We start from the raw sequence: 137244 nt of genomic DNA, 5'->3' as shown, positions 1-137244 counted from the left end.
CTGTTCCTCCTGAGATCTCACTAATGTCATTATCAAAAAGATGTACTGAAAAGCAACACTAAGGACATTTTATCTTGCTGGCACTTTACAGTTCCCAAACCTCAGGAGATTCAGTGAACTGTGATACTAATTTTTAGAATGCTTGGGAAGATGAGAGGGATGTTGTCTGTCAAGTTTATTGTGATTGTGTGCATATGCATCCATATACAAGTATGCATCCATACACACAGGACTTGATGCTTTCCAGGTCTAAGCAACTAGAGGAGGTGGAAGCTGCTGTTGTAGGAGTGAACAGTGATTCTGAGGACACAGTCACCAACATTTCCTCTGCCTCCCCGAAGAGCCCAGTGAATGGGAGCGCAGAGCCCAGGAGCAAGCGGACCATCCGCAGGCCTGCTTACTGGTTGGAAATGAGAGGAATGAAAAACAGTGTGAACAAATCTTCAGAAAAAAAAGGTATTTATCACTGCTGGTCCAAGGCAAAACTGATTTTATATCTGGTTCTTCAGTGAGAGATTAGTTTGCTCATTAAAGACATGCTGCAATTCAGCCAAAAATTACAAGCTTTCTAGCAATGCTCATGTATTAGAAGAAATTAACTTTTGCCACAAATACAGGTACAGTTCTCTGACATTATTCAGTTCCTTTTGAGTCACTTGTCTATTAAAATAATCATTCTGTGCCTGAACTCAGTTCTACTGTAGAAGAGATAAAAGTTACACCAATCATATCAGAAATAAGCTTCAAGAGCTTTAAATATAGAACTGTCAACACTAAAGATGTGGCAAAGGGGACCATTCAGTAGTATTTGGGATTAGATACAGCTTTTGTGGTTGGTAGATTATTATTTTTTTAAGGATGTCTTTATTTTGTCACATTTGTCAGTTATAATTTTCTGGTTTGGAATGGGTCTGGTTTGGGTCTTGGGTTGTTGCAGGAACATTCAGATTTCCTGGCCTAGGAGCTGTTTTCTAAACTTCTTATGTGGCAGAGAGTCAAAACTTCAATCATCTTTAATGCACTTTCTTCTTAGCTCTAAGTCAGTATCCATATTCCATTCTGTTGTGGGGAGAGGCAAATTTGGTAGCTTGATAGAAGTGAGATTGCTGTAGCTGCACAGTCCCAGGTGCAGTCACTAGCCAGACTGAGTGAGTATTCCTGTAGGAACAAACACAGACCTACCACATACATAAACAGGAGCCACATGCACACAAACAGCACCAACAGCCTCCATCCTTATACGCTGAACCTGCTCAGTGCCTGACCTTTGGATCCCAGGCTCCTCAGTTGCTGGGCCATGGATGCGCTGGCCCCTGAGGCCCGCAGAGCCATGCCAGGGGTGAGTGAAGACCTCCTTACAGACAGGCTCATACTCAGACCCTGCTTGGTGTGAGACATGACAAGATTTGTTCACTAACAAGTCACCTATTTACAAGCAGGTGTTCTTTGCTATCGTCTTACACCTCTATTTTCCTACACTTGATCAACCCCAAATTGGGTAATTCTGTCCCTTTCCCTCCCTTTGATACCATTCCTGATCATCCTAGTCTTGTGTAATCCTGAATTGCTCTCCACTCTGATCCCAGGTGCTACATAACCCTAGGCAGTAACACCACGCTCTCCCTTCTCACTGTTCACCCCTTCCAAAGGGGGCTTCAGAGAGGGGTTCCCACAGACTTGTGGGTCTCCTAGGACAGACCCAGGAGGAAGCTGTCTGTTTCTTTAAGTCTATAATTGGTGTTCCCTGCCTACCGTTGTGCTTTTGTGCTGATCTGTATTCATGGAGACAAGACTTTTATAGGCTTGGAAATATTCAAGTCAGGCATGATATTATTTGAGTTTCTTTATGCTCATTTTTGTGTGAGTGCAGGTGAGGTTTTTATCACATAACTTGGCACTTTCTGTCTCTTTTCCTGAGAATTATTTTTTCCAGGCCATGCTGTGGCACTGTTTCTTCCATACCTGCTGTATCACAGTATTATCACAGTATTATGGGCCATGGGGTGCCTAAATGTTGCTGAGTGAGAAGGCTGTATCCAGTTCACTGCTGTCCAGGTGCCTCACAAGAACTACTTTTTTTTTTTTTTTTTTTTTTTTTTTTTTAACTAAGTATTGAATACAAGGATAAGATGAGGCAGTAGACTCAAAGCTGTTATCCAGACTGAATACTGAGACTGAAACATATCTGTTCTTACTTATCAGGAGAAGTACTGTTGAAAGGCAAGAGGAAATCTGAGCAAAGGGAAGGCAAAGATGTTAAAGACTCTCCCAAGAAGAAGCAGAAGATTTCGGGTAATACAAATAACTTGTAATTCCCAATTACAAGCCTACAGGTACTTTGACTTGTCTGCCCAAATGACATCTTCTGGAGTTTTCAAACTCTGTTTCTGATTCTGAATGTTTTGTTCTAGGAAGCCATTGACTAGTGTCTGCTAAATCAGTGGGAGATGATCTAATTTCAGTCTGTCTTAGAAGTCCAACAAAGGGAGGGAGGAAGGGAATTATGAGAAGCATAGGCCTATCTGCATCATTTCAGTTTCCCAAAGGATTATAGACTAAATAATCGGACACATTGCTAGTAAACATCTGGAGATTGAGTAGGTGATAACAGCAATATGGGTTTGTTAAGAAGAAATCAAACCCAAGCACTCTTTCATTGCCACAAAGACCGAGGGGAGAAATGTGTGACATCAGAGGCCTTTCATTCCTTCAGAAGGCTTGTCAATCAGTCATTAGGTGCAAAGGAAGGTGTACAAGTGGTGAGCATAGGAGCAGGTGACACAGAAATGTGCATTTGCTGTCCAGTCTTGCAAGAGCAAGGTTAGGAAAGCCAAAGCCAGCCTGGAGTTGAATCTGGCAAGGGATGTGAACAGCAACAAGAAAGGATTCTACAAGTGCATGAACAGCAAAGGGAAGACCAGGGAAGGTGTCCTTTGTCACCAGCTCCCCTGCTCTGAGGAGCAGAGCACTCACACATTCCCTGAGGGAAAGGGGCTCAGCTTGGAGAAAAGGAGGCTCAGGGGGGATCTTCTGGCTCTACACAACTCCCTGACAGGAGGGGACAGCCAGGAGGGGGTTCAGGCTCTGCTTCCATGGAAGTGACAGGACAAGGGGAAATGGCCTCAAATGGCACCAGGTTTAGATGTGATACTGGGAGCAATTTTTTTGCCCCAAAAGGGCTGACCAGCCTTGGTACAGCTGCCCAGAGCAGTGGTGGAGTCCCCATCCCTGGAGGGATTTGAAAGGTGTGTGGATGTGGCACTTGGGGATATGGGTTAGCAGTGGCCTTGGAGGCGTTGGGGGAACTGTTGGACTTGATGATCTTGGAGGGCTTTTCCAACCTAAACAATTTATGATTCTAAGTCCCATGGGGCCTGACAGGTTGCACTGAGTGCTGAGAGCTGGCTGATGTCATTGTGAGGCCACTCTTGATTATCTCTGAAAGGTCATGGCAACTGGCAGAGGTTCCTGGAGGCTGGAAGAGAGAAAATACCACTTGTATCTTCAAGGACAGAAAGAAGGAAGATCTGGGGAACTACAGGCCAATCAACCTCACCTCAGTCCCTGGGAAGCTGATGGAGAAATCATCCTGGAAAGCATTTCCAAACACATGAAGGACAAGATGGGGATTTTGAGTAGTCAACATGGATTCATGCAGGGCCAATCACGCTTAAATCAACCTGATAGCCTTCTACAATGAGGTCACTAGCCTGGTGAAATAGGAGTATAGAAAGATGGTTCACAGAACATTCCTGTATTCAATTCTACTATTGTTTCTGTCAAGGACTTGGACCTTTCTTTCCAAGGACTTGGAAGCATGTAGACAGCACAAAGCTGAAAGTGACAGCAAGTGTACTGGAGAAAAGGCTAAAAGTGAAAGTAGTCTTGACAACAAAGAAACATTTTAAAAATAGAAGAGAGAACAATGTAAAATTAAAGATGGTATTGTTTGGGAAGAAACAGTGTCACAGCTGAAAAACAACGAGCAGCCTCCCAGGAGTCAGTGCTTCAGAAGAGGATTCAAGATCCATAGCAGATCAAAAGCTGACTGGGGACCAGCAGTGTCATAGTGGTTTTTCAAGAAGGCAGATTTTAAACTGAGAGCTTTGAGGAGGAATGTAGACTGTAAAAACAATAAGAGTTTTTTAGTCTAAAGAAGACAGGAATGAGTAGAGCAATGACACTCCCCAGTTTGGTTGTCATTAGATGGACTCAGCCAAACTGTGCAGAGAGGAGGTGTCAGTGTGAAGAGTTCCCATCCCCTGAGCTTTGAGTATGAACAACCATAGAACTTACAAGTATTTGGGTGGGACTAATGCCTGCCACTATAAATAGATCTTGAAAGGGAGTAGGAAACATAATCTTGACATTGCTTAAAAAAAAAAAAAAACACTGAACATTTCTGAATAACTGTGAGACAGCAGACTAAATAGCAGCCTTCTAGCAAAAACTGTTTTTTATTGTAACAAAGCTAGAGAACTGAGTCTTCTGGCTTGTCTTGTTTGTGTTATAACAGGGAAAAACCAGCAAACTGGAACAAAACAAAATTCCAGAATGAAACGCCACTGTGAGCCAGAAACCTATGACTCAGGTAAGAAGAGGCAGTAGCTAAGAATTGTTCATGAAGCAGATAAAAGATAAATATGATTCTAGGATTTGAATCTGAGCAACAGCTGTGCTTCTGGTGTTTCCATTCAGTAGTTCACTGTACTGTTGACAAGGAGGAGCTGGCTGCTGTCCTGGCACTATACAGAGTAGGACTGAAAGGACTGCACACTGCCTGAGTGTAGTTCCACGTGCTCTTGCTATTGCATAATGTAACAGTGAAGGAGGAATCACTTTTTGAACTGAACAAAAACCTGTTAAAATAGTTGCATTATTAAACTCATTAAAATATTTATAGTTTTTACTCAGCAGAGTATGTTTGCAGGAAAAACTCCATAGCTGTTGCTGCCAGATCACCCTTTCTGGGAACCAGAGACCCAAACAATCTGTCCTAGAAAAATAAAATTAGCCTTGATTCAGTGAGTGGAATGACTTGGTATTTGTAAATCACAGCACTCATCAAACACCCCAGTTTTCTGCCAAGTGCTGTTTGATTCACAAACTTTCACAGGAGAGGGACAGCCTGTGCCTGTTATTAGTGGGAAAAGAGGAGAGGCTGTGGATCTTGTTACAGCAAGAATTCAGGCAGATGGCTGCTAAACCACTTTCTTCCCAGAAACCATTTCAGTAATTTATAATACTTGTGGATTATGCCATACTTCTGCTTGGGATTTCATAAAGAGGCCAGAAACTGAAAACCATGCCATGCAGGGTGCTTTTCCCTGGCTGTTGAGTAACTTGCCCTGGTGGTCTGTGACTGCTTTTACTATGAAAATACTTTGGCCAAAAGAAAAGTTTATTCAGCATGCTATAGTAATTGTGTGACAGAAATTAACAGAGGAAAAATGTCCACTGGTCAGGTAGAAGAACACATCTTACAAGAGAATGGTAGATCAAAGGGTGTTTGTAAAATGCTCCTTGAAAGTGAGTGATGTGTGCCTTGTGACATTCTATACCTGAAGCTGTAAAGGAGCTGCACATTTTGAAGTGCAGCTGGACACAAGTTTGGTAGCATGTGACCTGTTTCTTTTTAGGGTTCACTGTGCACATAGAAGGAAGAAAAAAAAAGTTGTGTTAGAAAAAAGATGTTGTGTTAGCATTTGTGTTCTAAACGTTGTGTTTTGACAGGTAGTATGGAAGAGCAGTGGTCTTTAGAGATTCAGGACAAAGGCCGAGTTACCTGTCCCACATGCCGGGCTGTGGTGAGGAAAACTGTAGAAGGACTGAAGAAACATATGGCGAATTGCAGGAAGGTAAGAATGCAAGAGATGAGCAATGGTTTCTTTACTCCTCTTCAGCTTACTGATGGAAATGCCTGCCTGTTTTGTGTTGTATTTAAAACCAGTTTCATCTCCTCATCATGTCCCTAAGCAAGAGTCCTTTATACATCTGTAAGAACAGTGATTGGTGCTTCTTGCCCAGCCTGTTGTTGGAGGTTTGGGGTAGTGAACAAAGGTGTAGTTATTTCATTGTTCCACTAGATTTTAGACTCCATAAAATTGTTTCTTTGAAGAGAGTTACCAGGCCCAAATAAATTGTTCTTTTCTCCTGCTCCTTTCCCCCACAAGAGTTTTCCACTGTTTTGGTTAATTTACAGTTAAATGCACCACATCCTTGTTTATTTCTAGGAAATGTTCACGTGTCATCACTGCGGGAAGCAGCTGAAGTCTTTAGCAGGGATGAAATACCATGTCATGGCAGACCATAACAATCAGGTAACACAGCTGCTGTGCATCTGAAACTCCTCCAGGCATAACAGGCTTTGGTCCTTTCCTGCTACACACAGACACAGAACATGGAGTGCTTTTTTTCAATTGTTCTAGCTGTTCAAATCTAGAACTACTGAACTATTATTTTTCCAGTGAGACTTGACATCTGAAAAACAGTAGAATGTTACCAGAGATGGTAGGCATGCCACATCATAGAAAGAGGGATGAATTTCTGTTTAGGCTGGTAGTAAGTCACACATAAAAAGCATTCCCAATCAGAAGGAAAAAGATTAGGCTGCAATTTTCAGTCCTTGGCTAGAAAGGAGGAGGTTTTTCTTCATCTAGAGCAGACTAGATTTGAGCAGAAGCAGCAATTAGTTCTCATCTTTCTTTACTGTAAAAATACTAATCTAACACTAGATTAGTACTAATACTACAATCTGCTTTTCCTCTTTGCTCTTACTTTAAAGAAGGCAATGTCTCCTGTTGTAGTTGTGAAGAATTAGAACTTTTGAAAAGGTTATTTGGAAATTTGTGTAAAGTTCAGATAATTCACTCTGAATTATTTTGCATGATTCCCAGTACTGCAGTTTCTGAACCTACAGCTGTATTAGTAAACGGTGCAGGCCAGGGATCACGTTCTGACCCTGAGGATTAGGTCTGTCACTGAATTCTATGTTTTTACTCAGTCTAGGTGCAATATTAGGTAAAGTAGGAAATAATATAATTAGCATCAGAGAGAGAATAAGGGACTTGAGCTGTAGTTTCACACAGATGATTAACTGTTACAAGCAGTCTGTTTCACTTTAGTCAAGCTGAGTGGAAACAGTGGGACCAATAAAAGTTTAAGATGCATCATTTTTTGTCAGTTTACTCCTTTTAAAGATAATTCCTCTTTGGTTTAACCCCAGTGAGCAGCCAAGCCCCATGCAGGCCTTCACTCTCTCCCTCACCCACAGGATGGGGGAGAGAATCAAAGTGAGAAAACTCACATGCTGAGATAAAAGACAGTTCAATAGATAAAGCACACAAGCAAAGCAAAACAAGGAATTCATTCACTACTTTGGCAGGAAGGTCCAGGCATCTCCAGGATCACAGGGCTCCATCACACATAATGGTAACTTGGGACAGCAAATGCCATCACTTTGAACGTTTACCCCCTTCCTCCTCCTTCCCGTAGCTTTACATGCTGAGCATGATAGTGTATGGTCTACAGTATCCTCGTGGTCAGTTGGGGTTGGCTGTATGCCAATATCCTTGTGGTCAGTTCTGGTCAGTTGGGGTCAGAAGTATGTTCTGCAGTATCCTTGTGGTCAGTTGAGGTTGGCTATATGCTCTGCAATATCCTCGTGGTCAGTTGAGGTTGGCTATATGCTCTGCAATATCCTCGTGGTCAGTTGAGGTTGGCTATATGCTCTGCAATATCCTCGTGGTCAGTTGAGGTTGGCAGTATGCTCTCCAATGTCCTCTTGGTCAGTTGGGGTCGGCTGTATGCTCTGCAGTATCCTTGTGGTCAGTTGGGGTCAGCTGTCCCAGATATGTCCCCTTCCAGCTGCTCATGCACCCCCAGGCCACTCTGGCAGAGCAGCACGAGAAAAACCCTTAGCGCTGTGCAGGGGCTGCTCAACAACAGCAAAACCATCTCTGAGCTATCAGCCCAGTTCTCAGCACAGATCCAAAACACAGCCCCACAGCAACTGGCACCCCAGCCAAAACCAGCAGAGATACAAAAAGTCATCATTACAGTAAATACATCTCTGTAAAATTGTAAGTTGCAGAAATGTAATTATTTTAGAAGCTTTCCTGCCCCAGTGTGAGTAGTGAATTCCCTGTGAGGAGAACTGTAAATGCTGAGCATCATGTGTTTTTCATTCATCTTTCTGCTGTGCTTTAGCCAGTTGTGAAGGAGGGAGAAGAATTGGATGAGCAGCTTGAGCGAGACCGCCTTCGGAAGGTTTTGAAACGAATGGGAAAACTAAAGTGTACAAGGGAGGTAAGCTGCATTGTGCAAAGTGTCAATTAAACAGCAGTGTTTTATGCATAAACATGAAACATGAGAGTGCTGTTGAGTGTGCTCTGGTGCTGGCCAAAGCAAGATTTGTTTCAAGATCCCAGCTATGCTTTTAAGGCAGAGTAGCGTAGAATCATAGAATGGCTTGGCTTAAAAGAGACCTTTAATAGTAATTTCAATGCCAATACTTTGTTGCAGATTTTGTCTGTCCAGATAGACTAACATTAAAGTTTTCTACCTGTTGTCTCTGCTCTGTCAGGATAAGTGATAGTACTTTGGTCAGCAAACTGTGGATCCTGTTCACACTGGGTGTGTAATCCCTTGAAGAACGATTTTCTTCCATGTATTTTCCTTTTGTGTTGACAGGGCTGCACAGGCAGCTTCACCAGCATAATGGGATACTTATATCACATTAAAAAATGTGGGAAGGCTGCTTCTGAGCTGGAGAAAATGGCTATGAAGTGCCATCACTGTGGGAAGGCATACAGATCAAAGGCAGGACTTGTCTACCACCTCCGATCGAAGCACGGGCCGGTGAGTGCACCCTGCAGTGGTATCAGGAGACTGGGATGGGACTTCAGCCACTCAGGCTTGAGACACATGTAGGCTTTTGTCTGCTGCTTTGTTGGGTAATTAGGTAATTACAAATCACAAATGTTTGCATTTTTCCTGCCCCTGGATTATTTTGTCCTTGATAGTTTCCTTCTAGCAGCAGCTTTTGCTTGTCTGTGACTAGGATGAAATTTTTAATAGTAAATGAGCATGGCAGCAGTAAATGAGCTGACTTTTGCTTCATGAAAAAGTGATGCTAACATAACTTGTGAGATGCTTTCCTTTGCTCTTAAAAGACTCACCACTGGAGCAGAACAGGCAGTCTTGTTGTCCATGAGGGTTTTACAGTGAATGATGGAATACCTTTCAAGACTAGCAGTTGCGTGAAGCTTTCTGCTTGAGCCTCACTGCTGTGATCCCTGTGAGCAGTTCTGGGGGGTCTGTCTGACCAGCGGGATGCACTTCTGTCCTGTGTCTGTGACAGTAAACCATAGCTGATGCAGCCTATTTATGAGGGGTTTGGCAAAACATTTATTCCCAATATTCAGTGTAAGTGAAATAGGAAGTAGTGAAAGAGGCTCACCTTTTTGGGCCTTCATTGCAGGTCACTTTCCTCAGTGAGGAGAGAAGAACAGAGAACCTGAAAGAAATGAAACGGGAGCAAAACAACACAGGCAGAGTTCAGAGGAGATCTGCAAAGGTGGCAATCTACTATCTCCATGAGCTGGCAGGAGAAGAGCTGGCCAAAGAGTGGCCCAAAAGAAAAGTTCTGCAGGACTTGATTCCAGATGACCGGAAGGTACAAGGCCTTAAAAATTGCTCTATAGGGTTCAAGTTTATACCTCCACATCTAATGAGTCTTGTACTGGCTCCTACCCCATGTTTATGGCACATGGAAAGCAGTGTGTTGCATGGGGGATTGCATTCTGCTCTCTCTCTCACAGTATTTTTGCAGCAGCAGTTGCTGTGGCGCAGTGTTTTGTTCAGGCGGGCTGTAATGACTGTCGAGTCCTATTGCTGGAATTCCCAGTGGGCACAAGGAACGTGGCCAGTTATGGGGATGGTGCTGCTCACAGGTGATAGGCTCAAGATCGCTCCTGCCCTGCTGTAAGGCCCCAGCAATCCTTCCAGTCTCTGATACATGCTGTGGTATTTCACAGTGCTTTAGACTTCAGAGTTTCCAGTAGCGTCCTTTAGGCTGTGAGTGAAACCCAAGGGAAAATGATGGATTTCAGTGGGGTAAGGACATTTAGAGGAATTATTGTAGTCAAGGCAATGGGAGGTCTCAGATTCTGATATTGTGATTCAGTTATGTTTCTAGAGAGTTGGTGAGACAAGAGGATATTGATTATTGGGAGTTTGCCTGTTACAGTAGGAGAAGAGATAGCACTTCTGTCTCAGCATAGAAGAGGAAATTCTGCGTAGCCAGCATTATTTCTAGCTCTCGATTCCATCTTTGTCTCAGCTGAAATACACTCGTCCTGGACTGCCTACATTTAGTCAAGATGTGCTGTGCAAATGGAAAACGGAAATAAAGATGTACCGAAGAGTCCACTGCCCAAATCAGGTAATCCTTAACTGTTTCTGAAGCCCCAGAGGGGTTAGATTTCAGGTCTGTATGAACCAGCAGCTTCCCACAACCCTGAAACTGCAGTTGCTCTCTCTGTGGGAGACAAATCCTGCTCCATCTCAATATGGTTGTTTAGTGTAATCAAGGCCCTATTTAGTCTTGGGGACATCTGGGGATGCTCTTTTTGTCTTTTGCATCAAAGTGCCCTGGGGATGATCCTTTTGGGAATGTGTGTGAACACTTGAGAGCCAGTAACTTGGTGTCAGGCTGGTACAGTTTTCTCATCCAGGTGGGCAGTTGGTCCATTTGGAGGTTTGAATAGTGGAACAATGACAGGCCTCTGCCTTTCTGTCTAAATCTAATCATAGAAGGAAGGAGCAGAGTTGGAAATACAAGAGTAAAGAGACTTTGTCTGGCACAGCACTTAAGTTTTCTTCATTGCACTAGACCAGCTTTAAGCCCTTTTCAGCCTGGCCTTGAGCATTTCCAGGCATGGGGCAGCCACAGCTTCTCTGGGCAACCTCTGCCAGGGCCTCAGCACCCTGACAGGGAAGGATTCCTTCCCAGTATCCCATCTAGTCCTGCCCTCTGGCAGTGGGAAGCTATTGCTCCTTGTCCCGTCTTTCCAGGTCATTGTCCAAAGTCCCTCTCTGGTTCTCCCGGACCCCTTTAGGCACTGGAAAGCTTAGTTTCTCACAATGCCTTACAACAGTCACCAGTCAGATCCAGTGGGAACAAACGGCCCCACTGGTGGAGGTGGTGGTGGACATCTCCATGTGATGCATGCTGTCAGAGAGCCAAGGATCAGTGGGAGCTGCCCTCTGGGTTTGGTGTATACATGGTGCCTTCTCCCTGCCCTCCCCTACACCACCCCCAGCACTCTCCCCAGTATTCAGGCTAGCATCATTTTCAAGATGAGAATTGCAGCCCCGTGTTGTCTGTGGAGCTTTCTGCAGAGAGCAGCTGTCCTGTGTGACCAGCCAGTGACCCAGCAGCATGTCTTGCTCCTGCCTCCTGTTCTGGGACCTGGGCTGAGGGCTGAGCTCAGTGTGGTACCCCAGGACTGATGCCTGAAGCTCCCTATGGGCCAGGCCTCTAAAGCTGCTCTTTAGCTGAGATCAGGGGTGTTGGATGCTGTGCTTCTGCTCTGTGCCACTAGACATGAGTAGTAGCAGGAGGGAGAAGTGTCTTGTACCTGCCCCATGTGCTCTGCTTGAAATTTTTCTCTGTTGCACTTCAGGCAGAAAGCAAACTGTCATGTTAGTCAGGCTGTTGATAGAGCATGACAGTAACTGTTGCAGGAGTCTCTTTTTTATGTCCAAGTGTGCTCAGAAACTGGAAATATAAATACTAAGCTTATAAATACTAATACTAAATACTCTTCTAATGGTCTTTTTACCAGAAGCTTTCTGGCTGTGGAGGATTGGTATCTGCCTCCCTCTACATCTCTTTTGCACTTTTGGGATTGGCCTCCAAACATAATAATGCTTTATTGTCCAGGAAGAAGTGATTTCTTGCTAGCACGTTGCTCACGTTTGGTTTTTTTTACTGTTTCAGGGTTGTGAATCTGTGTATGGCAGTGTCTCAGGACTCAAGTCTCACCTTGGCACATGTACCTTGGTTGGTAGCCTTCCTCTTAATAGTCCCACTGTCCCTGTCCCTCTGATAACCCTTTGTTCAAGCTCTTGTCCTGCCACCTGCTGATCTGAGATCCTCACAAGTTTTGAGGATTCATGGCATGGTTTGGGTTGGAGGGGCTCTTAAAGATCTCCTTATTCCAGCCCCCAGTTTGGGTGCTCCCCTATGTGCTAAGGATGTTGCCATTATAAACAATACTTGAGACAGGAGAAAGTACCTTACTGGCATTCCTTTTAATGACACAGCAGTTCTACCTGTAGTTGCACAGCTACAAGAGCAGTTTTTCCAGGTGCACTGCTGGAGACCTTATGGCATCTCAGAGAGCAGTCCTGTGCTTCATGGGCACAACTGCTCACTCATGTCAGTGCTGCTGTAGCTAAAGCTGTCTGCTATGGATGAGAGCTTCTAGTTTTTATTGCTGAGTTCTATCTGAGCAAGATTTAAATGAAATATATAGGTTTATCAGCCTCCTAGTCCAGCAACTCTTGATGGAATTCTGTTTATTTGTTTGTTTTGATGCCAGGGAGACTTTGTGGCTGGTAAATACAAGTGTCTCCTGTGTGAGAAGGAGTTCATTTCAGAGAGTGGGGTCAAGTATCACATCAACTCTGTGCACGCTGAGGTAAGGCAGGCAGAGTGGAACCTCAAACCCCAGGATGTTGGAGGTGGGGAGAGTGTCTTAAGAAGAAAATGCTGGATGTGTGCCATGTTTTACTTTTTCCTTGCTCACTGTTGGGAACAGGGTCATTAAACTTAGCTGGTCTTATGTGTTAGTCTGGGGAGTAAATGTTGTGTCATGTCACATGCCTTGTCCCAAGCTGCTGCTGCTCTATTCAGCTCTGCAGCATTTCCTGTGCCTTTAACTAGGCAACTGTCAAATCAAGTCTGAATCCTCTGAGATAGAGTGACACCTAAGGAGACACATCAAAGAACAGAGCGCTGTTAGGCAGTTGCCTTTCCAGATCTTACCTTTCAGGGAAACCTTGTCCCACAAGGCAGCTATATTGTAAGCCCTGATAGGCTTTATTTGGTATTTCCACCACAATCAGTACCAACCTGTTGCCTTCTAAACATGCAGGACTGGTTTGATGTGAATACAACGACCACCAAAAGCTTTGAGAAGCTAATGAAAATTCGCCAAAGGGAAGAGCAGAAGAAGCAACGGAAGAAACGTCCTTTGACCAGGGGCAAAAAGAAGAGAGCTGGCACCCTGGCTGCCAAGAAGCTCCCCACTGTTGGAGCTGAAAAAACGAGGAGGAGTAAGAGAGGTTGTCCACAACGAGTGGACAACGAGAGCGCGAGCAGTGAGGAAGGGGCACCCCAAGTTGCACAGAGAGCTGAAGTTCCAAAAACCAGCCGCAAGCGAGACCGAAGTAAATCCCTAGAAGATGAGAAGGAGTAATCCTAAAGCTTTTCAGTTACAAGCCCCACTTCTGTCAGGCTCATAACCCACAGCACTAATATAAGCAACTGAATGTCTTTGGGACTGTGACTCAGTTCTGCGGGTGACTTTGATAGTGAAACTTCTGCATCTGGTCAGTTGTGAGGAATTCAAACCAAAGCCGTGGTGCAGAGGTTGCTTCTGCCAGTGGAGTTCCTTTGGACAGTGGCACTGACAGTGTACCCAGTGTGATTCCTGCTCTGGTTGCAGTCTCAGTTTGGTCATACTAGTTGCTTGTTTAGTGGTTTCCAGTACAGCAAGTGTCTGTTTTGTCATCTTCCCTGATGTGTGAGATCAGGGTTCTTTTTTACAATTCTTCTCAAAAGGGACTGACTAGCACAAGGTTTAGGTCTCTTCAAGGGGGAAACGCTTTCTTGCACAGAATGCACCCAAACTAAACATGAGAACAGTGCTGCACAGAAGGCAAAGACTGGCTTGCCCTGTCACTCTCCTGTCATCAGCAAGGCTGCCACAAAGGAGACCTTCTCCGTATTGGCTGTATCCTGTTGCACAAGGCTCTATTTCATACCCCGGTGTTTAGGCTCAGCACCAGACTTGGAAGGGATGGAAGTTCATTATTACCCTTGTCAGGAACCCACTGTTCCCCTGGCATCTGTCTCCTGTAATGCTGGACATTAAACATGTGTAGAAAGTCTTCCAGTGCTGCAACAATTGAATGCTCTTGAGCCCTTTGGAGATTCACCAGCCTTTTAGAGACCCTGGTAACTAATGTACTGAGATGGCCTTGTGTGCCCTCTGAAGCCCACCTGTTCCATGCTCACCTGGGAGACATACTGCAAGACAGTGCATCCCTACATGAGCAGCCTGCTAGTGCTGGGACCAGGTTCCACAAAGCTGCCTTGCCAGCATGTGGTTCTTTTGTCATGCCAGTGCTCCCACAGTGTCTTTTCCCCCTGCTCTGCAGATACCCCCTTCATTGTCTTACATAACCTGTTTCTTTTCATTATCTCTGCAAATGAGGTGTATTAGCAGTGGCTTCCCTGTGTAGAAAAGGTTAAAAGAAGAGGGGTCACTATTTTAAGTCATGTGTTGGCATTGTCTCTGGATCATAAGGAATAATATCTTCCTGTCTCTATAAATCATAGAATGTTAAGGGATTGGAATGGACCTTAAAGATCATTTAGTCTCACCCCCTGCTGCCACGAGCAGGGACAAATCCCACTCGACCGGATTGCTCAAGGCCTTATCCAGCCTGGCTTTGAACACTGCCAGAGTTGGGGCATCCACAGCCTCCCTGGGCAACCTGTTCAGTGTCTGAATGCAGCAGATGCCATAGAAGCTAGCAGGAAGCAGCAGCACAGGCAGTCCTATTTTTCAAAGAATGAGTTCTCCAGAATTTGTTAATCCAAAGACCCACCATACCAGAAAATTGCAAAATTTGCAGTCTGACAAAGTTGTGGTGCTGAAATTCCCAGGGAAGCTGTTGCAGTGGGTGGGGAACAGGCAGGTTTGTACATGTGTGTTAGTACTAGCACAATCACATTGTTCCTGACAGTGGGGAATACTGTAGGGCCAAGGTGGTCTCCAGAACTGCCTTTGGAACCAGGTGCTGCTGCATTTGCAGGTGCTGAAAGCAAATGTGTGGACTGTGCAGGGCGTGTAGAGTCTGCGGTGAGATGGGCAAGATCAGAAGACAACAAAATAAAATGTCACCAGTGTGAGAATGTGGTTCCTTGTCTGTTTGCTGTGGTGTTCTTGGTGCCATCCCTCCTCCCCCAGCACACCCTAGCCTGCGCAGGGCTGTCCTGCTGCAGGGCTGTCCTGCAGGGTTGCCCTGCATGCTCTGGTGCTGTTCAGCTGTCTTTGTGGTTTCTCTTCAGAACTCCACAGTGCTGTACTTGGAGGAAATGTTCACTGCTTTCCTACTCAGTACAATAAACCCAGGAATTAAAGAAGGTTTTTCATAATGGTTTTCAGTCTAGAGTCCTGTTTCCTGTCATTTATGAGTTACTAACTAGACCTGCTTTCTAGACATGAGTACTTTGTGACCACTTGGGTTTTGTAGTCACTTCAGTAACATACTCCTCCACATAACATGGCACAAGGAAAAAAGCATTCTCCAGTCATCCATCCCTGTCCATCAGCACAACAGCAGATTGTTTGCGGGATCGGCTCAAGCTGGTATGAGGTGGTGGCACTGCTGCTAGTGCACTGCTTGTGAGGAGAGAGATCTGTCCTGGAGCACCTGCATCCTGCTGCAGTGGGGCCAAGGCAGCCGTGCTGCTCTGCTCTGGGGGCAGGGGATTCAGCAGAGAGGCAGAATCGCCTCCCTCGCCTGCTCGGTGCACTGCTGGAGAGGCAGCCCCCCACTGGACACTGGTGGTTTCTGGGCTGCCAATGCACGTGGCCAGGTTGTGTTATCCTAATTTTGTTATCCCAGGACCTTGTCCCCCAGACTGCTCTCCATCCATGGATTCCCCAGGTTTTTCTGGATGACATCCCTCTCCTCCAGCAAATCAATTGCACCAAGCAGCTCAGATGGGCAACAGGCCCTGGAGGAACGCTGCCCACTGCCCCAGCAAACTGGTCCTTGCTGTTACCAATTCTACTCGAGCAAGTACATGTTTAGGAAGAGATCCAGTTTGGAAGGAATCAGAAGTGTTAAAAGAGACCGGCTAGTCACTCAATATTTGTTGCAATGGTTCATTGTACTAAAACTGCTGTGTCTTCTCATTGGAACTTGTTTTATTTCAGCCTCTGTATCCCGTACTGCTGAGTCCTGGTAACTGAAATAGCTTTAGGGTGTCAGAAATTTCTTCCTGCATATTTGTAGTCATAATTAACTCCATACATAATTTGCTGTGTGAGCTAAAGAGGCTTGCTAGTCTCAGTCAAAACAGGTTTTTCTTTTTTTTTTTTTTCTGTTGTGCATTGTTCTTTGCTGACATGTTATATATTGATTGGTGTATTTTTCACTTTTTAAGTCCAGAGGGATGAACCAGGAACCAGCTGCAGTATTCTGTAACAGTCTGGTTTATGTAAGATAAAATTATGACCTCTGCTCTCACCTACTTCTTTTTGTCCTCGACTCCCTCGCTACACTGTTAATATTCACTTTTACCCTCTTAAGCACATTTTTCAGTTGTTCTGCAAATGCCTCTGAGGACTAATTTCTTTTGCTTCTAGAAACTCAACAGGGTTTAAGGCCAGACAGCACATGATGAACACATTCTGAAACATTGTGGTGTATTTCACAGAACTACTCTAGCAGAGACCTTAATAACTATGTTTTGTACAGTAACTTTTCCAGAAAGCTTGGTTTTAATATGCAGATTCTCTTTGCAATTGTTATATAGTTTCATTAACATTCTTGATAAAGATGTCAAATAGCTGCAGAGTATGGGATTCTCTAGGACAAATCCTTATTTACAATTATTTAATATCAAGCATTTAATGTATTCCACTGATGCTTGTATAACATGTGGGGCCAAGAAAAAGGCCTTAGAGAAATTTATGATGTCAACAGCTACTTTTACCAAAATGGACTTGTAATTAATTAAAGAATAATATTTACAGAAAACTCTTCTCTGTGAAACCATGTTGGCTGGGTCTTACTTATGATGCCCTTTAATGTCAGTTGTTGGTGTGTCTGGGAGACAGACTAAACTGTACTTACACTCATCACACAGTTTGTCTTTTTTTAAGTACTGGCACACTTGAGTTTTGCTTTGGGGGCCTGGGAGGGGTTGGGTTTTTTTTGGAGGAGGAGAGAGAATATATTTTGGGTTGGGAGTTGTTCAGTTGTTTTGTTTTGGTTTTTCTTAATGCTCAAGGATTTCCCCATTGTTCCAAGATTTGTTAAATGTCATTAATAATTCAGTCATTTTCATGAGATCACTTACCATCCTTCCCTGCAAGTTATGCTGTGCAGTAGATTTAAGGTTTAAGCTCTTTTAATAATGCCATTTAATAATGTTGAAAAAAAGTGGAGCTGTTCTGTTGGGAGGAAACAGTCACACTGGGTACACTTCACACAGAGATATCCAGTGCAGTTTGTCATTCCTGCCTGTATGGAACAGTCTGGTGCTGAGTGTCACGTGTGAGAATGAAATCATTGCAGTCGTGCACTTAGCTCTGTCACTGTCAGGTTGGGGTACATCGCAGTAGTTTGTCATTTCTCTCTTGGTAAGGACACCACACCTGTGCCAGGCCAGCTCTTCCACTGCTTCACTTTCCTTGCAGTGACATTACCTATAAATCAGATGTTTCCATGTGCCACTGCAGGTATTTGGGAGAAGAGCCATGACCTGGGACCAGCTTCTGGAGCAGTCTGGTCCTAGGTGCTTGCTCGGTGACCTTCCTGGCAAGTGGAGGGTTAATGCCATCCTGGGATGCTGTGGGACTGATGCTGGTAATGAAACCAGCACTGAGCATGACATTATTTCTTCATGCGTTGCTTGGCTCTGAAAGCCAGCTGCCTTCAAAATTAAGTAGGTCAATCTTCTCATTAAAATATAGTGGAATGAGAGTGAGATTGGAGGGGTGGTGGCTATATTGGACAGCTCTGCTGAGACATTAATTAGCACAGTGTCCTCTTTTATGCATGCTGTATTGGGTCCAAAAACCCATCTGAGTTACGCTCAAAGGTCTTCTAAATCGGAGGCTTCTGTTTTCAAAAAGTGCAGTTGCATTTCAGAAGCAAGCCTCTATCTTTCTTCAGAAGCAGGTAACAAAAGCCAGGTAGTCACTCAGACACAGCCTGCACTGGACCATAGAATGACTAGAACCAGAGACATGGTCCCAGTGATTCCTGGGGAGGAAGACCCAAATTAAAGGTTAGGAAAATCACAGCCAGTGCTGTCAGATTTTTTTTTCCAGTTCTTCCCCATGACCAAGGAGGCTCTTGACCCTCTGTGCCCCTGCAGCATGGGCTGGTCCCTCACCTGCCCTTGGCCACTGCCCAGGCAGTGCCAGGCAGGCAGAGCTGCCCCGGGCCAGGACGGGTGGCACCCGTGGTGCCAGGTGGTGGTGGCCAGGACAGGCGGCACCCATGGTGCCATTTTTGTGAGCAGCTCATTCACCTCATGGGAACCAGAGACCAGCCCGTGCAGCAGTAAGGGCTGCGGGAAGGAGGAGGGCTCATATGCAGAGGAAGGATGTGAATGGGAGACAATCTAATTTAAGTACTTGGTAAAGAGGTAAACCTCAAAGAAGACTTTTCCACACATGGAATCATGGAACGCTTTGGGTTTGAAGGTTTAAATGTCAACTTTAAATGTCAACTTTAAGTGACAACTTTAAATGTCAACCAGGCCAAGGCCCTGCCATGAGCAAGTTTGTCTTCTACTAGATCAAGTTGCTCAGAACACCATCCAGCCTGATCTTGAATGCCTCCAAGGATGGGATGTTGCATACAAGTAAAGATAGTATTAAAAAAATACCTTATAAAATATAGTTTAGACCCTACTAGTCTAGCTAAACTAGCAGTTAGCTTATAACTTCTCATGTAAAAAAATCATAAGAATGAAAGCAGTTAGCACAACAAACTATTCTAGTAAGAAAACTGTTTGCACCTGTAATAAACAAGAAATATGTCCCATAAAAATCAAAAACCAAAATATATGAACTAACTAAAAATAGATTTAACATACACCCTAGTCATTTACCAACCAGTAAACTAAATATCAGTATATTTTTAGCCAATTAAGTCTAACACAGTACCTTCTAATATTTCCTATAAATATAATCTTTGTAAATAAAGAATGGGCTTTTTCTGCATGAAGAATCTGGATCCCATCTGTTTTACTGCAACATGGCGACACTCACCACCTCTCTGGGCAGCCTGTGTGTGTCTGGCCACACTCATTGTGAAAAACTTCCTTACATCTAGCCTAAATTGACTCTCCTCCAGTTTAAACCATTGCTCCTTGTTCTATTGCAGCAGGCCCTACTAAATAGTCCATCATTCCTGTAGGCACTGGAGGGGCTCTGAGCTCTCCCTGGATCCTTCTCTTACCCAGACTGAGCACCCCCAGCTCTCCCAGCCTGGCTCCAGCCCTGGAGCAGCTCCGTGGCCTCCTCTGGTCTCACCCCAGCAGCTCCAGGTCCTTCCTGTGCTGGGAACCTTGGAGTTAAATATCTTCAATCCGATTTTGCTGCAGCTGCAACTGGAATTTCCAAAAACATTTGACAAGGCCCTGTACCTCTTTAAAAAGCAAGACTGCCATGCATTAAACAGGATGATTGTCTTGTTAAGGGCTAGAGGAAGCGTTTGGAGGAGATGTGTGGCATTTTCAGGGGAGCGAGGCCACCGCAGGGATCCACATTAACACTGGACTCTTCAAAATGTTTCCCTCATGACACAGGAAGTAAACAGGCAGGGACTAAGTTCAGGTTTGAGGATTACATGGAGCAGTAAAAATTAAAAGGTAACCATGAAGAAGTGCTAAAGCATCATAGAATACTGAGTGGCTGGGAGATGAAATGGCAGATGAAATTCAGTACTATAAATGAAAGGGCCCCAATAACATCTATATATTGCCCTTGCAGCCCCTCAAAGATGGTTTGCATTGGTGTTCAAAATGGGGATATCCTGAAAGCCTACAGGATTACTTCATAACTCCTTACTGCTGAACTCTTTCCTCATCAAAACATCTTGCCATGCTATACCAAATACCATCTTTCAAGACAGACTCCAGCCACCCTGGCCCTGGCCCCTACCTCAGAACTGCTGCTGTGCAGAGCACAGGCAAAGCAGGGAGGACACTTCCAGCCCAATGCACTGGCTCCAGGTGCTGCACCAGCTCTTGCCTGCTGCACGGACAGGTCACATCCCTGGCTGGCTCAAAGCTCTGAGGCTGATCTGCACAGCTCCCTCCAGGTGGGGTGGCTGGCTCTGTGCCACCCAAAAGAAGTCCAGTCTCATGTCCCTGACCACCTCCCATCACCAGCCACTGAGGCAAGGACTACCCCAGAGCAGCCCCTGAGCAGGAGAGGGAGGTTCTGTGGCACCAGACCCCTGCCAGGCCTGGTGCACACGAGTGGCTCTCCATCACATGAGCTGCCCAGTGCCCTGTGTCACTGTGTCAGTGCCTTGTCTCGCTGTCCCATGTCCCTGACAGCTTCCTGTCCTACGCCATGGAGGTACAGGCATCACCCGGGGTTCCCCTCCTTCCGACGCCCCCTTGGCTCTGCCCCTGGGCTTGTGGAGCACTGCACAGCGGGGCAGCTGGGCTTAGCACTGCACTGAGCACAGACAGGTTGGCAGAGCCAGGCTGGCTGGCAAGCACACGCTCTCCCCTTTCTCCAGGAACTTCATCTCTGCTCCCAAATTACGGGAACAGTTGCAAAGCCAGCGCAAGCAAACACAAGGAGCAGATCCCAGTGCCAGTGATGCAGCTGGCAAATTACTTTGGTCCTGTCAGAAGCAATGCCAGGGAGAGGGTGTCAGGAGAATGGCAGCAAGACAGAGGTGGAGGAGTGGCTGGAAACAAAATCCACATTCTGCAGTCTCACCCTGAGAGGATGATCAGCCCTGGTCTCCATGTGGACCAAGTCAGCATGGACTGAAGTTCTACCCCTGACATGGAACAGGCCATGCCAGTCTCTGCAGCAGCCACGTAGATGCTTGGCAGCTGTCAGGCATCGAAAGAGAAGCTGTCAGCACATCCCCCTCAGTTTCACAGTTTCTAGGCTAAACAACTCAGGATAATTTAGGCTTCCACCATAAGCTGCTTTGCCCAAAACTCCCTCTTAAGGGAATTGTATTGGGTTTGCATGGCAGGGTTTTGGTGGGGGGGGGGGGGGGGTTACAGGGATGGCTTCTATGAGAAGCTTCTAGAAGCTTCCTCACATCCAGCAGAGCCAAAGCCAGCTGACCCCAAGACAGACCTGCTGTTGGCCAAGGCAGAGCCCATCAGCAATGGTGGCAGTGCCTCTGGGATTTAAGAAGGGAAAAACTGTGCACAGCATCAGCCAGAGAGAGAAGCGAGGGTGTGTGACAGCAACAGCCCTGCAGTCCTCCAGGCCATGCAGAAGGAATAGAGGAGGTGGTCCAAGCTCTGGAGCAGGGATTCCCTTGAAGCCTGTGGGGTGCAGGGGTAGCAGGGACCCACCAACAGCCCAAAAAGATCCACGCAGGAGCAGAGACCCACCTGCAGCCACCAGAGGTACATCGGAGAGCAGAGACTCACCTGCAGCCCATGGAGGAGCCCATGTGAGAGCAGAGGAAGAGTGTGACGACCCTCCCCCTGAGAAGGAAGCAGTGGCAGAGACATGCTGTGATGAATTGATCCCATTCCCTGTCCCACTACACTGCTGAGGGGGAGGATGGAGAGAACTGGGGAGTGAAGCTAAGCTGGGGAAGACAGGAGGGGTGGTGAGAAGATGGTTTTATGATTTGGTTTTATTTCTTATTGCCCTACTTTGACTTGATTGGTAATAAACTAAAGAAATTTCCTAAAATTGAGTCTGTTTTGCTCATGACAGTAACTGGTGAGTGAGCTCTCCCTGTCCTTATCCCAATCCATGAGTGTTTCATTATACTTTCTCTTCTCTGCCCAGCTGAGAGGGAGAGTGACGGGGCAGCTTTGATGGGCACCTGGTATCCAGCGAGGATCAGCCCAGTGAGTTTTCCAGGCAGTGCCAGGTGAGTTTTCTCCCTCCCTATAGCCCAAGCTCCTAACTGGACACTGAACCCAGAAGAGAGCCCAGTAGTAACAGGTAGGGAATCGGGCACAGAGCCAGAGCAAGTTTCTTGCAGGCTGTATGTCCATTACAGAGGGCCACAACATCCCCTTTTGCATGGCAGCTGCTCGCTGCAGAGCAGCCTTTGCCTTGAGCTCCAGTGTTTGCCCAGTGCTCCATTCTCTTGATGAAGAGGGTTAAGTGCCTTAGGTTCAGTACTTTGTGCTTTTATCTGAGCAATAACAAATAAACTTCTTTCCGGGGAGGGGGGGGGGGGGGAATCTTTGAGCTGCTCATCAACTTTGATCAGTTGTGTGCTCACTGACCATGACAGTGCTGAATGCTTTTGCTGTTGATAGACTTGTCAGATCACTTTTCAGCTTCTTCAGGCTCTTGGCTTTGGTGGCTTTACGTGCTGTAAATGATCTGGGAAAGGGCTGAGTGGTAACACTATCATTAATATACTGACACACAGGAAACCCACATCTCAAACACCATATGCTGTCTAGTTGTCCCACATTAAAAGGGTAAAAAAGAAATTATCAGTCGTGAAAGATGACCAGGGTTTCCTGTGTTGCAGATGGTGCAGTGCAGATAGATAGCAAACTGTTATTACTTGTTTCTTACAATAGAGGCTAGGAAGCGCCAGAAGAAGTAATTTGGCATCTGGTCTAAATGCAACAGAATAAATTACTTTTCACAATGCACATAATTACATAGCAAAACTCTTGACTTCACAATACCCTGCAATAATAGAAAGTATAAATGTCTGTTCTTGGGCAGTACTGAATTCCCCAAATCCAGATGCAGCAAATGGTAAAAAGATGCCATCACAAAATATATAAACAAACACAAAAGGAGGATCAGGGAGTTATTAGTGCGTTTACTTATTAGAAGATTGACTTTCCACATTTAATAAAGTTCATGAAGTGTTGATGAAGTGCCGATATCCATAGACTGGTGACAGTTCTGATCCTGTTCCTCGGCTGAGGACAATAGGGCACTTCCCTGCAGTAGCTTTATAGAAAATGTCTGTGGTTTGCTGTACCCTTGCCCTCCATTATTATTATCCTCACAGGGAATTAGTGTGTTCATTCCCACTTCCATGGGAGAGAAATGGAAGATACAGCAGCCAGCACACAGACATGACAAACTGGATGGGAATTAACTCTCACAGCAACTTTGGACATTTCCTTTCAGTGAACGTGGAGACAGCTAATGTGAAGCAGCAGTCAGACAACCCTGGAGAGAGGACATGGTGGGCAGGCATAGGGCTGGTTGGGAGACAGGGTCTGGGGGTGCAGGGGCAGGTCTGGCATTCACACCCTGCCCAGCCCTCCTCGAGGCCAGCCAGCAACTGTTTGAGGGGCAACGCTCAGCAGGAAAAGGCCATCTGAGTCACAGCTGCAGCTGCCAGTGGCTTCCACAGGCACAGCTAGTCACAACTTACACGTGCTGGGATCCCTGACTCAGGAAGAATGATGTGCAGGATTCCAATGATTTCAGAAGGCTATTTAATTACTTTATTAAACTGTATTATACTATAACTATATTACACTATATTACACTAACAAGAACTATCACTAACTAACTAGAAAACCTGTGACTCTCTCCTGAGAGTCCCAACATACACATGGATCCAATTGGTCAGTGAATCCAAACACCATCACCAGAATCCAATCAAGCAATCACCTTGGGTAAACAATCTCCATACCACATTCCACATGGGCACAAACAGGGAGCAGCGATTGAGATAAGAATTGTTTTGATTATCTTTTCTCTGCTTCTCTCAGGAGAAATCCTGAGAAAATTGTCTGTCTCTGTTCAGACGGCATGTGAATACCACAAAAACTGGCCATGGGAGGCTCTGGAGCAGGAAAAAGGAGCAGCCATAATATGGGGGAAAGAATTGCAAGAGTGCTGTGTCGTAGGAGGGGAACAGTCACAGAGCTCCAGGGCCCCCAGATCAGGACCCAGCTATTGCAGGTCATGTCATGCTTTCATAAATCTGTGAATGCTCACCTCACACCAGTTAGCAGCTAACTAAAGCTTAGATTAGGGACACAAAACCCATGCATCCTTTGTGGGTTTCATTTAATCAATAACATTTATACACTATGAAGTATGGGGCAGATTCTGCACAGGCAGAATCAATCCAAACCTTTCCCAGCTGCAGAGGTGCTGATGTGCTGAGAGTTCTTGCTGGTGTATTCCTCTGGTGGGCAGAGGAAGGTGACAGCAGGGCAATGTGATGCGGGTACAGGAGGCTCCTGCATGATGGGCAGGACATTCTCTTGCTGCCAGCACCACCCCCAGAACCTCGTATTTGCTAAGGGCAGGCTGGGACTTCGGAGCCTGCAGGCCAGGCTATAGAGGTGAGATCTCTGGGATCTCAAGGCTGCTGCTGGATTTCCCCACTGAATTCTAAGTACAAGGCACTGCAAGGCATATAATACAATTTAGATGCATTAGTTCCTGATTTGTGATTGCAAATTGAATTTTGCCTGGCCAAAATCCCAAATACTCCAATGATAATTAAATGTGTGTGGAGAATTTGCACTCTCAGTATTTATTATTTATAGACTGAACTCACAAATACAAATGCCATCACCTGCTCCCAAAGCACACCATGCAGCCTGTGCACAGTCACTGAATTCCCAGGATTGTCCTAAATGGCACAGCACGTCCTTTCCCATGTCCAGCACTGATCTGGAAGGTGTGTGAAGCGTGGGAATGCCAGCCAGCCAACAGTGATGTCTTGGGTGATCAGACACAAAATTCCCCAATCACAGCATAATTCTCACCCTGCGCAAGCAATAGGGCTGCACCCTGAAACACAGGAAAAGGACATAGAGCCTGAACCACTTTTAAGTAGTTTGGCGGAAGGGTGCAAAATAAACTGTCCCACAGTGCTAATGGCCACCTGTTTCTGCTATCAAAAAATACTGATACCTAACCCTGATAGCACTGAGCTTTTCAAATAACATGTCTGAGCACTCCTGGGCAGACCAGAGCAGTGCTGGGCAAGCCAGGGATCCTTGCTTGGTGGCAAAAACAGGCTATGGAGCAGTCAACACTAACACCCACAGCTATCTCTGCAATAACCGAGTGCTTCTCACAGCAACCAAGTGAGAAGGGACCTTGCAGAGAAGACATAACTGGCAAACTGTTCCTGTAAAACCAGGTGCAGTCACAGTTTTACAGTTGCCAGCTCTACTCTTGGCTTTTCTGAAGTTCCTTCCCCATAATGCAGACAGAGGGAGAAGGAGCTTTGAAACAGGACTGCTGGGAAAGCAATATCAGGCTCACCCTCCTCCTCACCATTGTGGACTGCAGCAGCAATGAAGCTCAGCACAGGAAATAGGCAGTCCTGATCTGCCAAGAGCAACTGAAAAGCAGCATTGAACAACCCAGATGGGACCATTTTGATCACCTCACCTGCCATGCAGCTGCAGAGTTAACATAAATTCTGACAAGCTTCAGTTCTCACTTAGCTGGAACTTGCCTTTTGCACACAGGCACTGCAGATTAAATCCTTCACATGGCAACGTGACTACCCTGGTCTTCCACAGCTCTCCCCAAAGCACGGACCAATTCTCCTGTAACTAGGAAAGGCCTTTTCAAGTCACTAGGTAAAGACTTTTAGGGGCCCTAGGGCACTGTACTATGGATGTCTGTGCCCATGCCTGCACACATGCCCGCACCGATGTACCACTTCTGCTGTGGGCTGATCTTATCCAGGGCATGGTCTAAGCTACCATTGGGGTCCAGCTATGCTACACAGCAGGACAACATAGGCTGCAGCCAAGGACATCAGCTGGACAGAGAGGAGCCTCAGGAGTTCCCAAGTCTCCCCAAAACCACAGCTAGGCTGAAGCACCTTAGCAGCCCTTGGAACCACAGAGTCCATCTTGCCTTGACTCCTCCTTCCAGTCTGCATTGCTCACAGAAAGTAGTAAGTTACTGCTGTAAGGTAATGGAGGATGGTTTGGGTTCGTTTCCTTATTTCTCTACTGCTTCATTAGGCACACCCAGTGCTGCCTTTCCTGGGATGGGGCAGACCCCATGCCTGTGTCGCCAGGCACACGTGGAGGAGCATCCCGGAGGGTCAGAGCACCCCCAGGTGCAGAGGAGCTGTGGCAGTGTGCCGGGGGCACCAGCCCGAATGTCGGCATCTGTCGGCGACCAGCAGTCGCGACAGCGGTGCTGCCCGCTGCGCCACGCGTGCCGGCGGCCCACGGCCCAGGACACGTGTGTGCCTGCGTGCGGAGCCTCCCGTGCGGGGAGAGGGGCGCTGGGGTTACCGGGGGTGCAGCATGGAAATAGCTGGCACTGGGGACTGCTGGCGGTGCAGCACGGGGAGAGCGGACGCTCGGGGCTGCCGGGAGTGCAGCCTGCGGCGGGGCGTTGGGGGTTACCGGAGAACGATACCGGGAGCGGCGCTGGTGGTTCCGGGGCTCCGCGGACAGGGTGGGGGCGGTGCCGGCGGTGTCGGGGTACGGCTCGGGGGGCTGGGGGAGGTGCCGGCCGCGCCGGGGCACGGCTGAGAGGCGGTGCCGGAGCCGCTGCGGTGCCGCTCGGGGGCGGGCCGGGCCCGGCGGCCGTTCCGCCCCCCCGCGCTGCGGCCGGGGCTCGGCCCTGCTCCGTCCCGCGGTGCAGGGAGCCGGGCCGGTGCCAGGGCCGCGCCCGGCCGGGCCGCAGCCCCCGCCGCCATGGCCCGAGTCTCAGCGATGATCAGCCCGGTCCTGGTGCTCTTCGGCTGCGACCTGTGTTTCGTGCGAGCCAGTAAGTGCGGCCGGGCCGGGAGGGCGCCGGGGCTGCGCGTCCCGCCGGGCGGGGACACCCTGCCGGGCGCCCGTCCCTGCTGTGGGCTGCGGTCCGCGCCAGACACCCCCGCCGGACTCACTGCATCCCCGGCGTGGCCTTTGCCGCGATCCCCGAGGACTCCTCGGGCACCTCCGGGGCGCCGCGGCCTCCGAGTCCCCCGTGCCCTCGTCCCCTCTCCGGGGCACGGCTGCTGCCGCACTGCCCTTCCCGGGGCTCCCAGGGGCTCCCGCCGCGGGTGGGAATGGGCGCTCTGCCCCGAGGGAGCTCCTGCCCCGGGCACGGACCCTCAGGGCTGCGGCGGGCTGGGGCCGGCCGGGTGACGGGGATCCTGTCCCTTCCTGCCGGTGTTCGCTGGGACATCGAGCTCAGCGCACCCGAGGCACCGCTGTCCTTGTGTCCTTTGACTCGCCGGGGTGGCCCGCTGTCAGCACCCGCTTGCTGCTCTCTGTTTGCTTCTCGACAGGTTACTGAGATATCAAATGGAATTGCGAATACTGGACGTGTTCTGCTACATTCTGCCGTGTTGCAAAACACGTACTGACGGATTCAGGAAGAGATGCAGTCAGAGGTGTTAAAAAGGGGCCACTTATTTTTAGATGTTCAGTCTGGTGCTTACTCCCTGCTGCAGCAGTAAGTTGGGCAAACATCTGGGTGCCCTTGAGCAGCAGCCGCAAGGGCATGGGCCGGGGGACAGGGGTGGCCCACTCTCCGGATCACAGCAGGATGGCGAGGGCACTGGTGGAGACGTGCCCCGTCCCTCATCCCTCTGCAGCACCACATGTGCCAGCATCCCTCGTGAAAGGTATCTGTCCAGCCCCTTTGCTGACCCATGGAGCTGGGATGCATGGCATATCTGGTCCATGTCCATGCTGCCCACCAGCTATCCCTCCCACTGGCCACCACCCATCCCTCCTACTGCTCACCAGTCATCCCCCCCACTGCCCAGCCACAGGCTGCAGTGCTGCTAGCTCCTGTACACAGCCCAGCTCTTCCCACCCCTTAGTCAGGCCCAAAATGAGCACGCTGCTGTACAGACAGCACAAAACCTGTGCTAGGCCTTAAGTTAGTGACTGTGCTTTCTGTGGGGGTCCCTCTTTTGTAATATGGCTTTAACAAAAAGTTAAGCTGGATCATTTATAAGTGATATAGAATTATTAGCAGTTAATGGATTGAGCTAAACAGTGGCACACTTTTCCCAGAGAGCCCAACAGCATCTTTATGACTTTATAGCCAGAATGTGTTGGCTTCAGAGAGCATGGTTTTTGGAGCTCTTGTATTCACAGACCTTTATGGCAACAGCTTTGGCTCAAAGCTGCTCTGAGCTCAGCTGTAGAACAGGCTGAACAGTATTAGATGCAATGTGGGGATTATACACAAAGCTTTGTCCTTTGGAAGTCTTGTTACAACTTTGAGGTCTCATCTTGAATTTCATGCAATCCTGGAATGGTGTGGTTTGGAAGGGACCTTAAAGCCCATCTCATTCCACCCCCTTGGTATGGGCAATGACACCTTCCACTACACCGGGTTGCTCCCAGCCCTGTCCAGCCTGGCCTCGAGCACTTCCAGGGATCCAGGGGCAGCCACAGCTTCTCTGGGCAACCCGTCCTGAGACCTCACCACCCTCACAGGGAACAATTTCTTTCCGATATCCCATCTAACCCTGGCCTCTGTCAGTGAAAAGCCATCCCCTTCTTGTCCTGTCACTTTCCTGTCCAAAGTCCCTCTCCAGTTCTCTTGGAGCCCCTTTAAGCACTAGAAAGGGCTCCAATATCTTGTCAGAGTGTTCTCTCCAGGGTGAAAAACCTCAGTTCTCCCAGCCTCTCTCCAGAGCAGAGGTGATTGGGATTAGACATTGCTCTGTGTATTTAGGGTGAACTTCCCACATTTTGACTTCTGAGGCTTCTTGTCTTGTCTCTTCCTGATGGCTGTGCAAATCCCATGTGATCAAAAATGTATTTTTTGCAGTTCATTCAGCATCAAACTGATCAAGGCACACTGGTTGTTGTAATGCAGAACTGTAGCCTGGTCTCCTGTCACAGAGACCCAGGGCTGCTGGCCTGGAGTGTGCACCAAGCGTGCTCAGGGAGCGTGGGGTGTGGTGCACTGACAAGCCACGTACCTTGAGGCTCCGCTATGCCCCCATGTCCTCTCACCCTTCTGCTGCTGGTGGGTGACAGTCCCTGCACAGGGCCTGTGCAAGCTCTGGCTAAATACAGCTGGAGCACTTGTCAGACTTGTGTGGACTCAGCAGCTTGGCTTGTGAATTGGTGCAGTGCTTTTGTTCTCCGATCATCAAGTGACTCAGTCCCAGCAGTGTTTCAGCAGTCCCAGCCTGAAAACCTCAGCCGGGACAGACTGGGCACCTCGCAGAAGCTTAGAAAATTCTTGAGCAGGGCTGGACAGCTGCTACAAACTCCGTCCACAAACTTCTGTGTCGCAGAGATGTCAGACCCTATCTTTAATTTCCTCACGTACACTTAGAGGTTGGTAGTCAAACTGCCCCCATCACGCATATTCAGGACTTTTAAAATTCTGTTAGACATAAAAAAAACCCACCTAATTCATTACTGTGGATGTATCCTGTGAAGCACCATGTCCTGTTCTTGTCCCGAGGCCAGCTGGCAAGGTCTGGTCATATCCATGGTATTAAACTCACGAGTTCCAAAGAGGGAGGCACATCAGTGCTACTTGTGAGGAATGGTTTTCTGGCTTGTCATAGCTTCCAAGCCATGCCCAAGAGTGGTTTAGGCACATACTGGGTGGTCCAGACCAAATCAGATCTTGGACCAATCTCCACCACTGGATTCTTGGGCTGTTCTGACCCCATTATGTCTGCTAGCACAAACCTATCTAGCAACCTAACTAGTGGTAACCTAGGACAACTGTTGTTATGCTTAAAGAGAAGCAGAAATGTGCAGACCCCCATAGAGCCACCCTTTGAAATGCCTGTGTCTGGGACAGCCCAGGCAGGGGGCAGTTGTTTGCTGGCTGACAGGGTGCTGCCTGAGCTCGGCTGTGAGCTGAGCAGCTGACCTGACCCCAGCTGTGGCTGGGGCCAAAAACCAGACAATGATGGAAAATGACCCAGTGGGAAAGAACGTGGGTGTGCTGGTTGACAGCAGTTAGACATGATCTGGCCAAGAAAGCTAAGAACATCCTGGCTTGTGTTAGCAATAGTGTGGCAGCAGGAGCAGGGCAGTGATTTTCCCCCTGTGCTGGATACTGCTGAGGCACCTCAAATCTGGCCACTCACAGCAAGAAAGACATTGAGGGGCTGGAGCATGTCCAGGGAAGGGAACACAGCTGGGGAAGGGACTGAAGCACAAGTCTCCTGGGTGGCTGAGGGAGCTGGGGGAACTCAAACTGGATAAAAGGAGGCTCAAGGAGGGACCTTCTCACTCTCTGCAACTCCTTGACAGGATGGTGGAACCGGAGGGGTGTGTCAGACTGTGCTTCCAGGGAACAGGGACAGGACAGGGGGGAATGACCTCAAGTTGTGCCAGGGTAGGTTCAGGCTGGATATTGGGAACAATTCCTTCACTGAAATAGTGGTTAAGCATTGGACACGCTGCCCAGGACAGTGGTGGATTCATCACCCCTGGAAGTGTTCTAGAAATGACTGGACATGAGACTTTGCAATATGGTTTAGTGGGCATGGGGTTATGCAGTCAAAGGTTGGAGTTGATGATCTTGGAGGTCTTTTCCAACCACAATGATTCTATAATTTAATCTACAGAAAGCTCAGCTCCTATGCCGACAGAGTACATACACCCGGGCAATAGACAAGGCTGGGTCTGCAGCTTTGTTCAGCCTGTTCTGCTGTTGGCCTGTAGGCAAGCAGGGTGTGCATGCAGACAAGGCTTAGAGATTACCTCCCTCTCATAGGTTAGTGATGAAGCAGATCCCCACAGGCAAAACTCTACACAAACACACTGTGGGATAAAGAATGTTTGAGTGTATCTTTAAATCCTTTTCCAGACTCCTTTTCTGAAGGAGAAAATAAGAACCCTGTGGTGTCCTTGTCTCTGGCAACCCTGTCTTCTGGTGGTATGTCAAACTTCTAGAGACACCCTCAGTCCCAGAGTCTCTCTTAGAACATGTTTTCTGGGCTCGCCTCTCTGTTTTAATTGCCCCTGGCAGACCAACCCTGAATTTCTCAGAGTGGGAACCACAGCCTTCCTCTGATTTGATCTGAAGCTGGGTATACTCAGATGTGAATGAATGCACTTAAACAGCTGGCCTGCAAAAATCACCATTTTTGGAGTCACTCTAACTGGGGTTGTTGGTGGTGTCACGGTTGTCCTTTCTCTTGTTCTCAGGTGCCCCCTGGACCTCTTTTTCTATATAAATCACAGCACTGACCCTGTAGCCCTAGCTGCTACGCAGGCAGCTTGTAGACGGGCACTGACTTATATGTGGGGAGTGGGAACACTCATACAAACAGCAGCTTCAATGTCTTTCATGTGCTCCTGTGTCTAACTTCCAGACAAAATTTGGCTTTGTGTGCAGGACCATGTGGGATCCTGTTGTGCTCTCAGTGCTGTGAAATCTCAAAGTGGCAATGGTGCAGACCATGGGTCAGTCAGGTCAGCTTGCCATAGAAGAGCAATGGCCAAGCATTGCTGCCAGCTTTGCAGCCAATGGCACTGCATTGCTGGTGATGCCTAAGATACTGGGGTTTTATATTTTTCATGTATTTGTGGCTATGTAGATTGTTAATGCATGTTTGTAGCTTCTAGTACTTTTCCTATCTTTTTTCCCCACATTTTAGAACAATAAGCTAAATTTATAAATACATTCCTAAAAATATTGTTTAGTCTTATTCCAAGAAGAGAGCCAGCTACAAGAACATTGTGTTTTCCAACCAGAATCTGGACCAGGCATAACAAAACTGGGGCAAGAGAAACTTCTGTACTGCTTCCAGTGGGGCAGGACCCCAGGAATTACTACCTAACCAACTAGCCTTTTAATTGGACAGTATATGATAAGTATACTAATTGACTAACCTTATAAAAATTGGAACTTTACTGTACCACATGTGATTTTTGCCATATTGTGTACCTGAAAGCTTTCACGTAAAGATTTTCTTATATATTCACTCTTAATGTTGTTGGGAAGATCTATTTTCCAGGCATTACTGGAACAGCCAGCTCTGCCTTTGGCATTGGCCTTCTCCCATGTCCTGCAGCAAGGAGTAATTCCGGGCAGAGGAGATGCCTCTCAGATTGAGTAGAGTGTGTTTATTTCAAGGTGCCCCATTTTTCTGTCACAATCAATATATCATCACTGTGTCTGGGCTACTTCCTACGCAGTTCTGGGTGGTGTGCCAGGCATTTGTGGCATGCCCATCCACGGGACAGCTCCAGAGCTCTGCACCTGCACACTCCTCATGCACAGAGTGGGCAGCTGCGTGCCAGCCCAGGAAGCACCGTGCTGTGCATGTGTTGCTGCTGGCAGGGCTCAGGCTTCCCCATCTGCTGTGCTACTCTTATCCTGGGGACAAGTTCACCAAGGAGGGTGCTCCCTGTAGCCCTAGCTAACATGCTGCCATTGGCAGGTATTGGAGAGGCCCCATGGTGATATGCAGGGCTGAGTGCCTTTTCTGAGACATCTTCTTTTGCCTTTTTCCTGTGCCTCGCCATGGTCCATGCCTGGCTCACCCAGACAGGCCACCGTCCCCTGTCAACGTGACTGTGACGCAGCTGAAGGCAAACTCTGCCACAGTCTCCTGGGATGTGCCAGAAGGAGATGTGGTCATCGGCTATGCCATTCTACAGCAGGTATCCAGGATCTGTCCAGCATGATTACCAGCATGCTCCTATGTCAGTCCTTTTGCCGCACTCCGAGGCTCCTCTGGCATCTGCCTGAGGACATCTGTGCTGCTGAGCAGCCCTTGCCAGGGTGCCCCATCTGAGCCATCCTGGTGGGAGGCAGAAGACTGTGGGCTGCATTGGGGGTAGTCCCTCCAATGGCTTCCCTGGGATTTCTCTAGGTAAGGATGCTGCTTTGGCCATGACATAAACCCTTCTTTGCTTGCCTTGCTCCACCTATGCAGCCCTGGGTGATGGTACCTTCTCCAGGGAGGTGCCTGGCTCTCAGGCCATGCAGGCATGCTGAATAGGCAGTGCTGGCCAGTCTGGCCCACCCTGGGGTGGATGGTTGCCTGGGAAGGGAGGAGTGAGGGCATAGCCCTGCAGCTGGGGGCCTGTGCCTGGTGCAGCTGGCAGCAAACCTCCCAGGGGTGACAGCTCTTCCCTCTGGCAGAGGCAGGACGGGCAGATGCAGCGCTTCATCCGGGAGGTGAACACCACCAACCGTGCCTGTGTGCTGTGGGACCTGGCAGAGGATGCTGACTACATCATCCAGGTGCAGAGCATTGGCCTGTATGGGGAAAGCCAGGCTAGCAAGCGTGTCCACTTCCGCACCCTGAAGGAGACCGACCGTCTGCCTTCCAACAGCTCCAACCAAGGTGAGGCACCTCCTTCCAACTTGACCAGCTGCTGCTGGTGGGGCCACACCTGGAGGCATGTACAGCAGATGGGCAGGGATTCCACAACCAGTGAGGAAGGTGCTGCACGGAGCAGCAGGCTGTTGGGGACACACAGGGTTGTACAGGCTACTGTTGTGTCCACTATATATCCACAATAATGTCCCCAAGCTGTGGTTTGCAGCCCTCCTATCCCAGATCTTGGCACCTATTCAGCTAGGCAGACTGGCCAGGACAGCTGCTGGGGCCTGCCCAGTTGGTGCCTGTAGGAAGCCAGTACTGAACAGACACTCAGATCTCCCAGTCTGCAGGCTACCCAAGGACAAATGACAGAGCGCCGTGGTCTCCTTTACTACTCATGTCTGTGTTGCCTTGGGGTTGCGTACATGCTGGACCATGAGAGAGAATCAGAAGTCCAAGAGAGATGATGCCCCATAGAGGGCACGGCAGTCTGTCTCCAGCACTAGCCATGAGAGGGGTCCTGAGTATGGCAGGGCAAGCAGATGGCTGCCTTTCCTCAGAACTTCAGTGTTAAACTGACCTGACCTGCCCTGGTTGCTGTGTAGAGAGAGACCTTAGTGATTACTGGCATGCATTGGGCAGTCCATACATGAACCTAAACAAGCCCTTGGAATCCCTGACTACCTTTGTAGCAAGGATGGTTTATCTGACACAGGAAGGTCACAGGATGCATGTCCTCTCCCCAGACAGGATGTCATCCCACACCCTTCCTTGTTTGCGGGAGGTGGGCTTCTCTCCTTTGGGGTTTCTCAAATCCTCCAGTGTTGCTGTAGTGGGAGGGTATCTGCTGCCAGCCCTGCTTGGAGTCTCTTCTCTGCAGGTGATATCACCATGGAAGGGCTGGACAAAGACCGGCAGCTGCAGACAGGCGAGATTATTATCATTGTGGCTGTGCTGCTCATGTGGGCAGGTGAGTGCCACAAGCAGTGTTCTGGCAGGCTGAGGCAAAGGTACAATCCATGGTTCACAAAGAGGATGTGGCTCAAGAGAGTGCAGAGGCACATTGCTGAGGGTCTGGCACCCTTCCTCATCAGTCCCTTGAGTCTCTGTAAGTGCTGGAGCCAGTGGGGTAATAGGAGCAACCACGGCCTTACTGCTCAGCAGTAATGGCCTGGAGTATGTTGAAGAGCAGGAGACAGAATGGGACCTGGAATTACAGGGTGGGAGCATCCCAGCTGACAGTGACGATTGAGTTGTTTGGGCCTTAGATGTCGTGATTGATAACACTACTGCACTAGCTGGTAGAGGCTGTTGTCTCAGTCTGCAAAGTGGGTGGTTTGCTCCTGTATAGCACAATGAAAGCCAGTGCAGGCAGCAGGCTGCCCTGGGAGCATGGGAGCCTAGGAGGTAAGTCAGCTCCTGACTGATCACATACAGCTGCTGTGAATAGGAAGTCATTGATCCCCTGCTGCCTTCCCAATAAATGTGGATTTTGTAGTGGCATCTTGCAGAAATTTCTCCTTGTCCTGGCCTTGACACTTTCCTAGGGCACTGGAAGAAAAATACAAGATCACTGCTGGTAGTTTGCACCTGGGACAGGTTGATGTGTCAGGATGCCAGCTGGGAGGAGTCAGGCCCGGTCTTTGTGTGCCTGTGTGTTATCACACACACACTGAGGGTTGAGTGAGTCCAGCATGGTCACCCTTGGGGGCATTGCTCCAGACTCCTGTGTCCAGAGTTCCCAGATGTGGGATGTGCTGCATGAGATGCATGCTGTGAAAGCATTACAGAGGGACTGATCCCACAGCCAGTTTGCAAAGACAAAGACAAAGGCTGGCCTTTGTGAGGGTCATAAGCACCAGCTCAGTAACTTTAATGCCTTGCTGGAGGCACTCCAAAACCCACACAGCTACCCACTGACCTCACTGTCCCTGTTTGAGTGCCTCAGCATCTACCTTTGGTGAGTGCTGAGCACCTCATGTGGCGCAATGGCCTTAGCCACATCTGTGCCAGTCTGCCCAAGGAAACTGGCCTGGCCACACATGCAGAGGTATCTGGGGTGGTGCAGGCTGATGCAGGTGGGGGTGTGGGTTTGCAGCACCCCAAGGAACCCTGGGCACAACTGCCCTGCATCTGGGATGCTGTGGGGAGAGCAGACAGGCAGCCACTGTCAGGGAGTCCTTCATCCAGTGTGTCTTTGGGCAGCGGTGATCGCCCTGTTCTGCAGACAATACGATATCATCAAGGATAATGACTCCAACAACAACAAGGAGAAGACAAAACCCTCCTCAGAGCACAGCACGCCAGAGCGACCGAGCGGAGGGCTGCTGCGGAGCAAGGTGAGTGGGGATGGCTGGCAGCAGGGGTGGCATGTGGCGTCTGCTGGGGCTTGCAGCCTGCACAGAGTCTGGCTCTCTCCAGATATGGAAACACCCCGGCTTGTGCTCTCACCCCAAAGACTGAGGACTTTTAGGGTTCAGTGAGCCCTGGTCTCTGGGGCAGTGTGTGTGCCCCATGGGTGATTGCAGGAGAAACATTGGAAGAGAGGACAAGCTGGGATAGCTCTTGCACTGCAGGGTGGTACCTGACCTCTGACTGTAACAGAGCCTTCATCATGCCCCTCCAAGGCTGCACCTCTCCTGCACAGATGGACAAATGGACATGCTAGGCAGCTGTTCTCATGGTTCCTGCACTGGTCTGTCACTGCTCCCTTTCTGCCTTCACTGCAGCTGGCTCTGGGTCATCACCATGCAAGTCATTCCAGAGCCCCTTCCTCACCCTGATGGAAGTGCTGTGTTGGGCTGTGGATGGGGAGGGAGCAGTACCTTCATATGGCTGTTCCCTCAGCATCTGACATTTCTCCCTTTGTTACCTGCCAAAGACTGTGATTTATAGCCCCAGTGCTCTAATGGGACTATATGTTAGCGGTTTTCTTGTGCCTCATCTGCTGCCTCTGTCAAGGGTGGGAACTCCCCTCACTGTGTTGGCTGACTGCCCCATTGACTGATTCCACATCTTGGTTTCCAGCAGATGTCAGGAGTGGAAACTTCTTGTTTGGACTTCAAGTCCCCAGTTCCCCTCCTCCAGATTTTTCAGCTTGCTGATTACCCCTTGCCAGGGTAATCCTCCTTTTGGATCCCTACTCCAAACTGACCCTGCTCTGCTGAGGTCTGCTGGTCTTGATGCCTGCTGCAGGCTGAGGGGCTCTGACATCAGGTCTGATCCCAGGGGTGCAGCAAAGCAGGGTCTTAAAGCAGATTTTTTTCTCACAGAAGAAATCTCCCTCTGTCAATATCATTGAGGTGTAAGTGCAACACCAGCTCTGCCGTCTGGGATCTTGGGTGTCCTGCCAGAGCCACAGCAGGCCTTGGAAGAAGAGGCAGCACCAGGCGCGCCGCCTGGAACTCAGCATGCGATGATCCACGTACCAGAACTCCCGCTTTCCTGAGGGCACCTGTCTGCGGATGTGCACGGAGCCAGCTCCCGAGCCATGCATGCAGAGCGTGCCCCTGCCCATCCCACACCTGGCCCTCCTTCCCTCCCGGGGGAAGCATGACTTGAGGATGGGTGGGGGGCCACACCAGCGGCTAGGGTGGGAGGGAGCCAAGGGGAGCCCATGGGCTGAGGCACTGGCCTGAGGGGAGGCCATGTCCCTGTGCACGGCCATGGCCAAGGCCAGGGGTGCAGCTGTGGCACTGGATGCCTGCCCGGCATCAGGGGCAGACCGTGCTCTCAGCTGCCTGTTTGGCCTTGGGGTTGCTTGCAGAGAGCAGGAGCTGCTTCCCTCAGGGCCCTGGGGCTGCAGGAGCAGGGCAGTGCAGGCACTGCCCCAGCACTGCCAGGTGAGCTGTGGCATGTAGGAGAGTTTATCTGTGGGGCTGGGCCCAGCCAGCACAGGGGATGAGTGGATTGCTGCTGGAGAACAGGGCTCCGCTGTACCCTGTCATGGCTGTGCAGGGCCTTCAAATTTTCTGCCTACTGCAGAGGACGAAGACACGAGGGACAATGAGGTGCTAGTGCTGTCACAGTGCCTGGCCAGCCCGCAGAGCCTGCAGCGGGGCAGGGAGTGCTGGTGGAAGCCCTGCAGGGCTGGGGGAATGGGCAGTGTCAGGGCATGGCTGTGGCTGTGCTGTGTCCCCAGAAGGGCTCAAGTGCTGGCACATTCAGGCTGTTTGAGGGGAGCTGCCAAGAACTTTCTGAGCAGCACAGTGCCTGTGCTGCCTGGAGGAGACAATGTGGTGAGGCCTGCAAAGTCTCTGTTGGAGGGAATGGGGTGAAATAAGGAGGCTCCCTGCTGCCCTGGCTGCTGCTCTCTCTCCATGTTCTGCTCTGCAGCCTGCCACAGACAGGCTCTGCAGCCCTGGACTCAAGCATCACAGGATCCAGTGTCTTCCAGGAATAAATCTCCCAGTAAAAGCACTTTCAGGACTTTTCCTTCCTGGTGCTGCTCAGCTCCTGCTGCAGGACTAGGTGGGGAAGGGACAGGATAAGCAACTCCTGTGGCAGGGTCTTTTCAATAAAAGCATCCTGGCTCAAAGGCAGCATCAGAGCTTCAGGTGTCTGTGTATGTCCATGCATGTATGCATGTACAAATTCTTGAATGCACGTGTCCTGGTCCGTAGGAGATCTGTTCCTGCATGCTGTGCAAGAGCTGGAGGTCCTCCATGGTCACCTTGCACCCCTCTGGCCCTCGAGGGAGAGCTGCTGCTGCTGCAGGCTGGGCCCTGTGCTGCTGCTGGAGCAGCTGCAGGCTGTCCCACTGAGGGTGTTGTGGCTGCTTCTCTGCAGAGCAGACACATCCCAGCAGCAGGGCCAAGGAGGGGGACAGGGTCTGACCCTGACAGGCTGCTGGCCAGAGGGGCCTGGGCTGCTCCCTGCTCAGGTGAGGAGAGGGGTACCTGAGGAGCAACAGCACCATGGCAGCTGCTGCTGGGCTGTGACCTGGGCTGCAAGGAGCATGGCCACAGTTCCAGAGACAAAACACCTTGTTTTGCCTGCTAGCTCTTTTTAAGGAGGTACATTAGAAAAACTAGGGCTGCCAGGGAAATACAAGAGTTTTAAGAATGTTCTAGTGTCGTGGAAAATGTTTAGAAGTTCTGTCTTGGAAAGTCATAGCAGACATGCCTGCTATCATGAGATTTTTAGCCAGGCCAGAGACACACATAAAGAATGAAAGGATCAGATTGTGTAGCAGAGGTGAGGAACTAGGGAAGATGCAAAAAGTCAAAATGCAGAGGTTTTGACCAAATAAAAGAACACAAGTCTAACATTAAATGTAAAATCAGGGTGTGTTGTTGAGGAAAAAGCTCTTTCCCTCTGAAAAAAAAAACCAACAAAAAAACCCCCAAAACCCCAAAAAAAACCCACCCACAAAAAACCAAACAAACCAAAAAAAAAACCAAAAAAAAAAACCCCAAACCCCAAGTCACCACTTCTCAGACTATGGCGGTGCAGGAGAGCAGGGAAGTGCAGAGATGAGTGCTGGAAGTTGAGGGCCTGACAATGACCTGTTCACCCTAACAAGTTACATGATGCTCTGTACTCCCAGCTGAGGGAGAAAAGGCATGAAACCACATTCAATATGCAAAACCTCAAGTGAAAAAAAACATGCACAGCTCCTGAGTGATCTATGGCACCACAGGCCTCCCCAGTGTGTATGGCACTTGCTGGGAGACTGGCCCTGGCACCCCAGCTGCAGCCAGCCATCGGTGCTCAGCTGGGCTGAGCTGGGCTCTCAGTGCTACCAGCCTGAGTAGGGCAGCTGTGCGGAGATGTGACAGGAACCCAGCAGTGAGGGCTTGGCCAGAACACAGCTGCAAGCTGTCACTTGCCAAAGAAACCAGACATGCTGCAGCCTCCCCTGCTCCATCTGGGAAGGAAAACAAATGCATGGCTTGCCTCTGTAGAGCACAGCTGGGGTGCAGCAGGGCAGAGACATTTCAGAGCAGCTGACACACAAGGGCTTGTATCTGCCCTGGTCAGCATCAGCTCCTATCAGTGCAGGTGACATTCACAGGTGCTCAAGACACCAGTACAGCACAGCCTGAACCTGCTCTTCCTAAGTCACAAAGGCACCCTGGGCCCTGGCAGCCCTCAGCTCAAGGAGGAACTGCTCCCTCAGGGCTCGCAGCCAAGGAAGATGCGGGAGTTGAGGCTCCATGAGCTTGGGGCACAGCAACCCTCACCACAGGCAGTGCAGGAGACACAGTACCCTGCATGCTTGTGCATGGCGCCCACCCAGCACTCAAACCCAAATGACAATAGTAAAAAAACTCAGTTTATTTCTCTCTAAAGGCAGAGCTTTCCTTTAAAAAACAGGTCATTTCACTTGTGAGAGGGTGTAGGGCTGAACTGCAGGGGAAGGGCCTTTATCACGCCCTGCTCCAGACCAAGAGCTGTTGCTCCCTGAGGGTGTACACTGCCTGCATAAGGCAGGCTCAGAGCATGTAGGGCGGCTCTGCATGGCCTGGCAGTGAGCAGAGCGAGGAGCACGGGTCCCCCGGCCCAAGCTGGGAGCAACTGCAGCTCAAGGCGGTTCATGCAGGCGGCACAGGACAAGGAGCAGGTGCTGCAGCCTGTGCACTCCATGGCAGCAGTGCCAGCAGCCCCCATGCCAGGAGGGCAGTGCTGGGGCAGCAGCAGGCACTGGCTGGCCCAGGTGCAGGCACAGGGTGAATCCTGAGTGGCTGGTCCATTGTTGCAGAGATTTGGCTTAGCCCAGGGGAGTCTTGGGGCCAGCAGTCCTGGTGCCAGTGATGGGGGAGTCTCCAGCCCCTCCCAGCACCGTCCAGCTGTCCGGGGGTGGCCCCAGGCGGTAGCACAGTAGCTGTGCTGTAGGAGAGCTTGATGGGGGCACAAGAGGTGTTAATTCTGAAAAGGGAGAGAAAGGAAGACATGGAGCATAAGGTGTACAGCTGGAAGCTCAGCACAGCCTGCAAGGGGAAGCAGATGTTCCCAGGTGAGCATCAGCCCACACCCCACCTTACAGAGGACATGTTGGGGGATGAGCCAGTGCAGCACTGAAGAAACTTACCTGCTGGGCTGTGGAGTCCCCTCCCTAGCTCCTCCATGCTGCTTTGGAAGAGAACACAGCATCCATCATACCCCAAGCATGGCCTCCTGAGAGACACAGCATGCTCATGACCCTGGCACGGCAGGAATGGCACAGCAGCAGCAGGCACTGGGGGTACAGAAGGCTCTAAGCCCCCTTGCTACCAAGCTCTCCTCCCAGGCCAGCCTGTCCCAAGATTGCAAAGCCGTATCTCCTTCCCATCAGGAGCTCCATGTCCAAAGGGGTGGTGTTTCATTGGGCTACACATACAGCTCCAGTCTGTGCACACACACTGGCTCAACCCAAGCTCGGACCTGCCAGACCCAGCTGGGTACCCGCTGCCATGGAGAACAGCCATGATGGAATGGGCTTCACAGGCCCACCACCCACACTTCTGCAGACCTGCAGGTTAACGCTCTGCTGCTGGACTGTTCCATCAGCTGCTCCCCAGCACAGGACACACACCATCAAGCTCAGCCCATAGCCCCAGTCCACACAGAAGTCAGCATGACCAGGCCTCCATCCTGATCCAACCCCCAGGGAAATCAGTGGGAGAAGAGGGACAACTGAGTCCTGTGTGAGAGGCATGTCTGGACAGGCTGGCCTCAGGCTGGCAGAAACAGAGTAAGAAACATCTCTGGGTGCATCCTGGGGGTCAGCATCTGTACCCCAAATCTCTGCTGCAAAAGCTGGACTGCATGGTCTGCTCCTCCACCACTCAACCATCTGTTCACTCGAGCTCTCAGTGGATAGAGCAGAGAAAGACCAGGAAGCTTGGTTCCATGCAGCTCTCCTCCATGATCCCACCATGCCCATGACCCAAGCAGCTCCCCTTGCATGGCGCACAGAGAAGGAGACAAGACAGGGTTCATCAGAGAGATCCCTGAATACAAGCAGCAGCTCACCACCTACCCAGATAAGGTTTCACTGACATTATCATCTTCCTCCTCCTCCTCCTCCTCCTGGCAAGCAAACAAACAAAAACCCACCATGACATCTCATTGCATGGGCAGGTCTCTGCCAGGAGCGAGGCTGGGCTGCTCTGGCCCCTTCACAAGACAGTCACTGCCCAGGCACAGTACAAAGGTTTCCCACAAGCAGCAAGGGAAAGACTGGAGTGCTGGGCTGCCAGAACCCTCTGGGCTTGGGCACACAGGGACATACAGGCCATAGCTCGTCCCATGTCCCCTCCAGGTGCAAGGCTTCAAACACAAGCTGTGAGCATGGACCATGCTGACAGAGCTGCTGACACAGTGCACCTCTGCCCAGGGACAGTGGTGGGTGGGCACACCCTGCAGGGCAGGCAGAGACTACCAGAAGCAGGCTGCACACAGGTACAACCCCAAGCACTACCAGGCTGGACTCACACTGGAAGCATGAGGCCAAGGACCAAGCATCCAGAAGTTCCCAGACAGGGACATAGTGAGACCAGTATGGCAATGCTCCAGTTGCTGTGGCCATGCAGGAGGTGCAGCACAGATGGGCTGGGCTGAACCTTAGCCCAGGCTGGCAGGATGATGAAGCAGGGTCCTCTGCTTCAGAAGCAGCTCTCACCCCAGCCATGAAACCAGATGTGCAGCCCAGGTCCCTGTGTGACCGGGCCAGCAGAGCAGAGTGAGGCTGCAGCAGTGCTGGGCCTGACAGTAGAGCTCCTGGAGCACAGACATCAAGGAACTGCATCTGCTGTGTGAGCCACACAGCACAGTGCACCTCCTCACATCAAGCTGCCATGTGCGATGGGGGCTGTGCAGGTATCAGCAGGGCTCTGGGAGGGCAGGAGCAGGGAGCTGAGAAGGGGTCACTCTGTCCCTGCCCTAATTCCAGACAGCCCTCAGCATGGGCCTGACTTGCACATACTGTACCCCAACGTGGTGTGTGAAGGGGGCAGTCCCTGGGGGAGCTGGCTCACGGGGTCTGCTGGCCTCACTGCTCTCCAAGACACATGAAGGGTGAAGGGGCTGATCCTGCCTAGAGCCTGGGACGGGGCAAAAGCAGCAGAGTTAGTGCCTGCAACCTGCAGAAAGTCCAGCTGGGAATGTACAGGCAAGACTGTGGGTGAAGAATAAGGAATCCCTGCTGTGCTGGCAGGAGGGTGCAAACAAGGGTGAGGGGTCACTGCTCAGGCCAGGTACCATCAGCCCTGAGCTGGGCTACAGCTCAGGCAATGTACAGCAGTTCAGCATAGAGAGCAGCTACACCTCCCACCCCAGCCAAAGATGGGGGAGTGGCAGAGAACACAACCAAAAGGACAACATTCTCCCTGCCTGGTGTGTTTCACCAGCCAGGCAGCAAACCATCTCCCCTCCACACAGCCCAGGACAGGGTCCCACACCAGAGACACTGATTCCAGAGCTACGCAGAAAGATACATCTGAGAAATTCCTCCTACCTGCATGTGTTGCTTCCCAGAGATCCAGTGCCATCTGAAAGGCCTGGGCCACAGTCAGAGTCACAGCCTGGGCCTGTGTACATGAAAGAGAGGGAATGCCTGCTTCCACCCGGGCCCTCAATCCAGGATAACTCCACTGACACGAAATCCGAGACCCCCCCAGCATCCCTCGCTGCCTTTCTCTGCAGAACACACAGATGGAAGGCCAGAGCTCAGTTCTGTGCCTGTCTGGCCCTGGGGCCAGCCACTCCCAAGAGCAGACCCTCAGGAGCTGGGACAGGAAATCCCTCCTCTGCTCACTGCCTGCCACTGCAGCACATGAGCACACCTGCTCCCTGGCTCCAAAACCAGCTGAGGTTCGCAGAGGTAATGACCTTCTCTTGCTGAAGGAAAGAAAGCAGGCCCTTCCTCCCACCCATACCTCACGGAGCCAAGAGCAGAAGGTAAGTGCTTACAATCTTCTTCTTGGGTGAGAGGAAGGCATGGCACTCCAGTGCCCCGCTCTCCTGGCTCTGGGCAACGTAGGCAAAGACTTTGTTCTGCAGCTTATCTGTTGTGCAGTAGGAGATCCTGTGGGCAGAGAGGAGCTGTCAGGCCAATCCGGTACCCCAGCATGGCACTTCTGCTGCACTCCCAGCACATCAGCAAGCACTACTGACAACCTGAGGCTTTCACCTGCCTGAGCTGACCAGGTAGCCCAAACCCCCAGCAAGGGCCAGAGGCTGCCTGGTACCTGCAGCAGGTAAAACATCACTGCATCCACAGGCACTTCGTCCTGTGCCATCTCAGAGTGCCCTGTAGTTTTCTGATGGCCAATCCAGTGTGTGAACTCAAGCACTGGGACAAGAGGAACACAGAAGGGTAGGCCTCCAAGGACACAACTGGAGGCCAGGCAGAGGGATGTCTGACCTGGCACATCAGGTCTGGTGCTGAGACCTACACTTTGCAGCAAAGAGATGTTCTGTCTCTGCTTCCCATCTAGCCACCAGACTGCACACTTACTGCCCCTCACACCCAGCACCCACAGACACCCAATCCAGCCCAAGGACAAGTGGCAGCAGGAGAAATCAACGTCAGTTCTCACAGCAACTGCCTTTAGCCTGCCCAATAAGCTGCAGCAAGAAGGGTGGTCCCATGGCAGTGGAGGCAGACATGCAGTCCTGTCCTAACTGTGGGGCTTTCCAGTCATGAGCCTCAAAATCCTGCTGAATGCCAGAAGAGAGAAGCAGGGCACAGAGAGATCATGGATGGGCTGATGAACTCAAGACCACCCAGGATCCTGCCTACACTCAGCCTCAGGCAGTGCTGGGAGCACAGCAGAGAGGGCACAGGTCTCAGGGAGCCAAAGAAAGACCTAAGCTTGAAGGTACTGCTGACAGAAGACCCAGCCCTCCCTGGCTGCTCAAATTCCCATCACTCTTCAGCTGACTGCTGGGGAACACGCAGCCTACACCTGTGACATGCCTACCTGTAGATAGAGATGTTCTCCACCATCTCCTTAGTGTCTGCATCCTGCAGTGAGATGCCCCTTGGAGACACTGTAAGAATCACCTTCTGAAACTTGCGAGCTCCGACTCGTGCCTGGCAGTGGAAAAACACCAGCAATCTCTGCAAACCTGGCAAGGGTCTTCACCTCACCCCCTCACTGAAAGGAGCCCCACAGACTCTGTACAGTATCACTCACTTGGATACTTGCTGCAAAGGCTCCTGCTGTAGGGATGGGACAGCAGAGTCTGGCAATCAGGCATGCCCTGCACAGAATACTCTTCAAATCTGTTCACTGCCACATACACAGGAAGGGACAGACCCCACCTCTCCCAGTACTTCACCCTTCTCTCCATGCAGTGGCAGGGCACAGCTCTGCTCCCAGCCAGGTTCAGGTGTGGGAGCAGGTAGCTGGGGCTGTCCTGCAGGAAGACAGCTTCCTCAGAGCACACAGGCAGACACCAGTAGCCTCCTGCATGCCAGCCTCCTCTTGAGGAGGGCACAGTCCCTCACTGGAGTTCGGGGCTAGGACACAGACACTTCCCAGTGCAGGGAGTGCAGGGCCTGGACTCTGACCCCACACACCAGGGCCCCAGGACCGGGTCTCACCGTGGCCACGATCCTGCGGATGGCAGCAGCAGCCATGTCTTCTCCTTTTGGTTTTTCTACCAGCGTCATGCCCAGATACTTGAGGGTGAAGCACATCCCCTCAAGCAGTGGCTCCTGCATATCGGCCCAGCTCTCAGGAAGCTCTGCAAAGATAAAAGCCCTTAGAAGCCACGCGCCAGCAGCCCCACAGCTAGTCCTGCCAGAGGCACCCTACCCATGCCTCCCAGCAGCAGTGCTGCTCCCTGCCCCCAGCAGGACACTCTCCTGGTTCTGTGACACTCTCATATGAGGAACAGAAGGAGTGGGCAGTTCACCCTTGAAGCTTTAGTCCTCTAGCCCTGGAAGTCCAGTTCTGTCAGCACTGACAGACAGCTCTTGCATATCTGCACAGGGCTGAGGATGCTGCAGCCCTTATTGCTGTTTACAAAACCTTGTGTTCTTGGGTCTCATCTGTTTCATTAAAAACAAAATGTTCTCTGTAATGCATTCATCTCAGCCACCTGAGCTGCTGGCACACCTGAAGCGCAGCAGCATTCACTGCCACATTCAGATCAAAATCCCCAGACTGGCCCAATGTAAGCAAAGCCAAATCCCTTGGCATCTCATCTGCAGCAGCAGGCTGCCAGGGCAGGGGCAGCTTAGCACTTGTGATCCGAGCTGGGGTGACTGGGAAGCAACCGCACCACAGATGCTTTGTTAAGAAAGAGATAGGAATTGCCAAGATATGTACTGTTCACACTAAGCTAATACTTTTCAGGGTTATTTTCACCTCTTCCCTGGGATTTGCTCCCTGAGCATTACTGGCACACTTGCAGAAGGGTCCAACTCATAATTGGAATACTCTGAACCCACAGGGAAATCAGGAGACCTTATTTGCACAGCATACTCTTGCACAAGTGACGACTATCAGGGAGGCTGCCTGGTGCCATGCAGGCACCAGTGAGCTCCACCCCGGGCAGTAGAACCCTATTGTCACTCCAAACTCTGAGGACAGTCCATGTATACCAGGCTTGCCAGGGCAAGTGCTGCTGCTCCAGCAAAGCCTTGGGCAGCTGACTGAGAACAGCCAAACATGGCCCACCTGTGCCACAGGGTGACTGCAGGGTTATGGAATCATGGAGCAGTTTGGGTGGGAAAGGACCTTAAAGCTCATCCAGTTTCACTCCCACAGGCAGGACACCTTCCACTCGACCAGGCTGTTCCAAGTCCCGTCCAACCTAGCCTTGAACACTTCCAGGGATGTGTCCATAGGTCGGTCTCGGATCCTGCCAGGCAGCAGACAGCATGGGCTGGCCTGGCACACTCGCAGAGGAACAGATGCGGCAGCCCGAGGGGCCCAAGGCCCGCGGAGGCCGGGGCGGTCCCCGGTGCAGTCCAGCGTGTTCCAGCGCCTGGCACGGCCGCCCAGGCCCGTCAGCCCTCTGGCGTGGGTGGCCTCGATTCACAAGTGGGGCAGGAGGCGACAGCCCAAGGAGCGTGGCAGGGCGGGCTCGGCGAGAAGCTGCAGCACTACGCTGCCCAGGCCGGCAGTGCCCCGGCCCCTTCGGCCCGACGCCCTCGCCTCCCTTAACCCGGCCACCCTTACGGCCGCTCCCGCCCCCCCCCTCCCCTCCCCAGTCCTCCAGGCCCCTCAGACTGCCGTGCAGCAGGCAGCGGCCGTATTCCCAGCCCGACTGCGCCGAGCTGCGGACTCCGCGCCCGGAGCGATGCCCGGCTCCGACCCCGACCCCGCACCCGTCCGCACTCACTGCGCCGCCGGCGGAGACCCAGACCGTGCCGGGCGAGGCGCGGGCTCCGCAGCACGGCGCGCCCCGCCGCTCGCAGCGCCTCCATAGCGGAGCCGGGATCGAGCCGAGCCGATCCGAGCTGATCCCTGCCGCCGTGGGGGGCCGGTCCCCGCGGGCGCGACGCGCTCGCGTCAGCGCGGCGGAGGCGGCGGGGTTGCCACGGCAGCGGGGGCGGGGCGAGGCGGGCTCCGCAGCGGCGGCGGCGGCAGCCGAGCGGGCCCTGGGACCACCCCGACCCCGTGGGACCATCCCGGCCCCGGGCCCGGGCCCGGCGGAGGGCGCGATGCAGCTGCGGCACGTGCGGACCCTGCTGGCCCCGCAGGTCGGACCGGGTCGGGCCGGGCCGGGCCGGGCTGGGGGGGATCGGGCCGCGGGGAAGCGGGCTGGGCCAGGCCGGGTCGGGGAGAGCGGCCCTGACCGGTCTGGGGCGCGTCAGCGACGCTGGGGCTGTACTGTGATTGCTGAGCCGTGTGTGCCCAGCAGCTGAGCAGCGTGGGCTAGCTGAGCCGTGTGTGCCCGCTGGGGCTCGTTGTGTACCCGCTAAGCCGTGTGTGCCCGCTGGGGCTCGTTGTGTACCCGCTAAGCCGTGTGTGCCCGCTGGGGCTCGTTGTGTACCCGCAGGACGGGACGGCGCGGGTGACCTGCATGGCCTGGTCCGCCAGCAGTGCCCGCTTCGCCGTGTGCACCGCGGAGCGCGTGGTGCTGCTCTACGACGAACAGGGCGAGCGGCGCGACAAGTTCTCCACCAAACCGGCAGACGCTAAGGTGAGCGGAGCCGGGCCAGCCGGGCTGGGGAATGGGCATGGGCCAGGCAGCGCTGGGGCAGCTGGCCTTCCCACGGTCACACCGACCTTCTCCACAGTACGGCAGGAAGAGCTACGTGGTCAAAGGCATGGCCTTCTCCCCGGACTCCACTAAACTGGCCATCGGGCAGACAGACAACGTTGTCTACGTGTACAGGATCGGTGAGGAGTGGTGAGTGTGTGGTGGGGTCCAAGCATGCTCCAGTCTGCCCTGCCATGGGCTCCCTTAGCCTGATCCTCGCCCTGGCACACACTGCAGTGCCCATCACCTGACCCGCAGGGAGCCACACAGGTGCCCGTGGGGAGCAGCAGGTGAGGTTTCCTCGGCAGGGCCCTTATGGAGCCTGGACTGTGCATGCAGCTAGCTGGAGCCTGTGTTGCCATCATGTGTCACAGCTGTGCAGTGATGGCACACACCTGCCCCACTGCAGCCTCATTTGCTGGCAGGAGTTGTGCTAACGGCACTCAGAAAGGCAGTTCACTAGGAGTTTGGAATCTCAGACGCTGGGGGTCTTCTTGGTTTTTTGCCTAAAGTTGTGATAGACTAGCAGCACACAGGACTTCAATGGACTGTGTTTGGCACTATCAAACCAGACTGCATATAAACAGTAGGGTGATCAGAATGTGTAGGGTTGCTGATAGTAATTTTTGTTTATATTTTTCTGCAGGGGTGACAAGAAGGTGATATGCAACAAGTTCATCCAAACGGTGAGACCCAGACTTGTGTTTGACTTCATTTTCTGTGGCATATGTAGGAAAAGACAATGAGAGGTCTCTCTGCTCATACTCACAGGTGTACTTGGCCAAACTGTGCTTGACCTTTAAAGATCCTGAGAGAATCTCTAAATTCTGAGGCATGTATTGCTCATCAGGCTTCAGAGGTGTCCTAATGCCTGAGTATAACAGAGTAAACTGTTGAACGATCAATGCAATCAGTTATAAAACTTTGGGGACTACTTTAGGCATCAGTGGACAGACTATTTTAAGGGAGTTGAAAGGGAAAAATATGTGACACTCAGAGCCCAACTATTTTTCACAGGTTTGCAGCACTAAACTCCAAGATGCCTTATTAAACAAAATTTAAACTGTACAGAATTCAAACTGTGCAATTTCCATATGCTCAATTGTCTCAGGTTTGTGATTTCTGTCAGGTTTGCTCCTTGGCCACCTCTATGTTCTGCTGCTCTGGCTCGGCCTGCCTGTGTCAGAGAGCAATCTGCCCAGTAGGTGTTTGCCAAGGCTTGCCCTGAGATCTGTTTGGAAAAGGCAAAGGTGTTATGAATTCCTTGCACAGAAAGCCATCAGAGTGAGTAAATACAGTGCACTGACTACTTCTACCTTCAGAGGCAAAAGTCCAGCAGCTGCCTCAGGCTTTCCAGGCAAGTGGCATCACCCCATAGTCTCTGTGTCACCAAGAAAGTTCTCTGCAGGATAGGAGGAATCATCCTTCATGTCCAAATCCCCAGAAGACATAGAGCTGCTCCTGATGGAGTTGCTGGAGTCTCTGTGCCAGGCTTTCTCGAGCTGTCTCTCAGGTGAAGGGTAGTCTCAGCCTCTGGGTTGAAAGCTTTTATCTCAGAGCTGGGTCATGGCCTGCCACTGTGGCTGCTCTGACGCTGCAGGGAGCCCAGGGAATTCTGTGTCTCTGAGACAGGAAAGCTGCTGGTCAGCCTCTGTTTTGTCTGCAGTTGAGCTGCTGCACTGACTGGTCATGAGAACAGAGTGTCATGAAGAAAAGAGAGCAACAGGGGCTTGGCGTCCATTTGTCCCTTTCCTGAACAGGCTGGCTATCCCAGGTGTGGGCAGCTTTAGCCTCCCTGGAGAGCTCTTTCCTTGTGTACTGCTTGCTGCCTACCCCTCCAGCTGCCAGCTCGGTGGGGGCCTGCTCACCTCTCACAAGCTCAGATGCTGTGCATGGCACATGTACAGGATTTTGTATTTTTAATGTAGAAATTCAGTATTTTTTTCTCTCATTTCTCATTTCCCCATATCTTTTCTACCTTTTGTAACACATTAAATCCTTTTTTTTTTTTTTTTCCGATGCTGTATGTCTGGGTTTTTACCACTGTGCCTGGCTTTCTCCTGTAACTAAATACTGTTATTTACAAATTTTTGAAATGCTCAGTCAATATGAGAGATCATTTATTGAGCCCTTTCCCTCTCCTGCCACTGGGCCCTCTCACACACACAGTGATCCCAGTGTGTGATCACACTGGCAAGCCAAACCTCCTGCTGAAGGCCAGGAGGACAAACAATGAGCACATCACCACTGTGTGAGGCTTGTTCCCAAGCTTTTGTTGTGTTAGAGTGGAAAATAAATCTGGCAGATAATGAGGGAAACGCACAAATTCCTGGGAAACAGAGGTAATGAAAATGGGTCTTGGTTGTTGGTTGGACATTTAAATTATGAACAGTTTGGTTACCTTGAGACATTTTGTTGTCTGATTGTAGCTGTGTTTGCTGATATGAATGATCAGAGCAGGGATGGAAGATGAGATAAATAAATGAGGAATGAATAAATGCTGATATGTATCTTAAGTAGTCCCAGATGCTTAAAATGGGACAGAGATCCAATGAGGCTAGTGCTGATGGCACACTGCCAAACACCAGCCTTCTTACTGACTGAAGTTCTGCAGGGTAGATGTGAAGGGCTTTCATAAACTTTCTTGGTCCTCTCTTACAGTTGGCTTTTGTGGTCAGCTTTATTAATTCTGACTCCCCCTCAGATTTTGAGAATACCTTTGGTTTGGATTTAATGAGCCTGTTTCTACCTGACCTATTTGTTAGCATCTAATAACCATCTTACTCGTCAATGAAAAAAACACTATTTCTTATTTATCAAATAAAGATCCAATGGACAAGTATTCTCATAGCTATTGCAGAAGTTGTCACAGTGAAATTATTTTTATATTTTATACTTGTTGCAAAAAACCTTTTAAAACAGCCATGATTTTATACATTCACCAATAGCATATGGCAAGCCAAGCACTGCTCAGTTAGTAATACTTGCAAAAGAGCTCCAAACTGAACACATCCCTATAACTTTTTTGCCCTCCCATAGTCCTCCTGTGCTCAATTACTTTGCCCCAGCTCACTTTTATCTAATTTGAGCTTCAGCATGAATTAAGGTTTGTCCAGCATCTTCAGCTACTGTAAGGCCTGTCCAAATGCCCCATCTCTCCTGCTTGAATAGTGTCTGTTCATGAACTATTTTAGGGTGGCAGTGGGGCAGGAAGCTGGGTAGGGTGGAGCTCTTACCTCTCTTTTTACCTCCTCCTTTGCAGAGTGCTGTGACCTGCTTATTGTGGCCAGCAGAGAATATCATTGTCTTTGGTCTTGCTGAAGGAAAGGTAGAGAAACTTGTTATTTGCGTGACTTTCTTTCCCTTGTGGGGTCTGCCAGGGTCTGCCAATGGCTGGGCTAAGGGGTAGGAGCCATCACTGGGTGCCACAGTAACAGCAGCAGAGGGATTACATCGTGGACTTGAATTTTCTGGTTTACATTTTCTGGAGGTTCTACTGGATCTTTTGGATCTTTCTCCAAACTTTTCTAGAAATGTGGAAATGTGACTCCAACTTTTCCACTTCTATAACATACTGGAAGGCAATGAGCTTCCTGTGATTTCTTTCCCTGATAGTGAACAGGGAAACCTCTGGGAATGTTACTTACACTGGGAGAGATCCACATTCTCCTGGCGAAAGCAACATTGATAGGTTTCTCTTTCTCAGGTTCGTTTAGCAAATACAAAGAACAACAAGTCTTCCACCATCTATGGGACAGATTCCTACGTGGTCTCACTAACTTCCAAGTGAGTATGCCATTGCTTTGGGCTGCCCTGCTGTGGCTCAGTCTCACACCTGCTGCTGGCTTGGCATAACAGGGACCAGCATGGGAGGTTACCAGTGTTCTTTTGCTGTCACTTTCTTGTCAAGTTAATAACATACTGTGCTCTCCAGAAGGAATTCCTTCCTAAAATCTGGTACCTGGCTGTGCCACATGGGCAGTCTGGTTGTCCTTCAAACACAGCTGAGGATGGAAGTCTCCATGAGCTTACTTATATACTCTGATGTTTTTGAATCTGTGACTTTATAAGGATTACGTTTGTCAGCTTCATCTAATAAGTAATAACTAACATTAATCATGTTTAAGGGCTAAAAAAAGTAACATCATTCTGCCAGATAAAACCTTTGACAATTAGGAAAATGACCATAAAGTGCAATTTAAAATTATTTTAATTAATAAGATTTCATTTCAACTACTTTAGTATTCTTTACCTAAGAATTGAAACATGTCATGGTCCTAGGAGTGGAATTTTCACAAAATGTTGTCATTCTGGTGACAGGTACATGACTGCTGGATTGCTACAGTGTCCATAGAATTTGTATTCTGTTCTTGAATCTTCTAATATTCATTAAAAAGTGTTTCTCTGGGTACATGGTTTTTGGCCTGTTTCTTTTTCTTTGCTCTCTTCTCCCTGCTTGTGGCCAGAAGCACAAGACATCAGTGCTATAAAAAATGGACTTAGGCCTGGAGTTTTGTCCAGGTGTTTTTTGCCCACATTGTGTTTCTTTTAGGGATTCCCAGTATCATAACATTCCAGCCTCACTTCTGGAACAGTTCCAGTGCAAGAGCTGTTTGATGTACCTTGCTGCAAGCACTTGTGAACAAAGTCATTATTCTACTGAAGGTCACTTAGCTTCTTGGTTTTAGTAATACAGAAAGTTTTTTATTGTGATTTTACATGATGAAGACACTTAACTGGTCACTCTCCTTTCCACTCTGGGTTCTTTTGTCTGCTTTCTTTTTACAGACACTGGCACAGGTACTCGATATTTGTCTTGTCTTTGGGGAAGGTTCCTTTGATGAGGAACATCAACCATGACCCTGGGAATTGCTGCTCTGGGCGGGGATATGAGTATGAAGGTGCAAGTCTTCCTGTAACATTGCATCATCCTGTATGTGTTTTTCTGCAGTGTGTCAGGGAAAGGAATCCTGTCTGGCCATGCAGATGGAACCATAGTGCGCTTCTTCTTTGATGATGAGGGTTCAGGTGAATCACAGGTACCAAAGATCTTTCTTGGTGAGCAAAATTCCTATTTGCACAGCCTGCTTCCCAGCTCCAGAGCTCTGGAAAGGCATCCGGCTGTGGAGAGAGTGGAAGTCTGGAGAGGAACTGCAGGCTGTGCGTGCTAGCAAAGGTTTTGGGAAGCACTGATGGAGGCAGAACAGTGATTAGATGCTTTGGAATACACTGAGGGTGGTGGTAAGGGGGGAATTCATGTTTTTGTGTATGAGGCATAAGGGTGTCCAGGTGTCTGGAAAGATCTGATGTTCAAGTGTCCAGGAAAATGATGCTTGTAGAGGTGGGTTTCCATGGAATGGCTACTATTGTCCCCACATTAAGTAGGGTGTAATTACCACAGTTAACGTTGAATCTCAGGCTCACATTTTGTCCTTGGATGCCCAGCATTTCTCCTGAGCCTCCTGCTCCTCGGTGCCAGGAGTCTCTGCACTTCAGGCTGTGGTGAAGGGGATGCTGTTCTCAGATCTTTTGTCTCCATCTGAAGCAGTTTGAGCATGGCTGCTCTCTGCCATGCTATCATGAAGATCCATCTATACTCTGCTATGTTGGGAGTTCAGTCTCAGTCTAGTTAATGGTATCAGCCTTCTTAATGGCATTAGAATTCTTCTTACAGTTAATGAAGGTAATAGTTGATAAATCTCTCAGTTCTGGTTTGTCTTCCTACAGACTAGGCAGGCAGACAAAGCTGCCCCCATGAACTGGGCTTTACAGAAGGTCCCATACTGGTCCCCACTGGGATAGCTGAGCACAGAGGCCAGCTAGGAGTTGGGGCCATTCACGTGTCGTGTTCAGGGTGTTCTTGTCTTGTTGTAGGGTAAGTTGGCGGTGCATCCCTGTCCTCCTTACGCCCTTGCCTGGGCTTCCAGCAGCATTGTGGCTGCAGGCTGTGACAAGAAGATTGTCGCTTACGGGAAGGAAGGCAGCGTGATTCAAACTTTCGACTACAGCCGGGACTCGTCAGAGAAGGAATTCACCACAGCAGCCACCAGTCCCAGCGGCCAGTCCATTGTCGTTGGCAGCTATGACAGGTACCACGTACCTGATGGAGAGTTCTCCTCTTTGTAGTCCTTTCTTTGTCAACCATACACAGTTTTTAACGTCTCTCTTATCTCCTCTCTCTTACAGGTTACGGGTTCTGAACTGGAGCCCACGCCGCAGTGCCTGGGAGGAAGGAAAGCCCAAAGAAATAGCTCACCTGTACACCATCACAGCTTTGGCATGGAAGAGGGATGGCTCACGGATCTGTGCGGTTTGTGTCATCAGTCAGGAGGCCTGAGCCCTCAAGTCTCCCACTGGCCCTCAAGTCTCCCATGTTTGTGCATGGGAACAAAGTGGTGTGCTCAGGGGAAGGCTTTGAATGTGGTCATCCTGCTGTGGTCACACCTCACCCAGGGGTGCAGGGCAGACACCAAGGCCAGGACCTTGTGCTAGGGAACTGCTGCAGTTCCCTGCTTCGGGTGTGTGAGTGTGGAGCTGCAAAAGCTTCTGGCTGCTGGTGTGATGGCTCACTGGTTGCATCAGCCCTTCTCTTTTCTCAGAAGCATGATGAGGTTAGCATAGCTTCTCCAGAGCAGTCTCAGAAGCATTCTTTCCTCTGGCCACCCATGAGAAGCAGCATACAAACTGACCTGCTAATTACATTCTGTGTTTGTGTGTTGTGTTTTCAATTCAGCCTTCTCTTTCTTTTACCTTTAGCCATCAAGCCTTAATCTGCCTTTTTCTAAAGTCAGATAATTCTTTAAATCTCTTTAAATTGATCTTTCTGCATATTTTCTGTAGTAAGTTGACTAACACTTACTAGTTAGTTAGTTACTAACACTTCAAACACTTAAATTATTTATGAATATAATAAATATTATTGTTTATGAATATAATAAAGGTTATTTATAACCTTTATTAGTTTTTTTATGGTTTTGTGTTAAACAATCAAAAATCCTTGAAATATTTTCAGACCAAGAATTACTGAACATGTGAACAACTTTTTTCAGAGAGGGGGAAGGGGCTGAGAATAGGAGATCAATGGAAAGAATGGGGATGTTATAAAGAAAAAAATAAAGGTGAAAGGATTCTTCTGGAAGGAAGGAGAGAATACGAGGCTGGGAGACAGAGAAGTGGGAAACTGAGAAAAGTAATGGGAAAGATGAGGATAAAGGTGGTTTTTAATCCCACCTCCTCCCATCCCAGATTCATGCCAGCATTTGGTAATCTTCATTTTTCTGAGAATGGCTCAATCTTTCTGTTGTCTAAAGAAAGTCAAAATAGGGCTGGTCCTCCTGCATGTGGGTGCTTGAACCTTGTTTTCCAGAACAGCTGGCACTGATGTGTTTGTGTCTGACCTCTGATCCTCTTCATCCTCTTCCCCTTCTAAATAGGGTCTGGAATCTCTCTCCTTAACTAGAGTTCACTGACCACATGATGTGTTTTTGTCCCCAGGGTACACTGTGTGGAGGAGTTGAACAGTTTGACTGCTGCCTTCGCAAAACCATTTACAAAAATAAATTTGAAATTACATATGTGGGACCAAGCCAGGTAAGAGAGTATCTAATGAAGTATGAAATTCCTGATGAAAATGGGATGTTTGCCAGAACTAGACATGTTTGGAGTTCTGCACCTATGGTTTGTTCATACCAACTTGTTGAGAAAGGCATAGGGGATATGCCTGGGACAGGGCTAAGGTTGGGTGGGAACTGGACAGCATAAGAGACCATGGAGTTAATTTCCTACCTTGTGAATTTTTGTGAGGTACCTCCATGTCAAGTGCAGACTTCTAAAGTGATTTCATTTCAGACAAATTGACCTTGTTCAGAATGTGGCAGTAAGGGTGAGCTGGCAGCCTGGGCACCCCTGTGCAGTCAGGGGAGAGAGTACAAGAACTCTTCAAAGGGGGCTTATCCTTGGGGGCCTGAGTGGGTCTCCAGTTAGGCTAGTAACTTGTAAATGGCAAAAGTAAGAAACACACATGTCTACTACAGCTGTCATCCCATGCAAAAGGAATAGTAAGGTTTTTTAAAAAAGCAGAGGGAAATTATGTGAGGGGATATCTAAATATTCTAGTATCATCTGTTGCTTAATCTTCCATGGGGCAAGAAGTCTGTGCTGTTCCTCTGTGCATGGCCTCATACTGCTTTTCCTCACTTTCACCAGGTCATTGTGAAGAACCTCTCCACAGGAACCCGAGTTGTGTTGAAATCCCAGTATGGCTATGAGATTGATGAGGTGAAGATTTTAGGGAAGGACAGGTACCTGGTGGCCCATACGTCAGACACATTACTGCTGGGTGATGTCAGCTCCAACAAGCTCAGTGAGGTACTGGAAAATGGGTGGCGTTTCTGGAGTGTCAAATGCTTAACTTCATAACTCAGAGGATATGATTTCTGCATGGGAACAATCCCTCTTTTCAAAGAATCATAGAACAATTCAGGTTGGAAGGGGCCGTGGGAGGTCTTTTACCAAACTTACTGCCCAAAAGGAGGTCAATGTTAAATTCAGCTGTTGTTGCTCAGGTCCCACAATTTCTTTAGTCCTCTGTTCCAATGCTTTACTGTACTCATGGGGGAAAGCATTTTTCTAAGTCTTCTTGGTATTTTGACTGTTTTATAATCATTTTTCATCCTTTCACTCTGCATCTGCCAAAAAAAGCCTGGTATCACTGTATTAGAGGTTTCCTAAGCCTTCCCTTCTCCAGGCTGAAGAAGCCAAATTCCTTCAGCCTCTCTTCACAGTGTAAATGCTTCATTCCCAACCATCCTGATGGCAGTCTGCTGAACTTGCTCCAGTTTATGAGTCTTTCTTGTACTTGGGGGCCCAAATCTGGATGTTTTACAAATATACATTCCAGAGGTGAATGTACAAATCTTACTGTGTTTAAAAGAAACAAAAAATCATCAGAAAACAATTCATGGCTGCATCCCACAGCTTATGGCAGTGCCATTTCTGGTACCAGACAATTCACACAGAATTGTCCATCCCCTGAGCCTCACGGTGCACTGACTGCTGAGCCCATGTGCTGAGCCTGGAGAATGTGGGCAATAGGCTAATGTCTAATAAAAGCATTAAACAGGCTTCAAGGACATATTTGCTTTGTTCACAAAGTTGTCACATGCCTTTAATCAGACTGATGGTGAGCTAATTAATCTCTCTTGGAGCAGGAGCTCTGACTGGCGGTTTGTGTTGGAGAATGTTGATACTTGGTAATATAACTGAGAATTTGGCCAGAATGAAGCTCCCAGCTTTCTCTACATCTTACTGCACTGAGTTTTTCTTTAGATTACACAGCTATACTCACTTCTCAGAAAGAGCAAGGCTGTGAGATGTCCATTTGCTCTCTTGCTGTCTCACTGGAGTTTCTTTGAAGCAGTAAGTTGGAGTTTGCACTCTGTGAGGGAAGAGGACTGCTGTAGCCTTGGCTTTCAGTTTTCTGCTTCTCTGGTCACCTGTCTGTTGTTACCACAGCAGCTATTGCATTATCCAGTGCTTTACACAAATTTCCAACCAGTTGTTCCCCCACTGGCACCATGCTCATCAGACATTGCTAGAGTGACCCTAAAAAAAAAGTGTTTCAGCTACATGTGGTGAGGAGATTCTGCTCCCACAAGTGGTAGCAGTGATTCTGTGGCTATGACTAACAGAGGTAAAGGAGCTGTTTGGGTGCTTTTTGTAATAAAGCTGGTCTGGGGAAGGTGGAGAAGGGCCTGTAAAGGATAGGATAGAGACCCTTTGGTCCCATAAAGGCCTCTTGTTTGGAAGGCAGCAATGTACTATACAAAGAGAGCTGGAGTCTGAAGCTGAGTCTAAAGTAAGGAGAGGAACATGTGGAATTTGCAAGCTGGGAATGACTGAAAAATGGTGTTGGCAGCTAAAGGGATGGAATACGATCCATTGTGCCGTGTAAGTCATGCTGTCAGTTGTGGGAGCCAAAAGCTGGACAGAGGACCCCATCATCTTCAGACTGGTGCTGGTGGAGCTGTCAGCCTCACCCTGTGCCATTGCTTTGTAGGTGGCCTGGCAAGGATCTGGGGGGAATGAGAAGTTCTTCTTCGACAATGAGAACGTAAGTAGGATGGGACAGAATGCTCCCCATGAATGGTGTGTAAAGCTGTGTGTGCACCAGCAAAAGTGTCACCTGCATTTCTGGAAAACCCTGTTTCTCAGCAGTTTCCTGGATTTAGCCTCTTCATGCAGATCCCAATCTGCTTCTTCCCTGTACTTGCCTTTTCCACATGCCAGGTACAGAACAAACTCAGTGTGTGGACTGACGAGTTATATAAATCATAACCATGAAGGAGAGAAAAGCAATAAAAGATCAATGGACACAGAGGGTGTTAGAGATACAGAATACAGCTGTCATGGGGAGAGCTTGACTCCTGCAGGACTGATAGGCCTAAAATTAAAATCCCCAGCCATGAGGAAAAGCTGTCAGTCGCAACAAGAAGACAAGAATAGCTCCTTAGTCATCCCAGAGTATTTAAATTTAGATTTGTGTGCAGCAGACTTCTTTCCTGTACCCCTCACTGGTAGATGCGAGTGTTTCTGTTGCTTTACTCTAAAAGTGTATTCCCCTCTTACCATCAGGTCTGCATGATTTTTAATGCTGGAGAGCTGACACTAGTGGAATATGGAAGCAATGACCTTCTGGGGTCTGTCCGCACAGAGTTTGTGAACCCTCATCTGGTCAGGTAATGGTTACATCTGCCTGTGTAACCAGCACAGGCAGTTAGTAAAGTGAGATCAGATACATAACACTGGAGGTGTCCCACACTGTAGCATGCAGCCCACCCACTTCTCACAGGGACCAGTTTAGTTGCCAGGTTAGTGACTGTCAGGTTTTAGAAGCACAAGAGCCTCTTTTCCTCTGATCTTGGTGCAGCCTGCCATGGCTGTTTCTGAGGTTCCTGTGCATGTTCTCAGGCAGCTCTGCATCCAGCTGGTCCTGGTACAGCATCATTAGAGACTCAGTTGCCAGCAGGACCTCCTCTGTCCCTCTAAAATTCTATACCCCATGTTCTGATTCAGGAGGAGGAATGATCTTGGGCTGCTCAGAGCAATGTAGCTAATGTGTTATTGGGGACCCCTGAACCACAGGGGCAGCTTTGGGGGGAAGCCACCGATCAGAAAGCTTTGCTCTCACTTGAGGCAGCTATAGTTACTGGGCAGGTGTCACAGGTCAGAGAACTGCCAGAGGCTCCATGTGCTCAGGCAAACTGCAGGGAAGTCAGGGAGGGACTCTGTGATTCAAATGTGAATTTTGGGAGTAGTGAAGGTAATAGTCATTCCCTTCAAATCACAGTGTCCGTATCAATGAGAGACAGCAGCGAGGCGTGGATGAGAACAAAAGGCTGGCTTACCTGATAGACATCAAGACTATAGCAACAGGTGAGTGTAACCCTCCTTCCCTTTCCCTGTATTTTGCCAGCCTTCCTTATTCCTTTTCATTTTTTTTGTGCCAGGCAGCACATCCCTGAAGGTCCTCTGTGCATTCCCTCTACCAAGCAGCAGATTCTTGAAGTTCCCCTTTGCATTCCCTCTGCCTAGCAGCAGTCCCCTGGAAACCAGGCTGTCCTACTTTGGACAGGATTCTCCCTGTCATGAACACAGCCATGGGTGTCTATGACTGTGTCCTGGACCCAGACTGTGTTGTCTGCACTGCCCATGAGCTGTGCATGCTCACAGACAGTGGGAGAGAGTTGCTGCTGCTGAGAAGGCATCAAAATAAAATGTTACTGCTTTTTGGTGTCCATGTCCCAGTGTCTTTGCTGAGGGTCTTGCCCTAAATAGGTCCCAGGCATCTGATTCCCCTGGCACAGCTGTGGGTGTTGAGCGCTTTGAGGCACATCAGGTACTTACACTGTTTCCTTTCTTTCCTTCCCAAGTGGACCTTGTTGGTGGCTACAACACTGGCACAATTAGTCACGACAGCAAGATCGATTGGCTGGAGCTCAATGAAACAGGCCACAAACTGCTCTTCAGGGACAAGAAGATGAGGGTGAGACAGGCACCTCAGGCCATGTGGCAGGATGGCATGTGTGGGGAGAGGTAGAGACAGTTATATCTGAATGGAGGGAGGGAGGTGAGAAGCACATCTGAAATACTCCTGATTTTTTTGCTTACTGCTCTTTTGGGGAAGATTGACCATGTCCAGATTGCATGAGCTGTCAGTGTTGCATTCTTGAGTCATAGCTAATGCTGAACTTAGTTACTGGACATCTTGCTTCATCTTATCACACCTGACAATGAAAATCATAGGTTCTTCTGCAGTACATATGTCTGTGGTATTCAAAAGTCATGTCAGTCAGGTGAAGCCCCAGTGACTGGAAAAAGGAGAACATTGTACCCATCTTTAAAAGGAGTAGGAACTTTTAAAAGGGAACTACTGACCTGGTAGCCTCACCTCTGGGGCTTGGAAGATCATGGAACAGATCCCCCTAGAAGCAGTGCTAAGGCATATGGGGAATGGTAAGGTGATTCAGGACAACCAGGCGAGGTCATTCAGGAAACCAGCATGGCTTCACCAACAGCAAGTCCTGCCTGACCAACCCAGTGGCCTTCTCTGATGGAGAGATTCCATCAGTGAGCAAGGGAAGGGCTATGGATGTCATTTATCTAGGTGTCTGTAAAGCCTTTCACAAAGTCCCCCACAACATCCTTCTCTCTGAACTGGAGAGAGATGGATTTGATGGTGGACTGTCTGCTGGATTAGGAATTGGGTGAACATTCACATCCAGAGGGAAGTGGCCACAGCTCAGAGTCCTGAGCGACAAGCAGTGCCCCTCAGGGGTCTATTGGGACAGTACTATTTTATATCTTCATTAATGATACAGATGAAGGGATGGAGTACACCCTCAGCAAGCCTGCAGATGACACCAAGCTGAGGGTGGAATGACACACCTGAAGGACAGGGCCATCCAGAGGAACCTGGACAAGCTCCCCAGCTGTGCCCATGGGAATCTCTTGAGATGCAACAAGGCCAAGCATAATTTGTGTCCTGAACCAATCCCACAGTGAAGGCAGCAGGGGAGGGTGGGCTTTGTTCCTCTGCCCTGTTTAAGTGAGACCCCCATCTGCTGCTTCCAGATGTAGGGTCCCAGCACAGGATGGACATGGAGCTGCTGGAGCAAGTCCAGAGGAGGCCACAGAGATGGTCAGAGGCCTGGAACACCTCTTCTATGAGGAAAGGCTGAAAGAATTGGGATTGTTCATCCTGGAGAAGAGAAGGCTCCAGGAGACCTTAGAGTCCTTTCCACTGCTTAAAGGGCCTCCAAAAGAGCTGGAGAGGGGCTTTGGACAAGAGCTTGGAGTGAGAGGATAAGGGAGAATGGCTTCCCATTGCTAGAGGGTAGGGTTAGATGGGATACTGCGGAGAAATTCTCCCTTGTGAGGGTGCTGAGGCCCTGGCACAGGTTGCCCAGACAAGCTGTAGCTGCCTCATCCCTGGAAGTGTTCAAGGCCAGGTTGGACAGGACTTGGAGCAACCTGGTCTAGTGAAAGGTGTCCCTGCCTATGGCAGGGGGTTGCAACAAGATAATTTTTAGGGTTCGTTCCAACCCAGACCATTCTGGGGTTCTATGATTTCTCCAGCCATTTTGGTACAGACTGAAACAGGGACATTCTTGTTCTCTTTTGATAGGTGTGTCGTGAGACTAGCACTGTTCTCTCTTCTTTTTCTCATCTTCTCTAGGTGAGGACAAGGAATAGAGACAGTCTGGGACTTTTCAGTCACAAGACATCATATATATAGCAAAGTTATGCCATATGTCAGGTTACGCCTTCCAAACTGTAGTGTTTGGTTTGAGGCAGTGTGTTCTACAAACAACTGACCTCTCACTTTATTGGTAGTAGTCATTGCAATAGGACTGTGCCTGGGATGGAGAGTTCAGCCCAAAATTGCAGAGGAAACCCCTTCTTGGTCCCTTTGTTTGTTTCCATGAAGGACTTCTGAGCCCATTTTCCTGTTCCAGCTCTGCAGCTGAGAGGGAACTGAAGAAGCACGAGGTTTATATATGTCTGTGCCAAGCTCTGAGGGAGGCAAGAGCTTAAAATGCTGCAAGGGTTTAAAAAGGTCTTACAGGAGTGTGTAAATAAGTATGAAATTTTAGGATGTGTGTCTTGGAAAAAGTCTGTTTCCTGATGGGTGATGTCTGTTTCCAAGATGCCTGCTCAGCTGTTCCTGTGATGTTTGTGTGAGCTAGCAGCCCAGCCACAAGCCCAGCTGAGCCTTTTCTCCTTTGCCTCCTCCAGCTGCAGCTCTATGACATTGAAAGCAGCACCAAGACAACCATTCTGAACTATTGCTCCTACGTGCAGTGGGTCCCTGGCAGTGATGTGGTGGTTGCTCAGAACAGAAACAGTCTCTGCATTTGGTACAACATTGATGCTCCAGAGCGAGTCACCATGTTTCCTCTGAAGGTAGAACTCTGGAGACTTTGATTGCTTCCTGCAGTTTGTTTTTCTTCTTCCTCACTTGTGTGGGAGTAGCAAGGGTGGTATGGCAGAAAGGAGACAGAAGGGAACTGTCAGTTTCTTGTGGACAAAATACAAGCTCATTTGTCAACTTTGTGGCATACATTTCTGGCAGAAGATGAAGCAAGGAGCTGCTTCATGGCTCAGTGCTCAGTGCGAGCTCATTCAGAAGAACCATGACTGGCAGAGCTGTTGCAGTGCTGCCCTCACACCCCTGAAACCCCACACACTTCAGATGAGCAGGGGAGTATTGACAGCTGGTACTCTTTCTAGGGGGATATCGTAGGCTTGGAAAGGAATGATGGAAAGACTGAAGTGATAGTATCTGAAGGGGTGAACACTGTGCCCTACACCCTGGATGAAGGCCTCATAGAGTTTGGAACTGCCATTGATGATGGGGATTATCACAGGTAAGTGCTGGATACACCGATGGGGATGGCAGGTAGCTCGTATCACATACCAGACACCTGGGAATCAAAGACCCATGAATGGCAGCAGCACAGCTTTCCAGAGTTGAGCTTCAGACTCTCAGCATGATGTTGGTGCCAGGTCTGGCTATAATGAACATCAGAGTTCTTCAGGAGAGATTTTTCAGCTTTTGCCTCCTTGCAGCTTTGTGGTTTCAAACTCAGGGAGAGACTGGCCAGTCTGGTCCCACAGACATCAACAGGGCTTTGCTGAAGGTAGCTGTCAATTAATTGCAGTGAATAAGAGTGTCTCCAGAGAAGCTAGATGTGAAGTGGTGCTTGGGTGCTTTTACTCCTGCCCTTCCAGGGATGGTAGCAGTATCATGGAAACATCTAGGAGCTGTGCAGAGTGAAAACTGACTGCCTGAAGTGGTCATGGCAGCTGCCTGGGTACTGCTGACACTTAGAGGGCTTTTTAAAGTGACCAGGGGAGAAAACTCCACTTGTTCATAGCACTGTTGTATCTTCAGAGACTTTCTCAGTAGGGACTTGTATCAGACAGAGCACTTTAGATTTGTCCCACACTGCTACAGCCTTCCGCTGATCATCTGCCTTTAAGTACCTTAGCCCAGGTAGGAATAACCTAGATGTCTGAATTTCTGCTCTGTCAGGCTCTGTGTTCAGAGCTGTCCTCACACTGTCGTCTTCAGAGCTGGGCACACCCAGCTGGCTTTGGTTTCAGTGCCACTCTGGTTAGGAAGCTCCTGTCTCAGTCTGGGATTTTCTTCAGAGCGCTCTTCTGTCACTGAAAGTCTGCAAATCTCTCTTTCTCAAGGGCTGCTGCATTTTTGGAGACACTGGAAATGTCCACAGAGACTGAAGCCATGTGGAAGACCCTCAGCAGACTGGCTTTGGAAGCGAGACAGCTGCACATTGCAGAGAGGTACATCACATCTTCATGGCTTCAACATGCTCTTTGCTGAATCCCAGAAACCAGGGACCAGCTAAAGATGTGGCTCTGAGTATGGTCTGGAATGTTGCCTGCACTGGAGACTTACGTGTTCTCTATGCCAGGCCATGGCTTTGCCTTTTCATCCCAGCCAGTAATGCCAGAACCAGGGCTGAGAAGACCTCTGTCTGTAGCATAAATTGCTGTTGATGGTAGCCCAAAGCTGTGTATAGCAAGGACTCAGGGAGTTGACAGACATCAACAAGCTTGAGGCATTGCTGAAGCCTGGGGAGGTGAAACATGAGCCTTGGTCGTGTTCCTGGATTCTTCCTTGGAGCAGGGCTAGAGGGCACATCTGAACATAGGTCTTGGCAAAATGCTTCTCTTGAAGTAGGGCCAGCCCACCTCTCCCATTGCTGAGCTGAGTCTGCTGCCCAGTTTCTGATTTTCTTATCTTGGACCAAAAGTGGGCAACAAAACCTGCGTATTGACTAACTGCTTTGCATTTTCCAGGTGCTTTGCAGCTCTGGGAAACATGGCAAAGGCTCGATTTCTGCATGAAACCAATGTCATTGCTGACCAGGCAGCTCAGGAGCATGTAAGTCAAACTTTTCCTGCTCTGCAGAGAAGCAGTTTGCCTGTAAACACTTGCATGTACATTATCTTCTGTGTCTTTGCTCACCAGTGTCATGCTACAGACTAGTATCTCTTCATGTAGAAACTGCTGACATTGTCTTCTGTCCGCAGCTGCCAGGTCCCTCTCAAGGCTGGCCATTTTATACTGTCCTGGCTTGTTACTGCTGTGATTCTCAACTGTCTTTCATTTCTGTGGTGACCCAGTCTCCACTTGCAGTCCCCTCCGTGTTCCATCCTAGAGCCTGTTCTTTCCCTCAGCAAACTGAGCTTGCTGCTGTTGTCTGCAGGGTGGGGATGGCACGGACCATTACCTGGTGCGGGCCCGTTTGGCCATGCTAGACAAGAACTACAAGCTGGCAGAGATGATCTTTCTGGAACAAGTGAGTAAAGGAGCAAGGAGTGGAAAAGGTTCTGTTTATTTCTGAATGGGGAGGTGTGTGCCCTCTGCTGTAAGATGAAAGGAAGATGTTGCTTGTTCCTAGGAGAAGAGTTTTCTCCATGAAGTAGAAAAAGTATTCTTTGTTCTGAGGTGTAGGATTACCCTGAGATGTATGAAGAGTGTGAGGGAGGATGTATATCCAAGTAAAGGAGACACTACACTTTTCCAAGTGTTTTCTGCACATCTAACCCTGCCTGCTGTGAGAGCTCCATGGCAGTATGTCTGCTCCTAACCTGGAGCCTTCGGGTTAACACTTTGCTTTCTGACACAGAACGCCCCAGAGGAGGCCATGGACATGTACCAGGAGCTGCACATGTGGGATGAATGCATTGTGGTGGCCAAGGCCAAGGTACAGAATATTGCTGCACTGGGCTATAGGCTGGTCTTGCTTGGTAAATCTTCTGGTTGGGAGTCCACTCAGGGTCTGTGTTCTTTTCACCTGCCCTACCTTGCTTCTGCTTAGAAGGGCTCCAAGTAGAAGGGAAGGTTGCATTGGTGTAAGTACAGACCTGGATGAACAAGAAGAAAAGCTACTGAAATTGCTTTAGGAGTATCTGTGGCTTCAAAAAAGAATGGGCAGTGCCATGGTACTCAGGGCTGGCATTCTAGTTTCTGATAACTGGACAGCAAGAGGCCTGGTGATGTGACCAGGTGCTCAGAGCCTGCAGGATGAGCTGGACATATCTCATCCTCTCCAGGTCTACCAGTTCTGTGTTTCTCCATAGGGACACCCAATGCTGGAGAAGTTGCGTCGGGGTTACTACCAATGGCTGCTGGATACCCAGCAGGAGGAGAAGGCTGGGGAGGTCCAGGAGGGACAGGGTGACTACCTGGCAGCCATCAGCTTGTATCTGCGGGCAGGGCTGCCAGCCAAAGCAGCACGGTTAGCCATGAACAGGGACGAGCTACTCACCAACACAGATGTCATTGATAGGATCTCCACGGCACTGATCAGAGGGGAACTGTATGAACAGGTGAATACCCCTTCCCACTTAGGGGCATTGGGGCCCTTACCCTATCCTCTGCACCTGTGAGACATGGTGGGGGGGACTGGGCTGGAAGATAGCAGAGGTAATTCTGGGTTGATGAGGTTGCAATTAACATTTATGAGGAAATCTTCACTGTACCCACTGTACATGGGTGAGGTCTAGAATTACTGTTATTAATCAGGAAAAAGATCACATCTGATTGACAACATGTCTCCAGAATATAGAGTGTCAGTAATAGTTAAGGAAGATGGGAATCAACAGGAGCGGAATCGTGAATCAAACTGGAAACTTGGTGTCACTGTGGAAATGTCAGTGGTTCCTCATATCAGGATAAAATACAGCATAAGGGTAGTCTAAATGGAAAAGTTAAGGAAGCAAAACAAAGGAGTTGAAGACTGTAGAGCCATGAATATCATAAAGAAGGGATGTGATTATTCTCTAATAACATATTTGGTGACTAATAACACCAAAAATGGATAACTTATTGTGAGGTGACAGTTTTAAAACCAAAACGTGTTTTTTCCACAGCACATCATGTTAATGTAAGAAAGCAATGCTGAGTCTGCTCACAGTCAGTATCCTGGCCAACAGTGGCCGCTGGCAGGTGCTTAAGAAAGGAAAATACAGAACAAGGCAGGCAAATACAGGGTGGCACATCCCCTAGTGTGTTTTCATAGGGTCCAGCAGTTTGCGCCCTGTAATATTTCTGAACAGCTCTACTTCTGTGTTTAAGAGCTCTTGATAGATTTTACTTCCATGAGCTTGTCAAATTATTGCTTGAACCACATGTAGATTTTAAGTTACAATTTTGGCTATGAGTTACCCAGTTCAGTTAGATGTTGTGTGAAAAAAAAATACTGCTTTTTGTTAGCTTGTTTTATGTCTCCTTTATAAATTACATTTCTCTAGTCTCAATTTATCTTCAGCATTTTCTGACCATTTCATTTCAACACAAGACAACTTTGTACTTTTTCAAACCTGTCATCTTTTCTTAAGCTTTCAGTTGAAAGAATAACTGGAGCTCCCAGCTACTGGATGTTGTTACCAAAAGTATAAATAGTCCAAAAATTATTAGACAAATCATGGAGGTAGAGTCTGTCAAAAGCCATTAAACAGGATGATGTGAGGGCATCACAACAAACTCAGGCAGCTTCTACTGTGCAGGTTGTCAGACATGGACAAATAGAGGAAAGGCGGGTATATACTTGCTCTGTTTTTACAGTTCTTTCTTGTGTGCTCTTGCCACCTTTCAAATACTGAAGGGAATGAGCCTTTGGTCTTCCAGGATGGTTGTGCTGGGGTCAGTCAGCAGAAAGGACAATGGTCTTGGCACATGCTGTCTTTCCTAGTAGTTCCTTAATCCCGTACACTTGGTTAGTTGGGAAGGCAGAGCTGGTGTAGGAGTGTGCATGTAACTGGTGGGGTGTGATGATGTGGGGGAGTGGTGGCTCTGGAAACTGGCAGCTTGTATCTGTCACTAGGCTGGAGACCTGTTTGAGAAGGTTGGGAACCCACGAAAGGCTCTGGAGTGCTACGGCAAGGGCAGTGCCTTCCTGAAAGGTACTGTGCTCAATATGTTCCTCCCACTCATCTCCAGCAGGAGCCTGGCTGCTCTGGCCTGGTGGCAACATGAAATATTGCCCTGGGGCCTAGAGATGCCTGGATGCTCTGCAGCTTCCACCTATCATATCATTCAGTGTATTTTCACATAGTTGTATTTGCACAAGCAGTCCCAGGAGAGTGTCTTGTTCCCAAGGCCTTGACCAGGCTGACTGCACCAGCATGGATTTGACCCAGCTCTCCACAGGGTCTAGGTTGCTGGGTAACCCATTGGAGCTGGAGTGCCTTAGACAGTCACCATTCCCCTCCTCCTGTGCCAGATCCAAGGCCAGTGTTTGCCCCACAGTTCTGCTTCCCTGCTGGCCTCAGCATTGCAGCTCTTGTGTCCCCTTACAGCCGTGGAGCTGGCTCGCCTGGCATTTCCTGCAGAAGTTGTGAAGCTGGAGGAGGCTTGGGGAGACCATCTGGTGCAGCAGAAACAGCTGGATGCTGCTATTAATCACTACATTGAAGCCAGGTGGGAGCAGGGGAAGGCTGTATAAGCAGCAGGGTACTGGCAGGGCATGAAGTTGATACCTTTGCCTCTATCAGCAGGGGGTTTGCCTGAGTGAGCCCCCACTGCCCCGCTTAGCTGTGCCCCGCTTGCTTGTGTGCACCAGCCATTGATGCCTTCCCACATCTCTTCCAAGGTCTTACAGTGCTGATTGCTCTTCCCTGCTGTCCCAGTTCTTTCATCCCCCTTAGCACTGCCAGTTACTCAGCTGCTTTATGCTGCTCTAACTCAAAAAACTGAATCAGGCAGCAGAGCACTCTAGTCTCCCTGGCACAGTGTAGCTAGAGGAGATACCTGCTGCCTGGCTCTAAAGACTGATGGGTTTGGTGCCAGGTGCTCAATTAAGGCCCTCGAGGCAGCTTTGGGAGCCCGGCAGTGGAAGAAGGCCATCTACATTTTGGACTTGCAGGACAAACAGGCAGCAGCCAAATATTACCTCAAGATTGCCCAGCATTATGCAGCTTTACAGGAGTATCAGGTGAGGCCCCAGACACAGTCACCACGGCTCTGTGCGTCCCTTGACTGTATTGAGTGTGGTCTTTTCTTGGCAGGTTGCAGAGGAACTGTACATCAAAGGAGGCCAGACCAAGGATGCCATCGACATGTACACGCAGGCCGGGCTCTGGGAACAGGCTCACAAGGTAGAGTCAGAAGCTAAAGCTTCTGTGAACCTCACCCCACTTGGTGAGATGTGTCTTCCATCAGGAGGTGGTAGTGCCTTGTGCACCAATACCTGATCAACCAGCACTCTTCCCAGATACGTGTGCAGGGACACCCAGTAGCCAGCAAGAAGTCCAATGTTCCCATCCTGACCCTGGCCTCTGTCTCTCACAGCCCCATGTGGGTGCACCTCTGGCACAAATGGCCCTCTCCAAGAGCTGGTCCTGTGTGCTTTGTGACAGTGACAAATGACTGCCCATTCTTTGCAGAGCATATAGCATGGATATCTGTCAGATAGGAAGGAAATATGTTCTCCCCTTCTCCTTCACTGTCACGTGTCAGGAAATTGCTGTTCATTTCTCCCCTGTGTGTTCCTTTTGGCAGCTGGCACTCAAGTGCATGAGCCAGGAGGACGTGACTGTGCTGTACATAACCCAGGCCCAGGAGATGGAAAGACAGGGAAAGTACAAAGAAGCAGAGAGGTGAGTTTCTTTCAGTACTGGTGTCAGCCCAAGACTGAGCCCTGAGAAACTGGCTGTAGTGAGGAGAAGCCCTTTCCTGGGTTAGGAGGAGAATTTGGGACTGGGGTTTGGAATGGTCAGAGGAACTTTCTCCACACACGGAGAACTGAAGCTGGTATTTCAGGATGTGGAAAGATTTCAGGGACTGGTCGTGTCCTTGGCTGAGTTGTTTGGATGTGCTTGTGTTGCCAGGCTGTACATCACTGTGAATGAACCCGATCTGGCCATCACCATGTACAAGAAGTGTAAGATGTATGATGAGATGGTTTGCCTAGTAGCCAAGTACCACAAGGACTTACTTGGAGATACTCACCTGCACCTGGGCAAGGTGAGTGCATCTCATGGCAGGGGATCAGCTAAACCAGGCAGGGGGAAAAATTGTTGTTACGGACGAGGGTTTGAGATCACTCGAAAAATCAGTGACAAGGGTATGAGCAAAAGTCAGGTTTAATATTAAGCATCAAAGCACAACAAGTTTGTTGTCAAGATTAATTCTGCTACTTATAGGACAGCTAAGGCACAACAAGGAAAAACAAGCAGCAACAAAACCAAACAAAATCCAGGCAATCAAAAAAGAAATTAACTAAGAACTATCTATGGGTGGGTGTGTGTGTGTGTGTGTGACAAAAGACAGTGTGGGCAAGGATAAAAAAACACAGCCTAAAAGCGTAACAGCACTCGAACGTAAGAGTACTTTAATTTAACTTATACCTTAAGATTAACAATTTAACATAGGAAAACATTTAACTTACACCTGACTTAATTTATAGCTTAACCTAAACAATCTAACAGAGGAATAACACTTAACAGCATTTAGCCTAACTTATAACTTCGAAGTTATACGTAGCAACTCAGGAGACGAGTAACACTTAGCAACACTTCGCTTATAACTTATGTTTAACAACTTAGCAAAAGGACAACACTTAGCAGCATTTAAGTAAGTTCATAACTATAACTGAACCTTACTTTCAGGCCCAACTTACTTAGATATCCAAGATACTTAAACATCTAAGAAAGGCACATTTCTCCCAGATTTGCTATAGCACTGTGCATCTTTATGCACCCAGACAGAAAGAGGCAGTGCCTACAAGATACCTGTGAAAAATTCCCCCCAGAGGTCAGTGAAATCCTCATTTTGGAGGCCTTTGTATCTCCCAGTGGGTGAAGGATCAGGCCTCAAGGAGCGAGCTATCGGCCCAGGATGCGTGTTTTGGCAATCCTCCAAGAACAGCAAGCCTGAGGGTTGTGGATCTGAGAGGTGTCCCCCTCCAGAGGGAGGTTGCTGGTCACAGCCCACTGTGGTCCCAGGACAACTCAAAAGGGTCTCATTTTGGATTGCTGTTTATAGGGTCACAAGGGCTTCTTCGGTCATAACGATGTTTCGTCCTTGCCAGAGTTTGGGTTGGCATTTTCTTTGAAAGTGTGAGAACAGGAATGTTATGTTATTCAGGCAAGAGGAATATTTTCCAAGGCTGGTCATAAGGAAAACAGAAGCTCATTAGACAGCAGCAGTTCCTGGGAGCAAGACAGTGTTTCTGATAAGCTCAGGAAGAGCTGAGCCCAGGTGGTGTTTTCAAGGCCAAGGCCTAACAAGCATTTCTCAGATCACACTGCAGCCTGTGAAGGAGAAGGGGGGAATGCACCACCACAAGTGTCACTGTCTCATTGCCTCTGACTGCAGGAGCTGGAGGCAGAGGGGCGCTTGCAGGAGGCTGAGTACCACTACCTGGAAGCCAGAGACTGGAAGACTGCCGTGAACATGTACAGAGTGAATGACATGTGGGAAGAGGCATACAGGGTAATAATCATTCACAGCTCCCCACCTGTGCAGGGGTCAGGTTCTGGCTGTGGGATCCTGGTGGAAACTGCTTTATCTCTGTTCACTGCAAGATGAGAACATTTGGTGTTCACTACCCAGCCTCAGAACTGCCCCAGCCCTGGAGGTGTATGTGCCTCCCAGTCTGCAGCAATGCAGTTCAAAAGCAGGGTTTCACTCTTGGCCTTCCTCGAGGCACTGCTCTGCCCCTGATCACGGCATTGTGTTGTACCTCAGAGGTGTTGCTCTGGCCACAGCCCGCCAGCACTGCTCTCCTCAGTGTGGCCATGGAATGCTGGGCTCACTTCTGCTGTCCCAGCAGTGATGTGGCTGTGCTGAGGGAGCAGCTGCTGCTGCGCCATGTATGCCTTTGTCTTACTGTCCCCTCACCAGTGCAGCGGTGGTTGCAGAAGGGTTTGTCAGGAGGGAACACATGGTTTTGGTGCTCCCTCCTGCTGGCAGGCAGCACATGAGAGGGGCTCAATCTGCTGAAGGTGAAACATACACTGGGTTCTTCCTTTTCTTTGGACAGGTGGCCAAGGCGTACGGGGGTGCGAACTCCCATAAGCACGTGGCCTATCTGTGGGCAAAGAGCCTGGGTGGAGAGGCAGCTGTGAAACTCCTCAGCAAATTTGGACTTCTGGAGATGGCCATTGACCATGCAACAGACAGTGGGTACGCAGATGCCCAACACCTCCCTCCCCTCTGCCTAACCAGAGAAAAACATGTGGGCCAAGGTAACCGTGTGCACATGGTAGCTGCAAATCCAGAAAATGACATGTCTTCCCACCCCACAATGCTTCACACAGGCCTTCTCCACATCCTTGACACATCCTACTTCTCATCTTTGTGTCAGTCTCTCAAATGCCAAGTCTCAGCTGGCAGGCAAATGTAGTTTGTCCCTCAACCTCTGCATGGGGAAGGCTTGTGAGAGCCTCTGAGCATGAGAGGAGGTACTCCTCATGTCACCAGAAGTAACTGTCTGCCACAACAGCTTTGGCCTTGCTCTGCAGCTGGCCAGGTGTCTGCCTGTATGGCCATTCATTGCTGCTCTTCCCGATGTTCTTACATCTCTTGACTCCTGCCTTGGGCTCTAACAGCAGGTGTGAAGGAGCCAGATTTCCTTAGTGGGGAGACTAAAAGCTCCTGGTCAGGAACAGAAGGAACAGGCAGTGCTAATTCACTTGGAACCCCCTGTATTCCCCTCTCTCCTCTCCCAGTGTCTTGTGCTCTGCTTGATGTCTTGTTCTTGATGAAGACATACACTCACAGCACAGAGTCCTTCTCTCTTTCATTGCAGGGTCTTCGAATTTGCTTTTGAACTGGCCCGCCTCTCCATGAAGCAGAAGATGCCAGACATCCACTTAAAGTATGCCATGTTCCTAGAAGATGAGGTAATTTTCCCCCTGGAACAGGTGCAAGTTCTCTAGTCCCTCAGGTAACTGAGCAGTTGTCCCTGGGCTGCTGTAACAGTCACAGTTCTGGCTGCAGTCCCTGCATTTCCAAAGGGCTCTGTGATGACAGTGAAATGCTCCCTGCCTTGTGGTGAGTAGAGGAGGTCGTGTGATGCTGCCAGAACAGGAAGGTATGCAAACAAATCACTTCTTCTCCTCCAGGGCAAATTTGAAGAGGCTGAAGGAGAGTTCATTAAAGCTGGGAAGCCCAAGGAAGCTGTGCTGATGTATGTGTCCTCCACATCCTGCTGTGTCTGCTCTCTCCATGCAGTGCCAGCCTGGTTGCCTCTCCAGCACTGGGCTGCTCCTTGTCATCCTTGTTACATCTCGTGTCCCTGCTACATCACATCCCCCAGGTTTGTGCATAACCAGAACTGGGATGCTGCGCAGCGTGTGGCTGAGGCTCATGACCCAGACAGCGTGGCTGATGTGCTGGTGGGACAGGCACAGTTTGCCTTTGAGCAGAGAGAGTTCCAGAAGGCAGAGGCTTTCCTCCTGCGAGCACAGAGACCTGAGCTGGCCATCAAGTACTATAAGGTGAGTGCAGTCTGTAGCAACATCATTGCCTTCCTCAGTGGACAAGAACCCAATTTAGATGAAGGAGTGAAATTCACCTCCCAGCTCCCCCTGTTAGCTCAGTAGCCGAAGAGAAACCATTTACTCAGGGTTTCTGGAGGAACTGAATTCTGGCCTGAAGACTGAACCAGTTGATTTCATATCATAGCTTTGCTCTCTCACAGTTCTGGAGGATGTATCCTGCCAGATTGTGGGTGCTCCTTGGGGTAGCACAAGTGGGTGCATTTGGAGGCTTAAGTGCCCATTCCACTGAGGTAGCTGGAATGGATGAGCACGTTCCCCTGAAGAATTGGGTGGTGTTACTGTGGTTGTTTCTTCTAGTCAGTTCTCTGGCAAGATTGCATGAGGGGACAGATGTGTTATGTAATAGCAGGAGTGTGGGGGATCCTGGTGAACTGGTAAAAACTTCTCCCTGTTGTGCTTGTGCAGGAGGCCGGCATGTGGAGCGAGGCCCTGCGGATCTGCAAGGAATACATGCCTGGTCGACTGGGAGAGCTGCAGGAGGAATGTGGCAGAGAGGCTGGCAAGAAAGGCTCCAGGTAAGGAGTGCTGTGGTCAGGCTGCAGGAAATAGCCTGGAAGCTCTTCCCCATGGCCATTTTGCTGATGCCTTATAGAGACAGCTTGATGGGATCCCTGACATCCACTTGTTTCCTTCTTGAGGACTCTGGACTTCTTACTGCATAGGTTCCTATCATCCTTCCTTATTTCTCTGGGAGTCTTATTTCTGCCATCCAAGATCTCCCAGATGGCATCTTGCCCCACTTACAAATCTCCGTGGTCTCCTGTACTGCCATTGCATATCCCAGGGTCCTTCTTCAGCACTGTTCGTGTTCTCTGTCACATTCTCTGCTCTGTCTGAGGTTCCTGCTTACCTGTAGTGTGCACCTCCCTGCCCACACCCTACACACTGTCCACAGATCTCTGGCAGCAGCCCTGTCCTGCTCACAGCCTGCATTCCTCCTGCAGCGGAGCTGAAGGGCTGCTGGAGCAGGCACGGGAGTGGGAGCAGTCTGGGGAGTACGCCAGGGCAGTGGACTGCTACCTGAAGGTGCGGGATCCCAGCAACAGTGTCCTGGTGGAGAAGTGCTTACTGAAGGTACTGTCAGGGGCTGGGATTCTCTTCACCTGCTCTTCTGCCTGGGAGCTCTTCCCAACCTGAGTGCACCTCAGAGATCTGTGTCACTGCAGGGCTCAGGAGAGCCTGCAGGGCTGAAAGCCTTCATAGCTGTTCTCTTGAGCCATGACAGGCCGTGCTTATCCTGCATGGTGCTGCCTCTCTTGCTCTGGCACCTCTGCCTGTGGCAGGCCCATGTCTGTGTGCCCACAGCTCCCTGCACTGCGGAGCTGCACTGTGACTCAGCCCTTGTTAGAGGAGCACCTGCCTGTGCTCCATGCCATCAGCCTTTGTGCTGTGTTCTTGCTCATACATCTCACACCCATGTCCTTGTACCAACTTCAACAGTTATGTCCTTGTCTGATCTTCTCCCCTGTGTGAAAGTAGCTGGGCTTTGCTCCTCTGGCTTGTCAAAACAGCCTGCCGTTTCTCCCTTTCCTCCATCACTCAGGTGCTTCCAACTGTCAGTCTTTTAGCTGGGACTGAGCACTTCCCAGCCTCATCCTACTCTCCCACCATTTTTATCAATTGAGCTGCTGACAATTTCTCTTCACAGGCTGCTGAGTTGGCTGTGAAATTCTTGGATCAGTCACAGAGCATGGAAGTGACACGGACTGTGGCTCCTCAGCTGGTGGCCATGAAGAAATACAGCATGGTGAGGACTGGCTCCTGCCCCCAGGGCTCCTGAAGAAGTAGTGACATTGGAAGGGAGAGCTCTATCCAAGGCAAGGAGGTCAGGTCACATCCTGGGGTGATGGGTGGATGGATGGCCTTATCTAGAGGTAGACCGTGCAGAATTTTCAGGGAGGATGAAAAAGGGGAATGAATCAAGTCCTGTAAAAGTGTGAGAGAGCCAGGCTTTGGGAGAAGGCAGGAAGCAGAGGAGAGGCTTATCTTTTGGGAAGAGACTTTCTGTTGTGTCTGTGTGGTGGTCCAGCACCAACTTCAGCCTGGGATACAGGGAACCCTTGGGGTTTTGTCTCCCATGGAACTGTCTCTGGCCCTGCAGGCAGCTGAGCTCTACCTAAACTTGGACCTCATCCAAGAAGCTATTGATGTCTTCATTGAAGGGGAGGAATGGAGCAAAGCCAAGCACACAGCCAAGGAGTTTGACCCCAGGTATGCCTTGAGCTTTGCAAACTACACCCTTCTTGTTCCCCCTCCCACTCCCAGCTGGTCCCTTGTCCTGTCCTGTCCTGTCCTGTCCTGTCCTGTTGCCCCTAGGTTTCCTGGATTCTCCCCACAGTGGCTTTCCCAGGCTCAACAGGGTACATTCTCCACAGCCACCCTTCCCAAGCCATGTAACATTCTGACACTTCTCTATTGCCACACATCCCACAGAAACTGTTATCCCCTTTGGTTTCACCCCTATTCCTATCTCCCTTTCCCTTGCCATAGCTCTGTGCATCACAGGCTTCTGAAAGTTCTGTGATCCCTTGTTCTCCTCACATATTATGTTGTGAAGAGCTGCTTAGAGCCTTTCCTTCCCCGTCGATCTGTGCACCAGCAGCCTGCTAGCAAGACATAGCACAGCTGCCAGTCTGCTAGTTCCAAAGCTGAATCCAGCCTCTGCACTGCTGCAAGACAAAAGTCTTGCTGCCTTTTGGGATTCTTTCTACCCGCAGGTCAGAGGAGTACGTGGACCAGCGTTATAAGGAATATTTAAAAAAACAAGGAAAGGTGGATTCGGTACGTCTGTGGGATGTCTCCCAGGCTAGGGATGTCAGGACCTGTGCAGATCCTGGGGCCTTTCTCGTGGGCGTTTTGCCTGACTATGAGTACGTGTGAGAAGTCTGTATGTGCCTGTGAACCATGGCTACTGCATGCCAGACCACAGAATCATAGAAAGATTTGGCTGGGAAAGGACCTTAAAGCTTACCTCAAGCTCATCTCATTCCACCTCCTGCTTTGGGCAGGGACACGTTGCACTAGACTGGGTTGCTCCAAGCACACATTGCTAGGTCATGTCCAATTTGTTGTTCACCAGCACCCCCAAATCCTTCTCCTCTGGGTTGCCCTCCACCCAGGCTGCATCTGTGCATGGGGTTGCTCTGACCCAGGTGCAGCACCTGTCACTTGTTGACCTTCATAAGGTTCACATGGGCCAAACTCCTCAGCCTGACCAGGTCCCTCTCAGTGGAAGATGGGTCACACAGGCTCTGTGATTTCATGCTGTGGTGGGGAAGAGACTGTGTGTCTGGGAAAAAAGGACATGGGTGACCTGATGCTTGTGTGGATGTGAGTAGGAAGCCTGGCCTGCACAATGAATTTATGGCTGTTTCCATCCTCAGCTGGTGGGAATTGATGTCATGGCAGCTCTGGATATATATGCAAAGCAGGAGCAGTGGGAAAAGTGCCTGGAGGTTGCAGCTAAGCAGGTGAGTGCTATTGTGAGCCCTCAGGGACAGACCTGGGGTCGTGGAACCCTGCAGTGGGTGGGCAGAATGGAGAACCACTGCAGGGGCTCAGAAGTACCACACCACTTTCCCCATCGTGGCCAGTGAGTCTGAGTGGGGAAGTGCTAGAACCTGGAAGTATATTGTGTTTAAATTTTGTGATTAATGGAGCATTGGAAGAAGCTAAATGAGTTGTTTGGGCTGGAAGTAATTGGTACCATGGAAACAGGGATTTGTAGAAGAAAGCCTTCTTTCTCTATGTTCTTGAGAGCGGTGGTGTCAGTCAGAATGAGACATCCTAGTCAGGAAAGCAAATTTGACATTTTTTCAGTTTTACTGACCTGAAACTAACAAAATTACCTCAGCAGAGTAATAAAATGGAGAAAAGCAAAATGAAATTGTTTAACAGTTCTCTTTCAAGGCAGTAACAGGAGAAGACAGCTCTCGATTACCAGGATGTACTTTGAGGGATGGTTTGTATTCAGTGGTTATTGATTGGTGATTGGTTATTAAACAGTTATTGGTTAAATGGTTGTTGATCATGGAGGTAACCAAGGGCAGGCAGTTCTTTGGAGTGAGATATTGGTTCAGATTGAATAACAGGGCAGCCTTGGCAACAGCATCTGCAGTTAGTAGGGACATCACAACTTGTCACTCAGGCCAGCTGAAGCCTTGGAAAAGCACTGTGAATGTCTGGGACTGTGGTTTTATAACTTTGGTTCCAATAACCTAAGTTTGGATTCTGCTAGAGTGAACTTGATGTCTCTTAGACTTGGGCTTCTCTGTGATACAGATGGTCTCTGTTGAAGTCATTGTTCTCTTGGGAGGCTCCCCTATTGATATTCTGCTTACCAGGAGCCACAAAGAATAACTGCACACTCCATTTAATGGGAAAGACTCAGTTTATTGTATTGGGCACCACAAGGCCACATTGAGTCTAAGGAGATCTTGGTGTCTGCTCGTGCCTCCAAGAGAGCATTGGCATGACCCTTTTCTGTAACCAGTGCAGAATATAATCACTGTGACTCAGCTCTACAGTGATTATACAGCAAAAGTGGTACATTTATCAAAACAGGTCACATACCAGACTTAACCTTTATCCCAAGCTATACTGAACATGGTGCTTCACCAGCACCCATCTGGGTGTTGGAGTTCTGGACATCTGCTGGGACACTCATCTTTCTTCTGCGTAATAAACTTACTTCCATTGCTCAGTTTTTAACAGGATTGCACACTTTGTGCTATTTTCTTCCTGTGATTACTATATTTATGCATGTGTGAAGCAGTTCTTTCCTCACTTGAATGTCTGTGAGGCCAACAGCAGTCCTCAGCAGTGTCTATGGGGTCAGCACAGGTATGAGGAGCACTCTAAGGTGGTCTGTAGTCCTGGAGCTGTGACAGCCTGTGGGTAATGGACTAGGGCAGCTTTGTAAATTACAAACATCGTCACCTAGGGTTTTAGTTACTTTCTGTGTTAGACTAAGGGCTGCTTTATAGTTGGTAGCCTTGTTGACACATAATAGAGGTGCTGCATCCTTCAGGTGTTTGGCAGTATCCCTTTGGTAAGTGGTGGGCAGCTGCAAAACAGCTGTATTTGCATGTGTGGAGGATTCAGCACAGCATCAGCCAGCCAAGATAAAGGTGTCAGTACGGCCCAAATCATACCCCAGGTGTGCTTAGGGCAGTCTGGCTCTGATTACCTGTTTCACCTTTTGGGACTCAGGTGTGTAGGGTTGTGCACACATGGTTGAATCCATCCCCACCAAGTTCATGAGCCTCATGCTGCTGCTTTCCGTGTATCTTCTCCAGAGCTATCAGGTCCTGCACAAGTACGTGGCTCTGTATGCAACACACCTGATCTGTGAGGGCTCCTGCGACAAAGCCCTGCACCTGTACGTCCTGCACGGGGCACCTGCCAACCCACAGGTAAAGAGGGCATCCCCAGGTGGGCTATCTAGTGTGCTGTGATGTGCTGGATGAGTCAGGCTCCCAGCCTGAGCTGGGATTGCCTCGTGTTCAGCATGCCCAGCCCTGCAGTGAGTGGGTTCTTCCAGAGGGCTGAAGGAAATCTCCTGGCATGTTCTCCAGGGGAAGGAAAAGGGGAAGTTGAGTGTTTGTGTTTGTTTTGAGTACCTTGAGCCCCAAGTTCAGAACAAAAGGAACCACTTGCATCTCTGAGAGCATTGGCTGCAGGAAGCATCCTTCCATCCTTCCCTGTTAGCCTGCCTTGTCCCCAGCCCCCCTTCCAGCCAGGACCTGCAGCACTGGCCCTCTGCAGCCATTTTCTTAGCCTGTGCTTGGCAGCAGGAGACTCTGCTGGAGTCTGCTGCAGACTCTGGAGTCTTCTGACTCCTCATCTGTCTCCTTCCACACCTGTCTCCTTTTCGTTGCAGAATTTCAACATCTACAAGCGTCTCTTTGTGGAGATGGTGAATGCTCCTGGCATGAACTGTGCCGAGGCGTACTCCGGCTGGGCTGAGCTGCGGGACGTGCTCCTCGCTCTGGTGAGTGTGGCTGCTCGCTGCCTGCTCAGCTCCAGCCAGGGGGTCTCGACTGAACAGGAAGAAGAACCAGTCTCTCAACAGGTGACATGGACAGTGTTTTTAGAACACAAGCTAAGAGTAAAGAGCTGGCAGTGTGGACAGTAGGAAAACAGGATCCTGGGAAGTGGATGTGGCTGAGCAAGAGAAGGCAGAGGAGACCCTGTGCTCCAGGCCAAATCCTAGGAATGGGTCTGGACACCGGCCCTTGCAGCGCTCCAGGTGTCACTGTCACTGACATGGGACTTGTTGTGACATCCTCTTCTTGTCCTACCCCACATTCAGCAGCTTGCATGGGGAAAGCACAGAGCTACTGAGCCTGGAAAATATGAATTCTTCCCATGGATGCTTAGAGCCTTCTGCTCCTCAGCTCCTCATTCCTATCCAGAACACCTCAACCAGAGCCATGATTGCCTTATCTCTGTTTCTGTCCCTATTGCGAGCATAAGCAAAATAAAAAAATCCTCCCTTTGTCCATCCTCACCCCTGCTTCCAGTGCTGGCTGTTGTCGCAGTACTGGTGACTCTGGCTCCTACAGCCTCCTTTCTTCAGTATGTTTTCAGATCCAGAGCACCCAAGGCCCAGCCCTCGTCCAATCCCAGAGGTGTATGGATATTTCAGATCCTTCTCTCTCCTGACTTCCCTGTCTCATGTGGAGAGTGCCCTCATGCTCTCCTGCTCTCAGTTCCTCTCATTTTCTCTTCTCAGTGTGAAAACTTAGTGAAGTCCAGCGAGGCAAACACTGCAGCACACGAGGAGTTTGAGAGGATGCTGCTGATTTCCCACTACTGCGCCACCCGCTCCGCCGCGCAGGGCCTGAAGCAGCTGGTGAGGCTTTGGAGTTCCTCTGCCAGGTCACCACCCAGAGTGGGGAACCCCAGGGGGATCTGCAGGTTCGGGGCTATTCAGAGGTTACCATTCCACTTCACAAATCACCCATCATGGATGCATGAGAATGGGACTGCAATAATCTGGGAGCCCACCACTAGCAGGTGGGACTGTAGGTGGTGTTTTCTGCTTACCGTGGGTACTGTCCCAGCCACTGTGGCTGAGCTGTAAACCAGGGGAGGAGCTGATCCTTGTGCTTGGCATGATTTATGAGAGTGGAGGTGCCAGTAGAAAATTAGGAATCACAAAAAATCTGATCTTCCCAAGAGAGGGATGGCTTCCTCTCTGCTCTCCTGGGCTCCAAGAGCTGCTTGGCTTCACTCATGGTCTTCAGAGCAGATCATCTGCTCAGGGCTTCAGCAGGTACTGGTCCTGTGTGCTGGGCCTCCTGGGGGGCTTTGAGAGCTCATGGACCTGTGTGGGGGCATCACAAGGCCCTGTGACTATTTTGGAGTCTTGTGTGCACTGGGATTTGTTCTTGGCCTCCCTGCTGAAGTCTTGATCCATGTGGGATTGTGGAATTGTTCCAGAGCTCTGGGTGGATGTGGTACTAGACTTGTGATGGAGAAGGCTGTGAAAAGGAAAAGAACCCCAGTGAAAGCCACGGGGAAGACTGGGGCTTCCCCATGGCTGTGTGTGTGGATGTTGGGGGCTCAGAAACATGTCAGACAGCAAGAGCCAAGTCTGATGTCTTGGAAACCTGTACAGATCTCCATAGCTGTGGAATGTTGAGGGGCTGGGCAGTCTATTTGGGACCATGAAGAAGGGGAGGCCTTGACAGTTCTTGTGTGACAATGGTTATCTCACAGCAGAAAAGTGAAATTACCCTTCAATTACCCTCACCCCTGCTCCAAAATTTTTACATAATTGCATACAATAAAAAAATATATTGAGACTGTGGCTGGAATAGGTTTGTTGGAGAGGCTGGAGAATCTCCATTCCTTGAGATGGTCAAAACCTGACCAGGCATGTTCCTGAACCAGGCATGTAGCTGCCTCCACTTTGACTGCGGCTAGGGGCAGGATTTGGGAACTGCTAGCAATGTCAAGCCAGCAGTGCCTTCCAACCTCACCTGTTTCGTGACTTAGATGGGGGATGTTTGGGTGTGGCTTCTTGTGAAAAATAGCAAGGCTTATAAAGCAGAATTTCACCCTCAGGTGACAGTCCATGTGTTCTGTAGTGAGGGAACTCAGCGTCAGGACTGAGGTTTTTGACCTTTTTGACCTGTAGGGCATGTGTGGGTGCAGAGTCCTTGCTGTGAGTCTGGGGTGATCTCATGAGATCCCTTCCAAGCTGTTTTCTCTTTGCTGAATTGTTGTGTCTTTGCTGTCCCCTGTGCCCCAGGACACCATGGCTGCCCAGCTGTCCATTTCCCTGCTGCGCCACACAGATCTGCTCCCTGCAGACAAGGCTTTCTACGAGGCTGGGATGGCTGCCAAGGTAAGAGCTACCTGCCTCTGCACCAGAGAAGGACACAGGACACCCTGGGCTCAGGGATTCTCGACTTTATCTTCCCAAATCCTCCCTTGACTGATGGACTCTCACTGGAGGCTGTTCCTCAAGCAGCTGGCCAGACTTCAGCCAGTGAGCAGATGGGACCTACAGACCCAGGGGTGCACAGAGGCCATGTTATGGCTCTGTCAGTGTTCATGTGAGGCTGTTCAGCTCTGCTCTGCATCACCCAAATGTCTGACAGTCTGCCTGGGAGCTGTGATATGTGGCAAGGACAGCAGCATGTCCTTGCTGCCTGAACCTGTCTGTGCAATAATAGAACCATGGAATGGTTTAGGTGGGAAGGGACCTTAAAGCTCATCTTGTTCCATCCCCTGCCATAGGCAAGGGCACCTTCCACTAGAGCAGGCTGCTCCAAGTCCCATCCAGCCTGGTCATATGCCTGTCTCCATTCTGTGGGACAGTCTGAGCTGGTTGGACACTATGGCACAAACAGAGCCACATCCTTCCTAGCTGTGGCTCTGGGAGAAGGGCTGGCTGTGAGGATGAGCTGCCCAGTCTCACTCAGGGTTCCTCTCCATACCAGGCAGTCAGCTGGGAGAACATGGCATTTGTCTTCCTGAACCGCTTCCTGGACCTCTCAGATGTGAGTATGGTCTGTGGGGGAGGGAGGGCTGGCTCTCTGAAATGGCAGTGGCACTGCCATTACTGCCACAGGGCCACTACAGATCCCCAGGCTGGCCAAGGCACACCTGAGGCTCCTGCGGGGCTGCACATCGGAGATGTACTGATGGAGAGAGCCCCCAGACCCCACTCAGTGTGTGCCTGGAGCAGGGGGCACCCTCACACTCCCTGTGGGAGGACCTGCCATGCAGGGCACCTGCAGAACCCTGGCCAAGCCACCCTTGGCATGCCAATGCCACCATGCACGTGGCAGCAAAGAGCACATTGGCCTGACAATGTAGGCCTGAAATCCTCATGGCTGCAGATGCCATTACAGCTTTCAGGGTGATCTCACTCAAGTTGTTCCAAGGGAAGAAAAACTACTTGGGAGGTGGAGGTCATGGCCCAGTGCTTTGGCCACTGTGATACAGGACTTGGGAGTCCCCTCAATCCCTTGCTTGTCCAGCAGTTTGGCCACCAGAAGCACCAAATCCAAGGGAGCTGACACTCCTCACTGTGCCAGGCTCTCAAGTGCTGTCAGCAGCAGCTGGGGGAAAACAAAAGCACCTGATTACATCTTTCCCTTCTTCAAGGCCACCTGAACAGGGCAGAGTCTGAGAGACACTGCAGAGTGTGGTCATGGATGACAGGAGGGCCTGGTCACCACAGCACCAACAGGCAGGGGCATCCTGGCCATGAATTGTACTGTGAGCTCTGCAACTGGCATTGCCCAGTGCTCTGCTCCTTCTTTCCAGGCCATTGAAGAAGGGAACCTGGATTCCCTGGACCATTCTGATTTTCAGAAGACGGACATTCCCTTTGAAGTGCCCCTTCCAGCCCATCAGCATGTGCCTGTGAGTGTCACCTGTCTTCTTCAGCTCCTGGGAGCAATGGTGCTGCTTCAGGGCCCTCTGAACAGGGACTGGGGTGGGGCTGGGATTGCAGAGGCTGCAGGGGATGGAAACGGATCCAGAACTGGCACCTTCTGCCTGTCCCTCCACTGTGAGCATGCACGCACATGCACATGGCTGCATACAAAAACAAGTGTGCACAGACATGTTGCACACACAAACACTCACACACACCTATATACACACACACTCACACACACCTGTGTACACACACAAACACACGCACCTGTGTACACACACAAAAATACACACATATGCCTGTATACACACACTCACACACATTGTGTACACACAAACACACACACCTGTGTACACACACATATACCTGTACACACACTCTCACACCTGTGTACACACACATACCTGTACACACACTCACACATACACACACAGACCTGTACACACACTCACACACACACCCCCCTCATGCTCCCCAGCACACACACCACCTCAACCCCCCCTGTGCACCATGCACGTGTGTGCTGTGTGCACACCATGCACGCCTGTCCTGCTCTCCCATGTGCTCCCTGCTGCAGTGGGGCTGCAGCTGGGCAGCAGCATCCCAATTCCAGGCCTGGCACTGGTCTTTGCCCACAGGAGGAGCAGCGGGAGGAGGTGAGGGACTGGGTGCTCACCGTGTCCATGGACCAGCGGCTGGAGCAGGCGCTGCCGCAGGACGAGCGCGGCACCTACGAAGCCTCTCTGGTGGCAGCGGGGACCGGGGTGCCCTCCCTGCCCTGCATGCTAACAGGTAAGCTCCAGGCCAGCTCACTCAGACTAGAGATGACGCCGTGCCGTGCAGGAGTCAGAACTTGCTGCAGGGTGGGTCTGGCAGGAGGTCTGGGCTGTGCTGTAAGAGCAGAGGAGGGACTGTGTGGCTGTGGGGAACCAGCTCTGCTGGAGGAGATAGGGCTTTTTTACTGTGGGGGTGAGTGACCTGGAACAGGTGGCACAGAAATTGTGAGACAGTCATCCTTAGAGACAGTCAAAAGCTGTCTGGACACAGCCCTGGGCTGGGGTGGCCCTGCTTGAGCAGGGAGTTGAACCACACAGAGCCCAGAGCAGTTCTGACCCCAGCCACTCTGGTTGAGTGATGGCTCAGGCTGGCACAGCTCTGCCTAGGGGCTCCAGGCTGGCCAGCACAGACAGTTGAGAATGGGCAGCACCTGGCCCTGCTCTGCAGTGCAGGACTTTAAAGGGTCAGAGAAGGGGGAGCAGGAGTGGGCCACCAGGAACAGGGCTATGGCTCTGAAAGTCAGAAGCTGGGTGCCATTGTTGGACCTACTCACTTGGGTGTCATTGCCCAAGGGCAGTTCAGCCTTAATCTTCATTTGATCCCCCCACTTTGAACACCCCTTCTTCATTTTGGTCTCCTGGAGACCAAGGCAGCAGCATTCCCCCCAACACGCTGTACTGTTGGGGCAGCCCCAGCTGCAGCACAGGGAAGGGGTGCACCAGGTGGGGCTCAGCTTGTTCTGAATGTGTCACTTTGTGCCCAGGGTACCCAGTGCTAGGAAACAAGATTGAGTTGAAGCCAGGCCGAGAAGTGAAGAAGGATGTGTGGTACAAATTCGTGATGGCTGTCAAGGTGAGCCAGAACCCCCAGGCAGAGAGACAGGCTGTGGGTGGGGTTCAGCCCCTCATGCTGACAGTGCAGCATCCTTCTGCGTGAGTCATTGTCCCAGGGCAGTTTACTGCACTCTCCTGACAGTGCTGCTTGGTGGGGATTACCAGGTCCAGTCCTGCCAGCTCACAAGGTGCCTTCAGGAAGGGGGCTTGGGAGTGCCCCCTTCATGCCAAGGCCTCTCTCTTTCCCACAGACGTCCCACAGCCCTGCAGGCCAGGATGTGATTGAGTTCCTCCGACGATGGTGCGGGGGACTCCCAAGCACCAGCTTCTCATTCCAGTGAGCAGGACTGTGGCAGCCTTCAGGCCTGTTCCTCAGCACCTTCCACATCCAATAAACATGTTGTCTCAGCCCTGCAGTGCTCCTTTTTGCCAGGGGATGCTGGGCCCAGAACACTGCAGCTGCTGGGCACAAGGCTGCAGCCCCTGTACATGTGTCTCAACCCCCACATCTGTGGATGACTTCCACACTGAGGCCACGGCTCTGTCAACATCCCTGTGCTTGGGGAGTGGTAGGCACAGGGATGGGCTCACAGGGTAGCTGCACTTTCCTTGGCACATCTTGCTCACAACCAGCACTCACTTGGCAGAGCCACTCAGAACAGCCAGTATGGAAAGGAAAAGTTTGTTTATTCAAGAAAACTAGAGATCCACACGAAAGGGACTCTTCCCCTTCTGTTCCCTGACATGTTTGAGCACAGGCACAGCCAGCTTCCCTGCCTGCAATGGCACCAGGACTTGGGCCCCAGCACCTCTGCCTGCCCCAATCAATCACTGCTGACAGAAACCGACAGAGCCTTCAGCACACCAGGCAAGGCCTGGCAGCTTGGGGAGAGGATGAGAGAGCATCTGGGGCCCACAGCACCTGCAGCCCTGCAGAGTCTGTCCCAGGTGGGGTGGTGGAGCTGGGGGGAGGGGGCAAGGCACACCCTCACTGCTGCAGCCCACTGCAGGAGGTGCGACGTCACCCTGCCCCCGACCTTGCTGGGTCACAGCACTCCTGCAGCACCACCTGGGAGCGAAGGAGCAGTGTCAGTGCCAGGCTGTGCTGCAGGGCCCAGCATCACTGACTCATCTGCCCATGTCCCTAGGAAGAGGTGTTTTGGGTTTTTTGTGTGGGCATGGGCCCTCTTGATGGCAGAGCCTGCTCCCCCCATCCCAAGCACGGCCCACATGGTGGGCACTCACCTCTGCAGCTACGCAGGAGACTCAGCAAGTCCTGTCAGGAGCTGCTGCCTCTCACGGAGCGGCTTCTCCATTGCTGCATTTGGCCTGGCCAGCTAGAGAGGAAAAAAAAAAAGACAAAAAGAAGTGTAGGGTGGCAACGACATGTGATGGGCAGTGTTCTCACAAAAAAAGAACAGGCCTGGATACCAGGAGGATGAAGAAAGGGTCCCTCTGCAACTCCCCATGAAGGGGTGCTGGTCTGGCACTTAGGCTGGCTAGAAGAGGTTCCAACTCAGCATCCCCCCTACTGCTGCCTCCTTGTTCCCAGCAGAACCCAGCACCTTAAAAATGCAGCATGAAGGCAGCAATCATGGGGGAGATGTGTCCAGCTCAGTGGGGCATACCTGCTCTTTGCCATAGCTGCGTGCACAGGGCCCGATGCCCTGGAAGACGAGAGCCACCAAACAGCACCTGCCCGAGAGCACGGCTTCTGCAGCTGCCAGCAGCAGGGAGGGGAACCAGAGGGCCAGGGCTGTGTCCTGCAGAGCAGGGGTCACAAGAACGTGGGCACCGCACCAGGCTGGATGAACACACTCAGCAGAGACTATGTGAACAGAAGGGGAAAGAAGGGGGAGAGGGAGAGAGAAGGGAAGCAGAAGGGAGAGTGAGAGTGAAAAGAAAGACGAGAGGAAGGAGAAAGAGGCTGATGGGAGAAGTGGGGGTGTGCAGTGACGCTGCAGACTCACGTAGATGCGCGTGGTGTTGAAGGGACAGTCGTTAGTCACAATGGCTGCACGGGCGTCTACGGGCAGCGCGGAGCTGTTGCAGCCCCGGACCAGGTGCGTGCCCCGGCTGTGCACCGTGAGGGCGATGGCCAGCGCCAGCCCCACGCTGCACGCGGTGGACAGGAGGCAGTTCAGCAGAGAGACGCTCAGCAGGGTCCAGTGCTGCAGGCGGCAAGAATACGAGCGGGACTGGTACGAGCCCGGGGAAACGCTCGGGCCGGGCACCTGTGTGTCTGCAGAACTGCTCCCCCGAGGGAGCACACACGATCTTTTGCCTCTTCCAGGACGGCTCAGCCTTGCCCTCGGATGAGGCTCTCGCACCTTTCGCATCCTTCCACCCCCTGTGAGCTCGGCACCGCTGGACGCCCCTTCTCTCGGGCTCCGTGGAGAGCAGGCTCCGCGGGAGCCGCAGTCCAGCCCAGCGCACCCCGCCCCGTGTCCGCCCACCTTGCGACCCCACACGGGACCCCCGACCCGGCTGCAGCTTCGCCCACCGAAGCGCTTCTGCCCGAGCACGGTGCTCCAACCCTCCCGGAGCGGCCGGCGGGGCCGAGCCGGGGACAGGCGACACCTGCAGCGCCGGCAGCCGCCGCCGACGCGGAAGGAGCCCGCGGGGCCAAGGTCCAGGGGAGCGGCTGCCGGCGGGGCAGGGCCGCGCCGAGGACCCCCCCGCCTGCTCGGCCGCAGCCCCGCACTCACCAGGACCGCCCGGGACAGGTTGTGCGACACCAGGATGGCGACGATGCCCGCGGCGATGCTCTGCGGGGAGACCTGCGCTCAGCAGGGCCCAGGCAGGGCAGGGCCCGCCGCCCCCCACCCGGTCCGGTCGCGCTCACCAGCAGCCCCGAGCACACCGACACCACGTTGGCCGCCGCGTACTCGGGGGTGACGGCGCGGCGGGCGCCGGCCACGTGCCGCAGCACCGAGCCGTGCACGATGGCGCCCAGCACGAGGCTGCCGTGGCCCAGCACGATCAGCCCCAGCCCCGTGCGCATCAGCCGCCGCGGCTCCGCCAGCGCTCCCGGCCCCCGCCGCCCCCCGGCCATGGCCGCCGCCGCCGCCGCCGCCGCCGAGCGCCGCTCGCGCCGCCCCGGGCAGGGACGGGCGGCTCGGTCCGGCCCCCCCGCCCCGCCCCGCCCCGCAAGAGGCGGCACTCGCGTCTTTACAAAACAGTTTATTAAAAATAGGAAATGATAGAAATGAGATGCAGGGGCCGCGGCTCGGCCCCGCCGCGCGCCAGAACGACGCGAGGCCCCGGGACCGCTGCAGGCCCGGCAGTCCCCGGTAAGGGCCGGGGCTGCAGGGGCCGCGGGGCCGCAGCCCGGGGCCAGCACACGCCGTGGCCCCGGCGGGTGCGAACCAGTAAACAAAGTGCAGCCGGCGGCGGGAGCAAAGCGCCGGGCGGGGAGAGGGGGGACGAGCCCGGCCACCCCTGGGCCCATGGCGCGGGAATGGGGGGGAGTGACTGGGGGTGCAGGGTTTAGGGGCTCACCCCTGCTTACCTTTAAATTAAAAAAAAAAAAAAAAAAAAAGAAAAAAAAAAAAAAAAAAAAAAAAAAAGAAAGAAAAAACCCATTTCTGTGCTGTGCAAAAGACACTTTGTACAATTCAAACAGAACAAACTCCATGCACATGAGTGGGGCTGCAGAATGCCCCAAGCCAGGCCTCAGCTCTGCAGCACAACCTGGCAAATCCCAACAAAAACAGGGCTGGAAATAATACTGATGCGCAAAGTCCCCTTTAGGAGGCGGGCAGGGAGGACTGTCGATGAGCCCAGCCACGGCACATGCAGGATGAGCTTCCAAGCACTGCAGCTGGGGTCTTGCGGGTGCCCGACAGCGGTGGGCAGACACAGATGGCCCACAGCAGCGAGGCCACACTGGCTGCCCGGGAGCCACGGGGCTAAGATGACACAGTCACGGCCGTCAGGGCTCCGTTCCGAGTGTAGTAGAACTTGCTAAATGCCTCTTCAAGTAAACAGGTGAGTCTGCTCTGGTCAGCCTGGGGAGAACAAGGACAGTGAGGGGTAAACCCCATCCACTCAAAGCTGAGAGCGTGGCTGGAGACCCCCAGGGCAGGGACCTGGCTTATTCCTCCTGCACCATCACCCCAAAAAGGGCATAAACCATTGAATGCTGAGGAAGGAACACAGGCCCATAGCCCTACCTGAGCCCCTGCTTACCTCGCTGATAAATCCAAGCTGGACTAGTTCAGCTGCCAGCTCCTGGATGTTGTCATCTGCAACACAAGAAAAGGTGTCAGTCCTTGGTCCCAGCATGCTGCTGGCCCCAGTGCCCCTCAGCAGGGGCAGAAGGGGGTACTTACTGGGCTGAAGGTCACAGCTCAAGTGTCGATTCAACTTGTCTTCCAGTTTCAGCAGCAGTGTCAGCTGCAGGGCAAAGAAATTCTCATGAGGGATTGCAGTCCTGCAGGCTGCAAGCCCAAAGCAAGCCTAGAAATGCCCCCTGGGATGGGAACCACCCCTCCAGAGCCCCACAGGGATCTAACAGAACAGCCACAGCCAGTTCCATCCTGGATGGTGCAGCTGGCAGCACCATCCTGCACTGCAAGTCTGGGCCTGGGGGTGGGCCCAGGTGCCAGGTCAGCAGCAGGAACAGGCCTGGGTCAGGCTCTGGGTCCTGATGGTGGCAGCTGCAGCAGTGCAGGGTTACCCCAGGCACCAGCAGCACCTCAAAGCCATGAGCCCAGCACAGCTGCCTCGGCCTCCCCCTGCCCAGCCAGACGTAGAAACATACGTGGTGCTTCACCCCCTCCTCCACAGACTCGATGTTGCACTGCATCAGCACCACCTGGAACAGAGGCACAGAGCCCATCAGCAGCTGCCCACAGCCCTGCCTGGCGAGGGGGGAGCGAGGCTGAGCCCCTGCCTTTACCTTGCGGGTCTCCACCTCAGCGGGCTCTGGAGTTGGGGTTTTCACTGATGGGGGAGCAATGGGAGACTTCACCACGACCTGCTGGGGCTGCTGGGGTCGTGGCATCCCAAAAGCTGTGAGGGGATAGATTCCATTCCTACAAGGAAGGAGCAGCATCTCAGGTTATAGCTCTCCAGAATTTTTCCAGTCTCACACACAGTGGAAGGTGTCTTAGAAAATCCCTCTTACCTCACATCCTCCAGGAACTTGTCCAGCTCCAGTGCTGGAGATTGTGAGAAGCTGGAAAACAAAACGTCCTGAGATGAGGAATCGTCTCACAGTACCATCCACTCAGGTCTCTTGGGGTGCAGTTTTAAATCCCCATGTCCTGGGCTGTGTCCACAGGCAGGATGGCTATGGGCTATAAGCTGGTGTGACAAGCTTCCCTTAAGGACATAACTATCTACAGGAGCTAAGGATGAGGCAGCAGTTATGGCAGAGCCAGTCTCACATCCCTCAGAACTGTTCAATGCAGTTATTTGGAGGGTGGCCCAATGACACTGTTCCTGGCAAGCTGTTTCACAAACACCTGCCATACAAGGTCCCTGGATGCAACAAACACTTGGAAAAGCCAAACCCTTGTCTCAAGGCTGCTCTGAAGCATTCCAGAGATGAGGTAAGGACTGCAAAACTGCTGGAAGCCTGACAGGATGTCCTCAAGTGCTTTATGGGCTGCACACCTACCTCAGCTCCCAGACCACTCTCCAGCCCCTCCCACATCCCCAGCAGCTGGGATCATCCCATCCTCTAACACAGCAGTAGTTTTCAACAAAACTTCATAGTTTTTTTCTAGCAGCTTGGTTTGCATGGCAGTCTGATGAACCATCCAGAAATGATGCTGACATTTCAAGTGATTGATGCTTTCTTTTCCTTTTCCAGCACCTGTGAGGTATGGCACTACCAAAAATCCAGTTCCAGGCTGGCACCCATGGACAGCCACGCCTGCAGAGACTGACATCCCATGAGTGTAAGGATCTCTCTTGTACGGCTTTCGTTGTTCACTTGTCCTCCATTTTGAAACTGTATTAAAAACATTCCAAAAGGAATTTCATACTACATTTCCTAGCACTATGACAACTGGGATGTCAGCTTTAGGAAGGGTCCCTATGGCTCAGAGAGCTGCTTATATGGACAGAGCTGCTCTTCCTTGTCACCTTGGTTACTCTTGTTCAGCAGCTTGAGCATCCCAGAACTCTGTGCTCCCCTGGAAGCACCCTAGGTTTCTCTGGGAATACTGTATTCACATCCTAGTCTTCAGCTAATCCCTTGACTAGCCAAGGCTTTGTTTTCCAAAATGTACATCACTTGTTTGGCACTCTGCTTGCTCCATATATATTACAGGCACTCCCTTAGGGGGCCACCCCTACAGTGTAAGTAGTGCTGTGTATCACTGACAGCTGGCTCAACTGCCTTTTCCTGTGCATAGTGTGGAATAAGATGCTCCATTAGGAGAACACTGAGGAACCCTTTCTGTGAAGTGAGAAAGTGACTCCCTCTGGCTCATCTGTGATTGGTCAGAGCACCTTCCCAAACTGTTCAGCCATGTTTTGCTGAGGACTGCTCCAACTACAGCATGTTCATTTCATCCATCCATGTGGGGAACAATTCATCTCAGCTGCACAGAATCTACTCCCAGGAAACAGGTGCAAGGTCTCCTTCCACCCAGGAATAACCCAGAGGTGTGTGTGTGCCGACAGTGACTGCTCCTTCACCTCCAGCTCCACCAGCTCCCATTGGCACCCAGTCAGTGGGGAAACACCAACACTGAGGTGCTGGGCAGAGTCCCAGGGCTCACACCAGTGCCCCAACACTGCTCCCCTGAGCACAGCATGGGGACTCACATCATCTTGACTCCTTCCCTGTCCTCGTGATTAATCTCTGCCAACACTGCGTTCATGTCAAGGTTTTTGGTCATTTCTTCTAAAGCATTTTCAGGGATCATATCTATTAAAAAAAAAAAAAAAAAAAAAAAGGAGTAACTTGGAGCAATTGCAGTTCCTCTCCAGCCCTAGAAAAGCAATGAGAAGTGCAGAGGTCTTATGCTCTCTGATGCTCTCAGAGCAGATGGGACAGCACAGCCCTCCCAGCCCCATATCTGTGTCCGACAGCCAGGAACCTGCAGAGCAGCAGGGCATGGGGAGGGGAGTTCCCAGGGTGCCAGCTCACTGGAGTGAGCACTGACAGCTCAGCAAAGCTCTGCAGAGCACTGACCCACGTGAGGACGTGGCTCCCAGGGCTCTGTACTCACGCTGGTGCCCAACGATGCAGTGAGCAGCCAACAGCTTCAGAGATGGCACCTCAAACAGCGCCGGGTGGAACAGGAGCTCCCGAGCCGTGGGGCGCCTGCCAGGGTCCTGCTCTAGACACTTCTGAATGAACTCCTGGAGAAAAAACCTGCATGAGACAACCAGCAGCAGCAGCAGAGCAATTCAGGGCACCAAGCCCCGTAGCTCACCCGCTGCAGGGGGTCCTCCAGCAGCTGGATGGCACTGTTGATGGCCTCCTGCGGCACATAGGATGACTCCCCGTTCCCCTGGATCTCCAGCACTGCCATCTGCAAATACAGAGCAGAGCATCAGACTCCACTGGGAGTGACAGACTGCATGGGAGACAGGCTCAAGGAGACCACTGCCAAGCATGAGATCACCACCGCCAAGCTGTTTGGGGGTACTTAAGGTCACATTTGGAGAGGCAGAGAGAATGGCTGCCTTATTACAATAGCTTGCTCCTAATACCCCAAGACTGCCAGGGAGCCCCAGGAACTCTGCCAGCAACAACCTGGACAGTAAGTGTCTCCATTTTGAACCTCATGATCCACTGGCCTGTTATTCTGTTTGATAATTCCATAATGAAACAGTGACTGGATCACTGCCAGGATCTGACAGTGTCCCTTCTGGCTGTGTGAATAGTTCTGCATCGCAGAACAAGAGCAAGTACACAACACATCAAGAACGGGCTCCTGACAACTACACAGACACTAATTCCCAGCTAGGAAAGGCTAGAAAATATTGCAGAAAATGTCTCTGCATTCAGCTTAAATTTTGTTTCCTAAAAGTTGTATTTTTCCACAGTTCTCTTCCTGCTTCAGTAATGGAATGTGCAGCACAGGTTGAGGGTTCCTTGTGTTGGCTCTTTTGGACAATTCTTCTCAGAAAATACTCCTGACAACAGCTCCCATTACGTGGACTTGGACCTACTGACTACAAGGACAGAGGAAGCACGAAGCTGCTACAACCAGGTATGTCAGACTCACATCAACTGCAACCAGCACCTCTATCAGATGGGCTGGCCCAGACAAAGTGACAGACTACAGCTGTCCTCTGCTCCAAACACCCCAGGCACTGGTCACATAGATGGTCATTACATAACAGTCTGCAGCAGCGACTATTCCCTCCAGCCAGTGAGTCTGAATTCAGGACTGGCCAAGGCTTGCTAAGTAATTCATTACCCGATAGGAATTTTGGGAAGAACTGCAAATCCCTGAGCCATTTACTTCTTAGTGAGGCACTTGGGGGAACCTCCATAGGGATACCTCCAAGGCAAAGTGCACTTGGCTCTGAGAACAAAACACACTTGTCACCGAGCAAACCCACCCATGGCCACAGCCCTTCCAGAGCTCTCTGTTTCCTCGGATTCATCATCCCTGTCCCACAGTCCATGTTTGACACTTACCTCCAGTGCACACATCCCAAAGGAGTAGATGTCCACAGCAGTGGTGACATTGGCAACTTCTGTAACACAGAAATAGAATTGTTATTAGGCACTTCTGCATGCAGCAGCAGCACTCTGCACCAGGCTGGGCCAGTCCTGCAGCTTCTTCCTCCTCTGCTACCAAAGAACAGAGGAGCTGAAGCATTTCAGCAGGCAAATGGCTCAGAACTGTTAACGTGGCATCTGCCAGGAGCCTGGAACTGAGAACAAGGTGCAGGACAGCTTGGAAGTATCAGTAGAGCCAAAAAAAATCCCCAGGCTTGCAGCCAGAGCCACACCATACCTCCATATTCTGGGGCAAAGAAGTGCAGGTTCTTCTGCTCCTCACGACAGGTCTTCACGTGGTTGTTAATTGTGTCCGGTGCCACTAGAAGAAAACCAGGAATGCTTAGGATACAGGAAACCACATCCCATTCCTGATGAGATCCCAGGGAATGCCTGCAACTCCAGACCCTTGGAGCCCAAAGGGGCAGAATGGTGTTGTTAAGGTGAGTCTTCACAGCCTTCATCTCTTGTCACCTGCCCCGACCCAATACATTCCTGCATTGCTTCCTTGGCAGCTTAGCATCACTCTCCAAGGGCAAACCTCGAGACCACAACTGCTCCCTACAGGGGGACAAGGTGGGAATAACTCCCAGCTGAAATGCCTAAGTTCAAACAGATCTACAGCATTTGTCACAAGCAACTGATTCAGAAAAGCAGCCTGAGGAACAGCCAGAGATGCCAAAATCACTGCAATTGGTCACCACCTCGGAGTTCTGGGAGGATGGACCTTCCTTTCAGGAGGATGCTGGTGCCAAAGCACCTCCAGACAAGAATCAAGCCAAGCTGCTGAGGGAAGGGAGGTGACCACCCAGACAGCAGAACCTCCCAGCACCCAGCACCTCCACAAACCACTCACAGCTGTGGGGAGGAAATAACTTGCAGGCACAAGAACAATGAGCAGAGCATAAGTATGGACGCTCATGAAAGACAAGCTTTTGGGACAGCCACCTCTGCAGAGACTGCAAACAACTCTCTGAAACAACGCAGCTGTCTGCCAGTGAGATACACTGAGGTGGGCAGGGAGCACAGAGCCACCACCCATTTGAAGGTCTACTGTCACACTGGAATGTGCCCAGTCCCAGAGTCTCAGGCCCACATCCCACCTGGTCACCCTCCTGGACAATCACAATCAGTCCCTGTCTGTACTGGCACAATGTGGGCTGACACGGGACGTGCCAAACCACTTGTATTTTTCCACACCGAGGAGGATTCCCAGCTGAGTGACTAGTTACCAGTTTCAGAGAGGAGATGTTCTTTGGGCTCTAGTCAGACAAGAAGGGCCTGCCTTGGTAACTCAGCTCAGCCTTGCTGCATGGCACATACCAAACCATATTACCCAATTTGAGTGCTGGAAGCAGAGCTTGCTCCAATAGCTAGGGGCTTTTTTACCAACCAACCATTCACAAGTAACGGCTTTCTGTTCCCTATCCTAGGAGTCCAGCAAGATGACTCCATTCCTAGTGCTCACCTGTTCCCAGACATCTCCAGATCCTCTCACCTTCACACCACCAAGCAGCATAAGCTATATTCTTTGTCTTTCTCCTAAGACCCATTCTGTTTTCCCAGTGACACTGACTGCTTTAGACAAGTTCTGGCCAGGGCCATGCACCATCACACCAGTTCTCTCTGCTGGAGACTCTGCCCCAAAGGATCTCAACATCCCCCCCACATGACAAGCAGCTCGAAGCCTCCCTTGAGGAGCTAGAAAATGCCAGATCCTCATCAGCACCCAAATGATGAGCTCTGGACTTCTGTTCACCTTAGTATTTTGTACTCCTCAGTCAGTTACAACTGGAGTTTGCCCAGTCCTCTGCACTGGACTGGATGTGTTCCTATGCTGCTGGAGCTAACCCATCAGCCCCAACCCTGTCACCACACATCCATCCAGTGCCAGACTTGGCACATAGAGTAAAGCACTCATGGCTTGTCCAGCACACTGGGTTCTCATGCCAGGCTTTCTAAAGAGAGTATTTTAGGCTTCAGAAACCCTTCTCTTCCAACTGCAGATTTATACTGTTGTTTATGAGATCCTGGATGTCTCTGTGCCCAATGCAGTGCCCAACAGAAACTATCATACAGATGTTTGTGATACTTGTTAAACCTGCAGCTACTGCAGGCATGTCAGAGGGACTCCCAGTAGCAAACCAGACAATGTGGAGAGAGAAAATAACTTCTTTTTGAACTCTTCTATTTGTTCTGCCTTTCTTATCAGAAAAATGCATTGTAAAAGGAAACAGGGACCAAAAACTCAGCAACCCGGTCCTGCCAAATACAGAGCAGAATCAGCCAAGGAAAGTTACCCTCCACACAATGTTGTGACCAGCTTCATTTTCCAGTGTCTTTAAATCCTGTTATGAGCACATCTTGGATGGCAAGGGCCAGTTCACTGTGCAGGCACTCTGTTCTTGGCTCCTGTGCCCATTTAAGGACAGGGATGAGGCAGTAGTCAGTCACAGAAAGGTTTATCAACAGAAACCTCAGCAGTGATGGATGATGCACTTCCACACCAAACAGGCAGGTAGAGTCAAAGTCCAACCCAGCCTCCATCTATAGTGTCCTTAATGAGGTCCAGCCAGCCTTGATAATCAGCTCCTCTGCATCCAGGTCCTACAGACCTTCTGCAGCAGCACCAGCATTTCTGGAAGAACCGGGCTCGCACTGTCCGTGGGACCCTCCAACCCAGACACACAGAACTGACACACAGGCAGCTCTGAATTTGCTGCTGTGGGTCAGCCACAGACCTGTCCCCTCTGGTACTCTGGTCTTTGTGCTTCCTAACGTGCTGAGTCCCACTGGAGTGTTTTCCATCACTGTTGCAGAGATTGGCTCTGCAGCTGGGTTTGATCAGCCACACTTGTCAGGGAATCTGCCTGTTCCAGCCATTGATATCCCAGCTCACATGCACCTTGGCCGAGGTAACAGGTGTCACCTCACTCTGTTACTGCAGAGCTGAGGTAGCACAGGGTCAATGACACCAGACCCCCCAGAATCTCCTGTGTGTCTCAGAGCTAAGCAGGGACAGCCCTGCCAGACACAGTCACAGTCCCGCTCTATGCACTGACAGCACAACTTGCTTCTGAGGTCAGCTCTGAAAAACTTCCTGCAGGTGTGTTCAACACAGCAGCCAGAAGTGCTGTTACAACTGCGACAGGATTTTAGATGGCAAGACAAGAAACTTTGGGTTTGGTCTGGTCACTGTTGCAGGTCATCTTGATACATGGAGCGCTTAGCAATGGCAGGGGCTTGGGAGCTTCACCTGAGCCTACATTTTAAACCAGCCTCCTGACTGTACAAGGTAAGAACACACACCTGAAGTTACCTCTGACACATGCTCTCCTGCCTGACTCACACATGGCTGCTGTCACTTATACACCTATTTCTATATTCTCAAACTGGCTCCATGCTGTGCATGACTGGATGGATGAAGGCTGAGGATGGCTACTAAGTGAGAAAGATCACAAAGACCACAAAGGAAAGTCAGATCACCAACAATAACAACGAATGTGTCTTTCTCAGGCACAAGAAGGTGACTACAAGGGGCAGATTACAAGACAGCCCCATGGGAATTGACAAGTCTGGTGGGCAATTAGCAGAGATGAATTTTAGCAAAAGGTTCAGCCAAATACGGTGTCTGAGCAGGACAGGTGATAGGAAGAAATGTGAAGCACAGCAGAAGGTAGGGCAAGCAACCTGTCTTTGTCAATCTGACAACAAAAGCATAAAAAGAGATAATGGGCATTCCTACAGGAACATGCTGTAGCCAGTCAGACTGCTCAAACCCTCAAGAACCTGCAAAAAGAGTTGGCCAGAGTAAGTGGACAGCCTGTGTGCCCACTGGTTGTTAGCAGTGCCAGCCAAGGAGGCAATGGTGGCATTCCTTCCTAGCTGTCCCTACAGCAGGTTTAGCAGAGCTGCCTGGGCATCCAGCCCCTGCTCTGGAACACTCCATGCTGTAGAGGACACTTCCCTCTTGTGCAGTGTCCATCTCACGGGTGCTTTTATTCTGCACTCAGAACTTCCTCCTTGCAGGCAGCAAAGGTCTCCTGTGCCACAGTCCTCCCCACAGCCCTGTCCTACAGCCCTGCCTCACCTCCTGCAGCAGCCACTGAGCTGTTTGGGCTCTTGTGAGCATGCTGCAAAGCACAACGGGACCCCCCTCCTCAGCAAAGAGCCCAGTGCCCTGGCTAACAGAAAGCAGGGGGAAACCAGGTGTCAGTGAAAGGATCAGCAACTGATCTCTAAGACTGTCCCAGGCTTGCTGTGCAACCCAGCAATGGGACTGTACCACCAGGGACCTAAAAATTATCAACTGAACCCAAGACCACCCTCTGCAGCTATGAAGGGGTGACCACAGAGCCAGGAGAGGTATGAGGCCACATTATTATCCCCTGCACTCATATGCCCCAGACACTTTCACTCCTGCAAAAGGGTACAAGGCTGCACAAACCCACAATGTTACAGTTTCCTTTCTCTGCACAGTCATGACAAAAGCTTTTTTATTAGGGAGTACAACGCCTAGAAAATAAGGAACTAGGAAGTTATTTGGCATAAAAAGAAGCATACAGCCATTAAGCAAGGAGTTAAACAGGAAGAAGTGTCATATTTATGCTGATCACAGAATAAAAGCTCCCTACAGCCCTCATATCTGTATCAGGGATTGCAAACAGCGTTTGCAAAATGTTTGCAACACTAGGACAGCAGAAGCAACAGGATTTTATTATTTTTGGCAGTTGAGTATCATTAGCTGAAGGAGCAAATAGATTCAGTGTATGAAAAGTTCACTACACCGTTCCCAGTGCAGGTAAAGCTCCCCATGTGCTTACACACATATGCACACATCCACACTTTCCTGCTTCCCAGCAGGAAACCAACCTCTGCTAGAACACTGCCCATGGTTCCCTCCTGAGAAAACACTGCTGGAGCAGAATCAGTGGTACTGACAATAGAGAGTTAATGTCACACAAAAACTGGAGAAGGCTACTCTCCAAAGAAATTAACGCAGAATCAAAATCATGGCATGGTTCTTGTGGAAAGAGACCTGCAGAGGTCACCTTGTCCAATACCCTTGGTTCCAGCAGGGACACCCAGAGCTGGTTGCCCAGGACCATGTCTAGATGGCTTTTGGGTGACTTCAAGAATGGAGACTCCATCACTGCCTTGGGCAACCTGTGCTTGTGCCACCACCACAATGACAATGCCTGGGGTCCAGAGGGACCATGTGGGGTCCAGCCTGGCCTCTGCTCCTGTCCCCGGGAGCGCTGAGACACCTGCAGAGCCCTCCCTGCCGCTGTCACACCCGCGATCCCCGGGGCCCGCTCTGCTCCGGGCTCAGCACCCGCAGCTCCCTCAGCCTTACCCCGGCACAGACGCTCCAGCCCTGCAGCATCACAGGCTGCTCGGCGGGCTGTCCCCAGCTTGTCCCTGTCCCTCGTGTCCTGGGGACACAGCGCTGGGCCAGAATTACAGGGTGGCTGCACTGAGCAGAGGGCCAGGACCTTCCCCTCCCTCCTCTGGCAAAGTTTTGCCTAATGCAGCCCAGGGCATCATCAGCTACTTCTAGGGCCAGGGCACACACTCCTGTCAGCGAGCCACAGAGGGACATGATCACACTGTGTCACATTTCTCATGAAGCAGCAGGTGGTATTTTTACAGTTAAAAGATTACTTAAGAGTTCTAAGTTGACGTGTTTGACCACATCCATTACATGGAAGCAGAAAGTAGAAGTAGGCAGAGCAGGAAAAACAACAGATAAAAAAGAGCTGTAAGATTAGTACCTGTCAATCCACGCTCTTAAACAGTGACTTAGGAGCTTATTGGCACTTCATCTGGAAGAATTCATGATACAAACAACTAACAAAGTGTTTGGAAGATATGCAATCTGCACCAATACCGAGTTCCACATTCTAGACCAGATGAATGAAGGTGTCACTTACCATGCAAACCCCTGCTTGGGGTATACCAATGCAATATTGCTATGAAAAAAGATACACATGTTCACATCACAGTGCAAGAATTACATGCAATCAGAAAAAACAAGAGCAGATATTGAATGAAATGCTACAGAATGAGCTATTCTGCAGGAACCATCTGCTCCCAGAGGACAGACGTGCACTAGAAAACAAGTCCTCAGAAACACGACTGTGAAGATGATCTTCTGTTGTGAGCAGCTCTGCTTAACAGAAGCAGGGACTGAACCAATATAAATGTACATTCTAAAATGCAATTAGGGCCCACAAGATCAAGAATTTCAAGTACAACTTTCCCAGATTTCAAACTCCACGTCGTTGATTATCATTGTTCCACAAGGTGCCAAAGGGACCTTGGGAGATTCAACCTACAGCAAAGCTCACCCTTGGAAGCAGGTGCCAGAGTGAGAACACTGCTTGGCCCACACAGCTCCAGGCCTAAACCACAAACCCGTCTAGGCTGGCAGGGACTTCTTGAGAAGACAGCTCACCCCTGCTCAGGCACGGGCAGCCACCACAGGCTGCCCTTGTTTGTTGGTGTTTAAGTGATCTTTTCAGAACTGGCACAAAGGAGCTTCCTAAACTGCTGAGGTTCACAAAGCCTTCAACCAAAGGGCCCTGGAAGGAAGAGACACCCACAACTGCTGTGCTAATATGAGAATGGGTGAATGAAGACCTGGGTGACTATAATTCACATCCCCATGCCCACTGGGAAAGTCAAATTAAAGCCGAGAAAAAAAACAGAGCTGAACAAAACTGAAACAGCAATGCCTTCAGTGCAACACAGAAATAACAGTGACCTCAGAAAATGGATGTTCCATAACCTGGAGCACTAAACAGAGACATTTAAACATTTTAAAATATCTTACTTAACTGAAAACAACAACCAGACTAGATGACCATAATTTCCTGGTGTTTTCCTGAATGAGGTCAATCACAGCAGCACACAGAGGGTACTCTGAGCTAGGGAAATAAGTACTAGGAGCAAAAGCTGCCTTTTAAACCTTCTGCAAAATAAAAATGAGATTATTACTATCACAGCATAGAAGGAGGAAAATCTTTGCCACAAGGCCACCAAGGTCACCAGTTCTTCCCACTAAATTGGACCTTAAAAATCCCACCACCCTCCCCCAGACACACACACTGAACACGTGGTCAGCAGGAGGCAGCTGGAATTCCAGCACAGACAGAACCCATGGACTGCCACTCACCCACGGCTGCTCCTCCTACTTTAACTCTGTGCTTACACAAAAACCCAGGGCAGGTCTCTGGAACTGTTTCTGCCACTCTAGTAAACACAGCAGCAGCTACAGCATTGTAGCATTACAATTACATCATTGTACCATTACCATTAAAATCAACCTCATGCTATTCAACTCAGTTTGTTCAACAGTTTCTCAAGAACAACCCAAATGAGAAGTGCCTTCACTTGGAGACAGGCTTTTACACCAAGAGTGTCACAGACAACACAGACCCATGGCAGTCAAACCTTTAAAAGAAAAACCAGCCCCCCCAAAAAAGTAGCCTGGAACCAACCTTGAACTTTCTTCTAGACAAAAAGTTCCACTCAAAACTATTTCCTTGCCCAATCTCATTCCCAGCAGCACCTGTAGTCACAGACAAACCTTATGAATATCTGCCTTAGTTTTGCCAAGTTTCTAAGGAAACAAAAATGTTTGGCTTGGTAAAGAATGTGCTTGACTCACATATAAAATTGTACAGTTAGAAAAGCTAAACTACATCAATTTGTGTTGCATTTTCCTAAATCAATGCTAACATGCCATTTTTATGGCAGATTTTTCTATGTCTGATGACTTAAATTATCCATTATTTTCCTTTTAAAACCACACCTGCCATAGTTGAAAAAATAAAAAAGCCATATCCAAGATATCCTACTAACCTCTTATTTCTGCATCACCTCAGGTGTCTGTTAAGAATGTGGAAACCAGCATGACATTTAAAGATCAGGCAACAAAATCCAAGGGAGTGAAGTGATGACTAAAATAAGATTAGTTATGAAAGCATGTCACTCACAGCCTCATTAGCTCAATGCTCAAGCAAAACAGGAGCCTTACACCCTAGATTGAGTGTTTTCAAACCCAAATCACTGTTCAAGATCTAAGGCTTAAACCATCCCCAGCTGTCATATCAACAGTACCTCCTGGTACAACAGACTGTCAGAACAAGTTCACAACCAGGAAAGCTCAATATTCCAAGGCCATCTGATGCTGTTCCAGCACAGGAGAGGTACCACAGCATCTCCTTATGCCTGCAGAGTGCTCCTTCAGGCTTCTCCTGTCCTTCTAGAACCAGGGCCTTTGGTACTGCTCACAGGGGTTTTGGAGGAGGGGCTGGCCAGCCCTCAGCCTTGCTGCTCTCACCGTGGCTGAGCCCAGGCTCAGCCAGGCTCCCATGCTGTGGGCTCGTTCCTGGGCCAGTGCTCTGCCACCCTGCAGCCATCCCCAGGGACACCTGCCCTCCTCAGGACTCCAGCCCTGACTACATCACCATCCCCCTGAGCTACACCAGATCCCAGACCAAGCTCTCCAGAAGCCTCTGCTCTGCTGGCAATGCAGAGTGGCACGACACATCCTCCTGCCAAACTGGAGAGCACAGAGCCCATCTGGTCAGGCCATTGCCCTTTCCACCACTTCAGCTGATGGTTGGTAGGTTCCCAACTCAGAAACAAACTCTAACCATCGAGAATAACCCTGATGGCAATAAATAAAATAAGTAATTATTTTAAATGTAAACATGTTGTTCTATGCAATAGGGTTACAAATTGCAGCACTCGTATCCTTCTCTGGCTCCCACCAGCCCAACTCCCCCTCCTCATATGCACAGATCTCCCCAAAACCAGAGATTTATCTAGGGAAACATCAATAGCCAAGCTTACTTCAATCCAGGGACTCATTTGGGGCAGGAGGGATCTGGCCATCAGGAGCCAGACACATTCACTGAAACATTCATCTTAAAACCAACACATCTAAGGAGTTCAAACTACAAGCAAGCAATTGGATAGCCAAGCACACAGTGGGGGCTAGTCCAGGGCTGGATCCCAGCCAAGGGCAGCAGAGCAGCAGCAGGGAAGAGCCTAACGGAGGTGGGAAGTTCAGCTGGGAAGAGCTCAGAACAAGGCATGGCTTGTTGACATGCAGGAGCTGGCATGCACAGGGCCCGTGGACTAGCACACGCTAAGAACATGGAGAGGGAGAAAACTAACAACCAGGAGACTTCACAAAGGGCAGTGCTCCCTCTCTGTAAGGCTCTGGCCAAGAGCACAAGGAACTGTTTGCATCCCAGCACAGAACATGAGCTCTCCAAGCAGGATGCACCTAAGCCAAACAGTTTTACACACAGCCTTATAGCAAGGGAACACTGTAAATACATCAGTGTGTATGTTTGTGTGTTACAAATATAGATACACACACATATATATATAAATATATATATACAGATACACACAGAGAAAAAATCATGTACATGACATAAGTGGAGTCACATCACAGGAGCGGAGAAGTTTGCTCACCATTAGCAAATATCCTATGAAAGACTGTTGTAACAGAGCAGCCCGTGAGCGGGAAGTAAAACGAGATAAAGTCAATGAGTTGGTGAACAGCAAAGCACTTACATCCATAGAGACAGCTGGGTCAGAGTCAGGGCACACAGGGACAGGACTGAGCACTGGGCCCTGCCTCCAGCCACCTCTTCAAAATAAATTTACCTAAGGAACATCAGGGCTTCTACCCAAGAACCAGACTGGGCAGGGGAGACAAGGCATCTCTCACCAAGCAGAAGATTATGGCTGACTCTGAGAAGAAGAAGTTGGAAATTCTGTTCTTCTGTGAGTGTCCTACAGTCCCAGCCACCCCACCCCTTCAGCAGAGAATTCCCTTTCTCTACATCCCAGTAGCTTCTGGCCACAGATCTCAGCAGGAGAACCCACACTTACACACCTGGCCACATGATGCCACAGCAGAGCTAACACCCCTGGGGTCCTGCCCCTGGAACTGAGTGCAGACTCTGAGCAGACATGACTAAAGACAGACTGAGTCTAAGGTCAGGTGTGGTGCAGCCAGGAGAGATGCACAGCAGCAATGCCTGGAGGCACAAGGGGAAATCTGCACTGCACTCCACGGAGCCTCCTCTGTGCTCCATCAAGGTCTAACTCAGCATATGCTGACACATGGCCATGTCTCAAGAGCACCAGAGGACACTGAGACCCTCCAGCTTGAGGCCTCCTTTCTGCTGGGGCACTCCAAGAGCTGCCCAAAAGGGTTTCTAATTCAAACATATCACTTCTTTCCACCTGTGAGCGGTTCTTACACTGCCAGTGGGAATTCCAGGAACAGCTCCCAGCAATGCCAACACGAGCAGGCAGCAGCACCAGGCACCCTGTGTGTACATGCTGCTCCTCCTGCACTCAGAGCAGCTGCAGCCCCAGGCACACACCTGGCAGCACATCCCCTTGCTGTACAGCACAGACACCCACGGAGGCACCACTGTGCTGCACGTGGGCTCTGTGAAGAGTACACAGGGCACAACTTGGACTTATCACAAGGAATGCTTTCATCTGACCACAGCTCCACAAAGCAGGTGGAACATTCCAGTCTCTGGGAATACCAGTGGCAAGTTTAAGAGCTATAAGTGGCATTCCTATCTTCATCACGAGTTCTCCAAAGCTCTCCACTCATTTGAAACATTCTCCTTAAATCTACAAACTCTGCACTTTATGGAACTGGAGAATAAAACATCAGCAAATGAATGGATTATGGATGCATTTAAGCATTATGCAAAATCTTTCCTCCTTCCCATTCCCTTTTTCTTCCACAGTTGACCCCCAGCACACAGATTTACATACTAAACAGAGAAACAGTGATCAGTGCAGCCAGTGCTCATGCTCCTGCCTCTGAGGGAGCAGCAAGGAGCAAAGGGCTGTCCCCAGCCCTGAACATGTGTCACAGGAACCACCATCAGATATTTCCAACGTGACGCTGCTCTCCTGGCACGCCCTCCCCCAGCAGACAGCAGGATGTCCTGCAGTACACACCAGCAGCTGCCTCAGCCAGCTTTTTGCCCCACATTCAGCAAGTATTCTCTTTGCCAAAGCCACAGGGAGAGGAACTTTGGGAGCAGCATCCAGCACAGTACTGGGGACACAAACAGCACCAAAGCACAGCTCACAGTGCACTGAATCCTTGTTCCCCATAAATCCATGGAAATTACTGTCCTGCTGCTTTTAAGTAAACAAGGAAGTGCTCAGATACCAGTCAGCTGTACAGAACAAGGGCAGGAAGCAGCAAACATGAGCCTGGCATTGTTAGTGACCCTGGAGCAACTGTTCCAGGCCCAAAATTCAAACCCAGCCCATGTGGCACTGCAAAGGCAGCAGTGCCAGGGAGAAAGGCTCAAGCTCCAACACAACCAGCAGTCCTGGGGATGTAGCTTTTCCTTTTCTGGTTGGGTGGGCATTGCAGGAATAGGAATACATCCTGCAATACTGCCAACTCTAATTCCAGCCTGCACTGGAGCCACAGCTTTCCCATCTGAAGGATTAATCTTTTGACCACAAGCCCACTTGCAATCACTTCCTTTTTTATTTAGGAAAGGACCAGAATCTTTTAGATAAATTACTTTACTTCTGAACGTGAGGTGAGCCAGGCAGCCCACGCCTGTGGAGCAGAGAGGTCTGCTCAGGAATAACTGCACATGAGCACTGCAGCTGCAGTCACATTCCAGCACATCCTGCAGCTGTAACAGCACAGACACCCACTTCTCCTAGCACGAGCACACACACGTCCCTCCTGCTGCACCTGACAGAAGCAAAGCTTTGTGAAACTGAAGGGAGCAAAGGTGTAACAGTGCTGAGGCCACTATTTGTACCCCACAGCTGAAGAGCCACCTCCCTACACAGCCTCTGAACAGCAGCCTGGAGCTGCATGCCCCGGGAACGGCAGGTCTGAGGACCTGCAGGATCTCCCTGTGGTGAAAGCCGTGGCTGCAATGCCAGCTCCATGGGTTTGGTTTTACAGACAGCGCTGGCTGCCCTGCAGAAAGAGGGCAGCTGCATGGTACTTTCAAACTAAACTAAAAAAGGGAATTTCTTGAGTACTCAAGTCTTCCCATCAGTCTGAACTGAGTGCCAGGGAGTTTGCCAGCATACAGCTACTATATGTACTCACTCTTGGAAATCTCTCCCACTTGGACAAAGTCAGGAAAACACAATAAAGTCTGTGTGACGACATGATGACATCAGCTTGTGTGAAGAACAAGTCCCCAAGTTTACAGGCAGGTCAGGAGCAGAGTGCTCCTTCTGCCATGATCCTGTCTCCCTGGTACAAGCACAAACCTGCTACCCCAGTTCTGGAACAAAACAACAACACAGGAGTTCTTTGATGGGAAGAAAAGCCACAGGTCTGCAGCTGATGGAGAGGCTATTCTGGATGACAGGTGATGCAGAGCATCTTTCCCTGTACACTGCCACATCAAAGCAGAATTCACACAGACAACAGCTCCAGGAAAGCAAAGACCTATTCCTCAGATCGAGAATACTTGCCGAAGTTGAACAACAGGTAGCAAAGCTGTCCCTTGAAAGGTCATGTCAAGGTGTGAAATAATGCATCCTGACAGCAGACAGATTTTTAGAGACATGGGAAGAGCAGGAAAAACCAGAGCATGCAAGGATGCTCTGCACTGCCAGGAACATCACTGCTTACTTAGGAAATAAACTGTTTTGGCACAGGCTGGCTGCTCCAGCAGGGCATGTGTGTGCCAAACAGGCCAAGGGCAGCTCAGCAGCCTGAGGGCAGGCCCATGGGATAATGGGATGCTGGACCAGCCACTCACTGCAGCCAGAGTCTGTCCACTTTATTATAAACGTGGGCTGCTACAAGCTGTGGCTTCATGGACACAGCTCCCCAGGCATCTCCCAAAGCTCCACAGTGCTGGGAGGAGAACTCTCTGTGTATTAACATGAAACTCTGCAGAGCAGATGAACCCACAGATGATGTGCTTACAAAACCTCCAAGTTTCAGCATCGTTTCCTGTATCATCCCCTTGAGACAAAAAGCTAAGGAAGAGGCTAAAAGGCAAACAGTACCCAGTATCAGTATTCCTGCACCTGACAAGGGTCCAACCACCAGTGAATTCTGCTCCCAGTCTCTGGCACATCTGATGTGGAGGTGGAGAAGCACATGTACACACATGCCTATCGTGCCAGGGAACCTGGAAAGGAGTAGATGCCTTTCTCTGTTTGGGCAGTCTGTCTGAAAAGGCAGGGGCACCCCCAGCAAGCATTACCTGACCCGATTTTGATCAGTCCGTTGTGCTGGATGAAGATGGTGTCACAAGTCAGGTTGCCATGGATGATGGGGGGATCACAGGAGTGGAGGTAGCTGGAGATGCAGAACAGAGCACTGGTCAAGGCCTTGAATTCCTCCCTTCACACCCTCCCACATCAAGAAACATCAGAAGAGAACAGGAGAGGAAAGGGCACATGCCAGGGATTTACAGCAGCCAGGAGATACAATTCAGTGACTGTACATCAGCCTCTAGCTGAGAACCAGGAACAGATAGGAATTGTCTCTAATGGATCTCCAGAACATGGCAGAGGGGAAGAGAAAGCTTTCTCCTATCAGTTCCCAAGAAACTCAGGGTACCAGAGGTAAAGACACGATTTCATCCAACCGAGTACGGCTGAATGGATTCTAAAAGGGTTACAATTTTATTTTTATACCAAAAATATCAGAGCCTTAGTCTGTCCCTACTCAAAGGGGAACAAAGAGGCACTTAATGCTATACACACATAACTGGGCATGTTTGTCAGCAGGCACAAATAAAGCTTTTCAGTGCTGGGTCCAGGTACACTCTGTTTTTGCATCTCACTCTGCTAGGTTTATGTTAGCAGCTAGCACAAATGAGGACAGTCAGCCCCCAGAAGCTTATTGGAACGCAAACTATTCACCAATAGCTGTAATTTAGCCAAGTGGCGCCTGAGTTTCCTCTATGGAGTGCAAGCCATGCTCTGTCATCCGGGCTATTGTTTCTCTAAGGTTCTAACTAGCTACTCACCAACTCTAGCTCAGGTGGAAAAGAGTTTTTAGAACCCAAACCACATTCTACTCAGCTGTATTGCACTAAGATGGCTGCAGAAGAGCTGCATCATCAAGAAATGTACACACACATCTAACAACACCATGCCTCAATATCCATGAATCCACTGTCTGTAACAGGCCTGCAGCCTGCCAACACTATGGAAGTTTTTCTCAGTCCTCTCACATGGAATTTTGCAACATTCCCCTGACCATGGAGAAACCTAGAGTATAAAGCTGGATACTCTGGAGAACTTCCTAATACTTAACTGTCATATCAGTCCCAATGGCTGGGATCTCAAGGTCAGTACCCCACGTACCTGAGAGCAGAGAGGATCTGGGTACACCACCGCTTCCATGCCTGCAGATACAAGAGGAAAAGGAGAAAAATCATCCACAAGGAGCTAATCTGTAGTTCTGTGATTCACAGCCCACTTGTAGGAAGCAATACATGCTTTTACTTAGTGCAGGTGTGAAGAACTAAGTACTTCTATGGTCAGCTTGTTTCTACATATTCCCATGGGTCCAGAAACACACCTGTCCTCCAGTCTCCTGTGTACAGACACTTTCCCCCCTTCCTGTGAGGGCCCCTGGAGAGAGCCATGCCTGTCACACCACACCTAAGAAGCTGCAGAGCTGCTGGCAGTAAAGCAACTAGCACAGAACTGCTGTCCCAGAGAACCTGCAGCTGAACTAGGTTACAGGGACACAGGGGAGCTGCAGCAATGTGTTATCACCAGTTCTCACTGGGATCCTCTGCTGAAAGGGCTTTCCAGGGGCTGATGGCTCTAAAGAGTTACGGTCACATGGAAAACAGGAGTTACCTTTTCATTCATAGTTTTGTGGTTTTTCTTTGTCTTCTTCAGGAACTGTTTCAAGCTCCCTGAAGACATGTACTCAGTGATGAAGATCACCTGTGGGGCAGCATGACAGTTACCCTCCACCTTGCTAATTACCTAACAATGAGAGCCCAACAGGCCTGATGGCTGCACTTACCCTGGCCTTGTTCTCTTTGACATCAGCCCAGTATTTGTGGAACTTCACAATGTTGAGATGATCCAGCTGAATTAAGTTGTCAAACACTGCTTTAACTTTTTCCTTAACATCAGAAAGACAAAAACATGTCATATCAGAGACCACACCAAACATCCTTCTTTCTTCTTGGGTCTTGGTCCCCTCAAACACTAATGTATATGTCAAGCCCCTGTGCTAAGAACAGGCAGGATCCCATTTTCTTCTGCAGTGCATCTCAGCAGAGTGTGGTTTGATTGCCAATTCTAAATGAACACAAGGGCTCATGGAAACAGCACAACAGTCTTCCAGGATATTTCCTATACAGGCCAGGCTTAAGCCAAATTTGCTACATTTGGACAGCACAGCATTCCAAACCCAGCCAGTAATCAACACAAGAAGTATCCATAATCCCACCCCAGGGCAAGGTATGCTTCTCACATCCTGGTGGGAGGCACATCAACTTACTTCCTGAAGCTTGAAGTTCTTCCGCTCAGAAAACTGAACTTCATTCCAGACAACTTCCACACCTTCCTCCGTATCCATGGCCAGGTAGGCACTGTCAATCCCCGGGACATTGCGCTGGTTAACCTGGAGGGAAGGGTGGAGAGACCTGTGAGCTCTAAGCCAGCAAGACCAGACCATTGCCATGCAGCACTCACTGGAAAATTATGAACTCTGCTCATTAACTTTTAATTAAATGAGAATTCCAGGACAGGATTTGCACATGTATTTTCAAGCAGGGCATATCCAAAACATGAGTCACAGCAGACCATGTGAGCAGCAAGTCCTGAGCACACTGGTGGGAAAACCTCGTGTGCACAAACGCTGTGTCGCAGCGAAGCTGCCTTCCGCCAACAATATATTACATTTCCATGGTTCAGGACACCTGTAGTTCATTCCACCACAAAAAAAAAACCACTCCAACAATACAAAAGGGATACAGAAATGTCTCAAGAACTCAGATACAACTTTGTGAAGGAATCCTCTGAAAGGTGAGGACACCTGAAACTCAATCAAAGCAGAGAGGAATAAGGGAAAAACTGAAGCTTCAGAGGTGGGAACCAACGACACAAGGGAAACCACTACAATAATTTCTTTAGTTAATTGTTGTAAACATTGACGCAGCACAAGTACATCCACACTGACTATTAAAGACTCAGATGAGCACTCAGAAAGCAGCAAGGTAAGGTGAGGGGATTGAGAGTTTGGAGCACAGCACGAGAATGGCAAGGGCTGTGGGAGGACATAAGGCTGAAAGAGCTGTAGAGATCAGAAGGGAACCCCGCTCCCAGCAGCAAAGTTTTCTATAACATTGCTCTTCTTCAGATATGTAGCAGCATTCAAAGATGAACATGGTCTCTTTCATCCAACATCCATGGCATTTACTGTAAAGCCTTTGCCAGGCAATTTCACAGGCACACAGCAGTCACAGTCACGGTGAATATCCCACTGCACCAGGCAACATGCAGTGACAGAACTGGATTCAAAGCACTTAGAGAGGACAGGAAGGTATAATTCACCTTTTAATTGTCAACCAGCAATCATTACTGTTCCCATCTGCTGACCACACACCAAGAATCACTTCACAGATTCATAGGACAACATGAGTTGGAAGGGACTCCCAAGGATCACTGAAGTCCAGTTTCTGGTCCTGCACGGGAAAACCCCAAGAATCCCACCCTGTGTCTAAGAGCACTGTCCCAACACTCCTTGAACTCAGACAGTGTTGGTGCTGAATACCAGGCTTGGCAGCTTTCAGCTGATCCAGCTTCCCCCCTGAGGTAACTGTTAACACAGATTTGCCTGGTAAATCCAGACTCATCTTCTACATCTATCACCTCCAAAACCTGACACCTCCAAAACATTTAAGAGCTCCTCCTTCTCATATTGTGTCACCTTCTCTTCCCTCACTAGGGACCCCATCAGCATCCTATTGCTGGAAACTTCTCACTTTATATAAGAGCTCCCTCAAAAATCCCTTCTCCCTTGGCAGCCACTTTCACATGATCAAATTTACCCAATTTCATCATTCCAGCTGAGTTACTCTACCCCATTCTACTCCTTCCATAGCCTGACAACACAGAGTGACAGGCCACCAATACAGGTGGGATTCTTTATGATCTCCCAAGGGACTCTAAACAGGCCCAATGGCATTTAATACTCTGACACTGCAGGGACAGAGGGTGCCAAGCACAGTAAAACCAGAGTAATACAGACTTCTCTGGCAACTCAGCAGTAAACGAGTGTGACACAACCAGCTAGCTGCAAGGCGTGGCACAGGCAGGAATAAGGGCTACAGACCATAATTACACAAGGAGAGCCTGAGCTACAGAGAACAGCTATGGAAAATCATCACAGGAGGTGACAGCCGAGTATGAACTACCCCACTTCCTGCCACTTGAGCTGCCTACATAACTGAGGGGTGAAAGGACTTAGATATGGTTTAGAAAGGCATTCATATTGATCCTAAAAACTTAAACTTATTGATACCAACAGGCCAGGCCTGCTTTGTTTCATCATTAAAGAAAGCTGAAGGAATAAAAATAATTAAGGATAGACATTTATTCCTTCAAATTTTAGAATAACATCTTAGGGATGACAGCAGCATAAAATCACCCAGTACCATTACTAAAGCTGAATGGCAAAAGGCTTTAACTTCAGGGCAGGTTAAAGAAGCCCAAGGCAGCAGAAAGGCAGATGTGTGTGAGCAGTGCAAGGACAGGGTAACAGCCACCACACTGACACCCAGTGCCCCTGCATCCCTTTGGATTCTCCTTCTTCATCCCAGTTGCTGCCTGTTCACAGAAACATCAAGATTGGAGAAGACATCTAAATGATGGAGTCCAGCAGTTAAAGGCCCTCTACTGAAAGGTGTCCAGCTTTACTGGATTGAGTAAGTCCTCAAGTACAAGCAGCTACTGAAAATCTGCCCCAGTAATGCAGCTGGGGCTGTGGACTTGTCACATCTCCCACTCGTGGCCAAGCTCCCCTAGCATAAATGATTTCCATGACTCATAGGCAATATCCCAGAACACCAGATATGACTCAGGACACCAAACCCCGCTGACATCACCAACAGCAATTCTGCTCCTCAGGAGATTCAATAGCTTGGGGAGAAGAGTAAAAGGGGAAAAATGCAGACAGACAGCTGAAAGGCAACAGCAGATTCCTCCTGCTTGCCAAACCCCTACCGCACATCCCTTCCCATGCTCAGCAAAGCACTGAGATAATTTATTACTCTGGTGTTTGTCCCAGACAGCTCCAGACTAGGCAGCTTCGACACTGAGGGAGGAAGTGACCTGAGCCCAGCTTAGCCTGAATTTCTGCAGCACAGCAGAGGAAGCAGCTCTGCACTGCAGAAGTACAAACACAGCTCTGAGTCCATGTAAGCAAAAGGTAAGGAAGCTCAACAAGGATTTCAAGTACTTAAAGCAGTATGGATGGAGTGGCACAATAGCTCTAAGGAAGTTAAATTTCCCTTTGGAAAGTTATTCCATTGTCTAATATATATTTTTTCTAAAGCTCTCAAACATCTGTGTACCTGTTGCTGAAAGAACACAGACTTTTGGAGAGACATTCTGTGGTTCACATGATCTGTCAATTAAACAAAGAATAAAAACAGCCTAAATCACAAGTCACAGCGATTATTTACAATCTAGGGATAAAAGGTATAAAAACTGGGAAAAAGTCCACAATAACTAGAGTATCAGTACAGAATGGACTTGCACATTGAAAAAGAGCTGGGGAGTGGCAGCACACCAGGCCACACCCTCACAAGAAGCCCCAGATCTGGTTCAGAGTAGCATGAGTATGTCACCCAGTTTCCTTGGCCATTTGTTTAAGCCAGAGAAAGGCGAAAGCTCTGCCCAACCACCTGGCAAATGGTTGGGACTAGAGATAAGAGACCCCCAGAGCCAGCAGCCCCCAGTTGAGGAACTCAATTTCTCTTTGAGCAGAGGGGAAACTAAAAGCAGCAATTTTACCAACAGAAAACAAAAAGAGCTCTCTGGGATCTGAGGCTAATCCAGAATGTAACACAATAAAGAATGCCAGGTCCACTGCAGGCAAAGAGAAAAGAAATCCAACAAAGCAAAGAAACAATCCTACTTCATGCTTTAATTAAACTGACACATTGGCCTTGGCAATTACAGTCATGGTAGTAAAATGCTGAAAGGCTTTAATTCAACAAGAAAATTAAAATAACCAGTGTAATTTAAGAGCAGCAAGGAAAGGAAGGTATTGATTATTACCATGGCTGTACAGACCACCTCATGCAGCAACTAAACTGTAAGGAAAAGACAATCTGACCATCAGCAATACAGTAATTGGTTCTTCCAGACATGCTGCAACAAGTAAAAGGATCAAACACATCAGCAGGAAGTTAGTCTGTTAACCCAATGCACACATCTAGACCATTTAAAGACAGAGTTAAAGGTCCTCTGTGTGTTGAAGTTCTCCCTTGCTCCTAACTTCAGTGCACCAGTTCAGGAGATGCTGTGCTGAAACCCAAGCCAAAGCTGACACATCCTTTAGGCACTAACAGTATGAGTCCCTGTCACCTGCCATGGGTCCTGACCTGCACAGCTGAGCCCTGCTGGGAGCCAGGACACCCTGCATGGAGCCCAGGCCCCTCCTGCCAGCCAGAGCTGCATCTGCTCTACAGGAAAGGGACAAGTTTTGAAGCCCTGCACAGTGTCACACTGCCTGTGTCACACCACCATTCTACAGGCTGTCACCCAGTAGTCATCCAGCCTCTCCAAATGCACTCTGACAATTCTGGCTAAACAACACACTGCAGGACAGACCTAACTACAAATTCCCGCCAGGAAACTCCCCAGGCAGTAGATCAGCAGTTTACAAAACCACAGAAGTCAGGATACTTTGAATAGAAACAGCACGTCTCTGGATACAGTCACTGAGATTGGAAAAGCAGTCTCAGATCATCGAGTCCAGCCACGCCCCCAGCACTGCCAAGGCCACCAGTAACCCATCCCACAAAGTGCCACATCCACACTGCTTTTAAATTCCTCTAGGGATGGGGACTGCACCCCTGCCCTGGGCAGCCTGTGCCAAGGCTGGACATATCTTTAAGGAAGGAGTTTTCCTTAATACCCAACCTGAACCTCCCGGGGTCCATCCTGAAGCCATTTCCACTTGTCCTGTCCCTGTTCACTGGAAGCAGAGACCAACCCTCACCTGGCTGCACCCTCCTGTCAGGGAGTTGTTGAGAGTGAGAAAGTCCCCTCTGAGCCTCCTTTTCTCCAGGCTGAGCCCCTTTCCCAGCTCCCTCAGCCTCTCCTGGTGCTTCAGCCCCTTCCCAGCTCCGTTCCCTTCTCTGGACACGCTCCAGCCCCTCGATATCTCTCTTGTTGGAAAGGGCCCAGAGCTGCCCCCAGGATTTGAGGTGCAGCCCCACCAGTGCCAAATATCCCAGGGGGAAAGAGGCATCATATTTAATGGACACCAGAAATGAATACAAATTGCCTAATGCAAGACCAAAGGGACGAGTGCTCAGTTTCACTTGGTGCTTCAAAACAAACAAGCAATCCAGTGGAGTCCAAGAGCTCAGTCATACTATGGAAGGAGGAAGAGGCAATGATTCTTCGTCCCTGACTCTCAAAGGGAAACAGAAACAGCACAGCAAAATAAATAAGGGAGTGTGGAAGAAACCCCAATATCTATAAATAAGCCCATTCAGACAGTCCATCAGGAAGGTTCCGGTAACTGCGCTGGGGCAGTAAGTTCAGATGAGTGCCAGCACTGTGAAACTCCAAGGAGAGAGTGAAAACCAGACAGGACAAACTCCATGGGAGCTACTCCCAGTCTGCTGTAGCCCATCCTGTTCTTCTGTGATACTTTCACTTGGCAGACAGACCTTCAAATCACTGCAGGTAACTTTGAACAACATCAATCACACAGGAGGGGTTGAAAGATCAGTGCACTGAACAGAAAATCCCATAAAAATTGGTGTACTGTGGAAGTACCAGTCTTGGAAACAATCCCCGAAGCCACACGAAACACTAATGAAAAGTGATTATTTAATGTTTTCTAATAATACTGGAGAAAGTGGGCAATGAGGTGAGCAAATATCACATTTTAAACAGGACGATGAACACCTGATCTTGACACACATCTATAAATGGCAAAGCTGACTGCCATAAGATGTCAGAAGTAAAAATGGCTGCAAGGTGAGATTATCAGTAATTCTGAAATGGAATAAGAGTATTTGGGTACACTATTCATGGGATGCTTGAGGGAACTTCCAAAAGTATGCAAAAAGAACAATCAAGACAAGTGTCAAACCAAGCCCTTAGCCTTGTCACCATCACCTGTACTGTCTTTTTGTTAAACTATTTTTCAAACTATTTTCCTATTTTCAAACTGTTTTCAAACTATTTTCAATGTGCTTCTCAATCTCTGTGCATGTGCACAGGCAAGCACTCACATCTACAAGCAACCTTCACACCAGACGAGCCAGAGAGTTGGGACAAGAGGTCTTGGGGTCGGATTTTTCAGAGACAGAGGGCCTGGGAGAAAGGTACTAGACACCTGAAATGGGATTTTTCCCGAGCACTGATAAAGAGAAACAGGATACAGCTTTCCTGTCACCCAAGTCACCATGGGGTGCTTGACGATTACCATGCTTTCATGGCTAGCCCATCTCTGGCTGTGCCTCTGTCTATCAGGGTTTGCCATGCAGCCTCCCTGCAGGCAGGATCTGGAGTCAGAGCCAGCACACAGCCTCTCCCCTCTGCTGGCCCAGCAGGAAGCCTCTCCCCAAGCCCAAGCTCCACCAAAGCTGTGGCAGCTGTCAGGATACCACGATGGCTGCCTGGGCTTCCCAAGACAGAGGGCTGACGAGGGACGGCTTTGGTGCTGCTGCAGACCATGGCATTTTTAGAACAGCTCTGTAAGGAATGCAGCGAGAACTCCATCCCTCGGCTGCAGACAGTCCAGCGCCTCCAGCCTCCCAGGAGCTCTGGAGAGCAGCAGCCAGCCACCCCTGCTCCAGCCACTGTTGCAAGGAGTGAGTGCCAGCTCTCGGTCACAGCCTGTGAGCAAGGACACAACGGGGTTGTGACAAAAGCTCAACCCCCTCTGCACCCTGAGGTGCCCCTCAGCTCATTCTGGCACATCCCAACAGATCATTTCTTTCAGGAAGCCCCCGCATGAGCCAATAAAAATGTTAAAAGGCTTCAAATACTCCCTTCTTCTTAATACCTTCCCTGTGGTCAAGGAATGCTATAAAAACTACAGCATGGCATTTCTTTTCTCCACCAACTGGAAAAAAAAAACAGATCCATTGTCAAAGTCTGTCAGGGAGCTGGCAGCCCTCTAAGTGCCAGCTTGCTTGGAGGACTGGTGCTTATCTTTTACTACCTCAGCAAGTTTCTTTCCAGTCACAACAGAGGCTGAGAAAAATCAGCCTCCAGAATCCCAGAATCCAAACACTCAGTCTGTTAGCATTTTTTTCTCCAAGAATCCTGCACTCTGTCCCCTTGAAGAAATGTAAATCCAGAGGTACAAAAGTCACCAACTGCTTTCAAATGAAGAATTATTCAAGCAACTGAGACTCCCCCTAGAAGTGAGAAGACAACAAAGAGATAAAGATGCAGCAGACCTAGTGTTTCACTTCCTGTCTCTCTGAGTTCAGGTCCTCATGAATCACAGCTCTTTTCTTAACACTGGATAGTTCCAGCATAGATCGAGAGCATCTGTAAGCCTGAGCACTGAAATCCAACTGTAACATCTAGTCATCAATACCTGAGGCGTGCCAATCCAAAAGGCAGACAGATCTTCCACAGAAAAAAGAGAACCAAACTAATGGCAGTGTGCTGCCTAAATGAATTTCTGAACTTCCAGTATCCAATGAAGAACAGCAAGATTGGACTCAAATGCACAGGTGCACACTGTCTCAAACTCTGCTCCCTGAGTTCTGCTCCTGACCTGACACCCAGGGGCACAGGGAACTCCACCCATCATGCTGTCATAGTCTACACCACTGTAAGGGAAGCTGTGATGGGCTGCTGCTTTCAGCTGAGGGTGAAAAACCCCAGACAGAAAACCAAGAATTATTCAACATGGCAACCATTGCATGCACATCCACACTGACACATGAGGCATGTGCCCAGAGATAAGGCAGAAATGAACGTCTTGATCTCAGCAGTCACTGAAGTGGGGCAGAACACAGAAAGTGCAGCAGGGAAAGTCCAGCAGCTGATCCACAAATGAGTCAGTAACACATGAGCCACAGAGCAACAATCAGCCACAAGGTCACCAATGGCTATCAAAAACTGAAACGTCACCTTCAGCCACCCCAAAAATCCCCCTCAACACTTCAGAATCCGTGGGACATGTGCCCAACCCCTGTGCCTGCCGTCGGTGCAAGACAGCACGGGACAAGTTTCTGGATGACGGACAGGACACGAGCAGGGCTGCAAGAACAGCACAATGTTCTCCCACTGCTCTTGAGCAGCCTGACATATTCTCTGGGAAAAGGTAAAGGTATTTTAGCAGAGATCAGTGCTCATTCTCCCATTTTCTCCTCTTCTGCTCTAAGTGCCAGGCTGAAGAGCACAGCAGCACTGGATGAGAGCAGCACTACCCTGAGCAGGCTGTGCCTCGTGACAAGCCAACAGAACAGGCAGCCAGGCCCAGGCCTGTTGGGCCTCTGCCCTCTTCACCCTGACAGACACAACCCGAAAAGGGGACTTGCTTGTGCCCACACACACAACACGGATTCCTTCTCTCTAAAGTACACCACAAAGATGTCAACAAAGTACTTCTTATAAAGCCTTGGCTTACACAGTCACACAGTGTTCTCCTCCCCAGAGGACGTACAGAAAGAAACTTGGTCACAGACAGCCATCACACACAGCCATCACACACAGCAAACCCAAGGACATCGCCATCTAGGAGGGGCTGAGCCTCTCCTACTCACACGAGCTTGCCAAGCCAAACACCAAAACGCTGGGCTGAAAATAAAGATTCTGCTGCAGCAGTGCACAACTCTTCCTACACTTATGTGTCATCCATGTAGCTTCCAGCAGGGACAGCAGGCACCAAGCTCTCAGTTTCAGGTTCACCACTAGCCAGCTTCAGGAGGCTAAACCTGACCTGCTAATGTGGTGCTGCAATCCTGCTCCATTAGGAAGTTTCTATTCCTAGGAGGCACAGCAGATAATTCTCAAGATACTTGGAGAACCCAAGAAAAGTAAGTTATGCATGCATGCTGCCTGCAAGAAGGAAATGGAAATGTCCTGTAACAGCAGGGCAGCAGAAACAGAGGGGTTGGTTTTTCAGGGAGAGCAAGCAGAAGAGAGCCAGGCGAACACAGGCTGGGAGACCCCACCAGCCCTGTGACCACCCCACCCTCATGCTGTGGGGCCTTGCCCTGTGCTTCAGCCATGGGACAAGATACTCTGTGAAGCCTCACCTGTGTGCTGGTCAGGAGAGCAAACAGGGATGTGGGCACAAATCCAAAGCCAGATTGAGCTCTGGGAAGAAAGCAGCACGGTCTACAACACTGCAGGAACCACAGGTACTTCTCCATGTCCCACAAAAAATGGAATTTGGGGAACATAAGAATTTTCTATCTTGTTAAAAAGGGTTCCTAGTTAAAATGTCACAGAAGCATTTGATTTTAATAAAACTACTCTGAACTTTTGCAGGAATTACACTCTTTGCACTACAGAAGCTCCCTGTTTGTAGGAAGAATTACAATCAATGAACTCAACACTCAATCCTTTTTTACATCTGAAATTTAAGCAGGAATAGAATAGAGAATACAGAACAGCCAGCTGGAAGGGATCTCCACAAATTTCCTGATTCCACTGTTCAACCCAATCAGGGCTGGCCCATGTCACAGCATGTTGGGCATTGTCCAAATGCCTCAAACACAGACAAGCCTGGGGGACCAACCTCCTCTCCAGGAAGCCTGGGGCAGGTGTGACCCTTCTCCGTAGGGAAATGCTCCCTCTTGTCCAGCCTGAGCCTCCCCAGATGAATCTTGGAGCTGTTCCCTGGTGTCCTGGCCCTGGGTCCCAGGGAGAAGACCTATAGAAGACCTCTCATTAACATTTGGTTCTGCTGTGTGTAACAGCCCCAGGACGGGGTTCTGTGCCGTCCCATCCTGCTCCCGCCCGGAGGTTTGCCATCGATGCCAGGGCACACGCTCGCTCCAGCCGAGATGCTGCGAGCAGCACCCGGGTCCCTTTGGTCCCTTTCGGCAGGGCTGCGCTCCACGCGCTCCTCTCCCCGCTCAGCCTTGCTCCCAACAGCGTTTCCCCGTGTGAACCAAGGGATTTTCGTCAGTGGATGCGGTCCAGCTCCGTTCGGCGGCCCGCCCGGGTCGGCGCTGCCCGGGGTCCCCTCCCCGAGCCCGGCGCAGCCCCGAGGGTGTGGCCGCCTCGGGGCGTGGCCAGAGCGGGCCGCAGCCAATGGAAGCCGCCGGCGGTGATGTAACGCTCCGCGCCGCCTGCCATTGGTTGGCGAGGCGGCCTCGCGGGCCCCGCCCTGCCCCGCCCCGCGGTGCCCCGGGACCGGCCCCGGTTCTTGTCCCGGTCCCGGTTCCGGACGGGCCGCGGGGCGCTAGGGAGGGCCTGAGGCCGCTTTCCCCGAACCGGGTGCAGGCAGCCAGGGCGTGCGGGGACGGCACGGCCAGCGCAGGCCGTCCTGCCCCCCGCGACCGCTCCGGGACCGGGGGCGCGGGCACCGTCCCGCCGAAAGCTGCTCGTTTCGGTAAGCAGGCACCGACATCCCCGGCTCACAGCCAGCCCGCCCCTCCCTGCTCGCGGGTCCTGCCTGCACTGTCTGCACAGCTCCACCTCTGCTGCAACGAGTGCATCACTCAGGGATGGTAAAACAATCTCTTTGGTTGAAAAAAAGTGAGGCCATTACATTTCAAAACCTACACCGCAGCAAGCAGGAAAGAATGTCACACAAAGGAAGCACCAGAGCACAGGCAGAACACACTGTCTCAGCCATGTGTGCCCACCCAATCCTCTCCAGCTTATCACGTCTCATTGTTTCCACAGTGCCACCTCATCCCACATCCAACAGATACTTCCATAATAAAAGATCGGGATTGCATCACTGGGGAAAGGTCGGCAAATGCCTTTTCCACAGAGTAACACCATCTCCCTGAAAGTGGTAGTGAGCAAGAACCTGCTAACACACTGCACAGATAGGAACAACCAGTGTAGACTAAGCTGTCACACCTCCCCGGGAAAAAGGGCACTCTGCTCTGGGACACTCACCAAAGCTGTTAGAGCAAATAAATTTCAGGTTAGGACGTCTGCAGTGCGAGAGTTTACTCTGGAGAGCAGATCAGCCCAAATGATTCTGACAGCAAAGAGAGAGTCTGATGTCATGCAGTTCAGGGAACAAAAGCCTCTCCACAAGCTGGGGGCTAACTGAGACACAAACTCACATGTGAAATCTAGAGATACAGCAGGATTTCACTGCAGGGTCAGCTGCAGCTGAGGCTGTCCCCAGTCAGACACAAGTCTGTGCAGCCTTGCTGAGTGAAGGCTCGCCCAGATCACTCAACAATAAGGTGTTCTGTGGCCCCGATGCCCATCCCTCAGCCTGTGGTAGTAGAGCAGAGCTCTGACCTCCACAGTGGCAACCTGAAGCCATAAGACAATCATTTAGCCACACCAAAATTTCAGTTAATTTAATTTGTCTGCTGAGGGAGGACTGAAATCCAAAGAAAACGCTAGAGCCTCCCAAATCTTACTTGTCGTGTAGGAGAGCACAGAAAACTCTGTGTCTCTTTGTGTCAAAATGATCAGTACTAAATAAAACGCACTAAAAAGACAACACAAACAGACCAGCTTTGTTCTCCAGCATGTGCCCCTTCAGTGCAGAGCAAGAGATAAAGCATCTCAGGTGTGGAATAGATTGTGCAGGACACAGCCAGACATTCACACTTCTTTTAAAAAGGGAAAAAGGAAACTTTTTTTCTAGTGTTAAAGCTACATTTGTAACCAATCTGCAGAGCCACAGCAGAAAAGGCACATTCTGACCACACCATGCCAGCATTTGGCTCACATTAAACCAAACCATGACAGCTCTCAGCAAGCAGAGGTGAAGAACTGCAGGGAATCCCTGACATTACTCTGACCTCCAAATTTACATCAGAACAAATGACTCTCTCACCACCACTGGGGTTTGCACTGCCCTTTTTGCAGTGGTGAACAAAGCAGACAAACCCCTGTGCTCAGCCCCTGAGCTGGCTGAGAAGAGCCCCATCAGCACTTGTGCCGCAGCAATGGAGCAGCACGTTGTCTGGCTGCCAGCACCTGCCAGGGCTGCACAGCCTGTCCAGCCAGGGGAGAGGCACTGCGCCAGCACAGAGCACAAACCAGTTTGTGCAGACAGCCCCCAGGAAGAAAAACAGAGCCCAGCAACGAGTGGAAAAAAGGATAGGTCCCAAACGCCACGATCTAATCCCCTCGTGCCTTTACCCAGCACACTGCCAGCACACGCACTGAGGGTGGGTACGGGCAGGACAGGCCAAGGAACAAGCCTGAGTGAGCTGACTGTGCCGTATCCTGACTGCAGACGACAAAGCAAAGCGAGCATTCAGAGCCGAGGAGCCCGGGTAACTGGCTCAAGTGACTGGCCACCTCGGCAGCAGGTACCATCCATTCCCCAGAGAACACCAAGAACTGCCCAGTCACTGTTCTTCACCGCTCCCAGAGAGAAAGATCTGTGGAACGCGATGCACACCGGGAGAGCCGGAGCCACTCCCTACTCCACAGCAGCAACAGCTGGCCGTCACAGCGGCCTGCGGCAGGGCAGACATCACTGGCTGCGCTCCAGCCCGAACGCTCCGGGCCGAGGAACGGCAGCCCTGAGGCAGGAGATGGGCGACCCATCTCCCCGCCTGCCGGGAGCGCGACGGACCCCCACTGCGGGGCCTAACTGTCCCGGGAACAGGTGGCAGGAAGACCGGGGACTGGGGGGGAGGCGGGACAAGCGCCCGCCCGGGCCCCGCCCGGGCTCCCCCGCAGTCCAGCTCCGGGAACCGGCTCCCGGCACTGACCTCCTCGCGCCGCTTCTGCCAGCGGCCGCACGGCGACTCCTCCAGGATCTCGGACTCGTCCTCGCTCTCCTCCTCCTCCTCCTCTGGGGGCGCCGCGGAAGTCACCGGCGCAGACACCGAGGTCATCCCCGGGCCAGACGAGGCGGGCTCCGGCTTGGGGTCGGAGCCGCTGCTGGGCACCTGCTTGGACTCGCCCTCCGACATGCTGCGGTCGCACACCCTGCGGGAGAGGCGCGGTCCGTGAGGCGCGGTGGGGCGCCAGGCCAGGCCGGGCCCACCGGGCCGGACCGGGCCGCGCCCGCCGGCTCTGTCAGCCGGGACCGCGTCCCGGGCCTGCCAGTGGGGCCCGACCTAGCCGGTCCCGGAGCGAGGCGGGGGGCGAGGGGTGGGAGCCACGCACTTACCGGGCCCGCAGCACCTCCCGGTCCCGAGCACGTCCCCGCCGCAACCGCCGCGCTGCGTAACGCGCCGTGCGGGGCGGGGCCTCTGCCGCGGCCAATCAGCGCCGCGAGCGGCGCGTCAGCACCCGCCAATGGCCGGCGGGCGGGGCTCCGCGGTGCGGTACTCGACAGGGGGCGCCCTGCGCGAAGGTCCGTGAAGGAGCGTGAATGGGGCGGGGCAGCCCCGTGCAGTAGCCAATGAGATAGCGAGACGGGGCCCGCAGGGTCGCTGATTGGCCGGTGGGCGTGACTCAGCCTATATAAGGTGCTGTGTGCGCAAGGGCCCCTCATACAGAGGGGCAGGGCGATAATTCTGGGAGTTGTGAGCGTGCGCGCCTTTATCTGTACGAGCGGCCGCCCGCGGCACCGGCTGGCGGCGGCATCGCCGGTCCCAAGTCCGCTGTTCCCCTGGAGGAGCCTCAGGGCAGGTCGAAGCCACCCGCGGGCCGCGTAGGTAGTCCCGGGGCGGAGCGGGCCGCGGTGCCGCTCTAGCCGCGCCTCTATGGTCGGCGCTTCCGGCCGCCGAGCTTCCGGCCGCGCGACTTCCGGTCGCCGCCCGCCGGTGCGAGGTCCCGCCGCCTCCGCAGTCCGCCCGCGCCCCCCGGTCCGGTCCGGTCGCCGCCGACCGAGGCCGCCGCGGCCGCAATGGGCGCCTACTTGTCGCAGCCCAACACGGTGAAGAGCTCCGGGGATGGCGCCGGGCTCGGGCCGCGCCCGCTGCACTTCGGGTTCAGCGCCATGCAGGGATGGCGCGTCTCCATGGAGGTGAGGGGGTGAGGCCGGCGGGGCGGCGGCATCCACACCCGGCACTCCTCGGGGTCCTGCGCTGACAGGCCCCGACGGCGCCGAACGGCGAGGAGGTCCGGGGGCTCTCGGTCACCCCCTCCCTCCCTCCCTCCCGAGACCGGGAGGGGCACTTTGCCTGGCCCGGTGCCGCCCCAGCCTTTCCCGAATTCCACACGGCAGCCGCGTGTTCCGGCTCCTGCGTGGAGAGTTCCCCCGTGTTGTGGGGGACACGTGCGGCTGGATAAATCCCTGCGAGAAATGAGGAATTCGGGGTAAAAAAGGAAGGGAAGGAGCATTTGTGTGAAAGCAAGTGGGAAATTCTCAGGGAATATGCCTGATTTTCTCCCCTGAGATGAAGTGTCGGTGTCTTGCTGTGCTTCCTCCCTGTTTTTATTTATTTATAGGAAAATCTGTAGGAAGAATTCTCATGGCTGCTCTCAGTTTTGCTGTTGCCAGTGCTGGCTTTGCTGGGCTCGTTGTGGGCCAGACCCACCCGTGGCTGAGGATCCAGGGGTTTGCCCACGTCTCCCCAGTGTAGGAGGCTGCAGGACCTGCTCTTAAAGCTCTTGGTTGGTGTGAGGGCAGTGTGGGGCTGCTGGCCCTGCAGGTTTGTGAGTTTCAGACCCTCTGTGAGTACCAGTCCTGTGCTGCTTTGTTTCCCTTCTGGGTAGCCAGTGAACAGCTGAATTCAGTAGGGATTAATCCTGGTCCCTGCAGCCACGCCGGGTACATCTCTCAGTGTTTGCTTTGTAGCCCTGTGGGTGATTTGGAGAGGCTGTCCTGTTCAGGCTGTCAGACACTGAATTTTTGCTGATCTAGGTCAATAAGCCATTTTGCCAGACACTTCACTGCTTCTGGGAATGCAACAGGAGCTGTACAGGTGACAAATCAATGACCTGAGATTCTTCCTCCTCTCTGTGTGTGCAGCCCTGGGCTCTGGTTCTCAGGGTAGAAGATGCAGGTTTGGTGCTTGTGCTCCCAAGATTCACTCAGAGAACTGTGTGTGGAACTGGCTGGCAGTGTCTGAGCTGCTCCTTGCCAGTGGCCCATGGAGGGGGGGAGCTGGTGGCACGGGGACATTGCTGGAGCACTGAGTGTGACCTCAAAGGGATTAACGTGTGTGTAAGCAGCTCTGGCATGCCTTTGCACAGAGCTGGGATGTGTGAGGGAGCCAGGCTGGATGACTCTGATTTATGGTGCTGGTGAGTTCCCTCAGCCCTCCCACAGCTGGGACAGGGCTCTGACTTGGCTCACTTGGGGCTGTAGCTGTGCAGAGGCTGGGTGAGGCCCCGAGCTGCAGATGTGGGTTCTGCACCATCCAACATCTCTGGTTTATCCCTGCTGGCAGAGGCAGCACTGAGGCCATCAGTGTGGACATGGTTTAGTTGAGTTATCCCAAGAAACAAGCAGATGGCAGGAGTTGAACCTGCTGCAGATTGCTTCTGAGCCTGATGGGAGAGAAATGTGTGTTTTACACACAGCTGAGCAGTCAATTTTCTTGCATTCCAGCACTCTGTGTTCTGCTCTCTTACCTTGTTTTTTCATTCTCTTCATGTTCAGTTGCACTTTTGCTCTTCTACAAGGCTTGAGAAGGCCCTGAGCAATGTTTGTGCTTAATGCTGTGGTTCTGTGTGTGCTGGTGAAGCCAGTCAGAGTGTGCACTGGTAAGACACAGGTATTTTGGGTGTAAAGGAGCTTTTTGTCACGTTCTACTTGGGGTTTAGGAGCCTTCAAGTGAGGTGGGTGTACAGGGCTCTGAAGAAATACTGTAGCTTAGTCCATAGTGGTTACTTTGGGAGTAAGGAAATGTTTGGAGCAGATGAGGGACCCCAAGGATAATTTGTATTAGGTAATTGTATTGTATTAGGTATTAGAAGCAACAAAGAAAAGGGCTGAAGTCAGTTTTATGGTCCAGAGGAGTTCTCTGGGGTATAGTGGAAGGCACAGGATGAGGTTGGTTGGGGCTTCTCCAAACTCTTTGCTCCTGCTTTGGCTGTACCCCCACAGTGAGACACCAGTTTGCAGCTTCATTCCTTTCCCAGGCTTAGAAGAAAAGCCCTTGATGCAAAAATGGAAAGAGTTTAGTTCAAAATACGGAGATTTGTTACATGAGCTCTCAGGTTAATTTCATTTCAGCTGAATTGGGTGTTTGATGTTTCAGACACAGTTTTTCACCACTGTTACAGTAACCACTCCGTGAGTGGGGAGGGATCCCAGAACGCTGGGTAGCAGGAGCAGGCTTTTGGAACCCTTGTGAACTCTTCCAGCACACGAGATCACAGTGAGAGGACAGTCACTGCAGCTCCCTGAGCAGGCTGGCTGCACGCTGCTCTGGGGGCGTCGGCAGTGCCAGGACCTGGCTTTGCCCACCAGCCCTGGTGCTGGGAGCGGGGCAGAGCGAGCCCCAGGGCAGGTGGGCACTGAGCCCTCCCCTGCGTGTGCCAGCCCTGCCCATCTGCCCCTGGGGTGGGGCTCAGTGTGGGGACACATCAGGACAGGCTCAGAGGGGGCTCAGCAAGGGCAGCACAGACTATTTTTGGTGCCAGCTCTGGCTTTCCGCAGCAGCAGCATTTGCATCTCTTTAATTACACTGCTGTTTGGTCACCTGGGGCTTATCCCAGTTATTGTGTTGGGGGTTCAGTGTCTCACTGGCTTCTGTGAATGCTCAGAAAAGTGAGCACTAAAACGCTGCTTCTTGGTTTATCTCTGGGGAAACTTCCTGCATTACCATTCAGTCATTACTCGTTTTGAACTTAGATGATCACTTGCTGGTTCAGATGGTCTTTTCATCCCAGTGCCAGCAGTTCCATTGCAAAGAGTACATAAACCCAGAACCTCACTGTTCCTGTTTCCTGAGCAAGGAATAAAGTTCTCTTTTTACAGAAAACTCTTTTTTTACAGAGAACTCTGGAGAGCAAAGATACCTTATCCAAGGAGTCGTGCCTAAAAAAGAGAGAGCTCAGTGGTTGCTGGGCTGTGATCTAGTTCTGTGTGTGTAAATTTTGGAATGTTGCTGGCAGCAAGGACACATCCAGACATTTGAGACTGCTGTCTTGAAGTAAACACAGTGTTTTGGGGCAACTGTAGCACATTGAAGGTGAAGAACCACAGAAAAGATCACATTGTTGAACATATTACAGGATACATGTTCTTCCTGACCACAGGAGTGTGGGATGTCAGGTGGTGAGGGCTGGATTGAAGGAATGTCTGGGGGTTAGCTGGGCAGGGGGAAGGGCCTAGGAGAAAGGTTCAGCCTGGCCATCTGTTCCAGCCTCTGTGCTGCAATAGCCAAGGTGGGTTTGCTTGCCCATAGGGGAAGGAGTTGAGGCTGTAAAAATCACAGGGATGCCTTCCTCAAAGCTGGCTGCCCCACACAGACCTTGTGGAGAGAAGGGCTGTGCACTGTTCATGGCTTGTGGTGGTGTTAGCCTTTGGTGTTGGCCAGAGATGGGAATGGAGCTGGGGAGGGGTCTGGAGCACAAGTCTGAGGAGTGGCTGAGGGAGCTGGGGAAGGTTCAGCCTGGAGAAAAAGAGGACTGGGGGGAGCTTCTCACTCTCTGCAACTCCTTGACGGGAGGGTGCAGCCAGGGGGGGCCACACTTGTCTCCCATGAAACAATGGACAGGAGAAGAGGAAACAGTCTCAAGCTGTGCCAGGGCAGGTTCAGGTTGAGTGTTGTGAGCAATTTCTTCATGGAATGGTTTGTCCAGCCCTGGCACAGGCTGGCCAGGGCAGGGGTGGAGTCCCCATCCCTAGAGGGGTTTAAAAGCAGTGTAGTTGTGGCACTTTGGGGGCATGGGACAGCACTTTGGGTTGGCAGTGCTGGGGCAATGGTTGGGCTCAGTGGTCTCAGAGGGCTTTTCCAACTCAAACAAATTTGTGTTCCTATGATTTTCTGTGGGTCTAATGCAATCTCTTTAATTTCAGACCTTTGCTCTCTCTTTCAGGATGCCCACAACTGCATTCCCGAGCTGGACAGTGAAACAGCCATGTTCTCAGTCTACGATGGACACGGAGGTAACTGTGGCCACTCTGCTCTGTCCTGTCCTTCAGTGTGACCCCTTTGGGCAGCTGGGGCATCCATCTCTTGTTAGGAATTCTGCTCCTTGATAGAAGCATTTTCTTTCATAAATACCATTAACGGAGGTTCTGAACCTCTTAGGGGTCCTAAGAGGCAGGTCAGGGTTTGATCTGAAATTGAAATCAGATTTTTATTCTATCTTTTATACCTTTTGAGAATGGCTGTTTTTATGGTGGATAAGCTGGGCAGAAGAGTCACAGAAGAAAAAGTGGTAATAAAAATCACCTGAGATTGACTCTAGGCAGTGTGTTCTAGTGGTTGCCCAAGGAAAGAGAGAAAATCAAAACAGGCCGATCCATTCCCTGTAAGGGTTCCTTAAACTGGAGATTGCAGCCATTCCATCCTGGAGACATGGTGGAGTCTTCTGGATGAGCTAACTCTTCACAAATTTGTCTGATTGCATTTTAAGAAGGTTTCTGTGTTTGGTGATTGTTTACACTGTGCATTTTGCACAGAATCATTATTTGAAAAATATATGGTTAAATCTGCCTGATAATTTCACTGCAGTATCCATGAAACAAGGAATGAGTTGAATAATCACTCTGGTAGTACTTTTCACTTTTACTTTTTTGGACTCTGTTTTTTTTTTTTTTTCCAGTCAAGAGGAGTCCAAAGCTTCTCTCTGCTTGTATGAGTGATCCATCTTGTTTTACTGACCCTTTTTCCTGCTAATTTATGTAGATGTTGAACAGCATAGCTTTTCAAGGAGCTCTCCCAGTGGCCATCCCCCATTCTGAAAACTGCTCCTATCTAACCTCCCTGCTTTTCTTGTGACAGCTTAGTATGGAAAAGGTTTGATGGTTTGTTTGAAAGCTCTTTGAAGATCTGTGTGCAGTAGATGAACTGAACTGCCTGTTTCCTCCTGCTCATTGGCTCTGTAACCATGTCCAGTTTTTGATTGGCACCGCTGCATTTGTAGCAAGTAGCTCTTCCAAAGATGTCATCTCATTCTGAAGAATGTATTTCATATCCTGAAATTACTTTTTTCCTGAACTTCATCTCAGAGTGTGCAGAGACCCATGTGGAGCAGTCACTGATATCCTGAAGGGTATCTCTGAGAACATGGGAATGATGGGTTGGTGCTGAGAGGCAGGAATGACAAGCAAATGGGATGTAGGGATCAGGAGCTGCTCACTTCAAAACAGTGTGTGTGTGTGTGTGTCTGGCAAAAATAAAGATAAGGAGCATCTACCAAAAATGGGTCAAGAATGAAGAGTATCAAACCATCTCTTCTCCTCTGAGCTCAGTGTGTTGGTTCCTTAGCTGCCAAGGTCTTACACCATGTGTTGGGTTTTAGAGAGACTTTGGACACTTATGACATTCCTCTTAGTATAGGACACTAAGTATTGTGTTTGGGGATCTTAAATACAATAGGGAAGATTTGAGATAGACATTAGGGAAAGGCATGGAATGGCAAAACACTGGCATGAGTTTCTAACTCATATTTTAGATGTCTAGTGGTTGAATCTCTACAGCTCTCCCTGGACAAACCATATCAGGAAGGACATGGATATAGTTGAATCTGAATTAGAAGAACAGCTTTTGCCCATCCCCTGCTATTGTGTGATTTTATTGATGCATTAGTTCTTAAGTTTGAAGCAATTACTCTTACCGTGTAAGAATAAGTTTTTGGATGGAAACGTTGCTAAGCTTTATTAGCTGGCAGTACAGAAACTGAATTTAGCTTCTCTTATATACCTTGCTCATCTCTCAACCTGAAACACTCCAGTAAGCTTCCTGCTCCAGCTAGGTTGGGAGAAGTTTTTATTACTGTGTTATTTGAAAAAGGGTAACTATGGGGGGGGGTTTTACCTATTAGCATTTTCAATTTCATTGATCAGTTTTTCTCTTATGTTTCCCTGTTGTGGACAAGCCTTCCAGTGTTTGAAAGAAGCTGCTGGGCCAGTTTTTTGCCTTCCCCAGCTCCATTTTTTATGTGCTCTGGCCTCCCTGCCCCCAGATGCTGGAGGATGATATTTGGGCACTCTGCCCCTTGAGTGGGGGGCAGGGAGTGTTTGCTCAGTCCCTATTGCAGTCTACTTGTGATTTAGCCTTTATTTTAATAACATGTCTTCATTGACATCTATCTCACATTGCTCGTCTGTCTTGAGGTTTATTTCTCTCTCTTTGCTATTTGCCTTTTCATTAATTAAAAAAATTATTATTGTTGTTTTAAACTTCTCTCGACTCAAGGGCTTCCTGCCTTTTACTCTTCCAATCCATTCCCTGGTTCCACGAGAGGTGGGCAAGTGGCTGGATGGTGCTTAGTTGCCCCCTGTGGTTAAACCACAGCAGTCCTTTCTTGGCACCCTCCATGGGGCTGGAAGGGTTGGAGCAGTAATGGACAGAGCACGTCAGAGGGGATTTGTGTCTGTGAGCAGCGGGAGGTCACGGTGCTGGCTCAGTGTTCCCAAGATCAGTTTACCTGACCCACACCACGCTCTTTTCTGTGCTGTACCTGTTGGAGGCCGGTGTTGGTTCCTGATGTTTGCTGGGCTCCGCAGTGATTAGTAGTGTTTGACCAAGAGATCTGTTATTCAAATGCTGACCTTGAGCCTCTGCTTGCACTTGGCTCTGCACTGAGGACATCACTGTCCTTCAGGTTCTCTCATGGAGACAACTAACAATTTTTCACCTCCCTCCAAGAGGTGTTTCTGGAGAAAACATAGAATGGCCAAGGCCTCACAACCCTCACAGGCAAGACTTTCTTCCTAATAGCCCATCTAACACTGCCCTCTGTCAATGTGGAGCCATTTCCCCCTTGTCCTGTCACTCTAGGCCCTTGTCAGAGGTCCTCTCCAGTGTTCCCAGGTCAGACCCAGTCTCTTTGTTCCCTGTACCATGGAATGCTTTGCAGCATGGTGTAGCAGCAGCCATTTGGCTGTTTCTGTTCTCTGTCAATGGCCACTTGATCCCTTCTCTGCAGGTACATTGGAAAAGTCCCTTGTCTGTCTTTCTCCCAAATCTCCCCACTTGTTTGCTTCCCACCATGTTCCCTTTGCTGAACTGATGGCTGGCTGCTGCTTTCCCCTCACTTCTCTTGCTCCTCATTCCTTCTCAGAGCTTTGCTCCTGCCTGCACAGCTCTTCCTGATGCCCAGCTGCCTGCACAGTCTCTGTTGGGCAGAGAAGGGCAGGGAAGTTGGGATGTGCAGTAGGAAGGTCAGGAGTTGTGTGGCTGGTCCATCCTGTGAAAAACCCTCCTGCAGCCCAAAGGAAAGGAGCCCATGTGGCTCTGGTTGTGCCTACAGGAAAGCCCCAGGTGCAGGTAGGCTCTGGCTTGCTGTGCCCAGCCACCCATACTGCTACTTCTTTGTACTGGGACAGGGAATGATTGGTCTAGAACAGCCTCAAGATGTTCCTGGACCCTGCAGTGGGACCCTCCACCTGCCTGCAGCTTGCCCTGCTCCTTTCCCTCTTTCTGAATCATTTCATTTGTTTCTCAGTTTCTGGCTCTAATTTTTCTTCTTTGTGAGGTGTGAGCCATGTCCACGTTCCTGTGTCCTACACTGTTCTTTGCTCATGTAAAAACCTCAATGACTCAAAGTAGTGTGATCTCTTACACTACTCTTTCTTGCCCTGTTCAAGATAAACTACATAAATTCATCATCACTCAATTTACTCTTCCTTCTCTCTTAGTAGCACTTTCAGGATCTAAACAAATGCCCCCCATGCCCTATTCCATACCCGACACAGTTACTTACCAAGCTGGGAGAGTTTCTGGCTTTAAAAATCTCTCAGCTGCTCTAGGATGAGCACTTGACTTGAGCTGTCTCTCAGTCCTGGTTATCCCCTGTGCTCTCAGCACAGTGTTCTGGCTGCTGTTTATCTTGCTGTGCTCTTTCCTGTACCAAGTGACTGCCCTTTCTCCTGAGAGCTTCATCTCAGTCTCTGGGATCTCATTGCCCTTGGACTGGCACACACACCAGGAGAGAGAACACTTCTTATGTGCTCACTGCACATCGGTAATGTTCCAATAGAACCTACAGTGAGCAAAAGCTTCCCTTTCCTTCTGCTTTCACTGACATATGAAATTTAAGATTTCCAGGTAGGCTGGACCTAAAGAGTCAGCCTAAGCTCCCTCTCAGGAAGTTCACAGCATTGGCCAAACCTGGTGGTTTGGAGCTCTGAGGTTCACCAGGGCTATCTGCACATCCTACTGGGAAGGTGTAAGCAGGATCCCCACACTCAGCTGCTGTGTCACTGTTCTCTGTCTGGAGCAGCTCTGGCTTGTGTCCCAGGATTTACCTCAGGAATTCAGCTGCTCAAGAGCAGGTTCTGTCTGGAAGGATGAGCCGCTTTAAATAAATTCTGCTCTTTTTCAGGAGAAGAAGTTGCCCTGTACTGTGCCAAGTACCTCCCTGAGATCATCAAAGACCAGAAGGCCTACAAGGAAGGCAAATTGCAAAAGGTAAGGAGCCAACTCTGCCCTGGACTGAGTAAGTGCCAACACAGAGGAAAGCCCTTGCATCAGTACCCAGTTGGGTGTGGGTTGTCCAGGGAGGTGATGGAGTCTCCATTCTTAGAGCTATCCAGAACTTGTCTGGGCATAGTCCTGGGTGTCCCTGCTGGAGCATGGTGTTGGATCAGGAGAAGCCTGTAGGTCCCTGCCAGCTGCAGCCATGCTGTAATTAGTTACAGTGTGCAAGCTGGAAGAGACTGCATTGCACAGGATGGCAGGCAGGCATCCTGTAGGGAAGGGGCAGTTGCCCACTCATGTCTTTGTTCACACACAGGCCCTGGAAGATGCATTCTTGGCCATTGATGCCAAGCTCACCACAGAGGAGGTGATTAAGGAGCTCTCTCAAATGGCTGGGCGGCCACAGGACGATGAAGATGAGAAGGAGAAAGTTGCTGATGAAGATGATGGTAAGTCAGATGCCACTGGACAAGGCTGCAGCTCCAGGACAGGGATGTAAAGCAGCAGGGTCCTTGGACACAAGGTTTTCTGTCCCAGTTTCTCAGTTAAATTTTGGCTGAGTTGAGCTACTGCCCTTAGCATTGTCTGTGGCTTTGGGCTGGTGCTAGAGGGGGAACATTTATCCATTTGCAAGCTTAATGCTATAGATAGCACATACAGATAACATATAGATGTCACATTTTCTATAGAGCTTCCTCCATGGGTTACAGGGTTCCAGGATGTCAGGAATTCTGAGCTGGACTCAGTTGTGGAAGGGAAATGATGTGGTATGCAGTCCTCAGCTCCCCCTGGCTGGTGGCAGCCACCAGGTACAGAAAGGATTGAAGCAGATCCTGGTCTTTTCAGGAATTCTTCTTCCCACAAAGAAGCAAGTGTTCCACCAGCAAGTGGCTGCCAGCCCAGGAGGTGTTTCCTGGGGTGGAATCCTGGGCTGCTCTTGCCAAATACCATGTGACCAGCCTTGAGACAGATGCAAGGTGCTCCTGTCACCTTGAACAATATGTCACTCTGCAAACGCTGAATTTGTTGGGTTTTTTCCTCCAGCTGACAGGGATGAAGTCATGGGATGAAGGATGGGTGGGTGGTTGGATTTTCTTTCTTGTTCTATATTTTCAGGAGCATTTGGGCTATCTGTATTTGTTTTCCTTTTGGGATTAAATAGCAAAGCAAACTATATGCAAGGGGATGTCAATAGGGAAACAGTGGTGTTTGACCCATGGTCACTGGGGAAAATCATCCCACTTTCTGCCTAGTCCCATCTGGGAGATGGCCAAAGTTGTGCTCTCACCTGTTGTACCTGTCCAGATGACATCTGGTGGGCATCACTGGGGTGTTTCAGCTGTTCTCTTGTTCCTAGCTGCAGCATTAATGACCAAATGACTTCTGCACATGCAAGTGGTGGCTCTGCTTCCCTGTAGCTCCCAAGGAGCTTGTGCTTGGGCAAGTGAGCCTCTACCCCCTGGCCACACACCTGATGTGCACACTGTGCTGCCACCGGCCCTCATGCCTGATGTAAACACTCTGTGGTGCTGTCAGTTGGCCAGGAAGCACCGGGTCTGGGGCAGTGGGGCACTGGCAGGCTGTGCTGTGGTCAGAACTGTGGCCTGGCTGTTCCCTTCCTGCTCACCTGTAGCATCTGGAGCTGTGGGAGGGCACAGGCCTGGCTGTGTGCTCAGAGTCAGCCTGGGGAGCACTGCTGGAACTCTGCCAGCAGCCAGCCTCAGCTGGGGCAGCTCAGCACAGCACCCAGGGTGGTGGGTGTCCTGCTCTCTCACCCTCTCTGTCCTTGTCCTCTCCCTCTTCCATTTGCAGTGGATAATGAGGAAGCTGCTCTTCTGCACGAAGAAGCCACAATGACCATCGAGGAGCTTCTCACACGTTACGGACAAAACTGCACCAAGAACCTCAAAGCCAAGTCTGTAGCTGCAGCTGGGGATAACGCTGTGGAGGGGACAGGCAAGCAGCATGATGGGGAGTCAAATATGAATGGAGAGGCTGACCCAGGGGAGATTCCCGACCACAAGGAGAGGAAGAACGGGAAGCCAGACGAAGAAATCACGGGTATTTCCTCCACCTCAGACAAAGCCAGCGCTGGAGGCAACAGCCCTGCTCTGCAGAAGCCTGAACTAGGCAAAGGTGACGAGGCCGTCACCTCTTCTACTGGGGAGGCCGGGCCCTCCTGCTCCTCTACGGGAAAGCCCCAGCGCACAACCAAATCCAAATTTTTTGAGGACAGTGAGGATGAGTCAGATGAGGTTGAGGAAGAGGAGGAAGACAGTGAGGTAGGAAACAGCACTGGAACAGAGTGGCCTTCTGGCTGGGCAGAATGCATTGCTTATGGTGGTACTTGAGACGAGCCTCTGGCTCATCCTAGGTGTGTTCCTAGGAGCAGGTGTTTCAGGCTGATCCTTTGAGGCCATCCCGTGGGAATGTTTGGGATTATTGAGCTAACCCCAAAGGACACACACTCATCCTGCAGCAGCCATAGCTGATAGCCCCTGGTCCTGCTGCATGCACCATCCCTTCATCCACTGCTGTAGTGATACGAGCTGCTCTCGTTGTAGCCATCAAGTGTGGGGGACACATGGCAGGTCACCTCACACCTCTGGGGGAGCTGACCATTGGTCTCCAGGATGGAGGGACCAGCGGTGGGGACAGCACCAAGGGTCCTGTGTGACTCCTGTGGTATCTCTCCTTTCTTGTAGGAATGTAGTGAGGATGAAGACGGTTACAGCAGTGAAGAGGCAGAGAATGAAGATGATGAAGATGACACTGAAGAAGCAGAGGAGGATGAGGATGAAGAGGAGGAAATGTTGTTACCGGGCATGGAGGGAAAAGAGGAGGTACGCACCCTGGTTTTGTGTTCCGCAGCTTAACGTGGAGCCAGGGGCACTTGGGAGACTCAGCTCGGAGTTGTTCCTGTTCAGGTGGGGACAGAACAACCTGTGCACTCTCCTGGGGCTGAGGGAGCTGCTGACAGCCTGGGTTTGTGCAGAAGCTGAGGGATGGGCCTGGATCTGGACGGCAGGTTGAGATGGAAGAGGCTGATCCTGCTGCTGGGCATGAGGTGCTTGGAAGGTGGTGTGGGGGGAGAGCGTGGGGCAGGAATGGGAGGGCTCTGCTGGCACTGCTGCTCCAGCAGGACTCCTCACCGGACAGGGCTATGGCTCTTCAGCCCACGATGGCACAGTCAGGCAGGCCAGGGACCCAGGGGGTCAGGAAAAGGGGACGTGGTTTCAAAGGTGCCAATTTCTCCCTCTGGGGAAATGTCCTGACTTGAAGTGAGGATATGCTCAAGCTGGGCTGGGGTTGGAATTAGCACATTAGAGCGGAGGCTACAGACCTGTGGAAGGCCACAGAATCCTGACCCACCACGCTGTATGAGACTGGGATGGAGGTGTTGCCTAACCCTGCCCCTCAGGGAACACACTCCTGGTGTTTGCCACTTCCCTCAGGCCTTCTCCATTGTTTCATGTGTGCTTATGGGGTGCAATGCAGCACCCTGGGATCTGGGACTGGGGCTGTGCAGCTGGTGCTGGTTCCCTTAATGGCCTGACAGGGAGACAGAGAAAGAAATCTCACCAGAATTGTCTCCTGCAGCCTGGCTCAGACAGCGGGACCACGGCTGTGGTGGCACTCATCCGGGGCAAGCAGCTGATCGTGGCCAACGCCGGGGACTCGCGCTGCGTCGTGTCAGAGGGTGGCAAGGCTGTCGACATGTCCTACGACCACAAGCCAGAGGATGAGGTGGAGCTGGCCAGGATAAAGAATGCTGGTGGCAAAGTCACCATGGATGGAAGGGTGAACGGCGGCCTCAACCTCTCCAGGGCCATCGGTAAGCAGGGAGGGGGGATGCTGGCAGGCCTGGCCTCAGAGCACTGGCCTCAGGAGAGCCACGCTGACAGCACTGCCAGCCACTGAGGTTGTGGGACAATTTTTAATGAGATGAGTGAATCAGTGTTTGATGGGAGATTTCAGTCTAATTGGAGAAAACGGCCGTGAAACAGTTGGACATCAGTGGAAAGCAGCATCTGACACATCCCAGGCTGTTATGCCAGCAGCTGGGTTCTCAGAAACCACCTCATATAAACTGTCCCAAAACCAGACTGCTGCCTCTGGAACAAGACTCTTCCTGCTTACTGGGTTATTGAGGAATCTTGGTGTGTTGCTTCCTGAGGACCTGGCTTCATGGCAGTTTGAGCCCATTTATTTATCTGAGTGTGTACAGAAGGACCCAAACCACTGAAATCATTATCTTAGTGTAAAAATATAAAACACACCTCTAGGGTGGGAATAAGGAGTTTATCTAGGGAGACACTGGCATTCCCACCTGCTATTTTGTGGTGGCCCTGGAAGTGCCCTCATAGGATGATTCCTGATAAGCTGCTAGTCAGAGCTGAGGGCCAGTTTTCTCAAGGGAACTTGTAATCATAAAATGAACCCTGGAGTGGGAAAAGGTACCTTAAAGCTCAACCAATTCCAGACACATCCATGGGCAGGGACAGCTTCATTAGACCAGGGTGTTCCAGGCCCCATCCAGCCTGGCCTTGAACACTTCCAGGGATGGGGCAGCTGCAGCCTCTTCAGAGGTGACAGGTGCTGTGTGCTGTTGGCCTGGTGTTGGTTGCCCCAGGAGCTGGGGACAGGGCACTTGGTTTGGAGTAAAGAGAGGCTGAGCTGGCCAAGACCCCTCCTCCCTGGGCTTGCCAGAGCTTACACCTGGAACCTGCAATGGTTCCTCTACTTCGTGGCCCACAGCCTGATCCCAGGTTGTGGGAGCACTCACTGATCCCACTGGGAATGCCCTGTGGCAGGGCACAGCACTGCCTGTGCCCAGACATCTTCCTCCCTACCACAGGGGATCACTTCTACAAGCGGAACAAGAACCTCCCTCCAGAAGAGCAAATGATCTCTGCCTTGCCTGACATCAAAGTGCTGACAATAAACGATGACCACGACTTCATGGTCATTGCCTGTGATGGAATCTGGTGAGTGGTGAGGGAGCTGTTGTGCCTCTGGGGCATCACTGCTCCAGCCTTTCTCCAGAGCTGGGCCTGAAGAAGGCCTGTTGGACACTATGGCATGTGTGCTCCCTTTGCCTGCCTGCCTGACCTCTCTGCTCTACAGGAACGTGATGAGCAGCCAGGAAGTGGTGGATTTCATCCAGTCGAAGATCACCCAAAAGGATGAGAATGGAGTCCTGCGGCCGCTCTCCTCCATTGTAGAAGAGGTAAGATGGGGAGCTCTGCTGTCCCTCCAGCAATGTGGCATCTCTGCGTCCTGGCTCAGTGCCTGGCTCTGCCTTCCCCCTCCCTCAGATGGGTTCCCTGGGTACTCCAGCCAGTGTCTGACCTCAGGGGTGCTGTCCAGCCCAAGGAGTTTCTGCCTGCATTCAGAAACCTGGGGCTGCCAAGGCCATCTCTGTCTCCTGTCCAGTGGGAACAGCATTTGACTCCTCCTGCACACGTCTGGCCTGGCAGCCCCTGAGCCACTGTCAAGTGCTGGAACGGGCCCAGTGCCTCAGGGTGGTTGCCCCTGTGTGTATCTGTTCTCTCTGCTGACTTGCCCTGTCCCTCTCCAGCTGCTGGATCAGTGCTTGGCTCCAGACACCTCAGGGGATGGCACCGGCTGTGATAACATGACCTGCATCATCATCAGCTTCAAACCCCGTAACACACACCCACCTGCTGAGAGTGGGAAGCGGAAACTGGGGGAGGCAGCGGCACCAGCAGAGGAGAACGGTGGGGACAGCACCAAGAAGTCCAAACTGGAGTAGCAGGGCCCACCTGGGGACTGGGCTGTGCTCACCAGACTCTCGTTTCTTACCCATGCTGAACTCAAGACTCCAGGTCTTGTCCTTTTTTTAGCCTTAGCAGAGGCCTTGTTTGTCCGTGTCCTGGTCGGGGGGTGGGCGGGTCTGGTTAGCAAGGGCATGTCGCACTGTTCATCCGTAACCATTCCAAAGAGGGAGCGAGGACGGAGCCGCGCCCGGGAGCGCTGCACTGCAGAGTCCGTGCTGAGGAGGAGGAGGATGTCCCCCCATTGTCTCCATGTGGTTGTTGCCATTTCTGTGCCTGTGAATTTCTGTTTGGAGGGAAGAACTTTTTCACTGTTGAGGTTTTTTTAATCTGCACCCGATTATTTAAGGCCCTTTCCGGTTTTTTTTTTTGTGAAACAATCTGGCGGTGGTGCTGCAGCCACGCCGCGTTCAGTTGTACACTTTCAATCAATACTTTTTTCAAACTAAAAGATCCAAAAATACAGGTGTGGTCTTGGTCCTTGGTTCTTTCCTGGAGGGGGAGGTGAGGAAGGTGGGGTGGGGTGGGGAGGAGAACATTTGGCCCTGTGGTCTTGGATCACTGCAGGGTTTTGGCCTATGGCTTTTGAGTTTCCCCAGGATGGCTCTTCTGAGGTGTCTCACACAGAGTAGACATGAGCCTCTGGAGAAGGTCTGTGTCTCCTTGAGGGAGATGGTTACCAGGCATGCCCCTGAGT

The 137244-nt window shown here is 50.5% G+C and overlaps 7 protein-coding genes across 17 annotated transcripts in view; 4 read left to right on the top strand and 3 right to left on the bottom strand.

Annotated features, from left to right (window-relative positions):
• The window catches only part of ZNF512 (zinc finger protein 512), a 20726-nt gene extending 3644 nt beyond the window's left edge, over positions 1 to 17082 (top strand). For 2 of the 3 annotated variants that reach the window (XM_053936903.1, XM_053936904.1), the window contains 12 exons: positions 248 to 456; positions 2203 to 2292; positions 4517 to 4591; positions 5734 to 5858; positions 6234 to 6320; positions 8209 to 8307; positions 8692 to 8859; positions 9482 to 9676; positions 10343 to 10444; positions 12005 to 12067; positions 12609 to 12707; positions 13164 to 17082. In XM_053936903.1, the coding sequence (XP_053792878.1) occupies positions 248 to 456; positions 2203 to 2292; positions 4517 to 4591; positions 5734 to 5858; positions 6234 to 6320; positions 8209 to 8307; positions 8692 to 8859; positions 9482 to 9676; positions 10343 to 10444; positions 12005 to 12067; positions 12609 to 12707; positions 13164 to 13487 (1636 nt within the window). In that variant the 3' untranslated portion in view covers positions 13488 to 17082. The remainder of the gene's footprint in view (positions 1 to 247; positions 457 to 2202; positions 2293 to 4516; positions 4592 to 5733; positions 5859 to 6233; positions 6321 to 8208; positions 8308 to 8691; positions 8860 to 9481; positions 9677 to 10342; positions 10445 to 12004; positions 12068 to 12608; positions 12708 to 13163) is intronic. The other variant, XM_053936905.1, reaches the window with a different exon arrangement.
• Positions 17083 to 26790: 9708 nt separating this feature from the next.
• FNDC4 (fibronectin type III domain containing 4) lies at positions 26791 to 37991 on the top strand. 3 transcript variants are annotated; one of them, XM_053937222.1, is made up of 6 exons: positions 26791 to 26957; positions 32664 to 32779; positions 33264 to 33468; positions 34328 to 34417; positions 35653 to 35786; positions 36723 to 37991. In XM_053937222.1, exons 1-6 carry the CDS (start codon positions 26885 to 26887, stop codon positions 36753 to 36755), a joined length of 651 nt encoding a protein of 216 aa, XP_053793197.1. In that variant the 5' UTR covers positions 26791 to 26884; the 3' UTR covers positions 36756 to 37991. The 3 variants fall into 3 exon arrangements, with proteins under 3 accessions (XP_053793197.1, XP_053793198.1, XP_053793199.1); XM_053937223.1 differs by lacking the exon at positions 26791 to 26957 and adding an exon at positions 27007 to 31585 and having other exon boundaries at positions 36720 to 37991; XM_053937224.1 differs by lacking the exons at positions 26791 to 26957; positions 32664 to 32779 and adding an exon at positions 32786 to 32991 and having other exon boundaries at positions 36720 to 37991.
• Positions 37992 to 39702: 1711 nt separating this feature from the next.
• Positions 39703 to 46833, bottom strand: LOC128785074 (low density lipoprotein receptor adapter protein 1-like). Of its 3 annotated transcripts, none has more exons than XM_053937219.1 (9): positions 46729 to 46833; positions 44981 to 45123; positions 44571 to 44793; positions 44355 to 44502; positions 43342 to 43456; positions 42887 to 42959; positions 42361 to 42473; positions 41411 to 41460; positions 39703 to 40317 (listed from the first exon to the last, which is right to left on the bottom strand). In XM_053937219.1, the coding sequence occupies exons 1-9, from the start codon at positions 46811 to 46813 to the stop codon at positions 39984 to 39986; spliced, it is 1284 nt and encodes a 427-aa protein (XP_053793194.1). In that variant the 5' UTR covers positions 46814 to 46833; the 3' UTR covers positions 39703 to 39983. The 3 variants fall into 3 exon arrangements, with proteins under 3 accessions (XP_053793194.1, XP_053793195.1, XP_053793196.1); XM_053937220.1 differs by having other exon boundaries at positions 44571 to 44637; XM_053937221.1 differs by lacking the exon at positions 44571 to 44793 and having other exon boundaries at positions 44355 to 44467.
• Positions 46834 to 46943: 110 nt separating this feature from the next.
• On the top strand, positions 46944 to 84612 carry IFT172 (intraflagellar transport 172). 2 transcript variants are annotated; one of them, XM_053937941.1, is made up of 48 exons: positions 46944 to 47089; positions 47389 to 47532; positions 47630 to 47742; positions 48239 to 48278; positions 50855 to 50920; positions 51299 to 51378; positions 52544 to 52631; positions 53467 to 53681; positions 53779 to 53902; positions 55087 to 55182; positions 55798 to 55959; positions 57650 to 57703; positions 58225 to 58328; positions 58940 to 59025; positions 59523 to 59635; positions 61888 to 62055; positions 62383 to 62519; positions 63352 to 63459; positions 63979 to 64063; positions 64389 to 64481; positions 64812 to 64889; positions 65266 to 65514; positions 67011 to 67089; positions 67486 to 67606; positions 67976 to 68120; positions 68194 to 68283; positions 68687 to 68784; positions 69016 to 69151; positions 70505 to 70621; positions 71172 to 71314; positions 71940 to 72033; positions 72256 to 72320; positions 72450 to 72630; positions 73099 to 73208; positions 73638 to 73767; positions 74342 to 74440; positions 74795 to 74904; positions 75411 to 75474; positions 76077 to 76163; positions 77991 to 78107; positions 78575 to 78685; positions 79430 to 79549; positions 80954 to 81049; positions 81648 to 81707; positions 82480 to 82578; positions 83233 to 83386; positions 84135 to 84223; positions 84456 to 84612. In XM_053937941.1, exons 1-48 carry the CDS (start codon positions 47051 to 47053, stop codon positions 84543 to 84545), a joined length of 5247 nt encoding a protein of 1748 aa, XP_053793916.1. In that variant the 5' UTR covers positions 46944 to 47050; the 3' UTR covers positions 84546 to 84612. The 2 variants fall into 2 exon arrangements, with proteins under 2 accessions (XP_053793916.1, XP_053793917.1); XM_053937942.1 differs by lacking the exons at positions 50855 to 50920; positions 51299 to 51378; positions 52544 to 52631.
• A 260-nt stretch (positions 84613 to 84872) lies between these two features.
• KRTCAP3 (keratinocyte associated protein 3) lies at positions 84873 to 87259 on the bottom strand. Of its 2 annotated transcripts, none has more exons than XM_053938297.1 (6): positions 87050 to 87259; positions 86913 to 86972; positions 86175 to 86375; positions 85833 to 85967; positions 85450 to 85541; positions 84873 to 85273 (listed from the first exon to the last, which is right to left on the bottom strand). In XM_053938297.1, exons 1-5 carry the CDS (start codon positions 87257 to 87259, stop codon positions 85458 to 85460), a joined length of 690 nt encoding a protein of 229 aa, XP_053794272.1. In that variant the 3' UTR covers positions 84873 to 85273; positions 85450 to 85457. The 2 variants fall into 2 exon arrangements, with proteins under 2 accessions (XP_053794272.1, XP_053794273.1); XM_053938298.1 differs by having other exon boundaries at positions 85263 to 85348.
• Positions 87260 to 87372: 113 nt separating this feature from the next.
• NRBP1 (nuclear receptor binding protein 1) lies at positions 87373 to 121785 on the bottom strand. Of its 2 annotated transcripts, XM_053939817.1 has the most exons (19): positions 121428 to 121785; positions 121024 to 121243; positions 108438 to 108560; positions 107955 to 108056; positions 107783 to 107872; positions 107279 to 107319; positions 106168 to 106262; positions 102398 to 102421; positions 93141 to 93224; positions 92819 to 92877; positions 91602 to 91700; positions 91395 to 91527; positions 90988 to 91090; positions 89336 to 89386; positions 89108 to 89243; positions 88970 to 89023; positions 88539 to 88602; positions 88396 to 88451; positions 87373 to 88214 (listed from the first exon to the last, which is right to left on the bottom strand). In XM_053939817.1, exons 2-19 carry the CDS (start codon positions 121225 to 121227, stop codon positions 88116 to 88118), a joined length of 1617 nt encoding a protein of 538 aa, XP_053795792.1. In that variant the 5' UTR covers positions 121228 to 121243; positions 121428 to 121785; the 3' UTR covers positions 87373 to 88115. The 2 variants fall into 2 exon arrangements, with proteins under 2 accessions (XP_053795792.1, XP_053795793.1); XM_053939818.1 differs by lacking the exon at positions 102398 to 102421 and having other exon boundaries at positions 121428 to 121783.
• Positions 121786 to 121994: 209 nt separating this feature from the next.
• PPM1G (protein phosphatase, Mg2+/Mn2+ dependent 1G) lies at positions 121995 to 137010 on the top strand. Of its 2 annotated transcripts, none has more exons than XM_053939815.1 (10): positions 121995 to 122228; positions 126197 to 126266; positions 130655 to 130740; positions 131066 to 131198; positions 132562 to 133031; positions 133455 to 133592; positions 134350 to 134584; positions 135608 to 135737; positions 135877 to 135979; positions 136331 to 137010. In XM_053939815.1, the coding sequence occupies exons 1-10, from the start codon at positions 122109 to 122111 to the stop codon at positions 136523 to 136525; spliced, it is 1680 nt and encodes a 559-aa protein (XP_053795790.1). In that variant the 5' UTR covers positions 121995 to 122108; the 3' UTR covers positions 136526 to 137010. The 2 variants fall into 2 exon arrangements, with proteins under 2 accessions (XP_053795790.1, XP_053795791.1); XM_053939816.1 differs by lacking the exon at positions 121995 to 122228 and adding an exon at positions 122372 to 122521.
• The last annotated feature ends 234 nt before the right edge of the window (positions 137011 to 137244 follow it).

This window comes from Vidua chalybeata, chromosome 3 (assembly GCF_026979565.1).
Source record: "Vidua chalybeata isolate OUT-0048 chromosome 3, bVidCha1 merged haplotype, whole genome shotgun sequence".
Classification (NCBI taxonomy): Eukaryota; Metazoa; Chordata; class Aves; order Passeriformes; family Viduidae; genus Vidua; species Vidua chalybeata.
The sequence above is the reverse complement of the archived record's forward strand: the minus strand, read 5'-3'. Positions and strand labels throughout refer to the sequence as shown.

Coding starts and splice junctions, on each gene's coding strand:
- FNDC4 (XM_053937222.1), top strand. CDS start 26,885: ATGGCCCGAGTCTCAGCGATGATCAGCCCGGTCCTGGTGCTCTTCGGC. Junction 26,958..32,663: donor CCTGTGTTTCGTGCGAGCCA/GTAAGTGCGGCC, acceptor TGGCTCACCCAG/ACAGGCCACCGTCCCCTGTC. Junction 35,787..36,722: donor GAGGGCTGCTGCGGAGCAAG/GTGAGTGGGGAT, acceptor TTCTCACAGAAG/AAATCTCCCTCTGTCAATAT.
- LOC128785074 (XM_053937219.1), bottom strand. CDS start 46,813: ATGGAGGCGCTGCGAGCGGCGGGGCGCGCCGTGCTGCGGAGCCCGCGC. Junction 44,794..44,980: donor TCCGCAGGATCGTGGCCACG/GTGAGACCCGGT, acceptor GTCTTCCTGCAG/GACAGCCCCAGCTACCTGCT. Junction 43,457..44,354: donor GAGAACATCTCTATCTACAG/GTAGGCATGTCA, acceptor CTCTGCCCACAG/GATCTCCTACTGCACAACAG.
- IFT172 (XM_053937941.1), top strand. CDS start 47,051: ATGCAGCTGCGGCACGTGCGGACCCTGCTGGCCCCGCAG. Junction 58,329..58,939: donor GTGAACCCTCATCTGGTCAG/GTAATGGTTACA, acceptor TTCAAATCACAG/TGTCCGTATCAATGAGAGAC. Junction 84,224..84,455: donor AATTCGTGATGGCTGTCAAG/GTGAGCCAGAAC, acceptor TCTTTCCCACAG/ACGTCCCACAGCCCTGCAGG.
- KRTCAP3 (XM_053938297.1), bottom strand. CDS start 87,259: ATGGCCGGGGGGCGGCGGGGGCCGGGAGCGCTGGCGGAGCCGCGGCGG. Junction 86,973..87,049: donor CGGTGTGCTCGGGGCTGCTG/GTGAGCGCGACC, acceptor GTCTCCCCGCAG/AGCATCGCCGCGGGCATCGT. Junction 85,968..86,174: donor TCAACACCACGCGCATCTAC/GTGAGTCTGCAG, acceptor CCTGCTCTGCAG/GACACAGCCCTGGCCCTCTG.
- NRBP1 (XM_053939817.1), bottom strand. CDS start 121,227: ATGTCGGAGGGCGAGTCCAAGCAGGTGCCCAGCAGCGGCTCCGACCCC. Junction 108,561..121,023: donor GGCAGAAGCGGCGCGAGGAG/GTCAGTGCCGGG, acceptor CCTTCCCTCCAG/GTTAACCAGCGCAATGTCCC. Junction 93,225..102,397: donor TCATAGGATATTTGCTAATG/GTGAGCAAACTT, acceptor GTTTTCTTCTAG/TGGCACCGGACACAATTAAC.
- PPM1G (XM_053939815.1), top strand. CDS start 122,109: ATGGGCGCCTACTTGTCGCAGCCCAACACGGTGAAGAGCTCCGGGGAT. Junction 131,199..132,561: donor AGTTGCTGATGAAGATGATG/GTAAGTCAGATG, acceptor TTCCATTTGCAG/TGGATAATGAGGAAGCTGCT. Junction 133,593..134,349: donor GCATGGAGGGAAAAGAGGAG/GTACGCACCCTG, acceptor TGTCTCCTGCAG/CCTGGCTCAGACAGCGGGAC.